This window comes from Myxocyprinus asiaticus, chromosome 22 (genome assembly GCF_019703515.2).
Source record: "Myxocyprinus asiaticus isolate MX2 ecotype Aquarium Trade chromosome 22, UBuf_Myxa_2, whole genome shotgun sequence".
Taxonomy (NCBI): Eukaryota; Metazoa; Chordata; class Actinopteri; order Cypriniformes; family Catostomidae; genus Myxocyprinus; species Myxocyprinus asiaticus.
This window is the reverse complement of record NC_059365.1, coordinates 17,584,656-17,726,532: the sequence shown is the minus strand read 5'-3', so window position 1 is coordinate 17,726,532 and position 141,877 is coordinate 17,584,656. Positions and strand designations below refer to the sequence as shown.

General features: G+C 38.4%; 6 protein-coding genes and 1 long non-coding RNA gene across 11 annotated transcripts; 5 read left to right on the top strand and 2 right to left on the bottom strand.

The window, feature by feature from the left end:
- The first annotated feature begins 9,670 nt into the window (after positions 1 to 9,670).
- Positions 9,671 to 15,736, top strand: LOC127413082 (neuronal PAS domain-containing protein 4A-like). 2 transcript variants are annotated; one of them, XM_051649934.1, is made up of 8 exons: positions 9,671 to 10,151; positions 10,608 to 10,771; positions 10,938 to 11,040; positions 11,150 to 11,450; positions 11,563 to 11,672; positions 11,914 to 12,049; positions 12,139 to 13,922; positions 14,049 to 15,736. In XM_051649934.1, the coding sequence occupies exons 1-8, from the start codon at positions 9,977 to 9,979 to the stop codon at positions 14,075 to 14,077; spliced, it is 2,802 nt and encodes a 933-aa protein (XP_051505894.1). In that variant the 5' UTR covers positions 9,671 to 9,976; the 3' UTR covers positions 14,078 to 15,736. The 2 variants fall into 2 exon arrangements, with proteins under 2 accessions (XP_051505894.1, XP_051505893.1); XM_051649933.1 differs by having other exon boundaries at positions 12,139 to 15,736.
- A 25,530-nt stretch (positions 15,737 to 41,266) lies between these two features.
- Positions 41,267 to 95,056, bottom strand: LOC127413099 (39S ribosomal protein L11, mitochondrial-like). Its single transcript, XM_051649968.1, has 6 exons — positions 94,932 to 95,056; positions 88,783 to 88,951; positions 49,213 to 49,308; positions 45,051 to 45,144; positions 44,408 to 44,567; positions 41,267 to 41,493 (listed from the first exon to the last, which is right to left on the bottom strand). The coding sequence occupies exons 2-6, from the start codon at positions 88,903 to 88,905 to the stop codon at positions 41,388 to 41,390; spliced, it is 579 nt and encodes a 192-aa protein (XP_051505928.1). The 5' UTR covers positions 88,906 to 88,951; positions 94,932 to 95,056; the 3' UTR covers positions 41,267 to 41,387.
- LOC127413092 (transmembrane protein 121-like) lies at positions 65,035 to 78,348 on the top strand. 3 transcript variants are annotated; one of them, XM_051649958.1, is made up of 4 exons: positions 65,035 to 65,758; positions 66,870 to 67,019; positions 70,646 to 70,734; positions 76,920 to 78,348. In XM_051649958.1, the coding sequence occupies exon 4, from the start codon at positions 76,921 to 76,923 to the stop codon at positions 77,965 to 77,967; it is 1,047 nt and encodes a 348-aa protein (XP_051505918.1). In that variant the 5' UTR covers positions 65,035 to 65,758; positions 66,870 to 67,019; positions 70,646 to 70,734; position 76,920; the 3' UTR covers positions 77,968 to 78,348. The 3 variants fall into 3 exon arrangements, with proteins under 3 accessions (XP_051505918.1, XP_051505917.1, XP_051505916.1); XM_051649957.1 differs by lacking the exon at positions 66,870 to 67,019; XM_051649956.1 differs by lacking the exons at positions 66,870 to 67,019; positions 70,646 to 70,734 and having other exon boundaries at positions 65,036 to 65,758.
- Positions 95,057 to 96,005: 949 nt separating the features above from the next.
- Positions 96,006 to 98,428, top strand: LOC127413102 (prefoldin subunit 6-like). 2 transcript variants are annotated; one of them, XM_051649971.1, is made up of 4 exons: positions 96,006 to 96,193; positions 96,688 to 96,758; positions 97,927 to 98,051; positions 98,143 to 98,428. In XM_051649971.1, exons 1-4 carry the CDS (start codon positions 96,130 to 96,132, stop codon positions 98,261 to 98,263), a joined length of 381 nt encoding a protein of 126 aa, XP_051505931.1. In that variant the 5' UTR covers positions 96,006 to 96,129; the 3' UTR covers positions 98,264 to 98,428. The 2 variants fall into 2 exon arrangements, with proteins under 2 accessions (XP_051505931.1, XP_051505930.1); XM_051649970.1 differs by lacking the exons at positions 97,927 to 98,051; positions 98,143 to 98,428 and adding an exon at positions 97,377 to 97,919.
- A 4,834-nt stretch (positions 98,429 to 103,262) lies between these two features.
- On the bottom strand, positions 103,263 to 105,154 carry LOC127413181 (transcription factor HES-7-like). The gene is made up of 3 exons (XM_051650059.1): positions 105,107 to 105,154; positions 104,067 to 104,162; positions 103,263 to 103,975 (listed from the first exon to the last, which is right to left on the bottom strand). Exons 1-3 carry the CDS (start codon positions 105,152 to 105,154, stop codon positions 103,445 to 103,447), a joined length of 675 nt encoding a protein of 224 aa, XP_051506019.1. The 3' UTR covers positions 103,263 to 103,444.
- A 2,922-nt stretch (positions 105,155 to 108,076) lies between these two features.
- On the top strand, positions 108,077 to 109,696 carry LOC127413097 (hairy/enhancer-of-split related with YRPW motif protein 1-like). The gene is made up of 4 exons (XM_051649966.1): positions 108,077 to 108,197; positions 108,417 to 108,512; positions 108,628 to 108,718; positions 108,847 to 109,696. The coding sequence occupies exons 1-4, from the start codon at positions 108,171 to 108,173 to the stop codon at positions 109,470 to 109,472; spliced, it is 840 nt and encodes a 279-aa protein (XP_051505926.1). The 5' UTR covers positions 108,077 to 108,170; the 3' UTR covers positions 109,473 to 109,696.
- Positions 109,697 to 118,030: 8,334 nt separating this feature from the next.
- LOC127413107 (uncharacterized) lies at positions 118,031 to 132,624 on the top strand. The gene is made up of 3 exons (XR_007892544.1): positions 118,031 to 118,134; positions 131,830 to 131,880; positions 132,560 to 132,624. It is a non-coding gene; the product is annotated as an uncharacterized LOC127413107 (long non-coding RNA).
- Positions 132,625 to 141,877: the final 9,253 nt, after the last annotated feature.

The window sequence follows — 141,877 nt, the reverse complement described above, 5'->3', positions numbered from 1 at the left end:
AAACTAGTGTTGAAGACGTGCATCGTCATTAATATCAGCCACAGTTTGGATGTAATTTGTGTTGTGTGCGTCCTATAAGAGTGAGTACATATAAACCTGCAATGTTAACTGATTGATGCTCGGCTTTAACAGTGATGACGCAGTTATTAGCAGTTCAATGTTGCGTGATAATTCTATTATCTACATGCTATTCTTGTAACACACCTGTTGATTTACAATGTTCTGAGTTATAATGTTTATAATGCTATAAGTCGTTTGGATAATTAATAATAGTGGATGCACTGGTATACTAAGTGTTTACACATCATTATGTTACTGAAAGAGGGGAGCAGCCTATAGTTGTGTATGCATAATAATACTAGTAATGGTGGTTTTATTAGAATATTGCTCTTTGTTTCTGGCAGGAGAAACCACACCGTCCACCACAATCATACATCTCATGCTTCTACTGATATGTACCCAGCCATCTCAATAAGACAAGATCTGTGAAAGACAGTACTTAAGTTCTCCCTCTAACTGGCTCACGCCTCCCATCATTCTCAGCAACCTGTGTATGTTTATTAGCAGTGGTCCCAGAGCCTATACTGAGCAGAGAGTATTCATTCCTCTGGATGTTTCCAAGGAGGCCTCCTTGTCTCTATCACATACACCACTTTGGGCCCACTGCAGTCCTCAAGTCTATCTGTCCACATCCTGTTAGTAGGAACTGACTGATGTGCATGTAAAGGCTGACTCCCCTCTCTGATTTGATTATACCGCATCTGTGAAAATAAACCTGTTCAAACTGCTACTTCCCTCTGTGGTGTTCTGACCGACACACCTGGTTCACTGCGATTCAAGCTAGCCCTAACAGTATAAGGTAGCCCTTCGCTACACCAAGAAAGATTTTAGCCACAACTGCCAGAAGAATTGTTCAGGATACAAAGAAAATCCCACAGTAACCTCAGGAGAAATACAGGCTGCTCTGGAAAAAGATGGTGTGGTTGTTTCAAGGATCACAATACGACGATACTTGAACAAAAATGAGCTGCATGGTCGAGTTGCCAGAAAGAAGCCTTTACTGCGCCAATGCCAAAAAAAAAGCCCGGTTACAATATGCACGACAACACCTTGACACGCCTCATAGCTGCTGGCACACTGTAATTTGTAATATGGTCACAACCATAAGCGCTATGTTTGGAGAGGGGTCAACAAGGCCTATAGTGAAAAGAATACCATCCAAGACGAATGGGCAGCTATACAACCTGCAAGAATTTGGGGCCTCATAAACAACTATTACAAAAGACTGCATGCTCTCATTGATGCTAAAGGGGGCAATACACAGTATTGAGAACTAAGGGTATGCAGACTTTAATTTTTTTCTTTGTTGCCATGTTTTATTTTATGATTGTGCCATTCTGTTATAACCTACAGTTGAATATGAATCCCATAAGAAATAAAAGAAATGTGTTTTGCCTGCTCACTCATGTTTTCTTTAAAAATGGTACATATATTAACAATTCTCCAAGGGTATGCAAAGTTTTGAGCACAACTGTATATTTAAAAAAAGTGAACTTTGTGAAAATACTGCATGTTATTGCTCCCGTACTAGTTTTTGATGCTCTTTGCTGGACAACTGTGTCCTGTAATTACAGTGGCAAATTCTCATGGCCAGCAAAGCCTTGTTTGTTGGCCTAACATGCCTAATAAATAAATATTTTTTTCATCCTGTCATTCTCATTCACCTTTTTGCCTATGCATTCTCAATCGCTTTCCACTCCTAATTACTAACGAATAGCAAAAAAAATGAAAAGTTTATCAAATCTTTTTTTATTCCTTGATGCTTATAGCGAAGCGTGAAGGCTGTTTCACAAATCGCATGACCGAAGCCAAGCTCGTGAGTCTGAGCTCCACCCTGTTAGGCCTTCAGAATTTCTTCAGAATCCCTCAACAGTTCCAGTGAATAGGCATCTAAAGTCAGATTGTCAGATTCATCAGCCAATCAGATTGATTTATTTGTTCTTGGTGGGTGTGGTCTTTAGGATATGTCCCAGTCAAGGCCTTATAGCTGGCCTTGAGTGACGCAATCACATGGCTTTAAGTAATTTACGTAATTTGAAAGCAAAGAGCACGAGATCTATAGCTGACGAGTTGGCTGCCATCAATGCCGCTATCACCATTCAGAAAGAGATCCTTATGGATTTAAAAACCGGAGTTGTAAACAGGAAAGGAGGGCTGATTTTCACTTCAAGCTAACTGGCAAATACTTTTTGCATTGTTATAGCAACATCTGAAGTTTTCTAAGTGTAAATTAGGCTGGCTTGAGCATTCATTTCAATTGTGTACCCTTACGAAGCAAAATTTATTGCAAGTAACATTTAAATCACAAATATTATTAGATAGATTTTTCCTGGTATTAGACCTCCTTGGTTTTGGCTTTCGTGCATGGACGTGTTTTTTAAAATGTCAGTTGGTATTATTAGCTGACTGCAATATAATATATGATGTCCATAGGCATAGGGTGTCTTATCAGTTGTGAAATGGTGTTTTCTTAATGGCATGAATTGCACTGAAGGCCTAGACTTAAAATGCACGGCCCCCCACTGCGTAATTATATAAAATATATTTTTCTTGTCTCTTTTTTCTTTCATTTTTTGCCTTTTACTGCTGTCGGTGGTGCCTTTTCTCGTGATATCAAATAATTTCAAATTATATTTCTAAGTAGGAAAACAATTTCACTATACACAGAAAATCACATTACAGTACACAAATAAAACAAAACCATTAATTCTTATGTAGGCTATATATGGTAATACAAGACAACATGTTAAGGTAACATGAACATTACTACACTTATATTAGCTACACAATGCTTAACATTTTATTGCATATTATGTATGTATTAGTGTATTAATTAGAGTACTTATTAGTACTTAAAGTATTAACATCATAGTAGCCTAATGAAAGCAACATTAATGACACCTATTCATATAAATACATAATGAACACCATGGTTCTTATTAATGTACTGTACACCATGCCAGAAACTTACACTGATATACACTTTGTAAGTTCATGTGGAACTTTTAATTTTTTTAATGGAAAAAATATTTACAATATAAATGTAAACATAGGAATTTTAGAGACCGGGTGCATGTTTTATTTTTATTTTAATAAAATAAAAATAAGTCTTCAGACACTACTACACCTGCCCATATAGATGTGCCGTGCCTGGATAGTATATAGGCCTATCCTACTTCCTACATATTATCTCACTGTGACTGGACAGGCCAAGTTTCTAAACATCAAAATGAGCTTTGTTGTAAATGTGGGCAGTTATTTGTTAATTTTTCGGGTTTCTGAGGTCAGAAGCTTAGTTTTAATTGATGGTCTTTTTTGGACTGGGGAGTAAGTTTTGATTTCTGAAAGTAACAGTATGTTTTCATGGTCTAATCAACACACTTTTGATTCCTCATGATATTACCCCTTTTAAGACAAATGCAGAGAGGAGAAAAAAAGGGGCGGCTTTCTGTCTGTAGCATACTGTATGACTCAGAGCGTGAACTGAAGAAGTCTTTCAGGTAATGGACTCCCCATTCATAAATTCATACCAATGATTCAGAGGGCCAAAAATACTCTTGCTATTGTTCAAATCCAGCCATAGTGGATGACAGACCCCATTTCTGCTTCTCTACTGCCAACAAAAGCACAGAAACGTCCACACTGCTGAGATGATCTCTAATCACAGGGAAAATATTGGTTCCTGGGGGGAAAAAGCATGAAAAGGCAAGGGGAAATTGAGGATGGATAAAAGCAATAATCGTAGCTTTAGCCTGGAGCTTAAAAAGGACTATGAATACCTTACTTTCTCCCACCCTCCCTTTGTCTCATTCTCTTCCTCTTTCTAACCTTCTCTGCCCACATTCTCTTCTAATAGTTCTGCAATGCTCCATCATAGTTCATAGCCACTTGTTTTTCCATCATTTGTCAAGTTTTCTGCTGGTTTTCTAATGGTCCACAATAAAACGGTGTTAACAGATTACTACTACTACCAATGGCGTAGATTTGGCTTGAACACTGGGGGGCTTACAGCGTGAAGAATTTACATGTTTCCATTGATCATGGTATAAATATCCCCCTGGAATCTATGCCCCTGACTACTAAAGATAAGTGCCACTGTGACAACATAAAGGACTTTTGAGAAGGGAAGGAGGACAAATCGGAGTATTCCAAATATCATCAGAACGATAAATGCACTACAGAGTCTTGTGAGCATATCGCAGTCAGACTGTAAAGCACAGAGAAGGGAATGCAGAATGCAAAGGAGAAAAGAGGCAGAACAAATTAAATCATTGATTATTTCCATGCGTTTGTCAAAGGCAGATTTGAACGGCAAAGAATAATGGACCTACTATGGCCACTGAGAGTTGCATTATTTTAAGAGGACGGGATGTGCAGTTAAAAGAAGAAATTGTGAGGTGTTTTGTAATGCAGTGCCTTTGGCATTGATAATATGAAATGAGGGAGAACAGAGAGAGATATACAGAGTGAAAGAGGAAAAAAAATCTGCTGCTCGAGGTCTGTTTTGATGTCACACATCTACATCACGTCACCATAGCAACCTTGCATCAGTAACAACTTACGAAGGGAGAGAGAGGGAAAGGAGGGAGAGAGCACAATGTGCTGGCATGTAGCACTGGAATTGAGTAGCAAGCTTAAACAGCAAGGAGAAAAATGGAATGGCAAAAATATACCGTAATGGTACTTTGCTGGACTATGAATAGTCTGGTGGTAATTATTTCTTTAAAAAAAAAAAGGTGCAAGATATTTGCAGTATTTCATTAATACACTGAAAAAGCAAGTGCTGACTTTTGTCAATGAAAATGCACTTAAGAGACATGAATTAGTATTCACCATTCACAGACAGTTAAAGCATAAAAGAGAAAGAGATCCAATTCAACAAAAGCCAAAATATTCCCACTGTTCTGAGCACAGGGTCTAAAAATATCCTACACGGGGGGGGGGTATGAGTATTACATCTGCTCATTCACAATAATGTATGTGTCTTTGAATCAAGCAGCATACATGCCTGACCAATGCATTAGATAATTACATTTACATTTAGATTATTTGTATTCCAATTGCAGGCTATGATATTGAGAATATACCAGCACATAGACTATGTTGGTACAATGTGCTGGCCTCTCCTTCTTTTAAAGTACACCCCATACCCTATTCATTACCTCTATCTCTATAGACTGCTTCAATCCTTCCTCTTCTTCTCTTCTCTCACTTTAGCTCCAGCAGGAGTGGGAGGTGTTGCTAGGCGACAGGTTAGCTCCTTTCTTTCAAGAGGCAGAGTGAAAACTTTGATTCTCTCAGAGTAAAAATAAACAGCAGTGCGGAAAGAAAGAATCTTGAGATAGAAGACAAGCATACTTCAACAGCAGAAGTGACCACTGACATTTTGTTTCTAATTAAAGCATTTTTTGCAGCTTCTTACTCTCAGTGCATCCTTTACTTCTCAGCTGGATTGCACTCTTGCAGTTCTTACAATGCGCTTTGGTGGAAATGGAGAATTAAACTTTGGACAGATGACTTAAGAATTCTCTCACCATAATGTCTATGGCCACAGAAAGTGGGTCCAAATATGTATTCAATTCTTCTTGTAAAGTATGGAATGATGGGTGATATCATATTATATTTTACCCTCATTTAATATCCATCCAAAGTAAGAGCTCTCTCAATGGGTTAAAAATGATAAGAATACTTAGCTAACCCCAAAATAAAATGATGTCAGTATTTACTCAGATGTTGTTCCAAATCTTTCTCCTGTGGAACACAAAAAGTTTTGAATAACTTCAGAAGGCCTGGAATATAGTGCATGAGTCATCTGGGACACTTTTTTCCCCCTCAGTCCACATATAAATCAATGGTCATATAGGTTTTGAATAACATGAGTGACCTAATTTTCATTTTTAGGTAAACTATTCCATCAATTCTTAACCTAAAACACACATTTGAAACTTCACTTCCTGCAATGTTATTTTTATCCACTACCATTTCAGAGGCTTCAATTGGGCACAGTTACCTGAGTCGTGCTCTCTGGGCACAGGCTAAATGACACCTTCCTGTCAGCAGGGACATACTGCTAACAGAAAGGGATATCATACTGGGCATCCGCCTGTGCCTGCTCCTCTCACCATTTACTCACATCCACCAGTCAAACATTGAATTCCTATTTTCCGCCCCCTGAAACCCACAAAATCCAGATTGTGACATAAGGACCACTATAAAAAAAAAAGTGTGGGGATTTTATAATATACTGTATGCTGATTTCTGTCCGACAGGATCCATTACAGAACGCCAGGACCCAAGGTTTTGAATGATGCTGGGGACATTTATGTCCAACAACTCTTTATTTTCACACTTTTAACATAGTCACATTTTAATTTATAATAGACGTGTCTCAGACATACAACATCAATTCAGAGCAAAATGCTTCAGAGTTTAATGTGCTTCAGTAAGAGCAAACTTGTCCAATAATTAATTTTATAAACCATGCATTCTTGACATAAAAGCAAGACTAAGATACCTTACTAATTGAGTCACACACATAAGCAATAATGTTAAAGAGTAAAGTCTCAGGGGCCTGGGTAGCTCACCGAGTATTGACGCTGACTATCACTCCTGGAGTTGCGAGTTCGAATCCAGGGTGTGCTGAGTGACTCCAGCCAGGTCTCCTAAGCATCCAAATTGGCCTGGTTGCCAGGGAGGGTAGAGTCACATGGGGTAACCTGCTTGTGGTCGCAGTTAGTGGTTCTCACTCTCAGTGGAGCAATTGGTAAATTGTGCGTGGATTGCGGAGAGTAGCATGAGCCTCCACATGCTGGGAGTCTCCGCGGTGTCATGCACAACGAGCTACGTGATTAGATATGTGGACTGACTGTCTCAGAAGCGGAGGCAACTGAGACTTGTCCTCTGCCACCTGGATTGTGGTGAGTAACTGTGCCACCACAAGGACCTACTTAGTAGTGGGAATTGGAAATTCCAAATTGGGGAGATAAAAAAATAAATAAAAAAAATTTAAAAAAAAATTATATGCATATATATATATATATATAATGTGCATATAATTTATTATATATATATATATATATATATATATATATATATATATATATATATATATATATAAAGGAGTAAAGTCTCAGAAGGAAGCAGTATGATTATCCTAATGTAGAGAACAAGTTATGAAACTTCTGCAGTATGCAGTGGTGTCCACCTTATGGACCAGATACTAAAAACTAAATGATTAGAATTTCCCATTCAAGGGTACACTTTGACTCTTTGGGTGGGTGCTCAAGGTAACCAGTTAAAAACAAGTTAAGCTCAAATCAACAGCATTTGTGGCATAATGTTGATAACCACAAAAATGAATTTAAACAAAAATTAAGGTTACAGTAAGGAACTTAAAATGGAAGTGAATGGGGCCAGTTTTTAGAGGGTTTAAAGCAGAAATGTGATGCTTATAATTTTTGTAATCAACATTATGCCACAAATGCTGTCAATTGAGCTTAACTTGTATTGAACCTGGAATATTCCTTTAACTGTACTGGCATTAACTGTTGTACTGGCCCTGTTTGAAGATAGCAAATAGCAGGGGGTAATCATACAAGCTATTCCTTAGAAAGCCACACAAAAACCCTTGCACACTTGGGTGATTCTGATTTGCCCTGTGGGCCTGCTGAACAGAACACCCCACCAACTATTTTAAGAGGTGAAATATAACAAGTGATCCAACATACATTTGTTAACTGGTGACTATTGAGAGAGCTTAATCATGGATGGTGCACTACGATTACAAAGCATAATAGGTATAAGTTTGATCTTATACCCAGCATCTGTTAATGCATGATTCTGCCACTGAATACGATTGCATCTTGATCAGTATAAATTATTGAATATTTTTCTCTCACAACAAAGGGACCTAAAACCACAGCTTCAGTTTGATTAAATTCTGCATGAAATTCAGACTTAATCAGTCAATAGTTAATAGTCTAGGGGGCCTACATAACAGGACATTAACTCTGATAATGAGATGCTGAAGGCAATTTAAGGGCCCTGTGTATAGCAACTCTCTTGGGATTCTTTTGTTTTCAAAGTGTCTTCCTGATATTCCCACTAGGGATGGATGACCGACCGACCGACCGACCGCCACCCCCCCCCCCCCCCGGTGATTATTGTTTGAATAAATATTCTTCTCCAGATTTAAATATCCAGTAATGGCTCCTGGTTATTTATCATGAGTCAAAAAGCAGGAATCACCTCGATTAAGAGCATAGCAAAGATAACACTGAGAAAACTTTCCCGAAGGCACTACTAGGGTTTCTATAAGTTGCTAAAAATAGTTCACGTTCACCGCACTTCGCGAGCTAATCGAAGGGCAGAGGCATAGTGAATCCTATGCAACTTTTAAGCGGAGTAATTTTGGCTTCTCGGATATTCCGGAGAGAACAACCTGTGCAGAACAGAGATAAAAAGAAAACATGCACAGAGGCGTCAGTAGATCACGACCTATAAATAAGCTATTCTAGTGTGTTTTAGATCAAATAATGAACATATCTAAATTCGGAAGGATAAACGGAATCACACATGCACTAAATTCATCACCGGGCATGATGGATAATCGCTATACCTGCTGTCAATTTAATGCGTAAACTTATTGAATCACTCAGACTGCACTTAAATTCATATTAAAGCGATATCTTGCGCTGACTGATTCGGACTGATCTACTTACGCACACAAACTCCTTAGACAAAATTAATTACAACTGCTGTCCTTTTGTTTACTCGCTCCACGTTTCCCTTATAAGGAGAGGGAGCAATAATTTATGTAATCATTTCAGTGTTCTAGGTTACGCAGCTGTCTGGTTCACTGGGGCACTTGCACCGCTGCATCTAGAGGCATGAATGCTTATCATCATTTCAAATAATTTCACACAAACACACAACAACATACTGCAAATATTTATTCTGTAACCACACAGCTTTTCAAATATATGGAAACAGGCTCTGATATGATGCAGTGAGGCATGAGACAAACAGCACTAATCCTAGTCAATGTCAGACATCGTATCCTTGCGTCAAAAACCTTTCTGCATCCATGAACGTGCAGTGCAAGACATTGGAATGCAACGCAGGAATCATATTCTGAATCATAACTGAACACGATCGTTTGGTGCTACACAAGAGGATGTGGATTCAGAGACTCGTTCGTATGCAGCTCAGTAACAGAACCCCCCTCTCCCCAACACGTCTATACACCGGAGTGCGGTGACTCCGTCTACGTTGCACTTTCAGTCTCCGCCCATTGCTCGGTTTTGTCCAAATCGGGCTTTTTGCGTCGCCGGAGCTCCCGATTTCAAGCCAACGTCATCAATGGAGAGAGGGGATGCTGACGTTGGAGCAGAGTCAGAGCGCAAGGATTGGGAGGGGTGATAGGAGTGAGTTTCAGCATTGCTAACACAGATTTGAATGGTATAAATGCCCACCCTGTTACTCCATCCCCCCTCCCCACTCTATCTTTTTTACGTCGGTGTTGGCGCGTTGGGAGCCCCCCTACACTGGTGGAGCCTCAGCCTATATAAGTTACCGGCTTGCAGAGTATCTCCACCAGATTTACAGACTCCCGACATCTGGACGAAAGACGGCTTCAGCGGCAGCCGACTGACTCTAACTCCGACCCGGAGGAGAGATCCATCCAGTCTCCGGTCCGCGACCTGAGCCAGGCGCTGTGGCGGAACCGCGGGGGAACACCCGCGAGAAGCATGCGAAAGGAGAAGCGAAGCCTTCCTCTGGACATGTGCTGAGATGACACACCAGTGAAAACAACTTAAGAGAGAGCTAACAACACTTTTCAACACTTTTCTCGACTCGCGCTGTAGTCAACACTTTCAGCTAAGATCAGAAGAAATCCTCATCGTCAATAACCATAATGTATCGGTCCACTAAAGGAGCGTCAAAAGCTCGGAGGGACCAAATAAACTCGGAGATTAGGAACCTGAAGGACTTGTTGCCCATCTCCGATGCGGACAAGTCTCGACTCTCCTATCTTCATATCATGTCGCTAGCCTGCATGTACACGAGAAAGTCTGTCTTCTTCACTCAAGGTAAATATAATTTAAGTATCTTTACAAAAATAGCCGAGTAGTATTCTAAAGCGTGAAATTAGAAGCAGATTTTAAGATCTGAGTTTGTGTTGATGTGTTGCTGCATTTTACGCTATTATTGGCTCGAGCCGCGAACTATGCAAGTTACAGCAACAAGTGGATGTATAACTTGATTTTTTACTAATATCTGAGCCACTTGTCTTTGTACAAATACAAATACTTTTGAAAAATACAACTGTATTGAGAGCAGCGCTTTAAAATGATATTGCTCTCCATGGTGCTGAAAAACACGAGCGCTGTCCATGGTGCTGATAGTGCGATTGCATTCAGTGATTGCTTTTACGTCATTATATTCAGTTTCTAAATAAAGGGTAGTAGTTTCATTCATTGCTTTAACTCATTATATATCTGATTAAAGGGTAGTAGTTCATTCAGGCTTGAATGTACTTTTTTCAGATACAGCTGAATCGAGCACTGCTGAGGAAACTGTGGGACTCCTCTCATTTCATGAACTGAATGAGCTGGTACAAGTGATGCCAGGTTTTCTGCTGCTGTTGACCGGAGAAGGGAAGCTACTGTATCTGTCAGACAACGTCTCTGAACACCTCGGACACTCAATGGTGAGCTGGAGTCTGAGTTTGAGAAAAACAGTTATTAAATCTTTAAATAACATTAAATCTTTATAGACTTCCTCTCTCTTTCATCTCAAGTTATATGAGTCTATTTATTAACAACATAAGTGGAAGAGGCAGTTCACTTATAGTTAATTCTCTTTTGAATACTTAGGTTGATTTGGTCGCTCAAGGGGACAGTGTGTATGACATAATAGACCCCATGGACCATTATATTATGAGGAGTAACCTAGTGCCTCCAGCTTCACCGGACACAGGTAAGACCTTTGAAAAAACACCGTCACCACACAAATACTTTATCTGAGAGAAACACAGATAGATAACATGAGATATTCAAGTGTTCATTATTTTTCCATCTTTCTTTAGATCGCTTGTTCCGCTGCAGATTCAATACCTCCAAATCAGTGCGTAGGCAGAGTGCAGGCAATAAACTTGTTCTAATCCGAGCCCACTGCTTGTCACAAACCTCCAGTCAATCTTCCCCAGGATCCTACTGGACTTCCAACCCAGTGTGGGTATGTTTTTGTGCTCCTCTGGAAGCTCACACATCACGAACTGGAACTGGCCCTGAAACACCATCAGCTCCTGCACTGGAAAGCAGCTTCTTCCTGCCATGTTTCCGTTCTCAGCATAGCAGTGACATGAGACTACAGGAGGCACAAGACAGGTAAGGTTAAATACCTGGACAAATTACGTCCTAGTACTGCACTGATAAAAAGTTTACAGATGATCATGGAAAGATGAATATTGTCTTACATTTTGCCTTTTTGAACTTTCAGTGTGAATGTTTATTTGGGTCTGAATGTGGAGACTTTGCGCTCACACTCCTGGTACAGCTTCCTGCATCCTCAGGATCTTACACATGCCTCTGCACAGCACTGCAGTCTGTGTGAGTATCACTCCTGAATGATTCAACACAAAAATATTTTCAGCTACATTTGCTTGGTTAGGCCCAGCATGATCACACTTCCACCACATAGTTGCCTATCAGGGTTTGACACTCACAGTGAGCAATACTCAGTAATACATCTTTGCAATGAAGAAACAAAGAATATGAGAAAATATGACATAAAATCTCATGATAAGTTGAATATGTTTTGACTTACCACTCCTTTCCTTTTCCCACACAGTAAGAGAGGGAGGAGAGGGCAGGGCTGAGATGGTGGTTCGTGTAGAGACTGCAGATCACTCCTGGGTCTGGCTTTACATGGTCCTGCAGCTGGATACTGGGGAAAACCCCATTGTCAGCAGCAATTTTATCATCAGGTAATGCTCAGCCTGCTTCTGTCAAATCAAGTCTAAAATGTTAGCTGAAATAATGTCACTAATTATTTGTTTCTTTAACTGTACCACAGTGAGACAGAGGCTTGGTCAGTCAGACAGCAGCTGAGCTCTGAACAGACACAACTTTCCTTGGTGCTGGGCTCAAGCACTTCTCAACAGGAGAGCCTAAGCTTACAGAGTCCAGAAACACTCTCCAGCCCTGACCAAGTTTTCACACCAGGAAGCAGCGGCCTCTCTGGTCAGTCCTTTGACTTCAGCACGGCTGCATGCAGTGCGGGTTCCACAGAGGAGCAAGGTGGCAGTTCTTCACTGGAGCCCACACGATTGGAAAGTGGCCCACGTTCCAGCCTCTCTTCTTTGGAAGAGGAGAGCTTCTTCCAGCATGAGCCTATTGAACCCTTGGCCAGTCCATCTTCTGCATCATCTCCCATTCCAGTTACAGTTGCAACAGTGTCTGATTTGGACTTCCTCACTCAGAATATTCTGCTGCCACCATCATTCCAGATAGACCCCCCCCTACCGGCCTTGCCCCTTCCTCTTCCACCTGTGCCTACCTCCCAGGTCCAACAGACCAAGGAGTTTGTGTGTACACCCCCATATACACCTCAGCTAGGTGGAAGCAATTTTCCATTTGGGGAACCTCATTTCAGCTTTGATCCTACTGGAGCCACCTCACCGCCTCCACTTGCATCAACTGCAACTGTAACAACCACAGTAGCTCCATCTATTTCTCCATCTGCTCCATCAAACCCACAAAGCAGCCCACCTCCTCCAACAACAACACTTTCTACTCTGCTGCCACTCACTATAACATCTCCAACCACAGGAATTGTCTTCCCAGTAGAGCCTTGCAGTGTCTCACTCTATGAGAAGCTTCCTCCTACTCCTGACAGTCCAGGTGATGGAGACTGCATGGTTATGACTTTGCCAGAGGTCCGTGGACCACTGTATGTTGATGTCCTCCATGGACCCCTCCCTTACCCACCAGAGGGTCTCCTTACACCTGAAGCCTCACCTGGAAAACAGCCCAGCCTATCCTTTTTCTCCTCACTGCGTGAGAGAGAAAAAGAGAGAACAGAGATCTCCCTTTTAGCACAGCACATCAGCACACTAGCAGAAGGCTTCTATCTAGATCCACTCTTCACCAAGCTGGTTCCTTCCACCATCTCTCCACACCATCAATCTCAGTCTCTGGATTCTTTTGGACTTGATTCAATCCCACTGTTGGGTGAATTTTACCCACTCAAGTCTTGGAAAGGCCTGGACCTTCCCATTTTCCCTGATGATGAGTCTCTGTTTGAAGAGAGCATCTTAGAGACCCTTCTTCAGGACCTCACATCCTCTCCTACCCACTCAACAACACCCTCTTTCTCCTCTTCCTCCAGCCCTCCCTCCTCCCCCTCCACTCCTGAGTGCTGGTGCCCACCCCTGCACTTTGATGGGATCTCTGCTATGAGTGCCGGTCACTTCTGTAGCGTCCAATCGGCGCACTGTAACAATGTGGCCGGGCGAGGGGCTACTATGTCGCCAGTCAGCACAGGCAACATGGCAGATGGGAAGGCAGTAGGTGAAAGTGCCATGGAGACACAGGTAGCATCATCACCTCTTATCACAGGCATACCAGCATCTCCACCACTCCAGCTGACTGCCTCGCCTGCCTCCCCAGTCTCGGTGCCTGTCTCCTCACCTGTCAGCCCCACTTCGCCCGGCCTGCCCTGCTCCCAGTCCCTCCTTGAGGAGCTGGCCACCCTGGAACCCATGTTTGGGGCAGGTGCCTCGATCGCCCCTGACTTGGGGCAACAACCTGAGTTGTATCAACTCCAAAGTCATGCCCCGCAACAGTGCTTTCGCAAAGGTGAGTGTTGGTCTTTTGTTTTGTTTTTTTACTTATCACTTTCACATGTCTCAGTTGCAATTGTCTGGAAAAAATGTAGTATTTTTTCTAACATTTTCCCCTGTTGCTTCTTTTTATGTCTTACAGATGGGAGTGGAAGTGATTCTCCGTTCTAAAATAAGTCTATGACTTACTTCATTAAGTATGGCATATTGTCATATTTCATGGAGCTACTTTTGCTAAAAAAGTGAAAATTATTTAACTGAATAAATATATACCTAATGTATATAAGGCCAAAAAAGACTGGAACTTCCTCAAATCCATTAAGAGTAAACTGTCATGTTCACAATTGTTCATCTAATCATCCATTAATTTATGTTAATAATGGTGCAACCCTTTGGTAGCAATGCATTTTACAAGTCTTAAAAACAAGTCCTAACAGGACTATGAGTTATGTCTTTCTGCTATAATGTAACATGAACTTATATGAGTTACAGCTCTGACTTTGTAAGGGCAAACTGACTTACAGACTTGCATTTGTATTCACTTGTAGTGAAAAACTCAGTTGTGAACTTTAAGGACATGAAAAAAAAAAGATTCTTCAATATTTCAGAAAGAAACAACAGATAACTTATGGCTCAGTGCTAGTTATCCAGCATCACATACACAAAGTCCAATGTGTGGAAAGTATTCAGATTTGCACAATGGATCAAAAACTGATTATTTAAAAAGTGATCAGTTTCTAAATATATAAATTTCAGCACAGCTGATTCATATACTTTCTCCAATCTTTCAGCTCTTTAACTGTAATGTGAATGTCAATAATACTAATATATATGACAGAAATCAGACTACATTGGGCTTTCTGTTTGTGCATGCAATTCTTGGACATTTCTTTTAAAATGCGTATCAACCTGATGTACAAACATTTCTTTAATTTATGAACAAATTCCACTTTGTGTGCAAGACAAGTCAAGTTTTCACATCTCCTTGTGGCTGGAGGACTCAAGCTGCAGAGGACGCTGCCAGGGAGAGGGACAAAATATTGTGCATGGCTAAGCATGCATGGAAATTAATGGACAGACATGTTTCTAGCTACTACTAAGAGATGGAGTAACAAATCCCACAGCCAGCTACTCTGATCAGCAAGGCTAGAATAAATTGCACTGGACTTTTGCAGCATCAATATTTGTAATGCTTGCAATCTGTAGAAGCTCTTGTGTGCTTGGCACAACAAGAGGATGCAGAAATAAGAGAAACAGCACCTTTATTCAGTGAATACCAAGGTGACATCGTAACTTTGCTGTCAGCGGTGTGGAGTGGTGACAAAACTGTGTGAATGATCAATTCTTCTTTTTTGAGAGGGGTTAAAAATGAAGCAAAGTTTGTTTTACAAAAATGCACTGGAAAATAGGGATGGGGTTCTATTTCTATTCAGTTACTAATCGACACGGGTTGAGAATGGTTATATTCCCATGGTGTCGACATGCTAACGTAGAGTTGTCTACGGTCAAGTAAAGGATTGATTCCTATGTTCTAGCTATTTACATGCTAAGTTTAAAAATAAAAAGTATTTTATTGTATGTATGCTGTTTTACAAAATGGATGCTTGGTGCACATGCCTCTAGCTAGGCATGTTGCGGAATGGTTAAAAATTGTAATCATTTGTACATTTGTACAAACAACAGTCTGTACATATCAGATACATTTCTATCCTATGAGATAAAAACATCATTGACATTTGCTATTTATAAAGAATGAACATTGTGTATCAGTGTTCTTTTGTCTCGCTGATAAGTGTATTTGGATGTCAAAACAGAGGCATTTATATTAAAGTGCACTTAAAAGTACTCATGTCTCGGTTTCTCATTCCTCCTTATGCCTTCCATTGCTGACCACTGTTCTTTCATTGTTCCCATCCCTCCATCACCCTTGTCCCTGCATCCCTTCTTCTCAAAGCGTTCTGTTCACTCTTTCTCTGGAGTGTGGACTGCTCAGTAACAGCACTGACGCACGCACATGATGAGACGCTATCTGACTTAGACTGACGCACACACTTGACATAGAGGCGCTCACACAGACCGCCAGATTCCCGCTTTGACGTACACACGTACTGAATGCCACACGCACGTAGCCCCCCTCCCCGCTCTCTTTCTCTCAGCCCACACTCAATGTACCTGCTATTTTGACGTTGTATGACAGCGTTATAAGACTCCATATATGGGCTTTCCTGCTTAGAGGTACCAATTTTAGCCCCCTCCTCCCTTTCCTCACAGAATTCTTCCCAATAAGGAGAGAGAGAGAGAGAGAGAGAGAGAGAGAGAGAGAGTGTAAGCAAGGGAAGAGCTGTGTTGCTATGCTAATGAATTTAACGTACAAGGGCCAGTCAGCCAATTAAAGCATCAGATATTAAGTCACCAAAAGCTGCAATTCAAAGCCTCCTCCCCATTCTATCTCTTTTATGTGAAGTACAATCACCTCTAACTCTTTCCTTCTATTTTTAGGCACAATACACCTTGGGGAGCTTAGATATATCAAGCATCACAAGTATAGATACCATCTGCCATAACAGAGTAGAACTGCATTTTGCGTCAGTATGTGAACATTTTGTTCCAGCCTCTGTCCTTATGGCTATGCCATTGCAGCTTATTGAGACTAAATAGTGTCACAGAAACCTAGATAGGCTCTTTTACACCATCTGGTGTCAAATAAAAAGAGTTTAGCACAAAATAATATGTTAAAAAGTCAGACTATATATATATATATATATATATATATATATATATATATATATATATATATATATATATATATATATATATATATATATACACGTATGTGTGTGTGTGTGCGTATATATTTATATATATATATATATATATATATATATATATATATATATATATATATATATATACGCACACACACACACACACAAACACACACATATATATACACACACACACACACACGTGGCCAAAAGTTTGGAATAATGTACAGATTTCGCCGTTTTGGAAGGAAATCGGTACTTTAATTCACCAAAGTGGCATTCAGCTGATCACAAAGTATAGTCAGGACATTACTGATGTAAAAAAACAGCACCATCACTATTTGAAAAGTAATTTTTGATCAAATCTAGACAGGCCCCATTTCCAGCAGCCATCACTCCAACACCTTATCCTTGAGTAATCATGCTACATTGCTAATTTAAAAAAAAAAACTTTTTTTATTATTAACAATTTGTATTGATTCCATTCACAAATTAAACATAAGAGAAAATCAAAATCAAATTATATAAATTAAACCCCTCCCCCCGAACAACCCCCCCCATTAAACAAATCTAGCCTTCTACATGACACCTCCTCGAATGCCGCCACCCCATCTCTGATCAACTGACTATCAACCGACAGCCTGAATGTCAATACAGCACAACACAACCTACTGTATATTTTATATATACTATATTTTATTGTATACTGTGTATTCTATATTGTGTGTATTGTATACTGTACATTGTACATTATTATTTGTATATTGTGTTGTGTGTAATTATGTGTATATTAGATATGTAAATTGTGTTGTGTAAATCTGATGTTTATTGTAAATTGGTATATGTCTCATCACTATCATGACTGCTATGTTGCTTGGAACTGCACCCAAGACTTTCACCCACTGTTGCACTTGTGTATATGGTTGAGTGACAATAAAGTGATTTGATTTGATCACAAAAAAACATGGGTTGTGTCCCCATCTTCTGACTGGCATCACCAGCAGGTGGGTGTGTCTTTAAGACCAAGCCTATACAATCTAGAGGGGTCCAATAGAATCGATGTAAAATCTTAAACTGCATAAGGCGCACCCTTGCATCTCTAGATGTAGACTTGATGTTTTTTTAGAATCCTAGCCCACACTCCCTCTTCCAATACCAAGTTTAAATCTTTCTCCCATAATCTTTTAAGAGAAGTTGAAGCTCCGCCCCCAGACTCTGAATTAACAGGGTGTAATACATTGATGCCTCATGACCTTTTCCAAAAGCAGTAATCACCACTCCCAGAGTATCTGCCACTTTAGGGGAGTGTATACTACTCCCAAAAAATAGTACAGGGCAGGTGGTGCAGCTGTAAATACCTAAAGAATTGAGACCTGGGAATCCAAAAATGTTGAACCATATTTTCGAAGGATCTTAACACTCCACTTTCAAATAGGTCACTGAGCATATTAACCTCCCTCACAATCCATTCTGACCAGCAAAAAGGGGACTTATTAATACATCATTTTGGGTTCAGCTATATGCTCGAGGCAACATTTTAATAAATGTCAGAATTAAACACTCTTTTGTCCATACTGAGTGCAAATGCGAGATAACAGGGTGTAACATACCTTCTCTGGTTAGTTTGAAAGAAAGGCTTTGAAATGTCAAAATAGGAGCAAGAACTTCCTGTTCAATACAAAACCAGGGAGGGGCTCTCTCAGGTAGAAGCGACCAATGAGTCAAATGTCTGAGACCGAATGCAAAATAATAAAACAAAATCTTGGGTAGGCCTAGCCCACCTTTGTCAATCGGCCTATGCAATTTACTGAAATGTAATCTGGGACGTTCACCATTCCAAATGAAGGACTTCGCTATGCTATGAAATTGCTTGAAATAAGAGAGAGGTACATCTACAGGGAGAGATTGTAGCATGTAAATGAATTTTGGAATATAATTCATTTTAATAACATTAACCTTCCCAGTCATAGATAACTCTAACTAAATCACACAAATTTGCTGGGAATAAAATACCCGATTACTTAATGCCCTGTTTGGGCCACTGAAAGGCACACAACTGAAAAGCCGTTACCGGGCAGTACACTGTCAGAGCCAAAGCTTTGGATTTAGACCAACTGACTCTGTATCCTGAGAACTTAGAAAAGGAATGAATAATTCTGTGGAGGCAAAGCATATATCTAGTTGGGTCGGAGACAAATAATAAAATATCATCTGCGTAAAGCAAAAACTTATGCGCCACGCCACCCCCCTGGAAAATCATCCTCCCTGGCTGCTAATTGCAAGACAGAACAATAATGGGGAAAGAGGGCAACCCTGCCGGGTGCCCCTATCCAGAGTAAAATAGTCTGAAATTAATCCATTCGTTTGAACCGCCGCTACCGGGTGTCTATAAAGTTACTTAATCCACCCAGTAAAGGTATTCCCGAACCTGTACATTTCCAAAATCTTAAAAAGATAATCCCATTCTACCATATTAAATGCCTTTTCGGCATCAAGTGTGATGGCAGCGACCGGAGTCTGATAATTCTCCACTGACCACATGATATTAATGAAACACCTAATGTTATCAGAAGAGTTACGGCCCCAAATAAACCCCACCTGATTTATATTTATAAGAGATGTCATAACTTTACTTAATTGGTTAGCCAAAATTTTTGACAATATTTTAACATCTTGCCTATGGGCAAGGCCTTAATTACCTCACCAAGCTCCTCCAATGTTATCTCAGAATCAAGATAATTTTTTTGCTCAGTCGTCAGTTTAGGAAGTTCTAATGGTACCACAAAGTTTATCATATCCTCTTCAGTAGACGAAGACGAGGAACTACAGAGATCAAGATAGAATTCTTTAAAAGCATTATTAATATCAATGGCTGAGGTAAATATTTCACCACCAGCAGATTTCACTGAGGGAATGGTAGAAAAAGACTCTCTCTGTTTTATATATCTGGCCAGAAGCTTCCCCGCATTGTCTCCCGACTCAAAGTATGACTGTCTTGCCCTGAATAGCCAAAACTCCACTTTCCGTGACAAAATAAAATTATATCTGTATTTCAATTGGGCCATTAGATGACATTCAGAGCTTCAGCTCTGCCTCGGCACTTTTAATATTCCCTTCCAATTCCACGAGTTCTCGTGCTTTGGATTTTTTGGTGAAAGAGGCATACTGTATGATCCGACCCCTAAGAACAGCCTTAAGTGCCTCCCAAGCCACGCCCACAGAGGATATGGAGGACCAGTTGGTCTCCATATAGACACTGATTTCACTCTTTAGTATTTGTTGGAATTCAGGATTTTGCAAAAGGGATACATTAAAACGCCAACTATACTGTATGATTTCTTTTTCTCCGTATGTGGCAACACCTCTAAACACACCAGGGTGTGATCTGAGACTAAAATGTTTCCAATTGAAAATTTAACAGATGAAATGAGGGACTTAGATATAAAAAAATAAAAAAATCTATTCTAGAGTAAATCTTATGGACTGATGAAAAACATTTATAGCCCCTACAAGATGGGTTCAAAAGATTTTTACACATCTTGTGAAGCGTCAATGTTGCTCTAGGGGGCTTGCACACTTTTGCTTCACTATGATCAAGGACTGAGTCCATCAAAAGATTAAAGTCTCCTCCCAAAATTATATAATGTGGGGTGCCAGCAGCTTATATTAATAATTCAATAATAATTGAAATAATAAAATCCTAACTGATCTTTACTCTGTTTGAGACATTTTAATTGTAGACGTTTACTTATCAGTGTAATGACTCCCCTGCTCTTACTTGAGCCAGCACTATTAAAAAAAATGCCCACCGCATATCTTTCCAAATTTTTCCACTTCCTGCAGAGAAAGGGGCGTTTCTTGAAGAAACACTATATCATATTTCTTACGCTTAAGAAGAGAAATAACCTTCCTTCTTTTTATGGGGTGCCCCAACCCATTCACATTCCATGTGGAGAGAGACAATCCACTCATATTAACATATGACATATACAAAAAAATAGATTGTGTGTCAAAAACAAGATTATAAAGACCACATTCCAACATTGGTGCGACCGTTAAAACCCGAACTTCCCCTAGAACCAAAAAAACTAAATTAAAAATAAAAAAGTGCTCATTAACCCCGCACACAACAGTGCCAAATGGTGTCTATCCCTCCAAACTCAAACAGTCCATGTACGCCTACGAGGACCCCCGTGCCAACTTTGCTGTCGGATTGCTCAAGTCCGGTGTTTCTATACAAATTTTGTGAGACAGAATTATACAGCAAAAGATAATCTATAAAACAAACTCCAGCCAGTAGGCGGAACAAACACAACGAGCATGTAGATTCATCCACAAATCTGTCCCGAAGGTGTGCCACTATACAAATAAGCTCCAGCCACTAGGCGGAATCAACAACAACAACAACAACAACAAAAAACACTCGGTTTCCTCAAACAGTCAAGTGAATGTTCAGTGAGCCATCCACTCGGCTGCAATGAGAGTACCACAAGATAACTTACTCACTCCATTGACTTTATGAAGGACATCGCTTGCTGTGGGCATATGAATGTTTTACGACCATCCTTAGCATCTATTCTCAATTTGGCCGGGAATATCAGTGCAAAAGCAACTTTCTGTTGATATAAAAGTTTATTGCATTCCTTGAATCGATCACATTTCTCTCTTGTCGAATTTGTCGGGAAACAAGAAAATGCTGTGGTTTTTCCAAGAAAGACTTCCTTTACTCCTCGCCTCGCGTAACACAAGATCTTTATCGAATTATTAGCAGATAATTCCCTCTCTGAAGATTCCAGATAATCGATCTGTTTCTCAACATCCTCCACTCTTGTAACCACCTCAGAGACCACCTCAGAGACCTTCGCTTCCATGGCAATGATCAATCAACGTATCATAGCAAGATCCTCCAAGTCAGCAACAACCTTTGTCAGCACTGCCGACATGTTCAACATCTCTCGCCGCATTTCCCACATCTCTCCGACCAAATTGACTCCCTGGCACGCGGCCTGCTCAGGGGCGTCAGTTTGAACACGTAAGTGTCTTTTGTAGGTGCCACTGGTTGTTTAGATCAGTTTTACTATCAGAAATAATCAATAATTAATTATTATTAATTATTAAATGATATTCAGATTAAATAATAGAAATTAACTCATTAAATACTATCACACTTTGACGAAAAAAATTATAGCAAGTTACTGATCGAGTCTCATAAAACATACCACTTGTAACAGCGGGACTGAATTACTAGTTCAGATCACTCAACAAAACAAACTTAACCCCCCCCCCAAAAAAATTGCAAATCTCCCAACTCAAAACAGCAAACAGCAAGCAGAGTTTAACATACAAAATATACTCAAAACATCAGCATTTAGAATCAAATATAAGATTTAGTTGTGCAAGAAAATCACAGTTTCTAAACTAAATCTGCTCAGATATCAAGCCTTACTTGGGAAATCCTGAGTGATATCAGTAGGGTTGTCCGTTAGAATTCCTTTAGCATTGAGCGGTCAGGAGAAACGGTCTGGATGGTCCCTTGTCTTACACTCGTCGGCTTTATTCTTCGGATCCAGTGGTGGAGAAGAATGCAGAAGGTATTCAGTGTTGAATGAAAAAGAGGGAGAAGGGTAACTGGTCGCCTTTCAATTTTTCGAAATAAATTCACTGTTGTCTTGCAGTGAAACTGAACCGGTTATTATAAGTATACTAGAAGACTTGAACAAAGCTAAGTTAATCTTACTCTACCGTGGCCAAATAGTGAGGTTAGAAAAACGTGGTCCCTTTGTCCTTCAGTACGTGCACGGTACTGATGTCCTTTAACAGCCAGCCAGAGCTTAGCACAGAGAGGCCGAACTACATCTGTCTGCTGGTTTTATTGACAAGATGACGTCATCGGTCGTAGGCCGCTTTCGACCAATGGCGTTTGAGACTGGGTCCATGGGTGGGACTTCACATCCAGTTGTGAAATTGTGAAGGATCCTGGGAAACTGAGTTCAATGTCTCTCCTTTGATTATAGAACAAAGGGCCATGCGGTCTCTGCTGCCATTTTGAGTAGGCCAAGGCCCTACACTTTTAATGTCTCCAGAGCCCAAGGATTTTAAATTCTTTGACATATTGTCCTACTAGAACCGTTATAAAATAGAGTGTATCAGATCTCACCGGTTAATGTCATTAAAAGTGTTAAAACAAGTGCGCAGAGCTCGCCATTCACACGTCCAATTGTCGCATGGCGTCCTGGCTGCCCCTCCTAAATTGCTGATTTGGTACTAAAAAATCACTTGCCATTATATCAAACACTGCTGAAAGCTATTTTGTTCAGTAAATGAAGCTTAACATTGTCTTTGTGTTTGTTTTTGAGTTGTCACAGTATGCAATAGACTGGCATGTCTTAAGGTCAATTTTAGGTCAAAAATGGCAAAAAAGAAACAGCTTTCTCTAGAAACTCATCAGTCAGTCATTGTTTTGAGGAATGAAGGCTATACAATGCTTGAAATTGCCAAAAAAAAACTGAAGATTCCATACAAAGGTGGACACAACAGTCTTCAAAGACAAAGGACAACTGGCTCTAACAAGGACAGAAAGAGATGTGGAAGGCCCAGATACAACTAAACAAGAGGATAAGTACATCAGAGTCTCTAGTTTGAGAAATAGATGCCTCACATGTCCTCAGCTCAACACCAGTTTCATGTACAACAGTAAAGAGAAGTCTCAGGGGTACAGGCCTTATGGGAATAATTGCAAAGAAAAATACACTTTTGAAACAGAAAAACAAAAAGAAAAGGTTATAGTGGGCAAAGAAACACAGACATTGGACAACAGATAATTGGAAAAGAGTGTTATGGATCATAACCCCACTGAGCTTTTGTGGGATCAGCTAGACTGTAAGGTGCGTGAGAAGTGCCCGACAAGTCAGCCATATCTATGGCAAGTGCTACAGGAAGCGTGGGGTGAAATGTCACCTGAGTATCTGAACAAACTGACAGCTAGAATGCCAAGGATCTGCAAAGCTGTCATTGCTGCATGTGGAGGATTTTTTGATGAGAACTCTTTGAAGAAGTTTAAGAAGTTCTGATTTTTTTTTTTTTCAAATTGTAATAGTAATTTTTCATGTTATTAATGTCCTGACTATACACTGTGATCAGCTGAATGCTACATTGGTGAATAAAAGTATCTATATAATCTAATCTAAATCTAACAAGTAAACTGTGCCTATAAGCAGCTTGGAAAATTCCAGAAAATGATGTCAAGCTTTTAGACAATTAGACAACTAACTTCTGATAGGTGTACCCGTGTCTGTATTTTAAGGTCTACCTTCAAAAATCACAGGACTTAATGACTACAGACCTGTCGCCCTGACGTCTGTGGTCATGAAATCATTTGAGAGACTGGTGTTGGCCCATCTGAAGAACATCACTGGACCCTTTCTAGATTCCCTTCAATTTGCTTATCGAGCAAACAGGTCTGTGGATGATGCAGTCAACATGGGATTGCATCATATCCTGCAACATCTGGACAGACCAGGGACATATGCAAGGATCCTTTTTGTGGACTTCAGTTCGGCTTTCAACACCATCAATCCAGCTATACTCCAGAATAAATTACACCAACTCTCTTTTCCCATGTCTATCTGTCAGTGGATTACCAGCTTTCTGATGGACAGGCAGCAGCTTGTGAGCTGTACAATCAGCACTGGTGCCCCCCAGGGATGTGTGCTCTCCCCACTACTCTTCTCCCTCTACACCAATGTCGGCATCGCCAATGACCCCTCTGCCAAGCTCCTCTGCCAAGCTCCTGATGTTTGCAGATGACACCACTGTCATCGGCCTCATCTGAGATGACGATGAGTCTGCATACAGAAAGGAGTTTAAACAGCTGGCTATCTGGTGCAGTCAAAACAACCTTGAGCTGAACACGCTCAAAATGGTGGAGATGATTGTGGACTTTAGGAGGAACACCCCAACACTGACCCCCCCTTCACCATTCTAAACAGCACTGTGGCAGCAGTGGAGTCATTCAGGTTCCTGGGCAATACCATCTCACAAGACCTGAAGTGGGAGACCCACATTGACTCCATTGTGAAAAAGGCCCAGCAGCCTTTTCGCCAGCTGAGGAAATTGAACCTGCCACAGGCGCTGCTGATATAGTTGTACTCGGCAGTCATTGAATCTGTCCTCTGCACTTCAGTAACTGTCTGGTTTGGTTCAGCTACGAAATCAGACATCAGAAGACTACAAAGGAGAGTTCGGACTGCTGAGAGGATTATTCCCCCCCCCCCCCCCAAGAACTATACACTTCCAGAGTGAGGAAAAAGGCTGGAAAAATCACTCTGGACCCCACTGACCCTGCCCACCTCCTTTTTGAACTGTTGCCTTCTGTCCGACGCTTCAGAGCTCTGAGCACCAGAACCGTCAGGCACAGGAACAGTTTTTTCCCTCAGGCTATCCATCTCATGAACAGTTAAATTGCCCCATTGATCAATAACTATGTGCAATACACAGTTTAGTCTTTCTTATATTTATCCAACACATCCAACCTCTTCTGCCATTTCATTCCTCTGAAAAAAAGAAAAAAAAACCTTTGCACTGTACATAACAGATTTGTATTTACACTGTACATAACAGATTGTATTAGATTTGCACTACCCATGTGTATGTGTGTATGTATGTATGTGTGTGTCTGTACGTATGTGTATAGTTATTTTTTATTTTTTATTGTTTATTATTATCTATGTCTTGCTGCTGTTTTTGTATTGTTGTACACTGGAAGCTCCTGTCACCAGGACAAATTCCTTGTATGTGTAATCATACTTGGCAATAAAGCTCATTCTGATTCTGATTCTGAAACTCAGTGCCTCTTTGCTTGACATCATAGTAAAATCAAAAGAAATCAGCCAAGACCTCAGAAAAAAAATTGTGGACATCCACAAGTCTGGTTCATCATTGGGAGCAATTTCTAAACACCTGAAGGTACCACATTCATCTGTACAAACAATAGTACGCAAGTATAAACACCATGGGACCCCGTAGCCATCATATAGCTCAGGAAGGAAACACATTCTGTCTCCTAGAGATTAATGTAATTTGGTGTGAAAAGTGCAAATCAAAGCTAGCAAATCCACAGCAAAGGACCTTGTGAAGATGCTGGAGGAAACAGGTAGACATGAATCTATACCCACAGTAAAAGAAGTCCTATATCGACATAACCTGAAAGGGTGCTAAGCAAGGAAGAAGCCACTGCTCCAAAACTGCCATAAAAAAGTCAGACTAAAGTTTGCAAGTGCATATGGGGACAAAGATCTTACTTTTTGGAGAAATGCCCTCTGGTCTGATGAAACAAAAATGTAACTGTTTGGCCACAATTACTATCGTTATGTTTGGAGGAAAAAGGGTGAGGCTTGCAAGCTGAAGAACACCATACCAACCGTGATGCATGGGGGTGGCAGCATCATGTTGTGGGGGTGCTTTGCTGCAGGAGGGACTGGTGCGCTTCACAAAATAGATGGCATCATGAGGAAGGAAAATTATGTGGATATATTGAAGCAACATCTCAAGACATCAGCCAGGAGTTAAAGCTTGGTCTCAAATGGGTCTTCCAGATGAACAATGACCCCAAGCATACCTCCAAAGTTGTGGCAAAATGGCTTAAGGACAACAAAGTCAAGGTATTGGAGTGGCCATCACAAAGCCCTGACCTCAATCTGATAGACAATTTGTGGGCAGAACTGAAAAAGCATGTGCGAGCAAGGAGGCCTACAAATCTGACTCAGTTACAACAGTTCTGCCTGGAGGAATGGGGCAAAATTCCAGCAACTTATTGTGAGAAGCTTGTGGAAGGCAATGCTTCCAAATATTAACAAAGTGTATGTAAACTTCTGACCCTCTGGGAATGTGATGAAAGAAATAAAAGCTGAAATAAATCATTCCTTACTATTATTCTGACATTTCACATTTTTTTTGTCCCCTTTTTCTCCTCAATTTGGAATGCCCAATTCCCAATGTGCTCTAAGTCCTTGTGGTGGCATAGTGACTCACCTCATTCCAATTGGTGGCAGACAAATCTCAGTTGCCTCCGCATCTAAGACCGTCAATCCGTGCATTTTATCACGTGGCTTGTTGAGCGCATTACTGCGGAGACACGTGTGGAGGCTTCACGCTATTCTCTGCGGTATCCACACACAACTCACCACGCGCCCCACTGAGAGCGAACCACATTATAGCGACCATGACGAGGTTACCCCATGTGACTCTACCCTCCCTAGCAACCAGGCCAATTTGGTTGCTTAGGAGACCTGGCTGGAGTCACTCAGCATGCCCTGGATTCAAACTTGAGACTCCAGGGGTGGTAGTCAGCATCTTTACTCACTGAGCTACCCAGGCCCGACATTTCACATTCTTAAAATATAGTAGTGATCCTAACTGACCTAAGAAAGGGAATATTTTCTACGATTAAATGTCAGGAATTGCGAAAAACTGCGTTTAAATGTATTTGGCCAAGGTGTATGTAAACTTCTGAATTTAACTGTATGTATTAAAGGAATGATCTACAAATCTGTGAGTTGTACTCTGTAAAGCTAATACCTGATGGGGGGGGCGACACAGGATGTGAAGGAGGAGAGACCCATGTCCCGGTCCATCCAACTTCTAACCCTGTCAAACATACATTCTTGTGTTGGCTGATGTGTAATCATTCCAGTGAAACCGTGACGGTACAGCTCAGATTTCAAAGCATTTCACAATTCCACATGTAAGCGACTGCTGTAAGTCCTCATCTTGAAAATACTGTCCACAGAATTTTCCTCGTTTAATAACAAAGTTTTCTCCTTTGCGTTTAATTGCCTGAACCCACCGAGCTTGTACACAGTTCAGCATCTTTTGGCAATTCATGGAAAATCAAATCCCGACATTTTCTTTTATCATTTGTGTAAATATGAACACTGTAGTGGCACTGGATATTACTGTTTTTCATGATCGCCGCCATAGTGTACCCAACTATGACGACTTCTGCTTCGCAAATGCAGAAGTGTGCAAAGGGTCCATAGCATCTCAGAATGCACAACATGTCGAACCTTGAGGCGGATGGGCTACAACAGCAGACAACCACATCGGGTTCCACTTTGGTTGGCCAAGAACAGAAAGCTGAGGCTGCAGTGGGTCGATGTGTTGTGCACCAAAAAATTCATGCCATGGTCAAAATCACTGAGATCACACTTTTCCCCATTCTGATGGTTGATGTGAACATTAACTGAAGCTCCTGACCTGTATCTGCTTGATTTTATGCATTGCACTGCTGCCACATGACTGGCTGATTAGATAATCGAATGAATAAGTAGATGTGTTCCTAATAAAGTGGTCGGTGAGTATATACTGTATACAGTATATACAGACAGACAGATAGACAAATTTGTTTAGGTTAATATGTTCAATAAGGACTAGTAAATGTTGATTTATGCTTCGTTTCATTCAAGCACAGTGCATATGAGTTTTAGTGTATGTTTGGGGTGCAACAATGTAGGGGATATGGGGGCAATTGCAAATCTTTTATTTTTCTTTACATTTTCCTTCATAACACTACTCCAGGACAACTACATTTATATGTTTCAAAAGTAAATGTACCATTAATAGACTAACAAAGAGAAAGACTCAATCATAATTATATGATATATGATATATTATGCAGTAGGAGACTTTTGAAGTTAGTGATCAGTTAGTGGGGGCGGATGACAATGGTTAGTTTATATCAAAGAAAAGCCCCTTACAGGGGCCCAAAAATGAGCAGTCAGGAAGGTAAGAAGCATCTGAGAAATTAGATGAAAGCATCTAGTGAGTGTGAAAATGACACACACACAGGGACTCAGATTCAACAGGTTTTGCCGACTGATTTCTTTCTACAAGGAAACAACACATACAACAGGGAAAAAGCAATACCAGAAATGTCTGAAACATTGGTAATTAAGCAGAGATTTTAAAGGAACCATTTTAAAGGTCCATGTGACTCGTATATCATATCCCTTTATAATCTTCTGAATTCATAAGATCACTACATATGATGAACAGACCTGTATTTAAAGGAATATCCTGCATTCAATACAAGTTAAGCTCAATTGACAGCATTTGCGGCATAATGTTTATTACCACAAAAAGTAATTTTGACTCGTCACTCCTTTTCTTTAAAAAAAAAGCTAAAATCTGGATTACAGTAAGACACTTACAATGGATGTGAATGGAGCCAATTTTTGAATGTTAAAATACTCACGGTTTCAAAAGTATAGCCACAAGATGTAAACAATATGCATTTTAACATGATTTTAGTGTGATAAAATCTCTTATTATACGGGTCTCTGAAATACTCAATTCTGATTGGTCAATGGCGCCATTTAGTGGTCTGATATTTCTAAATAACAACCCCAAACCCAGGGATTAAGTCACATCAAACTGGTCATCTTTGTATTGCAAGTCATCTTTCCTACCTCTCGGAAAACTGTGTGATCTCTACAAGTAAGGTAATTAAATAATTTAAACTCAAATCAATATTTTATGTCCATTTATTTATTTGGCAAGCAGTCTTGTAATAAGCTGGATAATGAGAAGTCAGATGGTCATTATTTACAAAATAAACACCAACAGATGCAAACCAGAGGTGGAATTCAGCTGTCAAGCAATTTGCTTTCTTCTCACAAAACAACATAATTTCAACACAAATCAATATTTTATGTGCATTTATTTATTTATTTGGTTAGTAGCCATGTTATAAGCAGAATAATATTAATTCGGGGTCCTGATCACGTTGTCTGGGTTTTAATTTGCGATTACAATCAGCTGACTGTACATTTTCCCTTACTTACTAACTAAAGTCATTTCCAATTTTAAAGCATTGTTGCAGTGACAACATAACGCTGTGAACCCTGTAATCCTGCAAAAAATTATGATTTTAACAACTTTAGAGCGCAAATAATATACAAGTTTAAACAGATTAATTATTGTAAGTACTTTTATCAAATTATAAGCTTCATATTTCAATATTGTATTGAACTGTAATTATTCTGCAATGGACAAACAAGAGCTGTGTATGTAAATAAATGACCAAATGTAAACTTTCCTTGCAGGGCTTATTGTGGCAAAATATAGCTTACAGCAGTATGCATGAGACACTTTGAGATGTTGTTTCTCATTCTTGTAAAATACAGTTACTCATCAAGGGCCATGAAAAGCTCTGATGATTCTGCATCATTCCTAAAAGATGGAGTGCCACCGTGTGGCCGTTCAAGGAGCTTTCTGTGCTTTTGAATTAGATTTTTCTACATCGAATTTAAAATAAATGGTTAAAAAAAAAAAAAAAAAAAAAACATTCATTCGGAATAAACTCACTCAACATAGGCTACTTATTCCAGGTATAAGGCCTTCCATCGCTGCCTTCCAGACAAACAAACAGATAAAATTTAATGTATTTTAGTAGTTAGGCTTACAAATGAGAGAGAGAAAAAAATAGTCACAGGCTAAACTTAATTTCACCTCCCCTTTTAACAACAACAACATAAAAAATAAAAAAAGATGGTAACTCACTGTTGTTGTAGGGACAAGTAGAGGAGAAAGCAACCCAACTGCTATGGAGTGATAGTTGCGGGTGTTTATTCGAAAACTTTCACTTTCGAAATAACCTTGGCTACTCCAATTTAGTCATATATTTTTATTAACCCAATAAAATGGCCACTTTGCATAAAAACTCATTTACTCACAATCTTTATGACAGCATATTTTGTAAAGGCAGCTGACCTCGAGGCAAACGTTCCTATCTTTTCAATGTTGTTTTCATGATTTCTACAAGTTGTAGCTAAAATTTAAAATAAAAGCAACGTTTAGGAGAAAAACATGGAAATGTAGGGTACAACGGGGCTAAAAAAAATTATTTATTTTCTGGTCACAAAGTATATCAAGATAATTTAATGAATAATGGAGCAACATAATTTGCTTGAAAAAAATAAAATAATGGAAGGTTGTTTATAGTGATATGGTGTAAACAGGGTTGGGAGGGTTACTTTCAAAATGTATTCCACTACAGATTACATGCTGTAAAATGTAGTTTGTAATGTATTCCGTTATATTACTGATGGTAAGTAATCTTAGGATGGTAAGTAATACTTAGGATTACTTCTTCAGCACTGGTATATTTTTCACTTGTTTTGACTATAAAAAAAATGTGGTGCCAGTACAGTAAGACAAAATACTTAGTAAGACTAAATATCTTATGCAGTGTTGCTTCTAAAACAAGATAAAGCAAAGTGATCTTGTTTTAAGGATTATAGATATTTTTTTACAGAAAAACAATACAAAGATTCTCATCAAGAATAAAATGTATGCCCTAATAGAAAATATTTTACTAGAGAGAAAGAAATAATGATCTAACGTGGATTTTCTTGATTAAAAAATATATGATCATGCCTGGTAACAGGTGCATGTAAAATGGCAAGAAATAGCATTTTAGCTTAGCATAAAGCTAAATGTTCACATGACAATTTACAAAAGGGTTCTTTCGAGGCCTGGGTAGCTCAGCGAGTAAAGACGCTAACTACCGCCACTGGAGTCACGAGTTTGAATCCAGTGCATGATGAGTGACTCCAGCCAAGTCACCAAAGCAACCAAATTGGCCTGGTTGCTAGGGAGGGTAGAATCACATGGGGTAACCTCCTTGTGGTTGCTATAATGTGGTTCTTGCTCTCTGTGCGGCGCGTGGTGAGTTGTGCATGGATGCTGCAGAGAATAGCGTGAAGCCTCTTTGGTAACATGCTCAACAAGCCACGTGATAAGATGTGTGGGTTGACTGTCTCAGATGTGGAGGCAACTGAGCTTTATGGAAAGCCAAGGGGGTCAGAATTCACGTGTTTTGTTTCGCGTATTAAGCTTTGAAACGCCGTTTTCTAAACGCCGTAAGATGTTACATAAACAGTTACATGACAGTTACATGACAGTTACATGGACAATGCTTTATGGAAAGCCAAGAGGGTCAGAATTCACGTGTTTTGTATCGCCGTATTAAGCTTTGAAATGCCGTTTTCTAAATGCCGTAAGGCGTTACATAAACAGTTACATGACAGTTACATAACAGTTACATGACAGTTACATGGACAAAGCTTTATGGAAAGCCAAGAGGATCAGAATTCACGTGTTTTGTATCGGCGTATTAAGCTATGAAACGCCATTTTCTAAAAGCCGTAAGACGTTAAGTAAACGGCATACGCCGTCACGCGTTAAGTTAACGCACGTTATTTTAGCGCCTCATGTAATTTAATTAGCGCATTCATTTGCTCATGTACATAACTCCTCTATTGCGTTTGAGGTATCTATGGCAAGTCGGAGGATTCAAATCATTAACGGCAATGCAAAAACTAAACATTCAAGTGTGTGAATCAGATTAGAGGACCGGAACTAGCTGTTGTATAAATATTTTTTTACTGACAAAAAATTGTTAACTTAAAATGTGTATATAACAAAATGAAAATTAATTCATTTTATTAAACACAAAAATATGACTTAACATGACTGAATCAGCCTCAATACATCATGTTACACCAACAGAACAAATTGTATGGGTTAGATCATGAAAAAAAGAGCAAGTAAACATTGCAGGTTTCCACTTTTTACAGTGTATGTAATACAATCACAACTTACCCTAATCGTCTTTTGATTGTAGATAAAGATGTGTGGAAAATATCTGCCATTTGTGGTACTGTAAAACCGCAAGACCTCTGAAATGACAGCTGATTCCGAGTAATGGCATAAGATGGTGCACCATCTTGTCAGTATCAGTATATCAAAATAATGGGGTTGGATTACGCAAAATTCGTTCTATGAGATCCGCCATCATGAGAGAGTTTTCTCTATGACCATGTCTCAAGAGGAGACTTGTCTTAACTCGTAAAAACACCAACATATAACTGCCAACACTCTTTATATATATATATATATATATATATATATATATATATATAAAAAAACACAAGGTCACATGTGAGATAACATTCTCGTTACCTTTCCTCTTCCTATTATAGCTAATGTAAGCCTTCACTTAAAATACTTTCTCCTATCCCATCCTAATACGCAGACACAACTATAAGTAAGCCGTTTGTAGGTTGAATTAAAAGAAAAAGTGTAAATACTGTGGCTCTGTGGCGCTTTCAAAACATTGCTCTGTTTGTTTGAGCATGCCGACCAGCCCAACAGAGCAACACTGGACTGTTTGCCTAACCGATAACAGCCAGGAGGTGTTTTGGGGAAAAATGTTTGAAATTTTTTTTTTTTTTGCAATTCCATTTGGTGACTCTAGTGGCACAAAAATTACACACCTCAGCTTTGACTCTGAAAACCTGTTCTTAGTGAAATTGCAATTCTTGAGTGACTCAATCCAGGCTTCCTAATCTGATAGAGCACTCTCAATGTCAGTGACTCCAGGAACCACAATCTCTTTCAACTCAAACATAGAGCCACAGTTTTATTGTGGCACTTATTGGCAGGAAAAAAGGCTCAGCACTTTATTCACTTTTGTAAAGCATTTGGTAAACATTCAGAAACTTTACAGTAAGTGATTTGATAGCTTTTGAAAGTCTATCGCTGATTACTGGGTCTGTGTGTGGCTACTCTATCACAGATGGAACTATCCATCACAGAATTTCTGTGTTCTGACGCTCTGTCTTGCTCATCCAAATAGCATTAATTTGGTTCCTTCCCCAATACATGTTTTTAAATAGTAGAAAATTACTAGTAACTATAAAAAAAGTATTGAAAATAATCTTTCTGCCAGTTTGTATGTACCCAGGTCATTATATATATATATATATATATATATATATATATATATATATATACACACACACACACACACACACAGTACTGTCCTGTGCATTTGTCTTAAGATGGTTATTTATATCTTCAGCTTTAGTGTGTCAATAGGAGAAATACATTTTAGACTCCCAAACATTACTTTTGCAAATAGAAAAGATTAGAATAGAAGAACAGGGTGCTCTGCAAGAGAGGGCACTGCCCCCACAGAGCCCCTCACTGAACATCGAGTCAGTCTGGGATTACATGAAGAGACAGAAGCTATTGAGACAGCCTAAATAGATAGAAGAACTGTGGTGAATTCTCCAAGAATCTTGGTACATCCTATCTGTCAACAACCAAAAAAAAACTGTGTCCAGTTGTACCTAGGAGAATTGGTGCTGTTTTAAAGGCAAAGGTGGCCACACCAAATATTAATTTAGGTTTTTTATGTTTACTGGACTTTGTATGATGTTAACTGATAAATGAAAACTATTTATGGCATTATGTTTGAAGACATCCTCACTATGCAACATTTTTCACAAGTGCCTAAAACTTTTGCACAGTACTGTGTGTGTGTGTGTGTGTGTGTGTGTGTGTGTGTGTGTGTGTGTATATATATATATATATATATATATATATATATATATATATATATATATATATACACACACACACATATATATGTATATATACAGTTGTGCTCAAAAGTTTGCTTACCCTTGGAGAATTGGTAATATATGTACCATTTTTAAAGAAAACATGAGCGAGCAGGCAAAACACATTTCTTTTATTTTTTATGGGATTCATATTCAACTGTAGGTTATAACAGAATGGCACAATCATAAAACAAAACATGGCAACAAAGAAAAAAGTGTCAAGGTGTTGTCATTTGTGGCATTGGCACAGTAAAGGCTTCTTTCTGGCAACTCGACCATGCAGCTCATTTTGTTCAAGTATCGTCGTATTGTGCTCCTTGAAACAACCACACCATCCTTTTCCAGAGCAGCCTGTATTTTCGAGGTTACGTGTGGGTTTTTCTTTGTATCCCGGACAATTCTTCTGGCAGTTGTGGCTGAAATCTTTCTTGGTCTACCTGACCTTGGTTTGGTATCAAGAGATCCCTGAATTTTCCACTTCTTGATAAGTGATTGAACAGTACTGACTGGCATTTTCAAGGCTTTGGAAATCTTTTTATATCCTTTTCCATCTTTATAAAGTTCCATTACCTTGTTACACAGGTCTTTTGACAGTTCTTTTCTGCTCCCCATGGCTCAGTATCTAGCCTGCTCAGTGCATCCACGTGAGAGCTAACAAACTCATTGACTATTTATACACAGACACTAATTGCAATTTAAAATTAACCTTTAATTGCCATTTAAACCTGTGTGTGTCACCTTGTGTGTCTATAACAAGGCCAAACATTCAAGGGTATGTAAACTTTTGATCAGGGCCATTTGGGAGATTTCTGTTATCATTATGATTTAAAAAGGAGCCAAACAACATGATAAATGGCTTCATATGATCACTATCCTTAAATAAAAGACAGTTTTTTGCATGATCAGTCATATTTTCAAAATCAATGCCAAAATTTCACAATTTCTGCAAGGGTATGCAAACTTTTGAGCACAAATGTGTGTGTGTATATATATATATATATATATATATATATATATATATATATATATATATATATATATATATAATACACACACACACACACACACACACACACACACACACACACACACACACACACACACACACACACACACACAGGCGGCCAAAAGTTTGGAATAATGTACAGATTTTGCTCTTATGGAAATAAATTGGTACTTTTATTCACCAAAGTGGCATTCAACTGATCACAAAGTATAGTCAGGACATTAATAACTGAAAATGAAAAATTACTATTACAATTTGAAAACATTTTCAGAACTTCTTAAACTACTTAAGAGTTCTCATCAAAAAAAATCCTCTACGTGCAGCAATGACAGCTTTGCATTCTAGCTGTCAGTTTGTCCAGATACTCAGGTGACATTTCACCCCACGTTTCCTGTAGCACTTGCCATAGATGTGGCCGTCTTGTCGGGCACTTCTCACGCACCTTAATCAAGCTGATCCCTCAAAATCTCAATGGGGTTAAGATCCATAATACTCTTTTCCAATTATCTGTTGTCCAATGTCTGTGTTTCTTTTCCCACTCTAACCTTTTCTTTTTGTTTTTCTGTTTAAAAAGTGGCTTTTTCTTTGCAGTTCTTCCCATAAGGCCTGCACCCCGAGTCTTCTCTTTACTGCTGTACATGAAACGTGTTGAGCGGGTAGAATTCAGTGAAGCTGTCAGCTGAGGACATGTGAGGCATCTATTTCTCAAACTAGAGATTCTGATGTACTTATCCTCTTGTTTAGTTGTACATCTGGGTCTTCCACATCTCTTTCTGTCCTTGTTAGAGCCAGTTGTCCTTTGTCTTTGAAGATGTAGTGTCCACCTTTGTATGAAATCTTCAGTTTTTTTTTGGCAATTTCAAGCATTGTATAGCCTTCATTCCTCAAAACAATGATTGACTGATGAGATTCTAGAGAAAGCGGTTTCTTTTTTGCCATTTTTGACCTAATATTGACCTAAAGACATGCCAGTCTATTGCATACTGTGGCAACTTGGAAAAAAAAAAAAAAAGAAAAAAAAACCCAGACAATGTTAAGCTTCATTTAACAAACCAAATAGCTTTCAACTGTGTTTGATATAATGGCAAGTGATTTTCTAGTACCAAATTAGCAATTTTGCATGATTACTCAAGGACATTACTGTGAGACACAGAATATAAAACAATGTAAGAGTATAAATAGACATACAAATAATAGGACATATAACAGAATGGCGTATGTGCATGTGCAAGTGGTAATGTATGTGCAGGGTAGGGGTATATACAGTTATTGAATTAAATGTGATTTTACATATGTACATGAGATATGTATTTACATTATTGCACTATGGGGGAGTCCCGAGGCAGTTTAATTGTTCATGAGGCAAATGGCCTGAGGGTAAAAACTGTTCTTGTGCCTGGATGTCCTGGTGCTCAGTAGCACTGACCAGAGGGCAACAATTCAAAGGAGTGGGCAGGTTGTGTGGGGTCCAGAGTGATTCTGCCTGCACATTTACTCACTCTGAAGATGTACAGGTCTTGGAGGGTGGGCATGGGGTTACCAATAATCCTCTCAGCAGTCCTGACTGTCCGTTTTAGTTTCCTTCTGTCTGATTTGGTGGCTGAATCAACCCAGACAGTTATAGATGTACAGAGGACAGACTCGATGATGGCCGAGTAGAACTGTGTCAGCAGCTCCTGTGGCAGTTTGAACTTCCTCAACTGGCGAAGGACGTACAACCTCTACTGAGCCTTCTTCACAATGGAGTCTATGTGGGTGTCCCACTTCAGGTCCTGAGAGATGGTAGAGACCAGGAACCTGAATGACTCCACTGCTGCCACAGTGCAATATCATCTCCACTGTTTTGAGCGTGTTCAGCTCAAGGTTGTTGTGACCGCACCAGACAGTCAGCTGATCAACCTCCCATCTGTTGCAGACACGTCACCGTCGCGGATGAGGCCAATGACATGGTGTCATCTGCAAACTTCAGGAGCTTAACAGTGGGATCTTTTGCAGTGCGGTCATTCACGTACAGGGAGAAGAGCAGTAGAGAGAGAACGCATCCCGAGGTGCACCAGTGCTAATAGTGAGGGTCCCTGATGTGAGTTTCCCCATTCTCACTAGCTGCTACCTATCTGTCAAAAAGCTGGTGATCCATCGACAGATTGGGGTGGGCATGGAGAGCTGGGTCAGTTTGGCTGAAAGGAGATCAGGCATGATGGTATTGAAGGCTGAACTGAAGTCCACAAAAATATCCTTGCATCAGTCCCAGGTCTGTTGAGGTGTTACAGGATATAATGCAGTCCCATATTGACAGCATCATCCACAGACTTGTTTGCTTGGTAAGCAAACTGAAGGGGGTCCAGCAGGGGTCCAGTGATATCCTTCAGGTAGCCAAACCAGTCTCTCAAATGACTTCATGACCACAGACGTGAGAGCGACAGGTCTGTAGTCATGAAGTCCTGTGATTTGTTTTTTTTGGGGGGGACCGTAATGATGGTGGAGCGTTTCAAGCAGCAGGGAACATACTGCTCCAGTTGGTCAGTGCAGACTTTCAGACAGGCAGGTGAAACACCGTATGGGCCTGAAGCTTTCCTAGACATTTGTTTCTAAAAGACCCGGCACACATCCTCCTCACAGATCATAAGTGAAGATTGAGTAGCAGGAGGGGGTAGAAGGGGGTTCCAGGAGGTGTTGGTGTGTGTGTGAAGTGAAGATCAGAGCACAGGAGGGGTGTGAGACTGGGCTTTTCAAATGTTGAACCTTTGTCTAAAAAACTATTTACAATCATAACATCTTTCTATCAATATGAGTTATGAAGGAAGAGAACAGCATCTACATGCTACATGGTTAAATGTTAGTCCCGTTGCAATGAAATTTCTCTTGCTGCTGCTACTTGCAGGGATGCTCAATACACTTCGGCAAGTCTAGAAAACAATGGGAACAACCCGGTATTATTTTTCCACCAACCCAACACATCCCACTCATCTTCTATAGTGTGGTTGTGGCTGATGTACTGTTGAACTTCATCATCATGTTTCACTCAAGGGCACGCTCACCCACTCCTCAAACTCTGCCACTACATTCCTGCTCCTCTTAGGTGCAGGGATTTCACTGGCAGACTCATTACCATGTGTTGTGAAGCAGGCTATCTAATGTCTGGGCTCTTGGTGAATTTCCTCTCTTTCATGCCAGGACAGCATGCAGAGTTGGCAGAATTTTGGCCATAGAAATATGACAAGTTTGTGTAGCCCCTTGATTTATATTTGCGGTTCAGCCTTTCAAGATGTCACTCATGGATAATAGCCTGGTGCGGGCTGTCTGTAGCCACTGGTTTGCAGTGGTGTTTAATTATATATTTATTTATAATTAATAGTTAGGACTCTGCTTTTAAGCAGATATTCTGGTGTGATATTGTGGCAAGTGATTGTTAGGTAACTGATTTTGAGGTAATCATCAGTCCACAAGTCGTTGGACATCCCCACATTGATATCACACATAATCTCTGATATTTCTTTGACCACATTCTGTCGTTTCATGCCGGTGACCTCCTGACATCTCCAAGAAATGGTTGTGGGATCCGGTAGCACACTCTCTGCTGAGATGTGACCATGGAAAGCTCCCACATTTATTAGTTCTTGTGCTAGGTCAACAAAACCCTTTTCCACAATCGTGTTGAAGGACCTAATATAACAACAAAACTCTACGCACCTTTCTGTAAGATGGGATTTCACAGTAGACGATTCAGATTTAGAAGATGCAAATGTATATTCAGACACAGACCTTTGTCTCTGACAAGACACTTGGCAGGCTACAGCTGAACGAATGCATCCACGGTAAACGTGACACTGAAGAGAAGGTACCGGTCCTTTTGCTATCATAGGTGAAAACAGCATGGCAAGACTTGCACTGCACATAACCGGTGAGCAATTTAACAGTTGTAACCACAAGATCAACATTTTTCCACAATGAAGCTTTCCCAGCCTCATTTGGTATAATTAAAAGTTCTCCCTTGTGCATTTTTTTGTTTTATTTTGCTCATTGTGCACAACGTGCTAAACGTGATGGACTTTCCTCTCCTCTTGTTTGTTCGCACGTGTCTGTGACGTGTTAGAGCATATGCGAACAAGCAAGATACATTAAAATTAACAAAATAATATCTCTCAAATAAATGTATAGTATTATATTGTAAAAATATTAATAATAATAATAAATAATTTTTTCATTAATTACAAACCCGAACTCGACCCGACCCCGAAGTTGTACTTAAAAACTGACCCGAACCCTGACAGGTTTTCGGGCCCCGTCAGGCACGGGTCGGGTTGCAGACCTCTACTGTACACCATCTTTCACTGATGTAAAAGCATGTTCCACCGCCTCTCGTTTCCCCCAATGATTCTGTAACGCGATCCGCTCTGAACAGCTGAAAGCCTGGCAGATGTAACGCGCTGTCCGGGATGGCTTCATTCAGCCAGGTTTCCGTGAGCAGCGGAGTCAGAAAAGTCCTTATTTGTTTGAGTGAGCAGAAGCAGTTCGTCCGTTTTGTTGGTGAGGGAGCAGACATTCGCCAGATGAATACTCGGCAGCGGTGTCCTAAAGCTGCGTTGACAAAGCTTCACAAGCGCGCCGGCTCACTTCCCTTGTGTGCGTCTTTTGGATCACTTGTAGAGCACCGCTGCACCTCCAACTAATGGGGCTTTTACTTGACTCTGCTCGCTTTTTGGGGGTTTTCCACTGTGGATAGTACTTGGTACCTGGTACTTTTTTTAGTACCACCTCAGTCGAGGTTCCAAGCGAGCCGAGCCAATACTAAATGTGACGTCAAAACCCTGCAGATCACTGATTGGTCAGAGAGAATCATCACTACCAGCGTCACTGGATTTGCGACACGGGACATCAACCCGCTAGTTTTAAAGTTGGCAACAGCAATATCATTTGTTCACGTGACTTTCGAATTGTAAAAAGAAATGGCTGTGCGTAAAACCACGCCGTGGTCAATAAACGAGGTGCAGACGTTCCTCTCGTTAGCGACGAACGAAACGACGCAAAACGAAAAAGTTTTTCAGGAAGTGTAGGGAAATGTTAAAAAAACTTAAGTGACTACAGAACCATCAAGGACCACAACAGCCGGAGTGGTTCAAACAGAAGAAAGTGGAAGTGGTTCGACCAAATGGACGCCATCTGTGGCAATAGAGCGGAAAGCAATGGGAGGGAGAGGGCCCTGGACTTGGTGTTGTTAGAGTCCACGATGGAGGATGGTACGTTTTGTTACGTTAACTCTATTCTCTGCTTGAAAGCGTCACTTTATTTAGTTGACCAGCTACTGGAAAGCTTGCTTCTAAAACAACCAGGCAAAATCACTATGCAACAACTGCTTTATGCAGCACAATGAGCTAGTAGCTAACAGCTAGCGTTTGTGTTAATGTTTATGGTCAGTAATGATATGTGTCACGTTTAAGATGATGTCACGGCAGTAGAGACGGCACAACTATGATGATCAGCCTATAATCCCACCCACGGTTGAGGCGGCACTACACTGCAGTAAAGCGAGCAGAGTCGAGTCAAACTGTAACGTGCTGTTGAAAAGTGCCATAAGATGTCTAATAAAAGGTCCGAACAATCAAACACCGGCAAAAATTATCAGGTATGCTCTGCCGAATATTCAGCAGTTCATCCCTGGTGAAACTGATCAGGAAAGAGTGACAAAAAACGTGAAACAAACAAAAGTAACAAAAATGCACTGTATAGGCTACTGTATACTGTTCAGTATACTGTATATACTTAACATGTCCTACTTTGTTATTGCATATCAACTATTACTGTATATTTTTGTCACTGTTGCCATGGGCACTCTGCTCCACCACAGTTGTCAAAGACATGGCATTTATACAAAACCCAAAGATGGTGAGGAAAAATGGGCGAGTCAGGGATGCGTGTGTGTGTGTGTGTGTGTGTGTGAGAGAGAGAGAGAGAGAGAGAGAGAGAGAGAGAGAGAGAGAGTAGGTGAAAGTGGCTCAAAGGCTTAAAAAAGGTTGTAGGAGGCAGAGAAAAAAGAAAAGCAGAAAAGACAGAGTGGGGGAGGTACAGAAAAGAGAATATGGGAAGAAAGAGACAGGACATAATCAACAATGAATAAACACTTCAATAAATTCGAAAGCAAATCAGCACATTTTATTAGCAAAAATTCCAAAGTCGTACAATCAGTTTTAAGGTCCATAGACATGTCAGCAGTGTATTGATAAATAACTCCAGCACACACCAGCTCTTCATTTTCTCTTTCCGCCTGCTGCCTCAGCGGCGGCGGCTGCTTCTGCTTCAGCCCTCAGTCTTTCACGCTCTCCGAGAAACTCCCTGTACTCGTCTGGTGACAGGCTGACAGAGTGATGACAAGAGAGGGTAAGAGAAGATGGAGATGAGAGGCATATCAACAGATACATCTACATTAGAATTTAAAAATTTCCTTCAATCATTTGAAATGCAAGGAGAGCATTGCTCTTCCTCCATGCACAAATTATGGGTCTGAGCATTTGTGAGTCAGTGACATGGTTCATTTATTAAAGAGCTTCAGTTTCAGAAAAAGAAAAGACTCTGAAATGCTACCAGATCACACTGCTTTTTCTGTCCCTCCAAATGTTGCCATATTTCAATGGCAAAATGACATCTGAGGCACACCATATTAACTGAGCAATAGGAAAAAGCTATGGCAGCTAACGCCCCTTTATGAATGCTCTCAATAAATAAGCTAGTAGCATTCCTTACAATTTTAAATCATTCATTATACAAAACATGAATTTTATGAAATTTTTAAAAAGCTGCAAATCAAGCTAAATTCTAACCCATGAGGAAATGGAATAAAAAAAGTCTACATGAGCACAACTAAATTCATTGGTGGGTGTCGGAAGTAAGACTTGATTTATTCAGTCGTGACTTATTCAGATCTCTTATTAAGGTTTTTAGTAGGTGGTGGGATGCTGTTTGCAATATTTATTCAAGGAAAAGATCGATGTTTAAAACTCACCATAGAACGTAGGGACCAGCAATGCAAAGAAGGTGGTTGAATATTAAAACAGCAAATTTTATATGCAACAAAAAAATGGCACTACCAGTCAAAAGTTAGCACACAGTAGAGTGAATTTATGTTTCAAGAAGAAGCTAAATATAAGATTCAATAAGTTTATTTGATAAGTTTTTACTAAAATGTTTTATTTGTGGTTACTACATACGTCACATATTTCTACGGAGCCCCTTAGAGCAGTGGTTCTCAAACAAGGGGCCGGGACCCACAAGGGGGCCTCAGCACACTTCCAAGGGGAGTACTTAATTAAACTTAATTAAAATGCTAAAAATACTTTAAGATGTACAGTTGTGCTCAAAAGTTTGCATACCCTGGCAGAAATTGTGAAATTTTGGCATTGGACAGATGGAAAATATGACTGATCATGCAAAAAAAACTGTCTTTTATTTAAGGATAGTGATCATATGAAGCCATTTATTATCACATAGTTGTTTGGCTCCTTTTTAAATCATAATGATAACAGAAATCACCCAAATGGCCCTGATCAAAAGTTTACATACCCTTGAATGTTTGGCCTTGTTACAGACACACAAGGTGACACACACAGGTTTCAATGGCAATTAAAGGTTAATTTCCCACACCTGTGGCTTTTTAAATTGCAATTAGTGTCTGTGTATAAATAGTCAATGTGTCTGTTAGCTCTCACATGGATGCACTGAGCAGGCTAGATTCTGAGCCATGGGGAGCAGAAAAGAACTGTCAAAAGACCTGCGTAACAAGGTAATGGAACTTTATAAAGATGGAAAAAGGATATAAAAAGATATTTTGTATGGCCACAAATTATAAACAGTCTCTTCCTGAAACTTCTAGAGCCAAAAATTATCCATGATTAATTATTTTAATCAGACACTTCTAGTTTCCGGCGAGGGGGCCTTCAAATATTGTCTTGGACAGTGGGGGCCTTGGAGTCAAAAAGGTTGAGAACCACTGCCTTAGAGCACAGTCAGTGAATTTACTGGTAACACTTTAAAATAAGGTTCCAATTGTTAACATTAGTTAATGTATTAGGTATCATGAACTAACAATGAATGACAGCATTTATTAATCTAAGTTAATGGTAGTTAATAACTAATGTTAACTAATGCAAATTTTGATTTAAAAAATGTATTTGTTAAAACTAACATTAACCAAGATTAGTAAATGTGGTAAAATAATTTAAAAAATGTGTTTATTGTTCGTTCATGTTAACTAATGTTATTAATGTTAACACATGGAACCTTTTAAAGTGTTAATGATTTATTTTCTGAAATAGTTTTGGGTTCCTTCTCAATTATTTTATGGTTCCCCTGCAATTCCTTTATTCATACCTTACAAACATTATCAATAGTTTTACTACAGTAACTATAGTTCAATTATGGTATTTATAGTAAAACCATAACCACAAGGTTTACCACGGTTTTACTACAGTAAGCTTATATTTTAACCATTAAATTTGTGGTAAAACTGTAGTACTATATCCTGGAAAACCAAAACAATGGTAATAAAAATAATTCTGTCAAAAACATGGTAAGTTTTGCTGAAGTAACACCATGGTTAATTTGTGGTACATGTACAATGGTTATAAAAGCCATGGTTCTTACCACAAAAATGGTTACCTTGTTACTGCATGTTTACTATGGCTAACCATAGTTAATTTTTAGTAAGGGCATGTTTATTATTATTATTTTCTTGGTGGAAACCATGGTTTTAAAAAACACAATTCTACCACTAACCATGGTGTTACTATAGTAAAACTGTGGTAACCTTGTTTTTTTGGTTTTCCTATATTGTTATTTTGCTTTTATTATGAATATTATGGTTAAAATATGGTTACTGTAGAAAAATCATACAGTTGAACTATACTGTAGTAAAACAATGGCAATTTTCTGGTTACTACCGTTTTACTACATATTCCACAGTTCAACTATGGTTTCTGTAATGCAATGAATGTTTTTATTTTTGTAAGGGATAGATAAAGGTATTGCCAGGGAACCCAGCATAATTGTGAGGGAATGTAAAACATTTCAGGGAATGCAAAACTTTTTGCGAAGGAAAGCAAAACTATTTCAAAAATTCCTCTGTACATTTTCATAATTTTGATAACTTTACTATTTTTTTATAAAATGTGGAAAAAGAATGAGTACTTTATTATTACTATTTTTAAAATACACACTTTTGACCGGTAATGTATTTTTTGAATGTGTGTTAGAATGAAGTCTGAAGGATTCTTACTCATTGACGACTTTGATGCCAAGGGATCTGGCTGAACCGATTATGCTCTTGACGACGGTCTGCATAGAGGCGTCCTGCAGCTTAAAGCTGTCATCCTGGGATTTGACCAGTGCAATCTCATATACGGTCCTCACAGACACCATACCTGCTGTCTCATGCCCTGATAGACACAGAAAAGTAGAGAAAGGTGGTGGGAGGGGAGCGAGAGAGGTGATAAAACACAGTAGCACAGATAGAGAAACCAGCAGGAGGTGTGGTTGGTAGTGATTGAGCAAAACAGACGAGAGATGAAGTGAAGAGGTAAAGGAAAGAAAGGGGAAGGGAAAGAGTGAGCACATAAGAAAGAATAATTGAGAAGTGGAACAAATTAAAATGAAGCAAATCCATAATTCTCTTTTCTATACGTGCTACCTTCACTACTGCTTTCCTTTTCATAATTGCATGTCTCTTTAGCACAGCAGCTCATCATCAATATATCATCAGTGAAAAAAAAAAAAACAATCTCACTCAAAACACCCTGTAGGGGGAAGTCTGTCCATTACTGAAACATAAGGCAGTGGCGAGATATACAGATAGACTACTGAGAGATGGTAGGGAGAGAGGTATGACCACAGCTGCCCTTGCTGTAATGAAGCTGGCTTACCCGTCTTTCCGGCTCCTTTTGCAATACCCGCAGCCTGTTTTAAGAAGTATGACACAGTGGGCTGCCCGATTTTCAGGTCATATGTCCTGTCAGGCTAGAGGAAATAAAAGTAAGCTGTGTTTAGTACATGCTCATGCATATAAAGAGATAAATATGCAAGCCTTGCTGCAGAAAATGTTACTTAAACTTTGTTTTATGGTTAGAATCTACTGAAGGATCAGTATCATAAAATCATATATTAACGATACAATGAATGATACATAAATGATACATAATGCATACTGCAAAAAAAAACCAAAAAAAAAAAACAATTCTGCATTTAAATCCTGGCCTATAATACAGAGTTCCACTCTTTTGAACCAATGAATTACAATGACTTTTCCAGTTGTTAATGATTATTGGATATGGATTTTAAACCATTTTAGAGAGACTGCACTCAAAAAGAGCAATTTATAGCAGATCAAATATTTTAGAGCCGAGGACAGCGAGAAAGATTGTAACACTCTGAAACAAGGTTCCATTTCTTAACTTTAGTTAACATGGACTAACCATAAAAAATATTTTGTTGAAGTTCACACAATATTATCTGTTTGTTTAATGCATTTAAATTTTTTCAGCAAAAAATTATTTTCAAACAATCAAAAAATAATTGCCGACCCCCTGCTGTACCGCCGTGAACCCCCTGTTAAAAACCCCTGTTGTAAGCTTTATGTGCTGTAGTTCATCAGGAAGATTATGGATTGTGTGTTGGGTTTATGTTTTTGACAATCATCAGTAGAGACTGTGAGAACAATATGTTTTCATTTTCAGGTTTGTGTGCATCCAGCAATCACTTCGGTCTGCCAGGCTCATCGCGGGTGGTATCAGTAACAGTCTTTCCTCTTCTAGAGCTCAAATCCTATAGTGTCCAATAGAATCTCTGGAGGCTGACAGATTCTCTTTGCCATCCATAGAGTCTGACAGCCTCTCAAAAACTCGGACAAGTCGAATTAAGCTAGAAACACACATCCGCACCCTGACACACACACTCGACTGTCAAGCCTGCTGAAACCAAAGCTTTAAGGCAGGGATTAGTCTGCGTAGAGAGGCTCAAAGACAATGAGTGCAGAGCAGACAGCTTAATGGGACAATTGGGACTTCACACGCAGCCTGACTTGGGTTCAAATCCATTGCAGCCATCCAGCTAAAGCCTAAAGCAAGCATTGTGCTGCAAACTCAACCAGAGCTAAAGATCACAAACAGCTCAGGCTAATCTTCAATGTCGAACCCTAATCAGTATCATAGAGAGGACACTAGCTTTAAGGCTTTATCTGGTCTTAGGACTAACAGAAAGAATCATAAATAGATATTTTCTCTTTGTTTGGACAACTGGCAATGCGCTTCCATATTCTGATTGTCTTGGGGCATAAACACTAGGATATCACTAAATTGTATTAAGTTGTATTAAATTATTTCTGTCATATTTCCTCTTATTAGCTCACTCTGGTTATATTTAGTTTTCTTTTTGGTTACTAGATGCTCAAGTTGTTTTTATTTGTATTTTATGTCATGCACTGTGAAGCGTCCTTGGGTTTGTGAAAGGCATTATATAAATAAATAAGGGATAATGTACAGTGATTATACCACATTAAAAAAACAAACAAAAAACAGATTGTTCAGTTTACTTAATTAAAATGAACTAAAGCAACATAATTCTAGAACATTTTGTCACAACTTAATTTTATTGCATTCTATCCAATAAAACTGAAGTTTCTTTAATCCAGTTTGGACTACATTAATACTTTTTGTAGCACTGATGAAACTGGGCAGGGGATTTCCATTTGCCAGCATGCTTTGCATGGGACTGGATGGGGTGAAAAAAGTGCTATTTTATGCATTTTTGAGCAAACTGAGAATAGGAGATTTTAAATGTTTCATGTTCTGTTATATTGGTATTTAAAAAGAGAGTCTGTTATGAGTTTTGGGGGTTACCACTGTGGTGAAGATTGGCACTCGTTCTTAGGTTGAGGATGGTCTTTCACTATTAAGTGATGTTTGATTCGAGTGCTTCTTAGCTCAATAGGCAGTTGCTATCAAATTGACAATGCAACAGTTTGACTGTCCTTACACTTGCTCACCTGGCATGGATACTAATGATTAATAAAATAAAGTTGGACCAACATTAGAAAATTTATTAAATAAAACAGTAGTAAATTTAGTTTGACAAACCTAATAAAGTTGAGTTAAATCTACTATAATACACTGACTTGACCTAATCCAACTAAATTGTTGAATGAATGAAACTGACTTAATTTGAATGAAAATTAAATCAATTTTAAAAACTTCATTTAACTCTCAAATTCAATTAAGGGTAATGACTTATTTTTTTGAGTGCAGAAAATAAACGTAATGTGAATTGGAGTGGTCTTGTCCTGAAGGGGCTTATTTTGTGATAATGATTGTCTCACTGTCCATTATCCCACTTATTACGTGGGTACTTACCAAATAAATAAATAAATGGACATGAAATATTGATTTGATATTGTTTTATTATGTGAGAAGAAAGAGACCATGGAGTGCTATGAGATATGAAACTAGCACAGTGTAATGGATTGGTTGCCAGGGACAACAGTCAAATATACAGTTTAGCTGGCATTATACAAAAATATTAGACTGAAAAATGCCACGACTGACCAATTGGAATAAAGTATTACAGAGAGTTGTGTAATAAAACATATTATTATTATTATAAAGATGTGAATGATCACATCAAAAAGTCAAAATCTCACTGAGATTTTTTATGTATTACAAGAACAATGGATGAATGGAAATATAATTGAAGTGCACATTTTGCTCTCTTCCTCTGAAAAAATCTTGCAACTGGTCATGGAACGAGAGCTGATGTACCTGCAGTGGAATGCCAACAACAAAAGCTGACATTTCCCACACTCGAGCTACCACAACAGACAGAAAAACACAAAGGGATGAGCTAGATGAAGGTTACATTGCTGGAGAACATGTCTACTTTTACTTTATGCAACAGAAGCATCTAAATTCAAAATGTGGTTGAACTGGACCAAGGAAACTTGCCTGATCGGCAAAAAGAGAAGAATATGTGTTTGGGTTTTGACTTGAGACGGCGGATTAGACATGAGTCAAAAACATTAAAACACCCCAGACTGGGTTGGGTGGCAGTGCAGGAGCATAATGTGGCCATATAATTTCTTCTCAATGTCTGCATTGCTGTCTGGGCCACCACAGCATCACCCCATTTCACTCTGAGACAAAGAGGGTTATTTAAACAGTGATTTCCAATTGAAAACACACAAGCGCCTTTCAACAGTTCTGTAATATATAAGTGACAGAGTCCTCTCATTTTGTCATGCCACTTTAAAAAATTGTGATCAATGATTCCTCAATAATAAAAATAGTTTTCTTGCAACCTTCATAAAGGGGCTTTGCTCAAACTCCCTTGTGCTCTGCCATTGACTCCGCAAGCATTACTAACAGCTGTCAATCCATCTTTATTACAAGCCTGAGAATCAGTAGAAAGTGCTAGACCTCTCATTTTGTTACTGAGGGTGGATGAAAAATGTGCAAGGGTAAATTAGGAGACAGCATGATTGTACGAAAGAAAGACTAAATGCTGCTAATGCACACAAGCGAGAAATCCATCAGATGCCCCCATTTCTCTAAGACACACTGAGCTTGAGTACATTTATGGTGTTTGACTTCAAAAGTGAGAATGGAAAGTGAGTCCTTGACAAAAAGATTATAATAAATGTGCTGAAGCTCTTGAGAAGGTGAGAGGGGAGATAAACTTAGCCTAAATGAACTGCATACACTGAATTGGCTAATATTCTGTTTTGTTCTTCTGTTGAATCCACTTCAGTCAATATCTTCATTTATCATAATGGCGGTAGAAGGTCTAATCTGTGCTTTGACATTCAAGACGCGTCTACTGTTGCTTGCTAATGCACTTGGAATGTGAATGTAAACGAGTACCTCCAGGGACTTGTAGAAACAGAGAAAAAAAAAGTGACAAAATAAACGAAAGGAAGATGAACTGAAAGCAATAAAGTGTAATAACGAGGCCCCCAAGACGTCACAAATGTGACTGATTGGTAAAGTGGTGATGACATAGAAAAATTATAACAGTGTTCAGAATTAGTTGTTACATTACCTTCACATTGATCTTGATGGGAAGAGGGATGCCTTCTTTGAGGTCCTTGGTTTTCTCATTGAAGTCTTTGCAAAAGGCACCGATTGGAATGCCTCTCTGAGAAAAAGATGGCATAAAAGAATACGTTTAGATCTATGCCACATATTTTAGCCTGTTAAAATTATACCATACTATTATACCAGTGGCTATTTAGAAGGGCTGCATGGTGTCAATCATTCGATAACTCATTGGTGCACTGTGGATGCCTCAGCATGCTTGGATGCCTGTGTGAGTGAGTGAGAGAGCAAAAGAGAGAGTCTGGTGGAAGCCTATTTACCCAAGGCTGTGGTTATATGTGTGTTTGTGTGTGTGTGTATGTCAAGAGTATGGCAGTCATCATGCCTCTGAGACTTGAGATAAATTAGATTTGGCCCTTGACCGGCAAGGCAGGCAGAAAGCTAAATGTATAGCTGACATTAAGTCAACATTGGCTCCTGTGTGCTTTCACCAAAGCATGAGTGTTTTCTGTGGGTTGATTGTGGAGGTGCTGCTAATCTGTAATCTTATTACAGTTGTGAAAGTCTTCCTTGCACTCGAACTAAGAAACTTTTGAAAGGATATACTGTACTCATTTCATCCAACTGAACACTAATTTCATCCTACAATAGATATTACAGAGCTTTATGTGACTGTCTGAACAATTAGTCAAAGACTGCAGTGACTATTAAAATTCTAATTACAACTGGCCTCAGACAGTACATCCACTGACTTTCACTGTCCGTCTGATAAATAATGCACACAAATTGGCAAGAGCTGCCTAAGTATGTCAGGATAGTGGCATCAAATCTTTGAAACATACTCAGGAGTTTTGAAAATCCCAGGAGATCAGCAGTTACAGAAATACTGAAACTAGCCCATCTGGCACCAAAAATCATGCCACAGTTGAAATCAGTGAAATCAAATTTTTTTCCCATACTGATGGTTGATGTGAACATTAACTGAAGCTTCTGACACGTATCTGTGTAATTTTAAGCATTGCACTGCTGCCACATGATTGACTGATTAGATAACTGCATGAATATGTAGGTGTACAGGTGTATCTAATAAAGTGCTCAGTGAGTGTAATTTACATATTAAGAGAACCCATATGAGAAAAAATAGTTTCAGGTTTTAAGCATTTGATGCAAATAATTTACAGATCCTCACTGCTGGTTCAGGATTTGTTGCTCAAGATACTTCAGCGTTTAATACTGATAGTCAAAACAGCTTTCGGTGCCTTAGCGCCACCAGATGTACTAGTTCTGGCAACTGCAGGGGCTCCTGACATGTTATCCAAAGCTAATTTTATTGGTCAGGGCATTTTATCAGCAGTCTAAAAAACAACTGACACATTCACTGTAAAAATAAACCTTGCTTTGTCAGCGCAGAAATATTCACTCCAGGTGTGAATTGGCTTCATAGAAATCCATTGTTTGAATTCAAAATGATAATCCTGGCGAAAATTTGTGTTTGGTGTGCAAAATCCTTAGTCTTTTATTGTGGTATGTTTTTAGATACTAAAGGGCGCATGAAATCTAAACAAACTGCAGTGGTTGCTTTAGACTACATCCAAATTATTTAGGATATATTTAAAATAGCATCTTTTCCTCTATGTTTTGGCTTAACGTCCACACTAGGGCTGCAATAAACCATTATTTTGATAATCGACTAATCCAACGATTATTAAAACGATTATTCGTCTATTCAGGTGATTATTTGGGGAGGAAGCACTTTTCATTAAGTTTAATTCAGTAAATAAATTCACTGCAAAAAAATCTCAAGTGTTTGTTCTTGTTTTCCATTTAAAAATATCATAAAATCCTTAAAACAAGATACATTTACTTTAGAAGCAACATAAGATATTTAGACTTGCTTTCAGAGAATATATCTTGAATATAAATGTATTTGTGTATAAGTGTATTTTTTCACTTCATACTTCTGCCAGTGCAGTAAAGACAAAATATACTTACTATATTCAAGATTCTCTGAAAGCAAGTCTAAATATCTTATATTCTGCTTCTTAGGTAAATGTCTCTTGTTTTAAGGATTTTTAGATATATTAAAATAATTAAATATTTAATATTAAACTCAACATTCTCAGATAACAAATTCTTCTTTTGGAGTATAGCTCCTAAAGTAAATGTAAGTTATTTTAAAGGAGTTTTAAATATTTGTATTGGAAAACAAGCCAAAAACAACAACAAATTAAAAACTTAATTTGTTGCAGTGTACAATGGGCAAAAACTACCCTCTCTCAACTTTTTGTTCACTTCAATCCATCTTTAACTCACAAAAAAAAAACTCTCTCTTATGTCTGCGGATCGCTGATTTTCTTCACGATAAGATACACAACGTGACACATATTTTATGATTCACTAATCACTACGTCGTGAGCCATCACGTTATAATCTAGCTTTAGCAAGCGTGTGTCAGAGCGTGCATCAGCCGGGATGCAATTTCAGTCTCTCCCCCTTAGATCGTGTCACTTCACGGGACTCATAGAAGAGGCGCTGATCGCACAGACAAATGCCTGTTTCGGAGTTTGTACTTATTTACATGTCCTGCTTCCTTATTATTTTAACTTTAATAAAGAATGCATTAAAGATATATTGCTGAGGTGTTTCCTTTAAAGACGCTCTGACATACAAGTTTTGCCTCAGTAGAACGGCAGCTCCGGCTCCACTTTATTTCACAACAAGAGTGCTTCTGTATTTTTCTTATTTTTTTAATTTTGTATAATTTCCTCATAGTTTCCAATCTACATCACCTCAAGCTGTTTGGAAAAAGATGTTTGGAGTGCATCTGGACTGTGAGCTGTGTGTTCTTCCTCTCTTCAATCAGGTGCAGGCTGGTCGGTGTTCCTCTCGAGCGCCATCATTAGAGTTTAATGTGATCACATGTTGCATTAAATGAGATCAAACAACTATTCGACAACGAACATTTTTGTCGACGTTGTCGATAATGTCGACAAATCGTTTCAGCCCTAGTCCACACTGAGACATTGTTTTTGTCCGGCGAAAACGTAAAAAAAATAAAAAATAAAATGCTCTCCCAAGTAGAAAAATTTGAAGACTGGGAAAAAGTATGGACTAGGAAAATGGAGATATCTGAAAACGATGACGTATTTGTTGTCATGTGACGCAGTCATGTGACCCTTTCAACATCCTTGTACATCCTTCAAATCACATTCTTTCAAAGGCGACGGGAAGTTTACACTGAATTGCTGTCCGGTGGCGAAATACAAGGACAATTGCGTTTCAGACCATGCTTCTTATGTTCCTCCACCCCACCCCCCAGTCTTCAGACTGAAACGTGTGAGAAATGTATAAAGATTCATGTAGATGTAGTCTTAAATGTTGGCCAGACAGTTTCTTCATGCCTAAGTGGTGGTTCTTGTCCAGAATAAGCTGCAAAGTGGACCAGACTTTATGCTGGTAGTCAGTTACAAACCTCATACAATATACAGGCCAAGATAAACATCACTTTTTGAAATAGAGTACATTTTTAAAGAACTTCCTTCAAAGCAGTATCTTGATGTTGGATCCTACTTGTACTGTAAATATGGATAAAACATTTTCAGATTAGTTAAAGGTTGTCGAGCAAGAACAGCAAATATTGTCCCACAAAGCCAGCTGTATTACAGTTCAACCAGTATGTTGCATAATAATGCAAAAATTTCAACAATGAAATGAAAAACAAAGGCCCCTTGATGACAGCCTGCCTATCTCACTCCTGACCTGATTACTAATAGTAATCCCATGTCAATCCCACTCCCTGAACCCTGACTTCACCGAGAACATCATAAGTAAACAAGAAAGGCGGCGAGTGATTCCTAATTAAATATGAATTAATATTAAACCAAGGTTGTTAGGAGAGCCTCAAAAACCCTTGGGCGAAGACGCTGTGATTGCACACCGCTTCCATTTCCGTTTTCCACACGCTGCTTTTTTTTTTTTTTTACTACTTTTCAGACCAAAAACAACAAATTTGAAGGGGGTTCAATCGAGCAAACAAACTTGGAGTGAGAAAGCGGGTAGCAGCCAGATCTACGAAGAGGTCGTCTGACAATGGGAGGTGGAAGAGAGACAACAGAGAAGAAAGGTGATGAAGGTGTACCAGCATCAGATACAAGATATTCAAACTGTGCCAAACAAAGATGCAATGGAAGAAAACAGGAGTAGTTGTGCTTTGTGCGGAGGTTTTAATATCATAAGTGAGGCCATTATAGAAATGGGAATCTGTCATTGGTTGAAAAGAGAAGTCTCGAAGATGAACATTTTGGCAATCTTAACAATATAAAACTCTGGATTACCAAGAGACTGTGCGTTTAATAGCAGATGCATTCACTTTCAAGTGCTGGCCAAATTGCCAGTCTTGCTCTCTAAAACCCAAGATCTAATCATCCAGGAGTCAAGCGGTCCAATTAAATCTGCTCTTTCCTCAATGGTGACTGATAAAAGCACTGCCGTGTGGAGTATAGTGGCTGCTGTACATCATAGTGATGGAGGCGAGCTACCAAGCTTGGACAATGCATGTTCTTTATTGTCTCAGATGAATATATCAAGTGTTTATCACATCAATACTCTCTAGTTTAAAGCAGCCATTCATACTGATGGATGGAAAATCCTGCCTGAATTTGTATAAGATGATAACCAGACACAGAATGCTTTCAAAACAATCATGATCATTGATCACTTTCATACGAATGGGTTATGAAATATCTTCTTGGGGCCAACTGATTATTAGAAGACAAACAACATAGTTAATAATTTAAATAGTTTAATTAGCTAATATGTGTTTTGCACATGGTAATAACTATCACTAGATTTTAATTTAACTAACTAAATACCAGGGCTTACAAGGCAGCAAAAAGAATAGTGTGTTAGTTAAGCTTAGGTTCTGTGTAAATGAAATGCTATACCAGAGCCTTTCTGCCATTGTCATGACACTCAGTACCAAGGATGTGGATTAGGCTTGAACAGTGGGGGGGGGGGAGTTGTATCCTGAATTTTTTTTTCCACTGATCATTGTTTTGATTATTTGTGGGGGGGGGGGGGGGGGGGGGGTTACCTCTAAATTCTCTCTGAACTAATGCCGTTAAGCATACAGGGGACCTAGTACATTTTCATGTGTTGGAAGCAGGAAAAATGGGCAAGTGTAAGGATCTGAGCGACTTTGACAAGGACCAAATTGTGATGGCTAGAAGACTGGGTCAGAGCATCTCCAAAACGGCAGGTCTTGTGAGGTGTTCCCGGTATGCAGTGGTTAGTACCTACCAAAAGTGGTCCAAGGAAGGACAACCGGTGACAGGTCATGGGCACCCAAGGCTCATTGATGCGTGTTGGGAGCGAAGGCTAGCCCGTCTGGTCTGAAGAGCTACTGTAGTACAAACAGCTGAAAAACGTAATGTTGGCCATGACAGAAAGGTGTCAGAACACACAGTGCATTGCAGCTTGCTGCGTATGGGGGTACGTAGCTGCAGACTGGTCAGAGTGCCCATGCTGACCCCTGTCCACCGCCGAAAGCACCTACAATGGGCACGTGAGCGTCAGAACTGGACCATGGAGCAATGGAAGAAGGTGGCCTGGTCTGATAAATCATGTTTTCTTTTAGATCATGTGGACGGCCGGGTGCATGTGCATTATTAACCTGGGTAAGAGATGCAGCAGGATGCACCACGGGAAGAAGGCAGACCGGCGGAGGCAGTATGATGCTCTGGGCAATGTTCTTCTGGGAAATCTTGGGTCCTGGCATTCATGTGGATGTTACTTTGACACATACCACCTACCTAAAGATTGATGCAGACCATGTACACCCCTTCATGGCAACGGTATTCCTTGATGGCAGTGGCTTCTTTCAGTAATGGTTTGAGGAACATGACAAAGAGTTCAAAGGTGTTGACTTGGCCTCCAAATTCCCCAGATCTCAATCAGATTAAGCATCTATGGGATGTGCTGGACCAACAAGTCTGATCCATGGAGGCCCCACCTTGCAACTTAGAGGAGATAAAGGATCTGCTGCTAACGTCTCAGTGCCAAATACCACAGGAAACCTTCAGAGGTCTTGTGGAGTCCATGCCTCGACGGGTCAGAGCTGTTTTGGTGGCACAAGGTGGACTTACATGACATTAGGCAGGTGGTTTTAATGTTGTGGCTGATCAGTGTATATACAAACCTGCATTTCAGAACAGCATTCTGAGATGCTATTCTTCTCACCACAATTGTATAGAGCGGTTATCTGAGTTACCGTAGACTTTGTCATTTCGAACCAGTCTGGCCATTCTCCGCTGACCTCTCTCATCATTAAGGTATTTCCATCCACAGAACTGCCACTCACTGGATGTTTTTGGTTTTTGGCACCATTCGGAGTAAACTTTAGTGACTGTTGTGCTTGAAAATCCCAGGAAATCAGCAGTAACAGAAATATTCAAACCAGCCCATCTGGCACCAACAATCATGCCACGGTCCAAATCATTGAGATTACATTTTTCCCCCATTCTGATGGTTGATGTGAACATTAACTGAAGCTCCTGACCCGTATCTGCATGATTTGATGCACTACACGATTTTGGGACGCTCATGGACTTTCCAGCACGACAATGACCCTAAGCACAAGGCCAAGTTGACCCTCCAGTGGTTACAGCAGAAAAAGGTGAAGGTTCTGGAGTGGCCATCACAGTCTCCTGACCTTTATATCATCAAGCCACTCTGGGGAGATCTCAAACATGCGGTTCATGCAAGACGACCAAAGACTCTGCATGACCTGGAGGCATTTTGCCAAGACAAATGGGCAGCTATACCACCTGCAAGAATTTGGGGCCTCATATACAACTATTACAAAAGACTGCACGCTGTCATTGATGCTAAAGGGGGCAATACACAGTATTAAGAACTAAGGGTATGCAGACTTTTGAACAGGGGTCATTTCATTTTTTTCATTGTTGCCATGTTTTGTTTTATGATTGTGCCATTCTGTTATAACCTACACTTGAATCTGAATCCCATAAGACATAAAAGAAATGTGTTTTGCCTGCTCACTCATGTTTTCTTTAAAAATGGTACATATATTACCAATTCTCCAAGGGTATGCAAACTTTTGAGCACAACTGTATATATATATATATATATTACATGTTTCTGGTTTACATGCATCATTTGTAATTTTACAAAATAATAAGTATTTACATTGAAATGTAGATCAAGGTTTAAAAACAGTACTGTCTTTTTAGGAATGGTGGCAGTTCAGTGACTGTCTCAGTGAAGTATTTTGGTTAAGCACATTTTAACGAGCGTGAAGTCATAAAGCTTCTTTACCGGATCAGTGCTGTGTGTGATTAGAATTAAATGTTTATTTTTAGTTATTTTTGATCAACAACTTCCTGTAAAGAACAGAAAGGGCATTAAAAGAGACATTATTAAATGACAAATGGATTATGTGGATCTTGTCACTGGAAACACATTAGATGGGAGAAGTCAAACTAAACATTTAATCTCAATGCAGTGAAAGGATCTCGGTTCTAAAAAGCTTCACCACCATACTCAATCACTGGCAAGTGGCATCTGAATAGCATAGCACAAAATTTTTTCGCATATACGAGTGATTTACTTGCATTGCAGAGAGTAAAAGATCGATCTTGGATTTTAAGAATCGATATTGGGATTGTTCAAATAAAGATTCAGGCTGAATTAATTGCAGAAATTATTTCTTCAGATTTAGAAAAACCCTACTCAGAATGTTTGAGGAATATCAATGCAGTGCAGCCTTGCAAGCACTGTAATTACTAAAACTGCACCCTGACTGTATTTTTCATAGTGCTTTCTATGTTCATGCTTTTCATCGGTTCTCCTACTTTGCATTTGTTTCATTATTATAATGCAAGCTTTCAGCTTCAGCAGTTCTTTTTAACAAGATGGCCGTTGACATGGATGAATGACGAAAAGTGTGAGAACAGACTTGAAACGTAACTGCAATGTTTCAAGGGCCACATCTGTAAGGGTGTCCAATAATACTGCACACATATGAGCGTATTTCTGGGGCTAGATGGAGAAGAACAACAGTGTTGGAGTCATGTTTCCTCTGAGGATAATAATGAAGATCAATACTAACATTGAGGAGGTCCATTTGACAAAAGCGGGTGAAAGGCTTCAGAGCAATGATGTATGGGGAGGCCATAGGGTACATGCATGAATAAAGAATGTGTGTGATGGTTGGAATCTCATTCCATTAAAGGAGAGGAAAGGAAAAAGAGAAAGGTGGTAGGTTCAAGAGGTCCAATCACTTTACGGCAAAGCCTCTGAAGAGATGGTATTAGAGGACAGCGTGACTCCCAACTGAGTGAAAACGAGTGTGATTAATGCATGAATGAAAAATTGCGCAAATCAAAAATAATTTGGAATGCCCAGATCCCAATGTGCTCTAGGTCCTCGTGGAGGCATAGTGACTCACCTCAATCTGGGTGGCGGAGGATGAATCTCATTTGCCTCCAAGTCTGAGACCATCAATCTGCGCATCTTATCACGTGGTTTGTTGAGCGCGTTACTGCGGAGACGTAGTGTGTGTGGAGGCTTCACGCTATTCTCCGCAGCACCCACGTACAACTACCATGAACCCCACCGAGAGCGAGAAGCACATTATAGCAACCACAAAAAGGTTAACCCAACGTGACTCTACCCACCCCTAGCAACCGGGCCAGTTAGTTGCTTAGGAAGCCTGACTGGAGTCACTCAGCACGCCCTGGATGCAAATTTAAATTGTTAACACTTCATATGAACAACAGAGCATTATATGGGTCAGTTAAGAGTATAGAAGCTGTTGAACAAAACACCTCTTCAGTGATGGAGATACTGAAAAATTTAATTACAACAGAAAGAGAGAGAAAAATGAGAAAAATTCAGCTTCATGATGTTCCAAATGTGTATGACTTTCTTCTGTGGAACACTAAAGATGTTAGGCAGAATGACACCCTCAGTCACCATTCACATTCCATTGTATGGAGAAAAAAAACCCAAAATGGATGGTGACTGAGGCTAACATACTGCCTAAAGTTTCCTCTTGTGTTCCACAAACAAAAGAAAGTTATACGGGTTTGGATTGAAACATCATGAGGGTGAGCAGATGATGACAGAATTTTCATTTTTGGGTGAACTACTCTAAAAAGCGAAATTACCACAGAATGAAAGAATTAAGATTAAGGGAATTCGAAAGGGACAAAGTGAAAGGGAGAAAGACAAATAGCTCAAGTAAGAGAACTATACTTTCTGTTCAGAGCATCTCTCAGTGTGGGATTTAAAGTACGCAACACTGCATGTTCCTTCATCATGTGCAGTGATAAGTAATGGTGAGTGAAACAGAGGTGCATAAAAGGGCACGTGTACACAAGCTGCACAGGGGAAATGGCATTAGGGCAGTAGGCAGGATTAATTGCCCCTGGCACTCCAGGATGGGCAATTCATCGCCCAGGCTGGTGCTTGAAGGATGGGGGTGAGGTGAGGGGTGTGGACGAGGAGTTAATTAAACTCTGCAGTGTAAGACACTCTAATTAATTACTCTGGTTCCCCTTCTCTAATTTAATGTGGTGAACTCTTCCTGTTTTATTACATACTTCCCTATAAGGGTGTCATACAGCTGATTAGCCTCATACCCTCAAACTATTTTGGCCCGTCATGCTGGTTGACATCTCGGGAGAGGAATGGGCAAGGCCTAGTGGTAGGCAGAGTTCTGCCTGTGGATGCAATGAGGATAAGGGCCATTTGCTAGAGTAAGTACTTCAAAAGCCATAGGCAATCACTGAATGTTTGCATCAGACATTGTGGAATGCTAATATTAAAGTTTGTTTAATCTGCTATTGGCTTTATCTTTGATCATCCTAAATTCCCCTGTAACCTCAATCACATCTAAGGCCGCATCTCTTTTTTGAAGTTCGCACAGTGATGGTTAAAGGGATAGTTTACCATAAAATGAGAATTCTGTCATCATTTTCTCACCCTTATGTTTTTTGAATCCCATATGAAATTTTTTTCCCTTCCGTGGAACACAAAAGGATTTATTTATAACAGTGTCCACGGCAAATGGCTCTTCTCCATGCAATAAAAGTTAATGGTTATCACTGCTGTCAAGCCAAGTTTCAAGACAAGATTTTCTGTGAATAATGACTTTTTGGCCTGTTCCTCGCAGAAAGTTATTGTATTACTAGGAATATGGTGCACAAGTTTTAAGGCCAACTTTTATGATGATTTTATGGCATTAGAGCTCTTAGCTGACACCACATGTGCTCCAACCACAGCTAAACAAACAAAATCTGTCGTATTAGCTGGAAGATTTCTACAGTGAGCGCACAGTTTGATATGCCGTTTCTGATCATAAATCCACATCTTAAAGTGAAAAGTACTCCTAAAATTTAAAATCTTGTCATCATTTACTCACCCAAGTTATTCCGAACACATATGGCTTTCCTCTGTGGAACACAAAAGGTCATGTTAAGCTTCACTGTATGGAAAAAAAGATCCAACGAAACTTAATTCTCACATACCACCTTATAGGCATGTAACGGTATTCTGTAATATGGTATATCACGTAATTAAAATACACAATATTGTTATCGTGGACACTTGTAAATATTTTTAGATAAAATTTTAGCCAAATTGTTCTGATTGCAAGGTATTTTTTTTCTATCAATGAATCGAGATTCACAACACTGCATGTATGCAGCATAAATGACACATGCGCACTCTGACGTAAACAAAACCAACTTGGATGAGAAGCATGGCTGAAGGAGGAATGAAACTCTTTTTCTGCCTTCTAAAAGGGTTCAATCAGAAGTGTGGAAGTATTTTGGGTTCCATTAAAAAGAAGAGGAATTGTTGATCTAAGATTGTTTCCATTTGTGTTAAACATGTGGTAGAAAAGTGCCAGTGCTAACAACTCCAACATGTTCGCTCATCTGCGGGACAATCATCCAGTGCAATTCAGCAAAATTAAGGTAAATTGTGACAGTTCTGCTTGTTTTTCCAAACTGTTTTTGTAATCTGAGAGACAACACTCTGAGACAACTAGCTTAGTGACAACTAAGACGACAAAGAAAGTAAATTGTTGTTGTCATTTGCAGATAGTAGAACTCGCTTTCAAGTGGCTGAAGAGTAGTTTGCTAAAACTCTGCTAGCTTCACAGTAACGCTTGCGTCTTGTAGTACCAACTAAAATACAGTTGTAATCAGCTAATTCAAAGTCCTGTAATTAATAATGACAATGTGGCACAATGATGATTTCAATATTAAGTTCAAGCTGGAATGCAACGCAATCGTACATTGCGATACAGTGTGAAATGTTCAGGGTTCTTTTCAAAGTTCTTTGTTATATGTTACTTTAAAAAGTCAGTTTGGTATAAAAAAAAAAAATTTAATTAAAAAAAATAATTAAACTTGTTATTAAGAAAACAACAATCATTCAAAGTTTATCTTTCAACCCATTTTTGTAATGTAATTCAATACCATGATAATACTGTATATTGTTAAAAAACACTTCAGCAGTTATATGCCTACTGCCTAACATCTCCTTTTGTGTTGCATGGAAGAAAGTAATGTGGGTTTGGAACGACATGAGGGTGAGTAAATGACAGTATTTTTATTTCTGGGTGAACAATCCCTTTAGTGCATTCACCATCCCTGTAAATAAATGCCACAGGGCAAAACGTGCCACAAGGGAAACATTACTTTCGGGTCAATATAATGGTGCATATATACAGCCAGTATTGACACTTACCTAATTCTGTTTGGTAGCGAAATAACATGCCGTGTCTAACGATGAGTTCTAGGCCTTTCGGAAGTACTCTGTCCTTGAATATTGAAGAGAATGTGTTTCCTTGACATCATTTAATTAAAGCAGAACAAACAGGTTTATTTACCAATAATCAAATGCAGGGTGAAGGTCTTAGACACAGCATGAAGCACAGTGAAACAGAAAAAAAATTAAAAGGACAATAGATGTTCCGATCTGTGCCAATGTTTAGCGTTTGATAGAAATCAGTAAAATACAGAGCACAACTCCTCAGAACTTCTCTTCACAAAATTACATTACATCAGAGGATGTCTTATCAGAGCTTTGCTTCAGTTAATCAGGAACACTGATAATTTACTGAGCATCAGTGTCAGTGTTGATTTTAATATACAGATCACAGAGATTTTAATTTAAATAAATGAAAATTCTGTCATCATTTACTTAACCATGTTGTTCCAAACCTGTATGACTTGCTTTTTTCTATCGAACACAAAATAAAATGTTAGGCAGTATGTCACCATTCACTTTCATTGCATCCCTTTTTTTCATACAATGAAAGTGAATGGTAACTGTAGCTAACATTCTGCCTAACATCTGTTGTGGTCCATGGAAGAAAGCAAGTCATACAGATTTGGAACAAAATGAGGGCGAGTAAGTGATGACAGAATTTTTATTTTTGGTCAGTTATCCTTTTAAGCTGTGGATTTAGGATCACAAACAGTATATCAAACTGTGCTCTCATTCTAGGAATCTTCCAGTCCAAAAGACAGATTGTTTCGCTGTGGTTGGAGCATATGTGGTGTCAGCTAAAGAGCTCTAATATGTGGCAGATGGCTGCAGTAAAGAATGTCTTGGGCTGGTTTGGGCTAAGCTTCTGCCAGTGCACACCTGGGGCACCAATCAGGCCCTCAACTATCAAGAGGCATATATTGGACAAAAACAACAACAACAAAAAAGCACGTTGTTACAAATTTCACCCCTTATGTGGGGAAAAGAGTTGACTGTGCACTGCTGGATTCTTGTTGTCTCATTTTCTCCATCTCTCTCACTCTCTCCATGTTGAAAGAAAGACAGAGCAGAGTGACCTTCAAGCACTTCAACCCAACGGGGACTGAAGGGGACAGAGAGTACCAAGATTAAATGAGTTTCCAGTTGTAAAGAAAAGATACAAGAGAAATAGCATTTGATTTTATATAGGCCATAGCGAGAATAGAAACTAGCCTGTCAAACTTATTGGAAAATTTTAACAGATAATGAGATCCAGCTTTATCTCCTGCCACAGTACAGTGCTCTGATCATTCTAGAGTACCTATTACCTCAAGCTCATTAATATTGAGGCTGTTTTCAGACCTGTAGCTCCTTTAATTTTTTTTCCTGAAACGGGCTAAAATTGTTACAATGCTGCATTTTCTTTGTGGTTCGGCAACATTTCAAAACGGCCAAAATTGTGTTAATATAAGTCACATGTGAGCAAACTGTCCCCTCATTGGTCAGAATGTCTCCCTCTCTCTCTAGCGCAAGCGTGCACACACACACACAAACAGCAGGAAGAGTGAAGCCACATAAAAATGTTTTTTATCTGTCAACAAATTGCTTCCTACCGATGTCAATTCTGCCACACTAAAATTACCTGATGAATTTTTAAACAACTCCTATTTAAACATGCAGTTGTATTTAATATAGTCAACAAAAGCTATAACCATGTTATGATATGAATATTTACAACAATTCATTTTTGAAGAGAAGCAGCACATTTGTCACAACTGTCCTCATGCTAGGCACTGTTGTAAGACTACCCTGGGATAGCCGTAACACTCATTCTGCGCACAATGTTTCTATCGGATTGAGGTCAGGGCTTTTTTGATGGCCACTCCAATACCTTGACTTTGTTGTCCTTAAGCCATTTTGCCACATTTTGGAGGTATGCTTGTGGTCATTGTGCATTTGGAAGACCCATTTGTGACCGAGCTTTAATTTCCTGGCTGATGTCTTGAGATGTTGCTTCAATATATCCACATAATTTTCCTTCCTCATGAAGCCATCTATTTTGTGATGTGCACCAGTTCCTCCTGCAGCAAAGCACCCCCACAACATGATGCTGCCTCCCCCATGCTTCATGGTTGGGATTGGTGTTCTTCGGGTTGCAAGCCTCACCCTTTTTCCTCCAAACATAACGATGGTCATTATGGCCAAACAGTTACATTTTTGTTTCATCAGACCAGAGGTCATTTCTACAAAAAGTAAGATCTTCATCCCCATGTGCACTTGCAAACTATAGTCTGGCTTTTTTATGGTGGTTTTGGAGCAGTGGCTTCTTCCTTGCCAAGCAGCCTTTCAGGTTATGTCGATATAGGACTCGTTTTACTGTGGATATAGATACTTGTCTACCTGTTTCCTCCAGCATCTTCACAAGGTCCTTGGCTGTTGTTTTGGGATTGATCAGCACTTTTTGCACCAAACTACATTAATCTCTAGGAGGCAGAATGTGTCACCTTCCTGAGCGGTATGATGGCTGCGTGGTCCCATGGTGTTTATACTTACTATTGTTTGTACAGATGAACGTGGTAACTTGAGGCATTTGGAAATTGCTCCCAAGGATGAACCAGACTTGTGGAGGTCCATAAGTTTTTTTCTGAGGTTTTGGCTGATTTATTTTGGTTTTACTATGATGTCAAGCAATGAGAAACTAAGTTTGAAGGTAGGCCTTAAAACACACCTCAAATTGACTCCAATTAGCCTATCAGAACCTAACTGGCTAACTGCCTAAACTAAGGCTTGACATCATTTCTGGAATTTTCCAAGCTGCATAAAGGCACAGTTAACTTAGTGTATGTAAACTTCTGACCCACTGGATTTGTGATATAGTCAATTGAAAGTGAAACAATCTGTCTGCAAACAATTGCTGGAAAAATTACTCGTGTCATGCTCAAAGTGGTTAAAAAATTAGTTTTAATGACTTCAGCCTAAGTGTGTGAACTTCTGACTTCAACTGTGAGTAAAGCTAAAAAATGCAATGAATATGTATGTTTCTGAGTAGAAGCTATTTATTTACTTACGTTATAGTTGTTGAGCCAACTTTTTTTTTTTTTTCCAGTGTACTTAGCAAAATAAAAAAAATAAAAAATAATTCTACTGCATAATGTTCTGTCTATCTGTCTGTCACTCTGTCTGTCACTCTGTAAAAAAATGTATGTCTGTCTAATTGTCTTTCTTACTAAATAAAAGCTAACAAAACTCTAGTATCATTTGCAGCCATGTTTATTATGGCACATGTTCAGTTGTAACACAGTGTTTCATCTGTCCCCCATAAGTAGACAAATCAATAATTACTATAAGTAAAGTTTGATTTCATGGTCAGTGAGGAATAATGATTCAGAAAATTGAAAACTTAACTTAAAACAGCTTTTCTCTAATAATGTTGCAATAATTTGCACTACGTCCTTTAAAATTCCTATGCAGAGAGAGAGGATGATAATGAGAATGTCCACACTGAGAATGACAGTTCGGACTTGCATGAGGAGGGAATAGTGTTCTGTACTCGGTCTACCCCTACATCATTCAGTGATGATGTTGACTTTGTCAGGCTCAATGTTTTTTGATGGTTATGAACTTGACGCCATTTAAACATACTTCGCAAATGTTCAATGCTGCTACATACATTAGTAGGCCTACAAATAAAGAAATTCTAAAATATGTGGCATATTTTGAGTTTTGGTATTGGGCTGTCTTTGCGACACATACCTGGCAATCCCACAGGGGACTGTCCTTGCAATTAGTTGTCCTGGGAAAAAAAGGGGGTCTGTTAAATGACAAATAACCAATCTGAAGTTGATCTTATAACAAACAATCATTCCTCACTAATAGCAGGGAAATTTAGGATGTTGTTTTCTTCAGAACAATGTAATTATACCAATGATTGCACAAGCAGCAGTAATTACACAGACCCATCTAGATGGTGAACTCCCATATAATATGCATGTGGCCATTCAAATATCCCCGCCTGCTATCTGAAGTCACATCCGAGAGGCTGAGAGAGATAGAGAGAGAAAGGAACTAAACGGCTAGTTAGAGAGCGAGGGAAGGGAGGGGGACAAGTGCACGTTAGCTGCCTACAAATAAAACACTGAAATCATAAACTGTGTCGCGACGCGTTCTTTCTCTTATTTCGCGCCATTTCGTTGATGAAGTATGAACAGGGCATCGGAGTATTCGGCTCCTATGACAGAATCAGCGGATAACGTGTTTCTAGGGTACTTCTGAGGGACTTATACTCTCCTCAGCCCGCAAAAGCTTCATCACAGCCGCCAGAGCCATATCTCGACACTGGAGAGATATCTGGAAGGATACTCACATGAGCCTGCTCGAAATAACGGAATAAACCCCATGCCGATTATATAAGGGTTTTGCGACATACCAGCATTGCAAAAAAAAAAAAAAAAAAAAAAAAAAAAAAGTCGGGAGAGAGAAAGGACCGCTTCCTCATGACTTCGCACAGATAAATAGCCTATTATGGACAATGCAACCTTTGAGCTTGACGTAGCTGACTTCTCCGGATTAATTTCCACATTTAGTTATGCGGAGAAGCCACCTAGTCTTTCTTATAGGACGAACCACTCGATTTCGGACGAATGCGACTGAGACACTGAATTCAGACCATATCGTCTTGATACATGCAGGTTTGCGTTGGTCATTAGATTGAGACTACTCTGTGAAGTCTATAGAGGACCGATATAAGACATCCAACCGCATGTTTTGGGGTAAATACACTCTCCACTTCATCTATAATTGTTACATAAAGTTGAGTTCTGAATCTGTTGCAACTTAAATATTCAATTATTCATGCAGCCTTTAAGTCCCCGGTGCGAGCACACAAAGTTCAAATGTTTTAGATGGAGAGCAGTTTTAGGGCTGATTTAATAGCTCATTTGGGGAGAATGACTCCTGCTAATTCTGATGTGTAAATTACAATGACACCTTTCGCAATGTAGTGATGTTAACCCTTGTGCGACCTTCGGGACATTTTTGTCTTTTTCATTTTTGTTTTTCCGATCATTTTGGCTGTGTTAATACCAACGGCATACATTTAGCCAAAGGTGTGTATTTTTGGGGTAATTTTGATATTTCAACCTCAGTTCCTATAATACATCATACATACATACACAAACTGGCGTAATAAACAAACTGGCATTTAAAGGGTTAAAATCCTGAAAATGAATGAATAGTTGGTAGTTATGATCAGGACTGATGCTGGTTAAAAAAAATCAGTGAAAGTGGAAAATAATATTAATATATAATATTTGTATGGCAGTTTTTTGATGCGGACATTTTTGTCCTCTAAGGTCCTGTTTTTTATTTATTTATTTTTTTTATCTGACACGGCACAAAATTTTTTGCATCAAAATAAATGTTGTTGCTAAACACTGACATATCCCAGACTGTGATAATCCAAAAAATAAATAAATACATAAATACATTTCCCCTTAGCATTTAGTATATGAAAATAATTCATTTTTTGTATTTTCTTTTTTTTTCTCATAAAAAAAAACAACAGTGGCATTATATAAACAAACTGGCATTTAAAGGGTTAAAATCCCTGAAATGAATGAACATTTGGTTATGATCAGGACTGATGTTGGTTAAAAAAAAAAAAAAGACCTTATTGAAAGAGGAAAATAATATTAATATATAATATTAATTTTTTAATACAGTTTTTTGATGCAGACATTTTTGTCCTCTAAGGACCTCTGAGCAACTTTATTTTATTGACGCACAAGGGTTAAACTGGCACAGGTCTGATCTCCCATGTCCTGCAGTGGCAGCTGCATGACATTCACAAGCTTCAAGAAAGATGATGCTGTTTATTCACAGAGACTGATGATCTCACTGTACAGACAGCCTAATCTTCTCTGTGTTTGGGAATGATTCAATGGCACATTACCGAGGGACATTTTCAGTCGTTTACTCGTAAATGAGGGCATGTGGCATGAGTCCAGCAGTCAGCATCTCCAAGAATGAGAGGTATAGTCATGTTTATGGGTAGGCTACTTTCAGATACCAACTGCAGATTAAACAATGGCAACATTTATCTCAGCTATAATTAACCTTGGCCACTAATGCGGACCATCTCTGAGAGTTAATAATTAACAGCTTTTATTGCATTTTGCAAAATAGTAGGGCCGTTCACGTTGAAAGCACTTTCCGTCCGGGCTGTTTTTTTTCAATCGTTTTCCGAAGAAAACATGCACTGGATAGATGTCTTTATCTGCTGTGCTGTGTTTTTAGACACATTTGAGTATATCTAACAAAGGTTTTCTAGTTATGCTGACATAAAATGACCATAGGTTGAATTAACTTAAAAAAGTATCAATTATTATAAACGTGTCTCGAGACAGCTGCGTTCTGCTCAATTCACTGCGCCACGTCTAGCATTTTAGAACGCATTAAAAAAGCCCATATTATGCTCATTTACAGGTTCATAATTTTATTAAAGTCTACTAGAATAGGTTTACATGCTTTAATGTTAACCTATTCTATTTCTCATACTGTACGTTGCTGCAGCACCTCTTTTCACCCTCTGTCTGAAACGCTCTCTTTTAGCTCCTGTCTCTTTAAAGCCCCCCTTTCCAAAAAGCCCAGTCTGCTCTGATTGGTCAGCTGGCCCAGTATGTTGTGATTGGTCAACCACTTAGAGCATGTGTCGGAAATGTTACACCCCTTACCATAACCGAAGTAGCCTTTAGGCGGGTATTATGCAAATGTGTTACACAGTGACATAGCTAAGTCACAGAAGTAATGGCTGGACTGCAAACCAGGCATTTCAGGCAGGTCAGGAGCAGTGTTTTCTGTGGGAGAGAGTAACTGCCTTTGGCTTAGACTTTGTGCTTTGTAACTTTGCAGATCTTTTACATGCACAAACAGCTATATTACACACTAAAGGAAAAGTAAAATCTCAAAAAGCATAATAGAGCCTGTTTAAACAGTTAGTGGACGTTCACATCGAATGCATTTTCCCGTCCGTTTGCGCTGTTTTTAAATTGTTTCCCAAAATAAACATGCTAGACAGACATCTCTTACCATTGAGCTATGTCCAGAGATTATTGTACTTACTGAGATAACAACCTCCACACTTTTACCATAGTGAGAGCATAGCGGTCAACTAGCATGTTACGACAGTCACCGTTTACGGTTGTACCATACAAATGAATGGGGAGAGCCGTAAACAGACACCACCTGTCGCAAAATTATCTGCGTCTTCTATTATAAAACATACATTTTATTGTAGTAGACTCCACACAAAGTTTATTCTAAAAGGACTGTTTAGTGTAAAACATGTTGAAGATTGGGGTACAGGTGGTTAATTCATTAAATGATGAGCTGTTTCCTAACAAAAGCAGTTTATTCAGTTTACTTTAGTATCTCCTCCATAGACATACATTAAAAAAACATGGACTCGTCTCCTCGACAGTATACCACCCATAGAATGTCTATAGGGCCGCCGCGTTAGCTATTTTAAGCATGTAGGCTCCCCTATGTAGAAGGGTTCTTCCGTGTATCACTGTTTTTCAACGTCTCGCGCAGGAGCACCTTGTTTTTTAGATGCTGTGTAAAGTTAAAAAGAACTTCTATTAAGACACCTGTGTTCTTTTCACTGATCTCTATAAGATATTATAGTATAAGTATATTTAATATATAATATGAATATCTATATGTTCCATATTATAGATCAGTGGTTCTATTCTATTCGTTGCGGTAGATCTAGCTTTCTTTAGCGCAAGAACACGTTTAGTCTGAAAGGCCCGTTATGCTACATTTTAAAATTAAACAATTAGTAGCCTACATATAGGCCCTACTCAATAACTTAAGTTGCTTTTCATCAAAAAACTATTTGAGGCTGCATCTTTCTTAATTACTAAATAAAAACCCAGATCAAAGGCATCTTTTTACAGTGCAAAGGGGAATATGCACACATCTTCTCTCACAATTTATGAAATTATGCGCAAATTGCGCAGTCACCTGCGGATTTTTCAAGCCATCACTGTTGCTTAAGCTAAAACATGATGCATTGGCTGTCAGTACTGAAGTCTAGAGAAAACAGCACAAATGTCATCCACTGACTTGATAAACTAATGAATTATGTGCTGACAGTGGAGTCAAAATATAAGTTCTACACCAACAAGCAAGCCTTCTTGGTATCATTATTTGTCCTAAAATAACAGCTTTCTGACAGTTTTCATAATAAAAATAAAATAAAAAAATGTGTCCTGTGCCAAAGCATTTTTCTTCAGAAGGAGCCTGTGGTCCCTTCTAAGTGCAACATTCATAGTCTGAGCTTATGGAATTCAATTGAATTTCAAAGCAGAAAAATAACGTCCACGAAAAGTCCACAGACACAAAAGTCCACAGTCAAAATCAAATATTAGTGACGCACACTCTCTTTTCATTCCACAGAGCTTAGCGAAGATTAATCATTCTAGGTCATTTACCAACATACCCCCTTCATTTCCTCCTCACTTCGTATTAATGCGTTTAATTTCTACAGTTCCCAAGCTATGAATATATTTGAATCTATTCTCATCAAGAATTCTCCAACACTACATCTCTTTTTTTTTTTTTTTCCCAGAGCAGGTCTCCTGTGCTTTTTGTGTTTGGCCTATACCCGTAACTCTTTCCTTCTTCATTTCACTCAGCTTATTTATGAACTATTACCATCATGCCGTAACACTTTATTAGGTCTGTAAAAAGCCATGGAAATAAATCACCATCTTGCTCTCATCGTCCCTCTCTCACCCCATTCAATTTCCATTTTACCACATTCTTTAACACTTCTCATGTATTCACTCACACACAAACACACACGCACATTGGTGCATCTATCCTTATGAGGACTCTCCATAGACATAATGATTTTTATACTGTGCGAACTATAGATTCTATCCCTTAACCCTACCCCTAAACCTAACCCTCACAAAAAACTTTCTGCATTTTTAAATTTTCAAAAAAACATCATTTGTTTAAGCGATTTTAATTATAAGGACACTAGAAATGTCCCATAAACCACATTTATTGCATAATACCCTTGTAATTACCAGTTTGCAAACTAAAAAACATTTCCTCGTAAACCACCCAAACCCGCCCACACACACACACACACTGGATGTTTTAGCATAGGCACTGCAACCTAGAACCAGGTTTCTTTAAGGTTAAGTGTGTAGAACCTTTTCTTATCCTAGCTTAATGTAAAACTTGCTTAGTTGATTTCCCCAAAAAGTGGAAAACTGTGGTGTTTTCCACATTGCTGTTTGTTTGAGTATCCCGACCAGCCCAACACAGCAGTATTGGCTCGACCAATGGTCTGAGTTTGGGGCAGGACTATCTGACTACAAGTAGATGGGGGAATGTTCGGGAAACCTGTTTGAAAACAGCAATTTTTGCAAATAAGTTTGGTGACAACAGTGACACAGAATTAATGTAGGTGTAACATCAATGCTGAATTTTTTTTTTTTTTCTTGACCACAGATTAAAAATGACACCCTGTACTGTATATGATTTCGATGCATCGGTTGCGGAAATTAAGAATTGATTATCATTATCAATACCCAATGTCATAAATGGCGTCTCAGATAACACAAGCCTTCCCGCTACAGGTGTGGAGCATGCAAGATTGAAGGGGAAAAAGCACACTTTGAAAATTAGAAAGTTCATGCTGCCGAGTTCACCTTCTGAGAACCGTAGGGTAAGCGGGTAAATGGATGGATGCATGCTGCAGAGATCAACTTTGTGTTTTTATTAACTGTTTGTGCCCATTTGACCAAAGTAAGTTCATTGTTGTTGCTATCTTCCCCTATTATGATATTTTATGTTTATATTTCTTTTATATCTCCATAAAATATGTTATTTCACCATAAAACAGTTTAACCACAAATAGAACTCAACTTAAATAAGTATGACTGGTGGGCAGACACAAGGCTGTGAACAAAAAAAAATCACTTGTTCATTCATTCTCTTGAATGCAACAGAATATAGGGAACAGGGAGTGATTTCAGACAGTTCTGAAGGGAACTAACATGTTAGCTAAATGTCTATTGATAACAGTCACCTGTGATTGTTCAATGACACGTGGCAGCTGCAAAAACATCAAAATGTTTTATCTTGCACGTGTCTCATGAACGGAGCTGCCACAGTCTGTTTGTGTGTGTTTGTATCTAGTCATTATGTTGCTTCAAACATTATGTTATCCTTTATTTACATGGGATATCTATAATGGATTTAACTAGGGCTGGGTATCGGCTGCCACCTCACGATACAATACGTATTGCGATACACGTCACAATTCGATATATCACGATACATCATGATTTCATGGTTCGATTTTGCTTTTAACCCTTTCATACAAACCAATAACTGGACGCACAGAGTAGCGTCACACGTGTTTCTGCAACAGGCTTTCGCGCCATCTGTTATTTATATTCGCTCAAACAGTTACTCATACAGTCTTTTAAAACAGAATACATTTATTTAATATACATTCAACTCGTCACAAAAGTACTACGATATAAAGTTTACAGCTCTTATACGCACAGTCAATACATCAAACGACTTCTTCCTCTGATGCATGCTGCCATTTGTTTACATTAGTAGCGGTTGTCATTTGTCAAACAAACAGCTACTCAAAGAGTCTTTTCAAGCACATAATATGTTTATTTTATGTAACAAACAGCCTAATTGTCACCAAAGTACCACAATAACAGTTCACAGCTTGTATATGCACAGCCATCACATCTAAACGCAATCGTCCCATGCACACAGCCACATCTGCTGATTAGGTGCAGCTGTGGTTTTCAACACAAACAGCAGCTCAAAAAGTCTTTTCAGGCATATAATACGTTTGTTTTCTGAAAGAGACTATTACAAAAGAACCACGATAACAGTTTAAAACTCGTATACTCACAGTGAAAACATACTGATCGAGCGCGATTATTCATGCACGCAGCCAAGTCTGTTTACATAGTGCTTGTCTCACACACACACACACACAATGTCTGAGAAGTCAAACATTGCATATAGGCAAACCATACTGCTGATATTATTTGTTCATTTGTTTTTTTACAGCTATAAAACTAAAATAAAACAAAAACAGTACAGCAGACATAAACCATTTGTTCACTTTTACTATATTATATACAGAATTTTTTTTATGACAAGAATTAAAAAATATATATAATAATAATAATAAAAATAAAAAAATACTCATCTACGCTCAGCCCCCCTCTACTGGCTGTGCAGTGTCACATGCAAAAATAACTCTGCACTGCAGAGGAATTTAGACCCCTACTCATGAAAAGGTTCATTTAAATTAATTTGGGTATAGTTCAGTTATAATGTCCATTTTGCTTGCATACAGTATGACAGAAATTCTCTTTCAGCTAATGCTGTTATTTATTATACAGGGGACCTTCTAACTTGTTAAATTACGGACATAATTTTACAAATTTTATCAGTTTTTCATAATTTTGGTGACTTTTTTTTTTTTATGTAGTCTATGTATTACATCAATAAATATGGTGTATTGAAATTGCATATATTGTATTGCATATATACAGTATATTGTTACATGTTTGTTGTTTACATGCCTAATTTGTACTATTTACAACCCCAATTCCAAAAAAGTTGGGACAGAATGAGAAATTCTAATAAAAACAAGTGGTGATTTGTAAATTATATTCACCCTTTGCTATATTGAAAGCACTACAACTACACATTATATGATGTTTTACCTTGTGAATTTATTTATTTATTTTAAATGTACAGTCATTTCAAATCAGATGATTGCAAAACGCTCCAAAAAAGTTGGGACAGTCGAGTGTTTACCGCTGTGAAACATCAACATTTCTTCTTAAAACACTTATTAAGCATTTGGGCACTGAAGACAAGTTTAGAAATGGAATTTTCCCCCATTCACAATTGTACGGGGTCTTCGTTGCCGTATGGTGTGCTTCATAATGCGCCACACATTCTCAATTGGAGACAGGTCAGGACTGCAGGCAGGCCAATCCAGCACCCACACTCTCTGCTTACACAGACACACACTTGTAATCCAGGCAGTATATGGTTTGAAGTTGTCCTGATGGAAAATGCAGGGATGTCCCTGGAAAAGACGGTGCTGGATAGCAGTATATGTTGCTCCAAAATTTTACATATGTGTCTGCATTAAAGGTGCCCTCACAGATGTATGAGTTACCCATGCCATGGGCACTAACACACCCCTGGCCCATACAGACACTGGCTTTTGGACCTGACGCTGATAACAGCTTGGATGGTCCTTTTCCTCTTTGGCCTGGAGAACATGACGGATGTGTTTTTCAAAAACTATTTGAAATGTGGACTCATTGATCCAAAAAACACGGTTCCACTGTTCTACTTTCCATCAAAGATGAGACAGAGCCCAGAGAAGTCAGCAGCGCTTCTGGACAGTGTTGATGTATGGCTTCTGCTTTGCATAGTAAAGTCTTAACTTGCATCTGTGGATGCAGTGGCGAATGTTGTTGACTAACAAAGGTTTACTGAAGAACCCGAGCCCATGTCATGATATCCATTACAGATGAATGACATTTTTTAAGACAGTGGTTTCTGAGGGATCGGAGATCATGCACAGTCAGAAGTGGTTTTCGATTCCTTGAATCTTTTAACTATATTGTGCACTGTAGAGGGTGAAATGCCCAAATTCCTTCCAATTTGTCTTTGGGGAACATTGTTCTCAAAGTGCTGGATTATTTGCTGAAGCATATGTTGGCAAATTGACAAGTCTTGAACAAACTTTTTCAGAATTGGGGTTGTAGATATGTAGAACAAGTACTAAAATGGTACTGTCTCTTTAAGACCTGTGGCAGGGACTTTGACAGTAGTGTTTGTTTGATCGAATGGATTCTTTACAGCATTCATGCAATGTGTGATTAGAATTAAATGTTTCTTTTGTTGTTTTTGATAAATAACTGACTGTAGAGAACAGAAAGGATATTAAAAGAGACATTATTAGACAACAATGGTTTGCTTGTATCTAGTCTTTGGAATCACATTACACAGAAAGAGTCAAAAAGATCTCAGTGCTGAACTTCTATGGCACTACACCACTCAAACACTGGTGAGTGAAATCTAATCAACTACCAGCCAGTGGCTAATCACAGACATACTTTGTAGCAAATGGGAAGTATTTACACACATCTAATGTTGGGGATTGCAGATAGAAAGAAAGAGCGATCTTGGCATTTTAATAATCGACTTTGCTCTCGAAGATTAAGTAGAAAATCAATATTCTCGCCTGGCCCTAGATCCAAATGTGTGAGAGAGGTCCAGCATGTCCGTGAGAGAAACTGTGAATCCTGCAGGACCATTTTGTCTCTTTTGTGCCTCATAGAAGCATCTCTGACTGAGATATCATGATACATTGATTTAAGTATTGATACAATATCGTGATATATCGATATTTGATTGTATCGACACAGCCCTAGATGTAACATATCTAAAACACATCATTCTTATCTATAATGCATGTAACATGTTTTTATATGCAGTCACACATATAAGCCAAACCATCTGTGACTCTAGTGCTCAAGCCTGGTGCATGTATGTGTTTTCTAAATTAAGAATGTTTAGTAAAAACTTTTCATATTTTTGTCAGCATTTTTTTTTTTAATAATTATGAATTGTTCCAAAATAATCAAATCGTGACTAAATTTGAGATTTCACGATGCATCGTAAGCGTTAGGTAAAGAATCGTAATCGAATCGAAGTCAGAGCAAATGTTTACAACACTTCTGTATATCCTAAACAGTAATGATTTTCATATTAAAAAGTAATCTCAGGTGTTGTTGACATTCAAGCAGTACACAAATGGCCAGTAGCCAGCTATAGGGCATCGGCCATCGAGTTCAACAAGCTGAGAAGGGCTGCATTCGATTTCACCATAAAGCCCACAATCATTTCTCCACACTAATCAATACCACAGTTTAGTGCTGTCTGTTTCTGATATATGGCTTGAGGAAACATGAATAAAATCAACATCAGTATGAAGTGTTATGACAGAATCTCTTATACAGTAAAGACTGAGCTTCTACAGTTTGCAGGTGCCCCTACAATCTCAAAAGCTCCCCAGTACAAAACACACCATATCCTGAGAATTATACTTGATCATGTCATATTTCATAATGAAACCAAAAGCAGTTAATTACAGCAGTACTTGACAGAAGCTGCAATATAAAACAAGCATGTGAGACAAGGCAAGCCATGAGGAAAAGCCTTGAAAAGCATGCCTGGCTTCCCTTATTAACATAATTAATTAATAAGGGAATGAAGGTTGACATAAAAATTACAGTATATACTATACAGAAAACTTGGGACATTTGCAAAGATGAAAGAAACTGAAAGATTAATGAGTTAAGAAATCACATTTAGAAAGAGAGAATTTTGGCACGTTCTCTGATTTCAGAGGCATCACTTGGAGGAAAACAACTAGACTGGAAGGAGAAAGATATGCTTTTCGTGGATGTGATGAAAACTTACCCTGACCAGCATAACATGCTGTCTTTATTAGGCAAATACTTTACTCGTTACTTTTCACAAACCTTGTCAATTTAACAGGCTTTGTAAACTGAAAAGGCCTTTGTCTTTGAAATGCCATAAATTGTTGTCACCAAGAATTGCAAACAACATTTGTCAAGACCCTCTGTACAGACATTTGGCAACAACACTGTAAAAAAATCCTGTTAAATTTACGGTAAAAAAACTGCCAGCTTTGGTTGCCAGAAATTCACCATAAAAAATATGGTAACCACGTTTCAGTCTTTACGGGATGTAATTTTGATGCCTGTATATTTTATGTTGTATTACCGTTGTTTATATTATTAAATAATAAACTTGATATATTAACCTTCTGGAACTGTAAAAATCTGCTTTTCACTTTATAATGTATTGTTAATTACCGTAGTAATGACAAACGGGCACATGATAACATGAAGTTCATCAAGAGGCCCTTACTGGAACAATGACCAATAAACATGTAGAGACAGTGCTCAGTGTCACTCAAGCAAACACTAAACACCATCAGGGTAACACATGTGAAATTAAAATAATGTAATAAACATTAACTAAACTACATCAAATATAACACAGAATACCCCAATGTACATAACTGATATTAAACATAAGAACATAGCTATTCCCGTAAAATATAATGAAATGAACTGGGTCACCCAGGGAAATCTGGGAATGCCAAGTTATTGTTTTTTACCGTAATTTTAACAATTTACCATAAAAAGTGCATGTATTCTCTTGTTAAACATAATATACATTTTTACTGTTAATTATACAGAAAATCATACTTTTTACATTTTAAAAACTATATTTTTAAAAAATGTTACCGTAAAACTACATGGATTGTCTTTTTAAATATATTTAAAAAATGTCACAGTATATTTTAAGGTAACTACCCATTAACCAATTGAACAATAATTTTTTACTGTAGCATTTTTACAATCTTTTACCATTAAAACGGTTTTTACAGTGTACCTTTGATATGAAAGACAAAAACTCCCATTTCCCATTTAAACATCACCAAACAATAAAGATGCATCAAGGGACAATATTAAAGGTGATTCTTGACCTGCACTTTGTAGAAATTCATGCAATTTGTCTGCTTAGTCCATAAAAATTGCCTGTGTTCTAAAAGACCATAAATAGAATTAAAACATGTACAAAAGCTTTTAAGATATATGGCCAATTCACTTTGCAATGGCATATTTCTCTGTATATTCCTGTCTTATGATAGCATATAACCATGCATCCTGTGTCCTTAACAAGACATCAAGGATATCATCTAAAACTTTCCTCTTGTCTCTTTGTCCTTGTTTCTTCTTTTACATCAAGCATGTTGCCCTCGCCCCAGGTGTGCATGTCTACTCTGGTGACAGTGAGCACAATGGCAGTGGTCGACCTCTACCTGCTGGAGCAGAGCATGCTGGGACCTCGAGGCGGAGCCCGTCCTGCGATATGGCCATATGTTGCTGTTGCACTGGGTGACCTGTGTTTCCTGCTGGCACTGCGCTTTGTCTCTGCCGGTGTGGTTTCAGAAGCTCGCTCTCCCCGCCGGGGCTTCGCGAACGCCCTCTGGTTCCTTTTCCTCTCTCTGCTGCAGCTGAAGCTTTTCTTTGTGTGTCAAAATTACAGACAAGAGAGGCGGCCTCCAGATCCCCTTGCCCGCAAGACTTTGACACTATTACTTTCTGTCTGCCTGCCCTCGCTGTTTCTCATCCTGACAGGAGCTGATTACATGACTTCCCTTCGTAGGAAACAGGAGGTGCGGAGTCGACTTCTGTGGGTGGTGGTAGACTTGCTTGATGTGCTGGATCTTCAAGCTGGGCTATGGGAGGTACAGGGCAGCGTGGGGGTTCCTCTTTGGGTGGAGGGTATAGTTTTCTTCTACTGTTACGTGTTGCTGCTGTTGCTGCCTTGTGTGTCGCTCACAGAGCTGGGTGCTACTGCACTGCCTGGGCTGCAGGCTGCTCGGAAGGAGGCCATCTATCCTTGGCTCAGTTTGGTCACCATAAACCTGTTTACACTTGTGCCGAGGGGGGTAGGGATGCTCTGGTACAGGGACCCACGTGTATCGACAGTGTTTCTGGGGAAAAACCTGCTGGCTCTTGCAGTGAAGCTGAGCTCTGCCTGGGAGAGGCACCGAAAGGGCAGTGGAGGGGTGCAGGGTGCAGAAGCCATCACCGGAACTGGAAACCAGAATCGAGGGGTGATCTCGGAACAAGCGACGGAGCAGGAGCAAGGGTGTACATCTCCAGCGGTGTCATCTACGCGCTATCACACACTTTCACGCACTCATGGGCACAGCCACTCGCTCTCTCATGTGAGTCTGGGTTCCACTGAGACCTCGTTGGGGCCAGCTTACATTTCCCATGAGCTCTAGACATCCAAGGGCATGAAAAGCCCAGTATCTAAAACTGCCAATAAATTGGAGTTGGGCTTGTGGCCCATGATTGCCCTGGAGTCTCTGTGCTTTTGCCAAGATTAGCAGAGATTAGCAGAGTCATTGTATTAGCACACTTTGTAGTTTGTACAACTGATGATTTGTAAAACCAAACATGAGCAGCTTACTGTGGTGTAAAGCTCCCAGACAAAATGATAATTGGGTTGAGGTGGGAGTTGTTTTAATTAAGTGCCTTTAAAGAGCAAGAATTAATATTGTTACTCTTGTTCAGTTTGGTGTTTGTCAAGGACTTGAACTTAAACCATGTACTGTGAAGCATGACCACTGTTAATATTACACTCTGTAATAAATTGTTTAATAGACACGTCTCTAACATGTTACTCAGTCTCAGTTGGACCCATAATCTGTTGGTTTGACATGCAAGAGACAGAGGCAGCTCTCAGGTAAACAGATCCATCTACACATAATGACAGCATTTCACAAATGCAGTATGACAGTGAAATTATGGGTGGTCTTTACAGAAAAACGTATCCTTTCCTCCATCAACTAAATGGAAGTTTTGTCAGAGCAGTAGCCTTGTGGGCAGTATTCCAACATATGGTGCAGTAGTGTCACAGGTGACCCGGGATCAAGTCACGGCTTGAGGTCCTTTTCCGATCCTATATCCCTTCTCCCCTGGGTAAGGTTGCACCACCTGTGCGTAAGGTATCACTTCATTTGGGGCTTTGTAACTACTAGTTTGTCACTAAGTGGTTAATTTAGTTGCACTACAAGTTAAGGCAAGACTTAGCTAGTTAGTCGTAAGCTCTCCATAAAGCAATGTATAGTCATGTAATATGACAATTACATTTACTGATTCAATAAGCAGCCTTCAAAATGTGTACACACAAGTGTTGAGAAGCCGTGCATTTCAGTTTTATTTTGTTACGGTTGATGTTCAATCTGTCTTTGTCTCACGTAACTGTCAGTGGTAATAAATTACAGTTCTATTGAAATACGATACATAAAAAAATCAGTAAATATAACAGATCGTATATTTAAATTTGTAAATAATAATATTAAGGGGGCCTGGGTAGCTCAGCAAGTAAAGAGGCTGACTACCACACCTGGAGTCGCAAGTTCGAATCCAGGGCGTGCTGAGTGACTCCAGTCAGGCTTCCTAAGCAACCAAGTGGCCCGGTTGCTAGGGTGGTTGCCAATCATGTTGGGTTAACCTCCTTGTGGTCGCTATAATGTGGTTCTTGCTCTCGTGGGGAGCGTGGTGAGTTGGCGTGGATGCCACGGAGAATAGCATGAAGCCTCCACACGTACTAGGTCTCCGCGGTAATGCGCTCAACAAGCCACGTGATAAGATGTGTGGATTGATGATCTCAGACGTGGAGGCAACTGAGATTCGTCCTCCACCACCCGGATTGAGGTGAGTCACTACGCCACCACGAGGACCTAGAGAGCATTGGGAATTGGGCACGCCAAATTGGGGAGAAATTATAATAATAATATTTAGGAACTGTATCTGAAATTAATGAGGGGCAATTAATAAATACTAATACCAAAGACTGGAAAATAGACATTTATTCATTGTAGTATCCTATATAGAGTATTTGGATGTGTTAAAACTTTGCATGCCAGTGACAGACACAGGAAATTGAACCGTTTAGATCAGTTTTATGCTGAAGAGCCGCTGAAGTCAGTTTTTTACATAATATTCTCTCTCGTAAATGTAAACGAGTGTAAATGCCAAAATTATATGTCTAAAAGATTGAAGTCTGTCATATTTAGTTTGCTTCTTTATTCCAACCATTCCTCCTAGTCGGCTTTCGTAAATATTTAGTTTTGGGTTTTTTTACGTAAGGTTACAATTAATCTAAGTTTAATAGTACAATGCTCAAATATTTAGTAGTGCGTAAACTGTAACTTAGTGCCATTTAGGCTTTAACTATTCAAAGCTGGAACTTACGCATAGCTTGTGTAACCAGCCTCTGTTGTTTCCTGTCTCCCTCTCCACTTTCCTATCTAATAAAAGTGAAAAATGGCCAAAAAAATAAATAAATGGAAGTTTCATGGTCAAGCAAACACAATAATTACAGTATCTGTTAATCACTTCCAACTTTCACTTTCAAAAAGGTGTTTGTACAGTGACATTTAACCTTTAACATTAAATGGATCATAGTTACCACAACATATACCAAAGTGTCAGCGGTTACCACTCTGAGAGCTTTCTATGTGTCTGAGTATTATGTTTGGGAAGACACATGACAAGAGTGTGATCCTGGTGGGGGATTATTCAGCAGGCAATAAAGCCTTTTACAATCTCCCCGCCCTTGCTCTGATAAACCATTATTACTCCTATTAATTGAAATGGGACTCATTTTTCAAAGAGCTAAGAGCTTATACCGCACTTCGTTTGTGATTTACAAAGAGTATTTACAGAATGTAAAAGCAGACAAACTTGCAGGACAAAAGCTAAAAATAAATTTTGAATATAAATCAATTTAATTACTGAAAGCAGTTCCATGGGAATCTGTTTTAGTTTCAGAGGTATTGCAGAGATATGAACCAGACCAGAATTCCATTTTTCATCCTTTCTCTCCCTCACTTTTATTATTTCAAGTGCTCACACTGCCATGTCACGTTCCCCTATGGGCAACTGCTCCAGTTAATTAAGTGACAATCAGTGTAAAAAACAAAAACAAACCCTAAACTAGCAGGTAGGAGGCATGCACAATGTTCATTATTTGGGTGAATCTCATGAAACTAGAACATGTTTGGGTCATATTTACCCCAAAATCAAATAAATGAATAAATTATATTTTGCTTAATTAAAATGAAGTCTATTTTTGGACCATGGAGTTTTTTTGCATTGTCACATTATTTGCATGAATATTTCCACCCAAATTCTTAATACTACAATAAAAAAAATAAAAACTCATTCCCATTATTATAATGCCAAAATTTTTTTATACATATCATGGTACTATTTGTTGTAATTTAAGCTCATTTAATTTAAATCATTTTATTAAAGTTATTTTTTTAAATATTGTATTACAGTAATCAGTCGTCTTTGAAAATAATGAGAATTACAAATAAGTTTATAAGTAAATGTCCACATGCCTTACACAGTGCCCAAAACAGGTGTGATGTGACAAGATTACACCAATATTTTATTTGTCTGTCCACACTGAAAGTGAAAATGTGGTACAAATCACAGCCAATCAGAACATATTCAATGTTTTGTATAATATATTTTTATATGGAACAGGATTTTTGACATACAGTGCATCCGGAAAGTATTCACAGCGCTTCATTTTTTCCACATTTTGTTATGTTACAGCCTTATTCCAAAATGGATTAAATTCATTATTTTCCTCAAAATTCTACAAACAATACCCCATAATGACAACGTGAAAGAAGTTTGTTTGAAATCTTTGCAAATTTATTAAAAGAAAAAAAAAAAGAAAAAAAAAAAGAAAATCACATGCACATGAATTCACAGCCTTTGCTCAATACTTTGTTGAAGCACCTTTGGCACCAATTACAGCCTCAAGTCTTTTTGAGTATGATGCTACAAGCTTGGCACACCTATTTTTGGGTAGTTTCTCCCATTCTTCTTTGCAGGACCTCTCAAGCTCCATCAGGTTGGATGGGGAGCGTTTTCAGATCTCTCCAGAGATGTTCAATCGGGTTCAAGTCTGGGCTCTGGCTGGGCCACTCAAGGACATTCACAGAGTTGTCCCATAGCCACTTCTTTGTTATCTTGGCTGTGTGTTTAGGGTCGTTGTCCTGTTGGAAGATGAACCTTCGCCCCAGTCTGAGGTCCAGAGCGCTCTGGAGCAGGTTTTCATCAAGGATGTCTCTGTACATTGCTGCATTCATCTTTCCCTCCATCCTGACTAGTCTCCCAGTTCCTGCCACTGAAAAACATCCCCACAGCATGATGCTGCCACCACCATGCTTCACTGTAGGGACGATATTGGCCAGGTGATGAGCGGTGCCTGGTTTCCTCCAGACATGACGGTTGCCATTCAGGCCAAAGAGTTCAATCTTTGTTTCATCAGACCAGAGAATTTTGTTTCTCATGGTCTGAGAGTCCTTCAGGTGCCTTTTGGCAAACTCCAGGCGGGCTGTCATGTGCCTTTTACTGAGGAGTGGCTTCCGTTTGGCCACTCTACCATACAGGCCTGATTGGTGGAGTGCTGCAGAGATGGTTGTCTCTCCACAGAGAAACGCTGGAGCTCTGTCAGAGTGACCATCGGGTTCTTGGTCACCTCCCTGACTAAGGCCCTTCTCCCCCGATCACTCAGTTTGGCCGGGCGGCCAGCTCTAGGAAGAGTCCTGGTGGTTCCAAACTTCTTCCATTTACGGATGATGGAGGCCACTGTGCTCATTGGGACCTTCAATGCAGCAGAAATTTTTCTGTACCCTTCCCCAGATCTGTGCCTCGATACAATCCTGTCTCGGAGGTCTACAGACAATTCCTTGGACTTCATGGCTTGGTTTGTGCTCTGACATGCACTGTTAACTGTGGGACCTTATATAGACAGGTGTGTGCCTTTCCAAATTATGTCCAATCAACTGAATTTACCACAGGTGGACTCCAATCAAGTTGTAGAAACATCTCAAGGATGATCAGTGGAAACAGGATGCACCTGAGCTCAATTTTGAGTGCCATGGCAAAGGCTGTGAATACTTATATACATGTGATTTTTTTCATTTTTTATTTTTAATAAATTTGCAAAGATTTCAAACAAACTTCTTTCACGTTGTCATTATGGGGTACTGTTTGTAGAATTTTGAGGAAAATAATTAATTTAATCCATTTTGGAATAAGGCTGTAACATAACAAAATGTTGAAAAAGTGAAGCGCTGTGAATACTTTCCGGATGCACTGTAAAATGAAATGTGGGGCTACCCATCATGACACCACAGTAATAAAATCAAGGAACCAACAAAATGTCACTCGCCAACAATTTTGTGGAGATCGCCGACAAAAGCCCGAAATCATAGGCAAATCAGAGCTCGCTCCCGTGAGCGACGAACGCAATGTATGAATTATCAAAGACGTGATCCGATATCAGCGAGATATCTAGCATGTTAAATATCTGGACCTGTCTGCGATTCCAAATCACGCAATATGAAATGTGTTTTGACTGAATACAACTGCAGGGTTGACCTACAGCCAATGAGAGAGCAAGAAACGGGGCACGGGAATTGTCAGTGGGAGGAGTCCTGATGTACCTGCAATAGAACATCAAATAGCACGGCTGCGGTATCAAGAAAGTCTCACTGGACCGAAAAAATGGAGGAAAAATTAGTAAAATATTGGCAGGAGCACCAGTGGCTATTTGATGTTTCCTCTGAACTGTACCACAACTGGGTGGAGAAAGAGAAGAGTTGGAGAGAAATTGCCAATTCTCTTGGACAGTCAGGTAAGCAAATAGGTAGATTTTTCAGTAGGAGGTACTTTTTCATATTATAACCAATAAAATATATGATGCCTTAAGGCGATTAAAAACATACACATAATATTCTGAAATGCATAACATATATTCATGCATTTGTTTTCGTATCTCATATCACTTCTCGCATGTACTCTGTTGTGAAACGTAATTTGGAGTCCAGGCAGAGTCGTCGGGGATTCGTCAATAGTGAAATGTTTTGTAATACGTTCACCCCTGTCGCTGATTCCTCGTGTAATTTGAAAACCCTACGACTTCCATGACAAGACAGACAGATGTGTAATATGAACGGTACCACAATCCGACGTCTTTGAAAGTCGTGTAGTGTGTAGGAGGCATTACTCGTCAGTGTAGTAATGAAAATGATATTTTAAGGTGAACTGTGACCTGGATATTTTTTTTTGCGAGATTTCCCCCTTTTACCTCACCCAAAATTACACGGTCGGTAGGCTTTGTCTTGCCATACAAAACACCTTAACTTCTGTCTTAAACGCCTCTTTTTTTATTCTGTCTTCTGTTTCTCTCATCCATCCGGCTGAGCTAATTTCTCTTTGGACTGTAATTACTCTCCTCCACAGAAGCTGTCAGTTTCCCCCTCTCTCCTCCCGAGCTCCCTCTTTTATTTCTCTCGTTTGTTTAAATTTGCCCCCCAGCCGACAGCCAGCCTACCTCTATGCGCTTACCCTGTCAGGGATGGTTAGAAAGACAAGAGGAAAAATGATGGAGGGAGAAAGGGGGAAGATTAAAGTGCCAGAGACGTGCGCTGATGACCTGCTGGTTGCAATATATTTACAGTTTAATACACATAAAAGTGCAAAGAGCCAAAGACAGTAGCACGCACTCAATGGCAAAACCAAAACAGAGCTGACAAGTGCAGTCGTAGATACATGTATAAACAAGCAACTGTGCATGTTTTACAGACATGGTGCATGCTCATTACACCTAATTTTTAGTTCACAACAGCTTTCTTCAGAAGGAAAGCACACTCTGGAGGCCCAGCTAACATGTGCTGGCAGAAGAAAATGTGTCTCATTTATTATCATCACGATGGGCAAAGGACTGAAATGACATCATTACAGCTGTAATTAGCTTGTTAGTTATGAATGTGTTTTACAAAAAAGGAGGAAAAACCCAAGGAAAGCCTGTCAACATTACACTAAACTTATAATGGTGTTCAACAGCTTTCAAGATACATTAGATCTCTGTTATTGAGACAGAGGTGGTCTTTTACATATCTGTTACTCAATGAAAGATAAATCAAAAGAAATTCTAATTTTCTTTTGAAAATACATCATTTACTGAAGACCATACACCTAAATATTTTATTACATTATAGTAATTACACTCACTGAGCACTTTATTAGTTACACCTGTACACCTACTTATTCAAGTGATTATGTAAATCAGCCAATTGTGTGGCAGCAGTCCAATGCTTAAAATCCTGCAGATACGGGCCAGGAGCTTCAGTTAATGTTCACATCAACCATCACAGGGCTCCATACTAAAAAAAATGACTAAGGAGTCACTGGCTCCTAAACTGAAACATTTAGGAGCCAAATGGCTGTTTTAGCTGCCACATCACAGAACTGCTCGATTTAGATTGTCGTTCAAAAAACAAGATACACATTTGTCTTAAGATGTTTTTTTTTTTATATCTTCAGCTTTAGTGTGTCAATAGGAAAAATACATTTTAGACTCCCAAACATTACTTTTGCAAATAGAAAAGATTAGAATAGAAGAACAGGGTGCTCTGCAAGAGATGGCATTGCCCCCACAGAGCCCCCCACTGAACATCGAGTCAGTCTGGGATTACATGAAGAGACAGAAGCAATTGAGACAGCCTAAATATATAGAAGAAGTGCCGAATACTCCAAGAAGCTTGGTACATCCTGTCTGCCAACAACCAAGAAAAACTCACTGTCCAGGTGTTCCTAGGAGAACTGGTGCTGTTTTAAAGGCAAAGGTGGCCACATCAAATATTGATTTAGCTTTTTTATGTTTACTGGACTTTGTATGATGTTAATTGTTAAATGAAAACTATTTATGGCATTATTTTTGAAGACATCCTCACTATGCAACATTTTTCACAAGTGCCTAAAATGTTTGCACAGTACAGTATAGTATAGTATATATATATATATATAATTTCAAAATTGTGTATAATATATATATATATATATATATATATATATATATATATATATATATATATATATATATATATATATACACACACACACACACACACAAACACACAATTTTCCGCCTGTTGTCATAGACGGACACTTACGTGACGGTAAATGGAAGGGTGTATATATGTTTTTTGTTTTTTTACCACTTTATTACCACAGTTATTTTAATTGCTTTTTTGTTTCGTTTGAAGTGCAATTTAAATTTAGAAATGTCTGGTTAAAGTTTTTTGTTTTTTTAAATAAATTAATTTAATTTTAAATCACTAAAGCAGGAATATTCACCAATCCCTCAGCTGGTGGGTTGATGATGTAATTGGATATTGTAATATTTATTTATTTTTTAAAATAAAAATATCGTGAACAGTCAGAGCCATAGCCTAGCAGGCAGCACTCATCACATGTGGTGCTGATGCATCACGGGTGACTCGAGTTCTATTCCCGGCTCGTGAGGTCCTTTCCCAGTCCCACTCTTCTCCCTCTCATTTCCTGTCACCTCTCTACTTTCCTTATCCCATAAAAAAAAAAGCCAAAAGGCCATGAAAAAATAAAATAAAAAAAACATTTTAAAAAATTATCGTGAACATATTTCTTGCTTATCACCCAGCCCTAGGATGGAACAAAACAAATTTATTCACACACATTCAAAGTCATTACCCTTCTGAAGCAGCTAAACTGGGTCCTGGGATGAAAGGTAATAAAACACCAACATTAAACCTGCAACAACCCACAATTATTGATGTACACTATATTGCCAAAAGTATTCGCTCATCTGCCTTTAGACGCATATGAATTTAAGTGACATCCCATTCTTAATCCATAGGGTTTAATATGACGTCGGCCCACCCTTTGCAGCTATAACAGCTTCAACTCTTCTGGGAAGGCTTTCCACAAGGTTTAGGAGTGTGTTTATGGGAATTTTTGACCATTCTTCCAGAAGTGCATTTGTGAGGTCAGACACTGATGTTGGATGAGAAAGCCTGGCTCGCAGTCTTCGCTCTAATTCATCCCAAAGGTGCTCTATCGGGTTGAGGTCAGGACTCTGTGCAGGCCAGTCAAGTTCTTCCACACCAAACTCACTCATCCATGTCTTTATGGACCTTGCTTTGTGCACTGGTGCGCAGTCATGTTGGAACAGGAAGGGGCCATCCCCAAACTGTTCCCACAACATTGGGAGCATGGAATTGTCCAAAATCTCTTGGTATGCTGAAGCATTCAGAGTTCCTTTCACTGGAACTAAGGGGCCAAGCCCAGCTCCTGAAAAACAACCCCACACCATAATATCCCCTCCACCAAACTTCACAGTTGGCACAATGCAGTCAGACAAGTACCGTTCTGCTGGCAACCGCCAAACCCAGACTCGTCCATCAGATTGCCAGATGGAGAAGCGTGATTCGTCACTCCAGAGAACGCGTCTCCACTGCTCTAGAGTCCAGTGGCGGCGTGCTTTACACCACTGCATCCGACGCTTTGCATTGCACTTGGTGATGTATGGCTTGGATGCAGCTGCTCGGCCATGGAAACCCATTCCATGAAGCTCTCTACGCACTGTTCTTGAGCTAATCTGAAGGCCACATGAACTTTGGAGGTCTGTAGCGATTGACTCTGCAGAAAGTTGGCGACCTCTGCGCACTATGCACCTCAGCATCCGCTGACCCCGCTCTGTCATTTTACGTGGCCTACCACTTCGTGGCTGAGTTGCTGTCATTCCCAATCGCTTCCACTTTGTTATAATACCACTGACAGTTGACTGTGGAATATTTAGTAGCGAGGAAATTTCACGACTGGACTTGTTGCACAGGTGGCATCCTACCACAGTACCACGCTGGAATTCACTGAGCTCCTGAGAGCGGCCCATTCTTTCACAAATGTTTGTAGAAGCAGTCTGCATGCCTAGGTGCTTCATTTTATACACCTGTGGCCATGGAAGTGATTGGAACACCTGAATTCAATTATTTGGATGGGTGAGCGAATACTTTTGGCAATATAGTGTATTTGCCCAGACAACGAAATACCCAACTGGTAGCCCATGATGGAGAGAATGCACGGATTAAATACATTCATTGCCAAAGAGATGTTGCCCTTTACAACTGTTGAAAAGCCATCTTTCGAGGCCTGGGTAGCTCAGTGAGTATTGACGCTGACTACTACCCCTGGAGTCGCGAGTTCGAATCCAGGGTGTGCTGAGTGACTCCAGCCAGGTCTCCTAAGCAACCAAATTGGCCCGGTTGCTAGGGAGGGTAGAGTCACATGGGGTAACCTCCTCGTGGTCGCTATAATGTGTGGTTCTTGCTCTTGGTGGGGCTCATGGCAAGTTGTGCGTGGGTGCCGTGGAGAATAGCGTGGGCCTCCACACGCACTACGTCTCCGCGGTAATGCACTCAACAAGCCACGTGATAAGATGCGCGGATTGATGGTCTCAGACACGGAGACAACTGAGATTTATCCTCCGCCACCCAGATTGAGGCGAGTCACTATGCCATCACAAGGACTTAGAGCACATTGGGAATTGGGCATTTGAATTGGGTTTGAATGTGAACACCACACCGGTGTGAAAATTATATCGTGGCAAGTCTAATGGCGGTTCTGCAGATGGAATGCCTTGTTGATGAGAGAGGTCAACGGATAATGGCCAGACTGGTTCGAGCTGACAGAAAGGCTACGGGAACTCAGATAACCACACACAATTGTAGTGAGCAGAACAGCATCTCAGAATACACAACATGTCGAACCTTGAGGCGGATGGGCTACAACAGCAGACCACATCGAACCCTTTATTAGGACCATAGTGTTCCTAATAAAGTGTGTATTTTGCCAGTAACCAATGTATTGTAGGGCTCTTAAAAGTGTGAAATGGACTTATATTTGCTTTCTCTGATGTCACAGCTCAGGAAAGTTACAAGTGAAAGGCTAGGGACTGCATATTTTTCTGGTGCCATTAGCCAATCACGTGCTGTTGGGAGTTTTCTCCAGATATTATAGACCTCCTTGGTCATTTTCCAACTACATTCTTCCCTCTCTCTAACTACTTTCCAGTCTATCTCCACTGTCCTATCCATCGTCATTCCATAACAAAGCCCATAAAGAAAAAAAAGAATAATACAATAAAAAAGTACAAATACAAGACAAAGGGTAGTCTAAAAGCTTACCTGTCCTAAGATGGGGCCCAGAGGGGGCCCAGGGGCTGCCTGTCCAGACCGCACAATCGCCCTGATCACACTGCTAGTATCCAACTTTTTCACTGCCTTGGCCGCTTTAGATATCTTGGACATACTGTCTGTATGTCTGGACCGCTACACGTTTGTCCGTCTTGTTTGCCTGTTGGGAAAGGTTATCATTGAGGTCTTCTAAAATCATTAAAAATAAAAAAATCAATACATGTCTAGAGATTTAAAAGCGAGTTACACAAAAGCTCTAAAATCCACAAAAGCTCTCCCAGGAGTGCACGTCCCTCCTTATTTTGAAACACTAAAAGTGAAGACAGACACAAGGAACCTCAGGGCCTTAGGGGATAAGGGATAAAAGCACAGGTGCACTCAAGAAGCTTCTGGCCGATTTCAACGACTCCCTGCGCTCTGCTGATCCATTACTTTTAGCTAGAACTCTACTGGTCTAGATCAGAAAGGGTCGATGGAGCAGATTGGATGGCAGCCACCAACCAAGTGCTGAAAATGGTAACGGTCAGAATTAGCAACGCACACAAAGGCGAAAGGGTAATATCTGTTTTTTCCATTTAAGAATTCAATTACATAATTCAATCAATTAGTCGAGTGGTGGAAATGGCCTGAAATGTATGTGCCTGGGGAAGCATGAGTCATAAAAACCACACCCCATAATCTGATAGACAAAATGCAATAAAAGCCACTATGTGTTCAACACCATTTGCTTGACAGGAGTATGACAATATGACAGGAGAAATTGAACCACTTTGTGACGGGTGAGCTCAGGTGAAAAACGTTCTCCAAATTATTCACAGCAGTCTGTTCCCCAGGTTAACTTCACTATTTATATATTCATAAATGGGAGGCAAACTTGGGCAGAGGTGAAATAAACATTAGAATATGCTGTCAGATTTATTGCGAAGTTAATCCTCGCATCTGAGCACACAGGGAGACAAGCAAAGAAAGCATTTCATAAGCACTGAGACAGTGCAAATTTTTTGAATCTCAGAATACATGGGTAAGGCTATCTAAAGAAAACAGAACCAGCAAATATAGGCAATGCAGTCACCAGTGGTGTGAATACATTTAGTTAAAATTTACATTCTGGGTTTAAAATGTCAATCACATGCTGCCCTTCATTTCAGCGTTCCATTAAAGGCAACTCTGTTGATGTGATTGGGATATAGAATGAATAATGAAAGAAGACAAAAAAAATCTATGGACTGCAGGCATGTTCTGTCAAACTTTGTTGTGCTTGCTACAAACACAGCTTTGATGCTCTTTTCAGTTTTCAACATTAGATTAAAAAATAAATAACACGTTTACTTTATTGAAATACTGCATACAGTACACATATGCTAAAATACAAGCCCAGACGAGTCAGAGACATTGGACGTGTTAAGCATACTAACGGTTCTCTGTCATATTTTGAGAAATATCCTACAAATAAGCTAAAAATGTATTCACATTCACTATCGACCAACTTATGTACAAAGTCAGTATGTAATAGCTCTATCTCTGGTTCATCGTTGATTTTTCAGCTATGTACATTACCTTGTGAATGGCCAAAAAGCTTTGCTTGGCTTCTATGATAAAATAGTGTGGATAAAATATAAGATTTAAAGCTTCAATATAATATTTTAGGCCATTCAATATAAACTTTATGTCCCAAAATACTGGAAAATAGTGTATGTCCACATTGGTCCATTTACTATACATCAATCTATAGTCAAATAGCTTAGGCTATTTCATTTTCTCTCTATTATTTTAACAGTATAATTAAGTCAAACAATTGGTCCCTCAAAATAAATTGAAATGCTTTAAACTGATTTAAATTGGCCGTTGCAATGATTAAAAAACATGCCAAGTTCTGGGATTTTGAAGTAGACTGGGGAAATGGGGCAATATACCATTAGCAATAAACATGGCTCACATCGTTTATTTATTTATTTTTGGGGTTAACTGATTTTGTCCATTAGCCAAAATAAACATTGGATGATAAAATGTTATATCTTATCCCAAATTCAGAGAAAGCACAAACTTCTGAGACATAATAGTGTTCTGTTCTATTTTGTTTAAAGAAAATGGAACACAGAGTCGATGGCTTTAGCTGTGCTACATCACTTCTGATTAAAGATGACAAAGAGAGACTCGTTATGTGTGATTTAAGAAGTTTAAAATCATTCTCTCTGCAGCCTCACATTTGCATATATAGATTTACTGGCTTTTGAAAGCCAGCCAGTTCATTTGGTTTCTTGCTCTCTTGATATATCTGTTTTTGGTTTAAGACAAATTGCACTCCCAGACATGGGAAAACATGTTTTTTGAGGCAAGAATAGTCCATTTAAAATAATGCTGAGCAAGCAATTATTGCTTTTTCAAGTAGACAAGCGAGTGAAGAAATGGCGAGGAAAGTATAAAATATTTACGCATAGCAAAAATAACTGGTAAAATGATTTACCAGGCATAGTAAAATAAATTTCCTCTAACAGCTTTCATTTTCCACAAAATGTGAAAATATGGGAAAACTGTCCTGCCTGCTTTGGTGAATGTTCACAGCAGTGAATGCACACCTTTGCTCAATAAAAAGCAACTTAATGACACCAACCTTGGTAATGTGAAAATAAGCAGCGTAAGAACAACACTGAGAATTAAATACGATTCTATTCTTCTGTATAACAAACAAAGGTGCAACAATTCAGTGAGTAGGCTGGTGTTTTAGAATTCAGCGCAATTCCTCTGACACCCTCCAGGTGCATATTGATTTTGACAAGGCCGTAGAGAGTGTGCTCTGGTTATTTGCAATAATAAATTACCTCCTAATTTACTACAGCAAACTAGAAAAGGTGGGAATACACAAATGACAACAAAGTATTGCTACCGCCTGTCATATATTAAATGAATTAAAGGGCAAGTATCGCATTCATACAAGGGAACAAAGAATATCCACATGTGAATTTTATGGTTTAAATTAGTGATGGTAAGGCATTATTGTATTTTATTATTTTAATTGAAACATTTTTATTGTATATTTTGTTGTCTGTGGGGTCTAGGCTATTTAAAATCCTCTTAACATCTACTCTTAGGCAGAGGGTATATAAATGGCTAAACACCTTCACTGTCCCTAGTTTAATTTTCTCCATGCCAATATCCAATTTAGTGGGTCATTGACAAAACATTACTATTTATTAGCTACGTTCCTTTGAAATTTTACATGAGTGATAAAATTAAGTAGTCTGTTACCTTCGCTTCGGCAATGCTTAATTAACTTGGAAAGCACATATTTATGTTTTTGAAAAACCTTGAAACTTATTACCTGTTGCATTATATTGATTAAAGAAATGAAAGTTATGTACTCTTATAGGAATAATCCGGGTTCAATACAAGTTAAGTTCAATTGACAGCATTTGTGGCATAATGTTGATTACCACAAAAATTAATTTCAACTCGCCCCTCCTTTTCTTTGAAGAAAAAAAAAAAAAAAGGAAAAAAAAGCTAAAATCTGGGTTACAGTGAGACACTTACAATGGAAGTCAATGGGACCAATCCATAAACATTCAAATACTGACTGTTTCAAAAGTATAGCCACAAGACGTAAACAATATGCGTTAATATGATTTTAGTGTGATAAAAAAAATCACTTAATAACCTTATCCGTGTAAAGTTATATCCAATTTTACAACTTTGTTGCCATGACAATGTGACAGTGTAAACCCTAAAACCGGCTGTAAAAATGACAATTTAAACAACTCTACAGCTCAAATAATACATGAGTTTTAACAGAAGAATTAATGTAAGTGCTTTTAAAAATGATAAGCTTCACATTTCTGCATTTAAATCCTCCAAAAATGGGCCCCATTAACTTCCGTTTTAAGTGCTTCACTGTAACCTCAATTTTTGCTTTTTTTATGAAAAGGAGGGACAAGTTGAAATAATTTTTGTCGTAATCAACATTATGCCACAAATGCTGTCGAATGATCTTAACTTGTATTGAACCTAGAATATTCCTTTAATGTTCATTGCTGTTCTTCAAAGAATTCTTCACTTGCAGCAGTGACAGCTTTGCTGACCATAGGCATTCTAGCAGTCAGTTACTAAGTTATATCACATGCTTTCTGTAGCACATCTGATAGATTTGACTGGCTTGTAGGGTACTTCTCAAGGACCTTGAGATCAAATCATTCCTCCAACAGCTTAACATCTTAAACTTAGATTCACCAGTAGATAGATGAAACTGGTGTTTAGCATGTACTTCAATGCGGCTGCCATCACTGAAGTAAATGCTAAAGTACATACCATTTCTCGGTTTAGATACAGTTTGTTTTCTTTTTTTTCCTTCATCCCCTTTTCTCCCAATTTGGAATGCCCAATTCCCAATAGTAGGTCCTTGTGGTGGCACGATTACTCACCTCAATCCGGGTGGTGGAGGACAAGTCTCAGTTGCCTCGGCTTCTGAGACCGTCAATCCTCGCATCTTATCATGTGGCTCGCTGTGCATGACACCGCGGAGACTCCCAGCATTTGGAGGCTCATGCTACTCTCCGCGAGCCACGCAAAACTTACCACGTGCCCCAGTGAGAGTGAGAACCACTAATCACGACCACGAGGAGGTTACCCCATGTGACTCTACCCTCCCTAGCAACCAGGCCAATTTGGTTGCTTAGGAGACCTGGCTGGAGTCACTCAGCACACCCTGGATTCGAACTCACGACTCCAGGGGTGGTAGTCAGCAGCAATACTCTCTGAGCTACCCAGGCCCCCTACAGTTTGTTTTCTTAACCCTATTGTCTCACAAGAACAACAGACTGATGAGTATCAAGAGAAAGCTGCTTCTTGACATTTTTAAACCCTAATGACTTTTATATAAATGTGTATTCAATACTTCAGCAACTGAAAAAGACGTGTAGCACTCATTGAAACATTTTCAGATGTGCTAAAATAATAAAAATGGTTTCTCTAGTACCAAATTACCACATAATGAGTGCGCTTAGATGGACACCAATATGCTGATAACTACCAAAAATCAGTTTATTTAAAAAAAATTGGACAATACAAAAAAAAAAAAAAAAAACATGTTTACATGAAATTTGAAAGCATTGGAGTATTATCTGCTTTGGATGTCAAAACGTATACAGGTATGCACACAACACTTGGATAAGCCATTAAGAACACCGGTAAAGGTGTCTACATGCAACGCGAAATCAGGGATAGGGCAAAATCTATTTGTGCCGATCGGTTTATGCTTAAACATTTCATGAACTTAAAGGAGCACCATTTAAGTCATTTACATGACCTTATACATTGTCAGCTCGGCTTATTAAACATAATCAGTGTAAGAATGTGCATGTAAATGCGCTCAATGATTTCTGAAGGACTACAGGCAAACAATCTTATCTTAGGAGACTGGAGAGATGGGTACTGAAATGGGGCTTTGCCATCACAGGTCTTTTGAATTACAAAATGATCATTCTGAACAGTAATACTTATTTGCAACATTACTAATAATGTTTTTGACCATTTTAGCAATTAAATTCTACCTTCGTAAACAGAAGTAGCAGGCTATCATTTTCTTTCAAAAACAAACATATTAGGCTGCTTTTCATCAGTTAACCATGGTCATAAAGTGACCTCTATCAGTAACTGTTCAGTTCCTTTAACATCCCCTCTTGGGACTGAATCTCCAACCAGTAATGCTGATCCTTAACCATAATGCTACCACACCAGATTGCGCAAAACAAGCTGTCACTCTAACTAACCTGATTGTCTAGATTGAACATTTGTGTTCTATTTGTTTACAACACTGCATTATTACGCAGTGTTATATATACTTTTGTTAAATAAAATGTAGAATGGTGGTATGTTAAATTACATTAAAGTGTCATAACAAGATTCATGGAGTTCTAAGTTATCTTAGCCTTTCCCAACTCTAGCATCAATTCCGGTTGAGAATAGTAAAGAGAAAACGTGCCAGTTTAATAATAATAATAATAATAATTGCAGAACCATATCACTTGGATATACAAACAGCACGAAACAGTGTTTTAAACTAATGTTTTAAATAGTTATCAAACAGCATGCGAGAGCAGATTTAAAACAGACAATACGTTTAGTAAGATGAATGATATCATTGATTATACCTGACAGTGGAATAATCTGCGTTCACACACACGCGAAAGCCCTTCACGTTAGTTTTGGACCATGAGCGCTGCCATATTGCAACCTTAACGTCAATGCAAACTGTTTGACGAAACTTGATTGCCCCCATATGGACAGGAGGACGAACTACATCTCTAAATACGGCAATAATCGAGTGGAAAAGGAAAATTACTCAGATATTACCAACGGATAACATTTCGATTTTATTAATTGGTAAGCAAATGAGGGTTTAGAAGAAAACCCATAAGCTTTCGATACAAAGTTTTGACAGTGATCCCCATTTGCAGAAATTAAACTTTTTTTTTACCCCGAGCAAGTGATAAACCTTCTCAACGGGTAATGTAAATGAACACACTAAAAACTGAAAAGCTCTGGATTATTTTTTATTTTTTGAATTATTGGAATTAAACTTTGCCACAATATAGCTTGAGATCAAATTGCAACAACATGTAGATCTAAATAGATGTGCAAAAAGAAAATAACAACAACAACATAAAAGGAAAACAATTCAAAAGTTTATACAGGTATTTATTCAGTCCATTTAACTTGTATATAATATAAATACTACATTTGTATAATTATTAATTGCAATACACGTTACAATTATATATATATATATATATATATATATATATATATATATATATATATATATATATATATATATATATATATATATATAATCATTTTTTAACTCTCTCCAACTCCCGTCTTGAGGATATATAACCATCAAGAGACTGGGACAGCTCCATTTAAAAAAAACACAACAAAAATACATGCAGTTAAGGTGGTTTTTCAAAATCGACATTTTTAAATAAAACATTTGATCAAAAGCTTCAAATTACTTAAGACAAAAGATTCAGTTTTTCTTCAATTATTAAACCAATTTTCAAAATATCCCAAGAAATTACAGGTATAGCAGATATTTTTTGTTTTGTTTTATCCCATCTCTGGATTACAATAACATCGTTAACTGTGTTGTTACCATTTTCAACACTAGATGACGATGTGACTCTTTTCTGTGGACTGTCAAAAAACACTGAACATTGCGTCATTTCCTGTGCGCCCCCGACTGTCTGCATGATCCGTGTGCTGACTGACTGGTTTTGATATAAGATATCTTTGTGTGTTATTATTGAGTGAAGTCAAGAGTGTTCAGAAAATAAAATAACTGTCGTGATGGCTGAAGCGATTCAGAAGAAACTACAGTCTGAATTGGAGAAATATCAACAGTTGCAAAAAGGTATCCCATCACAATGTTAGCAGAAAAGCTAGGCTATGTATGTTAGCAAGCCTTCCAGTATTTTCATCTGCATTAGGCATGGACAGTTTTTGCAGTGTTTTAGATATCAACTACTTTTGCGACGTAGAATCTTATTGAGAAGTATGTGATGTTCTCTACATGTACAGTCAGGTTCTCAAGTTGGAGTTTTTTAAGCTAGTCAACACCTGTCCTGAGCTGTCAGTTATTTGCTTATTCTCTCTAGGCACTTAAAAGGTGTTTCAGTTGTTATTATATTTATAAACCGCCTAATAAAACGATTGGGTTTATTAATTGGTTTTACTTGATATCTATACTACACGGAGACCTAAGTGTTTTTATCTTCTGCTTATTGAAATGTGTTGATATAAAGTAGTGTACAGTTTAAATGGGTTTTTATGCATATGTCAGATTGTTTTATTGTAAATAGAGGGGCTATGAACCCATGTAAACAAATATTTGTTTGTTTTTCTCAGATGTCAGCAAAAGCATGTCAGCAAGACAGAAGCTGGAGGCACAGTTGACTGAAAATAATATTGTTAAGGAGGTAAGAATGCAAACAAAATGTCATTATATCGTTTCAGTTTACTATAACATACTTGTTATACATGTTTATTATAGTTAACATTTTATTTATATATAATATTATATACACTGGTGGACAAAAGTTTGGAATAATGTACAGATTTTGCTGTTTCAAAAGGAAATTGGTACTTTAATTCACCAAAGTGGCATTCAACTGATCACATAGTATAGTCAGGACATTACTGATGTAAAAAAAAAAAAAAACAGCACCATCACTATTTGGAAAAAGCCATTTTTGATCAAATCTAGACAGGCCCCATTTCCAGCAGCCATCACTCCAACACCTTATCCTTGAGTAATCATGCTACATTGCTAATTTGGTACTAGAAAATCACTTGCCATTATATCAAACACTGCTGAAAGCAATTTGGTTCAAATGTAGCTTAGCATTGTCTTTGTGTTTGTTTTGGAGTTGCCACAGTATGCAGTAGACTGGCATATTTTAAGGTCAATATTAGGTCAAAAATTGCAAAAAAGAAACAGCTTTCTCTATAAACTCAACAGTCAATCATTGTTTTGAAGAATGAAGGCTAAACAATGCTTGAAATTGCCAAAAAAAAACTGAAGATTTCATACAAAGGTGGACACTACAGTCTTCAAAGACAAAGGGCAGCTGGCTCTAACAAGGACAGAAAGAGATGTGGAAGGCCCAGATACAACTAAACAAGAGGATAAGTACATCAGAGTCTCTAGTTTGAGAAATAGATGCCTCACATGTCCTCAGCTGACAGCTTCATTGAATTCTACTCACTCAACACCAGTTTCATGTACAACAGTAAAGAGAAGACTCAGGGGTGCAGGCCTTATGGGAAGAATTGCAAAGAAAAAGCCACTTTTGAAACAGAAAAACAAAAATAAAAGGTTAGAGTGGGCAAAGAAACACAGACATTGGACAACAGATAATTGGAAAAGAGTGTTATGGATCTTAACCCCATTGAGCTTTTCAAATTGTAATAGTCATTTTTCATGTTATTAATGTCGTGACTATACATTGTGATCAGTTGAATGCCACTTTGGTGAATAAAAGTACCAATTTCTTTCCATATGAGCAAAATCTTTACATTATTCCAAACTTTTGGCCGCCATGTGTAGTATGTTTACCACATGCCATTTTGATATTCCCTCAACAGGAGCTTAACTTGTTGGATAGCCAAAATACAGTTTACAAATTAATTGGGCCAGTTCTGGTAAAACAGGATCTAGATGAAGCTAAAGCAACAGTGGGCAAGAGATTGGAATACATCAATGGTGAAATGTATGTCTAAATAATATCAAATTTACATATTGCATTGATTTTTCTGAAACAACTTTATGTGAAGTTAATTGGTTTCTCCTCTTCACTTCAGTCAGCGCTATGAAAATTTACTGAAGGACATGGAGAGGAAGTCTGAGCAGCACCGAGAAGTTCTATCCAGCCTACAGCAGGAGTACCAGCGGGCTCAGGGTCACCCTGTTGGGAAGGTCTAAATGGATTATAATTATATTTATGGACTGGGACACTAGTCTTATCCAGCAATACTCAAGAGACTGAATATACCTGCTAATAACACATGCTTGTTCACATGTCCATTAACAGAATGCTGGAGGTTTTTGTTTAACGCTATTAGGCTGTCAATAAATTTTGTTTATTGATGTTCTGTTTCCACTCGTTGTCCTTGCAGTTAATAAAATAACACACACACACACACACACACACACACAAACCCACCACTGAAGTCTAGAGAGAATGCAAATGAAATAATCATTGGCTTAAGATAATAGAGTGGGACATTTTAGGATACAAGGCTAAAGTGAGTACAATCCTTATTTTGCTTTGGATTAAGTTTTGTATTTTCAATAAATTTCCACTGGGAATTATTAATTTGAAAAAAAAAGTGCATTAAATGCTCATTGCATTAACTATATAACTCATTTGTTTCAAACCTCAAACTTTTAAGAAAAAAAGTTTTAAGAATGAGGTAAGAAATGTTGCCACATTCAAGGAAATGGCACATCATTTTTTTATTTAAAATAATCTGAAAATGTTGAATAAGGAAATGTTCTACTGTGTATGGCACGCTAAATGAATTTTATGTCAAAGCAAGCTTATCCAGTTCTAAAAGTCACCATCATACGTCTTGGTGAATTGACAGTGTATAAAACCATATAAATTAAAAATTTTCCCTAAAGAATTAGGGGGAAATAAAGGAAAATGTGTCAGATGCTTCAGGTTAGCTGTGCCAATGTCTCAAATAAAGATAGCAAAATCAATAAATAACGCAAACATTGCATCCAGTGAAATGCAAGAAATAATATTACATTGGTCTTGTTAAAAAAAAAAAAACTCTGTTACTATATATAATTAAACAAAATTTTATTTAAAAAAGAATGTAAAACAGGATGACATACTGTATGGTTATTTAGTATCAAAACGTTCAAATCCCCCCCCCCCCCCCCCCCCCAGGATGACATATTATTTAGGTATTAAAACTTTCACATTCCCCAAAAACAAAACTATAGGTCAGGTAATCATCATCACCATGTATGAAATGCCGCCTTGAGAGTTGACCAGTGAGGGGACTCGTTTTCTAATTAAAGGGGCTGGCATGTGGTACATACGGCCAGATGTTCGTCAGGGTAATGTCATTGAAACGCTCGGTCAACAGGGTGTGTATCCGCCCCTGCGCAACAGGCCATCGGGCTCAGAATGAAGAACCGCTGAAGCACAGACGTCCGCATTGTGGATGCCTTCCCCCAATTAATATCCCGCGGAGGGGGACCTGTCCCCCTTCATTTCCCACCCGCCGGGGATTAAAGCACATGAATAAAAGGCATAAAAAAGAACGGCGCTCCTTGTAAAGGAGATGTATGAGGCTTTAAAGCAGGTTTCCAGCACTCCCACCTTAAGTCGAAATCGTAAACTGCTGTGACGAAAAGCTTCTAAAAGGATTAGCTATTTATTGAACCAATAATATGCAAAGCTAATTAAACAGACAGACTTTAAGGTTTTATTCGCCGTGTTTGAAGTAGACCTTTTTCTGGACTGGATATATTTTGTTTTTAGGTTTTGTGTAATTTGGTTTGTAGCCTAATTATTAGATGCTCGTGATCCATTTATTTCGGGTCGCCCTCAGAGCAGGACTTGCAATTGCTGAATATATAGAAATAAATTCAGCCATAGCCTATCAATAACAAGTAAGTTTGAAATGGGGAAGTTGAGTTTTACTTTGAGTGTGCTGTGTTGGTAAATATGTGAGTTTATTGCTACAGATTTAATTATAAGACCAATAAAGCCAATATGCTTAATGGTAGGCCTATGCATTGTGTTTTGCCACCTCTACTTTCCTGGCCTTTGCACGTGCCTTTTCCACTCTCCATTTGTTTAAAAAAAAAAAAAAAAAAAAAAAGGACACGTGTCGATTTTATTTTACAGTTTTTAAAAATGGCCACAAAACCACATGCTACACTAAGGAGATGGTTTGATGAAGTTGCTATCAAAGTTGTTCACAGGAGTGAGGTGACAAATGCATAAAGTCAACAACCAAGCTCATGCCTTGTTCAGGAACAGTTGACAGTAATAGGTGGACAGAATGAAACCGTCACATGGTGCAAAGATTCAACCAAAGACTACTTTTGTTGTTTGTCTTCTGGTAGAGTTTAGTAACATATATATGACCACATTTACAGACGTACATAAACAGTAATTCTGCGTACTTGTGTTAGTCAGATTAATTAATTTAAAATAATAGTCTATTATTTTAACTTGAATAAAACCAGACGTTTCAAAATGAAGTAGGTATAGCCTACATTTAGGTTACTTAATAATAGTCATTTATGGGTTTACACATTTCAATACGAGCTGGTTAAATTGAATGGAAATTGAGCACTCCAAAATAGCCTACATGGGAAGACTGTAAGTTTTGATGTGCTTGTGAAAGCACGACAGGATCGTGGATGCTCCAAAACGCGTGTCCTAAACTCACCTCCTTAAAAACAAGGGTGTGACATATTATGTTGTAACCCAATTTCATACGAATCTGAGCGTGTGGTTTAAGGCTACATCAAAGTTTAAGTTTGTCTGCTCATTCGCTACAAATCTCTACAAATAATTCGTAAAAATAAAAAAGATTAAGAGGTAACTAGTCTAGCTTCTGGTAGTCTACCAGAAGAGGTGAACAGGGTCCACATGAATAAAACATGCATGATTACAGACTTAATGGTAAAAGTAGATACGTTCAATATTCTTAACCAAAAGAAGAAAATCATAAGACATGGCTGAGGGTTTTTAATTGATCAGAACAGATAAAAACACACAGCCAGTCTGGATAAGTCCTCTTCAAATCTAATCTATTTACACCTTTTGTGGTGAATGGCATTTGGGGGACTTATCCCCCTGTAATAACCGGTTCAAGCTGCAGCCGGTTATTTGGCGAGTGCATTCATTTTCTTTAAAGCTCTAATCTCATTTCAGCTGAAACTCGTTTATCTAAGAGCTTATCCAGAGCGACAAAGCTAAACATAAAAGTTTATTTAAGGAAGAGTATGGTAGGTGCAACGGGGCAAGGCACACATTTTTTCCTGGTCACAAAGTGTATCAAGATTAAAAAAAAAAAAAATGTATATATATATATATATATATATATATATATATATATATATATATATATATATATATATATATATATATGGAGCAACATAATTTGTGTGAAAATAACTTGTGAATATGGGTTTCAATTTTACTTTTGATATGATGATATTTTTGAATTATTATTATTATTATTTTGGAATGAATCAATATTTTAGACTTTTATGCTTTTCCATGCAAGGAATAAGCCTATTTTGGTTTAAAGAAAAAAAGGTTTTCTTTACAAAAAAGCAAAAATCAAGGTTACAATTTATAGACAATTACAATAGAAGTGAATGAGGCCAATTTTTGGAGGGTTTAAAGGCAGAAATGTGAAGCTTATTATTTTATAAATGCACATACATTAATGCTTCTTTTAAAATGCACATATTATTTGAGCTGTAAAGTTGCTAAAATAATCATTTTTACAGCTGTTTATGGTTTACAACGTTGTCGTGGCAACAAAGCAAACAAAACTTGAACTTTACCCAGAAAGGGTTAGTAAGTGATTTTATCTTGTAGCTATACTTTTGAAACAGTGAGTATTTCAATGTTTACTGATTGGCCCCATTAGCTTCAATTGTAAGTGCCTCACTGTAGCCCAGATTTGTGTTTTTTCAGGAAAAGGTGGGACAATTCAAAATAAATTTTGGTGGTAATCAACATTATGCCACAAAGGCTGTTGTTTGAGCTTACCTCAATTGAACCCAGAAAATTCCTTTATCTTTTAGTGTTCAGCTTTTGTGTTCAAGGAATGGTCTAAATGGACTTATTTCGGTCTGTGCCTTTAAACATTTATCGTCAACTGTCGTCTTATATCATCATTTTAACTTAGCAATCATAACCCCATAAACACTTTAAGAGAAATGTTTGGATAGAGTAGGTCTAGTAATTAAATTAACATGAAACATATTTTAAAGGTATACATTTATGTCAAAACAGGTTCTGATAAACAACCATTAAACATTTTGCCACTTCACTAGATGATAACTGTCCTGAGAAAAGCCTGCAATGACCACGCCTAAGTTCATAGAAGAAGAGTGGTTAAGCAATCTGCACCTCAATACTTTATATCTGCCAGACATTGGCCTAGATTAAGTAACTATCACTGAGATGACCTAATGAATGCCCAATAAAAATCTGTAAATGTCATGCCTGTTATGTTGAAATGCTTGACATTTACACCATGACTGAAGAACAATGCTGTTCACCTCTTAGAATATCTCTCAGGAAATAAATTAATGGATATGCAAATATAAAAAAACAGGAGCAGAACAGACCCAAGATAAAAGAATATATCCCAAGAGAAGTTTAATTCTTTGTTCAAATTCAGAAAAATACACTTTTCACCAAAAGGTTCCTTGAAAATTCTGCCAACAAGGAGAAAAAAAATAAAATAATAAAAATACAGCAAATATTGCCTTGTTTTAACAAAAGATAAAACATCTAAATCACACAAATTGTGGAGTTGAAAGTAACATTTTCAGTGTTTCATAGAAAAAAAAAGGCAAATACCATAGTGGGAAAAAGAATGATATGAACTTGTGCTCTAAACATTCTTAAATCGTGACATTCAAGTTTTAAAATTAACCCTGCATGCATTCACCACATTAAGTAGTTGATTCCTCCTTCATCAATGGAGTTCTAAACAGTCTTAGTCATGTTATTGACTGACTGCAATAATTGTTTCAAAAATGCTGGCAAATTTGTAACTAAAATGTATTAATAAGCATGTTTTTCAGCTGAAAAATATATACATCAACACCAATGTGCATCTTGTTTGTTTGGCTGCAAGCGCAAACAAACACAAGGCGCTGTTTTGTCAATGCCCTTTAATAACAAAATAAAATTTGGCGTCTACTGTACAAAATCCACATATTTACACATGCTGAACATTTACACATTTTACAGTTTATTGTCTCAGTGTTGTTCCCACTCTTCTTCATTACTTCACTTTAACACATGAATCCTCATTGATGAATGATTTGGGATGCATTGCTGTAGACCCAGCTGGACGTTTTTAGTCTTTTGAAAGCCATGTTTCTCTATTGTGGCCAAGGTCTCCAGACAGGGTCACCTAACGTTACAGGTTGTTTAGAACCTGAAGTCATGGTGGGGACAGACAGAACAGTTCTTTGTGTAAGCTTTGAACAGCTAGATGGTGAGCATGAATTGCCCAATTGGACACTAGTGAGATGTTGCTGTGCTAGTAGTGATGAATCATCATAGAGATATTCCTGAGTTTCTCTTTGGAGCGGTGTCGCAGACAGTTGTGTTTGCATTGGGTGGTCCAGTGGTTTATGTAGTAGGTTTCCACATGCTTTCTCTGCTCCCTGCCCAAACTCTTGGCTCTTGCTTGCAATGAAATGGCTGACTTGTAGGAGACATGTCCTCATTCCATCACAGTAGCTCTGACGTTTGCAAGGTGATCTCACATCTTCGTCATAATCTTCTGTTCGCCCCCTTTTTCCTCTGGTGATCTGATGAGGGCCAGCCTCTGGTCCTTGTTCAGCTCTTAGGAAATGCACAACACTTTCCAGGATTTCAGACTTTTCCACTTTAGGGTTTTTCAGTTTCTGTTGACGAGAAGAGCAAAGATGGTCAGATAAAGACATTTTATATAAGTAATATTAAAATAGAATCTTTAAGAACATAAATTGAACTAACCTCGTTGTGTGTATTCTCCAGTAATAGTAACCTCAAAGTTTCCAGGCTTTGATTAATGCGATCTCTCCTCCTTTTCTCCATGAGAGGTTTTGGGACCTATAACGTTCAATATACATCAATATATACGTATATTGGTAAGTAATATATATGTGTAAAAAAATAAAATAAAATTGTCATTTTGAAAGTAAGAACACTTAATGTAGCTACTCCAAGAGTGTATAGATATGGCACATGTGCATATTATATGTTTCATTGGTCTGACAAACTTGAGTACACTGAAAAAAAACATTTTGTGGTGAAGTAAATATAGCCATTGAATAGGTTAATTTAAGCATGAACTTGAAAATATTGAGTAAATTATATTTGAACTCAATTAAAACATGTAAAAAGTTAACACTCTAGCTTTTAAATAAACATTACTTATGATTGTTTGTTATATTTACAATGCGTCATCATGTAGAAAACCTTATCATATTTTTCAGCTAATTTTAGTAAATTTCACAGGTAAATAAAATAAGTGAATTTTACTTAATGTTTCGAAGCTGGTGTTGCCAGCATGCACCAGGTGTAAATAATGAATTAGCTTAAATAGTTTGCAGGTTTATTTCCATCATTTTTATTCTTAATTTTGATTTTACATTTGGTAACTTCTTGATTTGTGAAGTCTGAAGTTTATTTTCTACTCAAAATTAACCGTTCATGATCAAAAATATTTGATTGTTACAGTCATCGTGTTTTGTGCACCAATCGTGTGTTTATAAGTAAAGTTCAAAATGTGTTCTAATGAAACGTTCTTTTACATTTTACTAAGTTTAAGTTCAATATAAATCATATTGTAAGTAAAAGTTACTTTATTAACCTGTTAAATTTAAATTTATGATAATCAATATCATGACATAAAATAAAGTAGATTTTACTTAATTTTATACCATTAAAATTTACTTTGAAATTGTGTAAAAAAAAAAAGTAAATCATACTAGTCAGTGTACAATGTAAACAAATTGTAACAAAAAACAAACAAAAAACATTTCGTTGTTTACCCGTTTCGAGTCTTTTTGTTGCGGCATGTCAGCAGCTTGGTTGATCATATTTAAACACAAACAGCGAATCACCAAATTTAGAGATTATGAGCAACATTTTGCAGTTCACGACTTTTACTGTACAGCCAAGCCACGCCCAGTCTCCTCCCCCTGAATAATTAAACAATATAGACCAATTACATCTGTGTCCTTTAATTTGCCCCCTCATTAATATTCACCTGCGTCCTGGACGAAATGGCCAATGACTGAACAGATGTGAAGAGCCAATAATGACCCATTTAGCCCCCCATTGTGATGTTCAGACAAGGGGTTTTCAGTTAAGCTATTACTGAAGATTATCAAAGACGGCTTGGGTCATTCAACTGCGCCATATTTGTAAAAGATCCGTTAAAAGGCGATTGTGTCCTTTTGTAATTTCAAAGCATCGTGATTACTGAGAATTGATAAACACAGTGCACGGTGCAGTATTTAGATAATTATAACAGTGCAGTAGCTGTCTCTTTTTCTTGTACATGCAACAATACAATTATGATCCGTCACCAACCATTTATTAATAATAAATATACTAAATAAATAGTGCTTTACGCACAGCTTTTATAATCCTTGATATCATGAATGTGTCAAGTTCGGTAAAGTTGGACATATATCCACAGATTCGAACTTCCCGGATCAATAACTCACATGCGAAACGTTGTTAAAACACAAACGACGCCTCTTTCAAACCGTAGTAAGGTAGACAACGAGCTACAACCAAAATTTCATAAAAACGACCCGTCCTCCGAGCTGGACCAATAATATTGGTTTCTATGTGCAGCCGGCTGTGAGACGAGTGGGCAGGGACCATCTACAAAGTGCAACACCGAAAAGCGATACTACAAAAATATTCAATAACTTCACTCTTGCAAAGTGTAGTGTCACCAAAATCCCTTCACACATCAGTGGTCTCCTGTTGGTTATACTACAACACTTAGTTTGGAGAAATATGTTTTTGCATAATTTTGGGGAATTTTCATTGGGAAAAATATTTAATAACTTTACTCTTATGCAGTGTAGTATCACCAAAACCACTTCAAACATCAGTGGTCTCCTGTTGGTTATACTAAAACACTTAGTTTGGAGAAATGTGCTTTTGCATAATTTTGGGGAATTTTTATTTGGGAAAATATTAAATAAATTCACTCTGATAGTACTATCAAATTCAGTTCACACATCAATGGTCTCCTGTTGGTTATACTATGCAAAAGCACATTTTTCCAAACTGAGTGTTGCAGTATAACTAACAGGAGACCACTGATGTGTGAAGTGATTTTGGTGACACTACACTGTATAAGAGTGAAGTTATTGAATATTTTTGTAGTATCGCTTTTCGGCGTTGCACTTTGTAGACGGTCCCTGCGCACTCGTCTCACAGCCGGCTGCACATAGAGACCAATATTATTGGTCCAGCTCGGAGGACGGATAGTTTTTATGAAAATTTGGTTGTAGCTCGTTGTCTGTCTTACAACATTTGGAAAGAGGAGTCGTTTGTGTTTTAATAATGTTTCACTTATGAGTTAATGATCAGGGAAGTTCGAATCTGTGAATTTATTTCCAACTTTACCGAACTTGATCGGATCACTGTTTTCCTCCAAAGACAGATGCCCCTGTAAACAAAGGCAGTTAGGTTTCTACTGGTTTTATGGAGGTTGATCTTTTTTTCTTCAGTCTATTACTGCACTGTGTTTACACAAATAATTCAGACAAGGCAACCTCGTGTCTAAAGAATGGAAATAAACGAAAAAAGCGCATTCATTTGACAGAGACGTTTTTCTGTCGTGTCTGTTTCAGTGCTATACGCTTTGGCAAATGCTATTGTTAATGTTGACAATTGTGCAAATAATGATTTGCTGACTCTGACTTTGTTACCAAACAGGCCCACACATGCACAAAGCAAAACGGCGGGAAATCTTAACAAAGTTAGAACAACTGTATTATCGTCGATTATTGGATCCATGCCAATAAGATTTAAAGGTTTCAAATGCCATCACAAGTTTTCGATTCCTGAGGATCCAGGCGTTCCAACAGTTCAAAAGTGTAAGCGTGGGACAATAATGGGCGGCTTAATCGCTCACACTTCTATCAAAACACTCACATAAAGCACACTTTAACAGATTTGCTCTAAAAGCTTGGACATCACACCTTTTCACCTCCCCCACCTTAGCCACAAAGCACTGTTCGCGTGTGTTTTCCTGTGATGGTCACGCGCGTATCTCGTTTTGGCGCGCGACTCCAAAAAAGTGCACGGCACTACGTTTTCCTTACATTATATGCCTAGATTATTCTTGGAATAAATAATCTTCAAGGATTTTTAAATTAGATGTATCCATGAATACCATATTAAGCAATAATAATAAAATAAATAAATAAATAAATACATAAAACACTTTGTCAAGCCTAAATATCTATTCATTTAAAAAACAAATTCAATGTAGGCCTATATATAAGCACTATTAAAAAATAACCACCAAAAAGCCAATCACCTACACACTATGCAGGTCAGAATTAATGATTAAGGAAGCAACCATTTGTCCATATGTGTCATCCGCAGTTCACCAAAACAATGTGCTCAGCTGTTTATCCTAAAACCATTTGCTTCCATTAGCATATTGCGATAGGCAATAATTTTATTCCAGAATCAGCTGAACCAACTAAATTAATTTCAATCCCCAAAATTTTTTTTCTAGTTTTTTTCAATAACCAAGAAAAAATATAAAATCTAGCAAAATCCTCACGTTTTGTCTTATATAAAATCGATGTTGGCCTATTGATATTGTTTTAAACAGTAACAGTTGTCAATGTAGACACTTTTGTTTACTGTTTGTTTAGCTAAGGCAGTAGAAAGATTGGTGGAAAGTTCACGGTGTCTACGTCACTGCCACCTCTCCACCAATCAGGTCCGACTTCGGCTTGCCTTAAAATACCCGTTTGGCTCCATTTCAACAGTTTCCAACATCTAGGAGGAAGAAATTAAAGCTTGTCTGTGAATACAAGAAAGAGCTGTTCAAACTCAGTTCAAACTCTCAGCATGGCAAAGACAGAAGGCATTAAAAGAGTAAGTTCATTAAAATATTTTTCTTTCCTAAACAACTATTTCCCAGTTTTTTTTTTAGTTTTATAATGTTTTAATTTGTTACATTTATTTATTTAATTTATAATAATTTATTTGACATTTTATTGGATTCCACACAATGGCTAAATCTTTAACTTAAACTTAATGCAATCTTTGAACAAATTAATTTCTAAATACTCCTTTCTTTAACTTCTGTTTTAGAAGTTGAAACCAGTGATAGAAAAGAAGAGGAGAGATCGAATCAACTACAATCTAGAGGCGTTGAGAGATCTGCTTTATAAGAACACTGCAGACACAGTGAGTATCTTTGGATTATTGCCTGTGAAAAGTTCCTTTACGTTATTTCTGCTCCACTCTCTCCTCAACAAACACCTAAACATATTTCCTCTCCCCCTTCTTTCCATTCCTTCAGCGTTTACAAAGTCATAAACTGGAAAAGGCAGAGATTTTAGACCTTGCAGTTCAGTACATCAGAAAGACAACAAGAAAGATGAAGACAAAAGGTAACTTATATGTATCCAACTGCCCTATTTTAATTTAATTTTAATATTTACTTATTGGTAGCAGTCTATGTGTAATAATATTTAGCTTATTGTGTGTCTAAATGCTTTTTCTTTCTTCACTCTTATAGGAACGTCTAATGAAATGGATTCAAAGGCTACTATGAATCAGTCTGTTTCTGTGGGCACCACAGCCTATGTATTAGACCTCAATGGGAGATTTAACCCATCTGAGCAGAAGGCAGCTTTTCCGAAACTGGGGGACAATCTTGAAAACAACCTAACTGGTGCTTCCAGAGTAGAAATTGAACCAGCAGCTCAGACAGGCATCTCAAAGGCAAATATTTATTTGTCACCATCAGGCAAAAACTACCCTCGAGAACTTCTCGTACACCCTGGATTGTCTTTGTGTAACTCTAAACTTTTATATCAAACAACTTGCCCCCACAATTCCACATCATCACACTATAATTCTCCTCCATCATCTCCCACCTTTACCAGTGTGTCCTGCTCTCTCAGTAAATCTCCTACATATATTTCCACATCTTGTCCCCTATCTCTCCCTCTCTCTTTGCCTCCCCGTCCTGACACACTGTCTTCTCTTAAAACAACATCAGTTTCACTTCACAGGCCGGTGTCTCTGTCTCAGCCCTTTCTGCCCCACATCGCTAAAGATTTTACCCCACCGCAGTCACCTGTCCTTAGACAGGAACCCTTCCCTCTCCAGGTCCAGTCCACATGGAGACCATGGAGCTGAACTATTACCATGAACCACTTTAGGTTATTAACTTTATTTAGGCACTGGCTCCAATGGAGAAATAATCAGGGTCTCTCAGAGGCATCTTATGGACATATGGTGTGACCAATTGCCACTTAGGTTTACCTCTAGTTAGTATTAATCTTGTCATGTTTATCAATGACATTTTTAGTTCACTTGATTATTTATTGTTTTGTCCAATGTTTGTTCATTGTAACCTGTAATTCGAGAATTGAAAATTGAATAAATCTGTTTTATCAGTATCATTACTTTTTGTATTGTGTTGTTTATTTAAAAAAAAGAATACAATAAAAATACAATATAAATGTAGTAACTAAGGACTATGTTCACAATGCTGAGGTCAATTACATATTATATCAGAGTCTTTAGGTTAACACAGTTCTGGAGGAGCTACTGCTTCCAAACTATCTGGATCCTAAATGAAGATGTAGATTCACTAACTATAATAAAAACCAATTCATTATGTTCATTTGGCATGTTCCAAAAAGAATTTTCTAAACTGAAACACTCATTGCTATTTTATCATGAAAAACATTTGATTTTTAAAACTTGAAACTAAATCAAATACAATAATCTTACAAATAATGCATAGTTTCAGAGGTTGTTTGAACTTTTAAAGTTTCCAATATCAGTCCAGAATATACCAAGCCCCATAAGTGTTATAAATATTGGATACAGTTTCTTTAAATCATAATAGAGATTTTCTTGAACTATGGGCACTTTTTACCCTTTGGACTTTTAGAAAATATACTATCTTAAAACACAGTTTTCACACTATTAATAGTTAGTGTGAAAAGTGGACATACTATACATGCATCAATTTAGAATTCAGCTATTTTTGTCATTTTATTTATCGGAACATTTCCATCAAATGCCATTTTCACAACATCTCAAACTATATATAGTGTTTAATAGCATTTGGAAATGCCATGGTGATGATGATGACATATTAACCTTGATCTTTTGTGTGTTCTTCACAGATCACGTCTCATATTTCATTTCAAGCATGCTCTTCACTGACACTGTCTCCTCTACTTGGTAAATAAGTATGCTACACTGAAGAAAAAAAAAACTTATTCAGGGCTGAATTGTTGGTTATGGTGGAACTGATCATCTTTGAAAATGGATACTTTACACAAATTAAATATTGAAAGGCTTTATGATTTTTTAAGTCTTTGTTGAAATCCTCTTAGTTTTTAACATGAAGCCTAATAATGCATATTTTCATGATGGGATTTTCATAGTTTAAGATTGAAAGTCTGGGACAAGGGTAAAACAACAAAATCCATAAAAGGCATTTGAAAAGTACTAAAAATAAACGATGAAGGCATAGTAAAAAGTTCCCAAGACAGGTTTAATGGGACATTTATACTACAAAAAGAAACAAACAATCAAAATGTATTACTTAAAAAAATAATAATAATAAAAAATAAAAATCAACCACATGGACATAAAATGCCTAAAGTTGAAGAAACACCCAATAATCTATTAAGGAGAAAGTGTTATTACTAAACAATCAGGGCAATTTCCCTTTCTGCACAAATCTAGGCAAACATTTAACAGATTTTTCTAACTCAAAAGGGACTCATCCAAATTTGTGCCTGTACAATACTCGGCTGCCATTTTGTAGTTGAAGTGAGCTTACTTTTTTCAATTAGTCTAATTCTTTGTAAAAATTTCTGTAATTTTAAAATAACTTTTTTAAATGCTACAGTAATTTTTTTTTGACTTGGTTTACAGTTACTGTCAGTCTATTAAAATTGTTAACTTAATCATGATTAATCGTATAATTTTTCATAATTAATACTGATTAATTGCAGATTTTGAAAGTGTTGAAATTGGACTCTTTATATACATCTCTTCCTGTCAAAATACATTTATTTGCTTCTTAGGAATGCTTTATTAACATTTACCAAACAAAGCCTTTCACAGTATAAAGATAGAAATGGACTAAAATAGCACCAATGCAAGTAACTTTAAACATTTTCCAAAGTCTAAGTAGGAAGTTGACTAATTGAAAGTACTTGTCCCCATTGGTTCATACAATGCAATATGCACATTAAATCTCTTAATCCCTCATTCTCTACAATATTAATCGGCCGGCAGGCTGTGGCTATTCACTGTGGATTTGGAATTCACATGATTCACATCAGGGCTTCAAGCGCAGTTTTGAACTGGACTTGTCCGGAATCCGGATTGTCATACTACCCCATACTACTCTTACTGCTTCTGTCATATCTATGTACAACAAAAATAATAAGAGTAGAATGGTAGTATGACTTTCTGAAAAGGACCCAATGTCTTGTTCTGCTTTAAGCGCAGACACGTAATGATAGGTCTACTTCATAATTGTCTGGTATTCATTAAGTCGATGAGGACTAGACCACCAGGGACATTACAAGACCAACAGGAACACGACAAACAAAACTCAACAAGTGCACAAAGAGAGCACTATACCACATGTGGACAGGGTGAGAACCACAACTAACTGGCACAAGACAAAGCACACAGGGAGATTAAAGGTGCACTCAGTAAGTTTTTCTTTATCAAAAAAGTTTAACTCCTAAAGACATTAATTCTCATTTTGCAATACACAATATGTAGGAAATCATGAAAACTCACATTAAAATGAAGACTCCAGTCATATCAGTAACCTTTTAAAAGCTGTTTTAATCTACATGGAGAGGGTCCGCACATGGTGGCTGCCATATTAGAATCACATGACCAGTTTACTACTACTATTAGTCACAGTAACCTTCCTGTTATTTAACACTTTCACTCATTGATTAAAATAGTCATGGCTGACTGTGAAAAAAAAAAAACATCTGAAGCTGAAAACTATTGATTTTAAATGATGCTGCATCCAAGCCACTAGGTACCTGTGTAACTCCAAGATTACACAAAGACAAAAGTTACTAAGTGCACCTTTAAATAGAAGGAGAAACAAGGGGGGTAATAGCAATACTGAACTAATAATGACAAATGGCAAACAAAGGGGGCGGGGTTTAGAAACAAGACAGAGAACTGACAGGAGCACATGGCAAGAGAACCATCTGTCTGTCTGTCTGTCTGTCTGTAGATATTTATAATACGTCACATATGTTTTGAATTTTAAACTTCTCGCCTATACTCTATACCCCCTCTAGTGTGTTGGATGTGTCATGCCATATGAAAGTCGTTCCCTGCTCTTTCTAACGGTGTTTGCATTCTTTGTATTGTTTTGAAAATAACGTTTTATTTGCAAATATAATGGTGGATATTAAGGGTAATTAAGACCCTACATATTAAATTATTTTAATGTTTTTTCATGCATTGAAATTTAAAATGCGTATCAGTTTACTGAAAATAACTTTGTCATCTTTTTATCTCTGTAATCATGTCTCCCTGTTATTTTTGCAAGCAGATACATGTAGTGTTTATCATATATAATTGATCTGACTTTTGTGAAATTGTATTTTATTTATTTATTTATTTATTTATTTATTTATTTATTATGTGTGTGTGTGTGTGTGTGTGTGTGTGTGTGTGTGTGTGTGTGTGTGTGTGTGTGTGTGTGATTTTTTACAGAGAAAACATCCACCCAATTTAAAACCTTGGTGTTATAAATGTTGGCATTGTCATTCTTTCTGACAAACAGCCAGATGTAAAAGGGAATGTGGAATTACAATATATATGCAACATTTTATGCATACCATGTTTATTTTAAGGGGGCATAGCATTTGCAACTCAATACTCACTACTCTTGAATACTTTTAAATGAGCGACTTTTTTACTTTTTAAGACAGGTACCTTTATGAACACTTAATTTTTTGGGAAGTAATTACTGTTACTTGAGTATGATTTTTCAGCACTCTTGGAACATCAAGAGAAGGCCTAGAATATTGTTCTCATGTTCTCAAAATTATTGTGGGGTTATTCTTTCGAAAGTTAATTTTATAATTGTGCACATGTTGAAAACTGATGAAAGATTTAACATACAATCCAGTACAGACCAAAAGATGGGGTGGTCTTGCATAAACACTTGCTAAGAAGTGCACTCATTCAGCCTAATGGTCAGTAGAGGGCAACATAAGATAGAGCTAGCAGATTCAGTCCAGAATCCCAGCAATTGAATTATGTTTTCAGACAGTCTTCCTGGGCGATAAGCTGAGGATGCATGACTTGTCTCTATAAATGTCAGAATTTTTCTCTCACTCTTTCAGTCTCAGATAAATCTGTATAATCTCTTCCTTGTCTGCCATTCATATCTCTATTACAAAGCCTATGGAAAGCCAAATGATCTTTTAATGTTCCCAGCATTACTCATCATAATTGCATTTTTACTAGTAAGAATTCCAGTTTCAGAGCTCTCTAACTGAATGTTTACTTGTCGTAAGTTTCCATTGACTCCCATTCCTTTTTAATTACAGAGCTCGAAAAACGAATTATTTCTAGTAAGAATTCCAATTAGAGAGCTCTTTAATTTAATTTTTACTAGTAAGAATTCTAATTAGAGAGCTCTGTAATTCCATTTTTACTAGTAAGGAATCCAATTAGAGAGCTCTCTAATTCCTTTTTTACTAGTAAGAATTCTAATTAGAGGGCTCTCTAATTCCTTTTTTACTAGTAAGGAATCCAATTAGAGAGCTCTCTAATTCCTTTTTTACTAGTAAGAATTCTAATTAGAGGGCTCTCTAATTCCTTTTTTACTAGTAAGGAATCCAATTAGAGAGCTCTCTAATAGAATTTTTACTAGTAAGAATTTCAATTACAGAGCTCTCTAATTTAACTTTTACTAGTAAGAATTCCAATTAGAGAGCTCTCTAACTGAATTCTTACTAGTAAAAAAATCACATTAAAGATATGCTTAATTGCAGAGCTCTGTAATTGAATAATAGAGCTCTGCAATTACATTCTTACTAGTAGAAATGTATATTACAAGGTACAATATAATTTCTGTTGTGAAAACCAGGATGAGAATTACACTTTTGAGGGGTCTCCGGGTGGGGTAGGGGGTTTGGAGGGAGAGAGAGAAAATTTATTATTATCCAGTAAATGTATTAAAATTATTATATTAAATCATTACCAATTCTATTATGTAAACTGGGGGTGTTTTCAAAATTGCCCCCTATCCACTTATAGTGCACCTTTGTTTGTGTCTGCGATTTTGTATTGGTGTCCTAATTCGTTTACTACACACTGTACAGTATGTTAACTGATTCTTACCCTCAATGCACTGTGATTTCATGTGTACATTCAATGTACACTCGCCAGTGGTATATTGCCCATGATCAACCATAGGAGGCCTGACAAGCTGAAGAGAGCATGTGCAGAGAGGGAGAGAGTGAGCAAGAAAAGAATCAAGTAGGAGACACCAGTTTTCACTTTCCTTCATTCCAATAATCTTTTATTTCATGTTCTAAAGTTTTTACTTTTTTAGAAAGTCATTGATTGATTAAAATTATTCTGTTAAGATATTGTTATGATTATGCAGATGTATTTATAAAGATAATTTTTTATTTTGCCATTAATGGCATTATTTACTGAGGTGACATTATTATTAACTCAGAAGACTGTACACAGTGAAAATGATAATTTGCTGGATGTTTCAAACATTTGGTAACATGCAATGTTTTCAATTAGATTGCATGAGGACGCTATGCGCTCATGATCCTCACTCCTCTGCATTCAGATCTGCCCAGCTGGGAAGGAAAGTTTCTAGATACTAAATAATAAATAAACACATACCCTTGTTCATCTGTGTTTATTCTCGTTGGATGCAATTAAAATGTTTGCTAAATAAGCTTAAAAGATGTTAAATAATAAAAAAAGTATTTCATGCTAATATTTAACCACACCACGCATGGCCTTTATATTGAAACGTAGGCTAACCTTAACCGTAGCCTAGGCGGGATTTGAAAAGGGAAATGGGTATAATCTCTTCTACTTTGCATCTCATGAATACAAATTTTTACTAGTAAGAATACAACTCTAGAGCTCTGTAATTGACATTTTTACTAGTAAAAAATCAGTCAGAGAGCTCTGTTATTGATTTATTACTAGTGAGAATGGAACTGCAGAGCTCTTTAATTGAAATTCTTACTAGCAAGTATGCAACTGCAGAGCTCTGTAACTGAATTATAGAGCTCTGCAATTGCATTTTTATTAGTATGAATGCAATTGCAGAACTCTGCAATTACAGTTCTTACTAGTAAAAATGTAATTGCAGAGCTCTGTAATTTGAATTCTTACTAGTACAAATTCAATTAGAGAGGCCTTTAATAGGAATTCTTACTAGTAAAAATGTAATTATAGAGCTCTCGAATTAAATTCTTACAAGTAAAAATGCAATTATGTCAAGTAACGCTGGGAATATTTAAAGATAAACCGGCTTGCCATAAAAGCCTGGATATTTTCTAAGCAAGGTACAAAGGGATTTGGCTGGAGAAAAGTTTCTGACATGATAGAACATGTCTTTGGATAATGGTTATTTTTTTTCTCTCTCTCTCCTTCTCCCATCTTCACATTCAGAACATCCCTCTGTACAAGTGCCATTAGGCTGTTTATGAGATGGCCATTGTTCATTGTGTGATAAAAGAAGCGAGGACATAATGGCTAGTTTGATTTTTCACAGTGTCTTCAAGTTTTGATCATTGTGAAGACCAGCAATAAAGAAGTGAAGCACAATTTAAAGAGGACATTATGTCTGGACAAAGGAGTGCTGTCTCAATAATCATAATTAAATGTGTTGGGAAAGAAATCACCCCAGAAAATACATGACAAAAGCCTGAAATCCCCCCAAAGCTTTCTCAGGTCACACTGATTAGAGCTGATCCTGTTACCTGTGTAGTCTTAGTCTTGTTAATAGTGAATGCAACTCATGCATTCCTGATCTGGCACAGAACATGGGGGAAAGACTCAAAGAAAACATTGAGCATGGAGATGTCACTGCTCTTGCCACGCTTTCTTGGACTCAGAGTTAAATACATTTGTGCTGGCACATCTCAAAAGCAATTTGTCGAGGCAGGGCTGCTGTCAAACACTTTCATCACATGTGCACACACTTGTACATGCACAGTCCTTCAAAGCACATACACCCTTGCAGGCATGCACACACAGATGTTTTGACTTAATTGAAAATGGATCCCACTTTTGCACAACTTTTCTCTGTAAAAGTCTCTGTGGATCTAAGTCATATCATCTGTGGCATTCCTTGAAGTCCCATAAATGACATTTTAGTGTACAGAATGGAAAAGCTGAATGTTCTAACTAGGAAAAAGAGTTTGCAGCCCATTTCAAAATAATTCTACCAAGCTGTTACCCAATGGTAGTCACCATGTGCTCAATTTTAATGTTAAGCTGTAAGGTCAATGAGTCTAAATTAATGATTCCAACTTCCTTGTAATGTTGACAGATCTGGTAAATAGGGCAAAGGGGTCCATTTCATTTCCTCATTCCACAGATCGAGAAAAACTTTTGTTAGGTTATGTCAGAGCTCCAGAGAACTATTAAGGACTGAGAACTGCTTAAAACCTGCTGTTAAAGTGACATATTATTGATGATATACACACTGAGGAATTTATTGGGAACAATATGGTCCTACAAAAGTGCCCAACGTGATCTTCTGCTGTTGTAGGCCATCCGCCTCAAGGTTCGACATGTTGTGCATTCTGAGATGCTATTCTGCTCACTACAATTGTACAGAGTGGTTATCTGAATTACCGTAACCTTTCTGTCATCTCAAACCAGTCTGGCTATTCTCCGTTGACCTCTCTCATCAACAAATCATTTCTATCTGCAGAACTGATGCTCACTGGATATTTTTTTGTATTTGGCACCATTCTGAGTAAACTCTAGAGACTGTTGTGCATGAAAATCCCAGGATATCAGAAGTTACAGAAATACTCAAACCACCAACAATCATGCCACGGTTGAAATCACTGAGATTTTCTGAACTGAAGAACTGAAGTTCCTGGCCCGTATCTGCATGATTTGCATTGCACTGCTGGCAAATGATTGGCTGATTAGATAACTGCATGAATAAACAGGTGTACAGGAATTCCTAATAAAGTGCTCTGTGAGTGTAGTTATGGTTTGTGCATGATTGCAGGTAGACAACAAATTGTTTTAATTGTGCAATTTGTCAAATGACTTTCAGAGCACTAGCAGCACTATTGAAGTGTTTTTTGTTCTAAGTTGCAATAGAAATGCAAAGATATTGTTGAGATTTGGCTTGGCATACTTTAAGGAACACACATTTTCCTGAGTCCATCCCAGACCTCAACAATTCAATCTTTCGCTACTCACAACTAAATGCCATTTTCCTTTCTTTCATTTCTCTTTTCTGCCTTCACAGGGGCTTTTGAAGTTAACAGAGAAAATAGCACTGATTGTAGCAAATTACCTGAGCTGAAACATTTTTGACATAAGTCCAAAGAGGCAGGTGAGCCACTTCTTCTGGAGGCCCCATCGGGAGTGTTTAATCTTGGGCCATGAGAGGCAGGTGAGCCACTTCTTCTGGAGGCCCCATCGGGAGTGTTTAATCTTGGGCCATGAGAGGCAGCATTGCTGACAGAGTGACAGGACAGCTGGACACGCTTCCAGGCAATGACGGACAAGGCAGCCTTCCTAGCAGGACCACTGCCCATGCATCACAACAAAGGTAACCACAGTGTGGGGAGACCAGCTTGGCTGTGGCATGACTAACAGAAACCACACCAGACATTGTTCTTAGCAGCTTACATCTAAATGGTCAGACTGATCTCACAGTGAAATCGGAAACAGTAGGTGACTTTTCTTTAGCTAAAATCGGTCTGTGTTTAGCGAAATTCGAAACACTGCCCTCGGTGGCCGGTATGTATTGTTGGTCAGATTGGCATGTGTGAGCTCTATTGTCCAGGGGTTAGGGTAAAGTGAGTTTTTTCAGTTGTGCAGGATGTAATACAATGAAGAAGAATGCATATTTAATAAACTGTTCCTCAAATCTAACCATCAGTGGAGTAAAATTTAATGTTAACAATTTAAAGGAGCAAAGCTACCTCCAAATCACATGCAAAAGCAATTTCTTCCTGGTATCAATATGGGATTTGAATCCAGGTTTTCCTCGCTTCTGATGATAAACATGCATGAGCCGATACAAAAATGTCTGATGGGAGATGCCGCTTGTCATTGAGTCATCATAATGTGGCCAATCCTAGGGTACTGGAAATTTAGGAAACAACAAACCATGTTTGTGATCATGTTTTAAAGGTACACTCAGTAAAATTTGAGTATATGTTGCACTGACACCAAGTGGTGTAGATGTAGCATCACACACACACACACACACACACACACACACACAAAATCTCAGTCTAAGTAGTAAACACAAGGGATCATTAAGGTAAAGTGAGTAATATTCACAGCCTGATATCATGAAAATTATGACTATGGTGACATTTTTGCAAAATGATATTTCGTGATTAATTACACATACTGAGGCAGTTCCGAGGTGAAATGTCCACTATTGCCAGGTACATAGTATACATTTTGGGAGGGATATCTGCGTTTAAATGCTGGAGCGAATCCCCTACATTTTCACTCCATGTGTGTATGTAATACAGAAGTTACTCACGCAATTGCGATGATTGACAAGTGATAACGTCTCACGCCTGTGAACAAGAAACCTGAATGCCACCAGTTTAGCCCATTTTGTGTTCACTATTTATGAGCAAAGAGATTATCCACCAGAGATGTATTATTATCCCGCAATGTTACTGTAAGTGAGCCACCGTCTAAATCAAAGAGTTTTAATTTTGCACATCTAAGCGGCTGTTGTTGAACAGTGCACATGCTCTCTCTGAACTGTAATGTACGGGTTACCCCGAGACTGCAGGGCTGATGAGAGAAACTAGAGTGGAGAGAAAGATGGGACTATAAGAATGAGAGAAGACACATACCTCTGTTTTCTTGTTTTATACCAAGACAGACACATCTAACATGCGCTAATGATCACGTCATTAACAACTAGTTAAGTTCAGTTAACACTAATTTATTATTATTTATTTATGAATTTATTAAAAAAGGTGGATGTGAAAAGCATGGCTATGCTGGTCCACCAGCTAGACCAGCACCAAACCAGCACTTACCAGCATTAACCAGCTGAGACCAGCATGGGACCCACATGCTGGTTAAGCTGGTCTTTTCAGCAGGGAAACAGATGAGGTTTTCAAGGTTAATGCTCTATCAAGTGTTAAATCTACAAATCCTACCTTCTGACCCTAAACCTCAAACCTAAACCTAACCGATAGTATCATAAAAGCAAATATATTGAGCAACCATGTAATTTTGTTGTGATTCTATGACATATTGAGCTCTCGTGTTGACTTATAGTATATGCTCATCAGGACTCTTACCACGGTCTTTTACATTGCAAGTGCAATGCTTTATCATTTATATTGCATTCAAACAAGCTTGTAAAGTTAGTTGGTTATGTGATGCAAACATTAAAATGTATCGTCCTACAAGCCATGCACTATAGTAAAAGTGTTTTGATGTCATAAGATAGCAATGTGTAAGGAACAGGGTGAAAAGTAAGTGTTAATGAACTGATAATCTGCCGTTTTACTCGTGATTTATTTGAAAGTGAATAAAAATCATTGTTGTTGTAGTGCCTCTAGTGTTTATTTCACTAGGAACCTGCCACAATATATACAATGAGCCACAAAAAAATAATTTAGTAAAAATAGTAACTTGATTCTATAAGACCATGTTGAATATTCGCTGTTGATCGCAACATGGCGGCCCTCATGAATGTGCACCCAACACCATACAGTATGTAAAATAAAGCAGCTTTTTCTTTTACTTTTATGCTTTTGCTGATGAAAACAATCTTCATCTTATGTGAGTATACATAATTCTACACATAATTCTAATATTAATATTTATTTCTGTTTAAAAGTTTAGCATTTAGCAAAATAATGTGCACCTGTAAAGGTGAAGGGTGTAATTTATAATCCCAGATTACAATGCAGAGATTCCCCCAAAAAGTGTCAATTGCTTTGGCTCAGCCAATGGCATGATTTTGGGGGCTAGATTATCTGTTTGTTAACCAATAAAAGATGGGAGAGCATTCAAGAAACACATCTGAAAACTGTTTGTCATCATTTTTGCAATTCTGTTTGATTCTGATAGTGGCACATAAATTACATGCTTTGCCAACCTTTAAATAATGGTTTATAGCTGATATTTATGCTTTTTTTAAAAAAAAATTATTTTATTTTTTTAAAGCTCTAGGTATATTTAGACCATAAACTGCAGTGTTGAATCCCAGCAGAGGCCTATTTTGCCAATGTTCATTATCATATGTTGGCCAGGAAGTATGATAAAGATTGTCCTTATCACAGATCCCAAGTCCTTAATAGCTGTTCTGTGGGCAAAATTTGTTTTTATAATCCACTGTAGTCAAAAGCAACACTCAGTTCTATAACCGAGAATAAATAGATGCAATATACTCCTCTATTTTCAGATAGTCAAAACAAAAACTTTTTAACAATAGTTTTGGAGACTAGCAATTGTGCTGCTACTCCATTTTCATTATGCTGAATAATGTCTTTCAGTGGGGAACTGCAAATGCTTTAATATTTCAAAATGAGTCAATTGTTGTATAATCTATCTTTGAATGCATCAAAAATAAAGTCTTTCCATGCCCAGCACAATAATTCAGTCTTATAAATAGATCTTTTGAAATCAACAATGTGTAATTGTGTCCATTTTGACCGATGAACTCAAAAATATGGAGCACTTCAATTTTTCCATGTTTATCAGTTCGAGACACATTGTTAAAACATTTGGCATTAACAGAGGCTGGGGTAGACATTTAGTTTGTCATGCCCTGAGGTTGTGTGTTAACTGAGGAGTCTCTTTGCTTTCTGAGAGCAGTGCTCTCTGCTGGCTCCTCTGACCTAGCACCCCCTGCTGTGGGTGGGCTGTGATCCAGGTAGCCTAAAGCGATGCTGGGTAACAACTTCTGCTCTGGAGGTTCTTGTAATCCTTCAGGATGTACTTCAGCTCAATCAGGAGGTTGTACTCTTCTACCATCACTAACACCCTTTTTAAAAACCAGGGAGAACTTAACAGTTCAAAGGTCAGTGCAAAAAAAAAAGCTGGCGGCAGTTAAAAATAGCGAGTTAATTCTATTTAGGTTAAAAATACTGAAAGAGAGATGGTTTTTATCAGGCCTGAAAAGCAATGTGATATGCACACAGAGGTAATTGGTGGGAAAAAAGATGGCTACATGTATTTAAAATAGAGCATTTCAAAAATTCAAATCTCATCAAAAACAGATATTTACATTTTTTAATGGCTATTTAAAAACACTACTTTTTCAAGGCATCATGCAAATGTTTTTGAAGTCATCTTGCATCCCCAAAGGAAGTGTTCCAACAGGAAGTGTTCAAATACAAACTATACAACTACTTTTGTCACATTTAAACATTTTTAATCATATTACCATCAGGTTTTATCAGTAATATGGGATAATTTTTGACATAACACTGGTGACGTGCAGTAGAAACAGGTATTTAAACAATCAAGTTAACATCTGGCATCATTGCTATAGCAATGCAGTGTATACTTTGAGAAAACAGAGTATACTTTTGGCCTACATGAGGGGTTTCCCAAAGCAACTCTAGTGAATCCAGTCCGAAAAGCACCAAAGTCACATTTGAAAGTACAGGCTGATTCTGAGCCTTTCATTGGATTGTTTAAATGCATACAGACCGTAAATACCTTTGTTGGAGTGATGCTACATGCAAAATAGTTGTGGAGATCATGGCATTTATTTTTATTTTTTTTATATATATATTTTTGATTCAAATTTAAAGTGACATTTTATTTCTAAATATCAATCGGATGTAGAAAGATAGTTCTATATATAAATAAATAAATATACAATTTTATATATATAAGAATTCAATATGGTAAAAAATTGACTTTAAACCTAGAACTTTTGTAATTCAGCATAGCCTATAGATGTTACACCACATACACAACTTTGATCTTGTGTAGCTTTATTTTCACACTCTCTCTCTCTTTTACAGTAATTAATAACCTTGAAATAATACTTGAAGTGTGTATTTAAAATCACAGACTTTGTCAAGGTTTCAGAATGTAAAGTGCTTTTTTTTTTTTTAAACTTTCTCCCCAATTTGAGAAGAGCTTCCCATGTAAACTTGAAACAGCACCTCCAGGCAGATCCACATTAAAAGTGACAAGAAAGCACCTTCTAAGAGGGGCTTTGCAATTCCTCCCAACCCCAGTCACCTTCATCTTGCCCTCTCTATTTACGATACACATCTTCTAACAGCCTGCAGTGATCAGTGGTTAATGCAGGATGATTGTGCTATGGAGAGGGCTTTAAGACACATGGATGTACATTATCCCAGAATATCAGAGCCATGCAGATCACAAAGGCTGTTTAACAATATAAAATCATCCTCAAGGTTGTCCAAATGGAATAAAGTCTTAGTGTGGCTTTGACTAATGTTAAAGAAGGTAGTCATGGGTGTCATGATCTCAGACTGAAGGTGGAGCTGTGTGGGAAGTTTTCCATTTGCTGGTATGTCAGCTGAAATAATAGCTGTTTTGACATTACTGGTGCAGAATCTTATATCTTGGCATCGTTCATGTGTCATTCAGTGGAATTAAATTTTTTTGAAATTGCATCACGTCAATGTACAAAAAGGCATATGCAAGGCTCTCAGTTGTTCTGACTGCGGCCCGCATTCATTTTACATTGTGAGTGCTGATGAAAGTGATGCTTTGTCCTATCTTGAAACCAACACCACAATGTATCCATCAACCCCGTAAGAATAGCGTGCAAGTGTGTGTGGCTCCAAGGATCCGCGGCAAGACTTTGTTCCTCCTTATTTTTTAAACTGAGGTTAAAACACCAAGATATCTCCTTTGGATAAGGAGAAGCGTCATCATGTGGTATTCAGGGTAGATGTGTGGACCACCAGACGGAGATCCTCACATACAGGAATAAAGGTAGAATGATATGAGCTTAACTCCTGATGCTGAGAGTGATTATGCTCTCTTTAGTGGTAGAGCGGTTGGTGGTACTTTGTCTGGCTCATCTAGATTTCAGATAGAATGCAATGATAAGTGCCATGAAAGGAGCTTGTCATCAGTTTTTGTGTTATTTTTTCCCCCAGCACCATCATAATGGCAGCAGGGGGCAGCTGAAAGGGTTGTGGAGTTGGCAGAGATGCATCATGTGTTGACAGGCAGGCAGAGCTTCTGTATCTTTGAAGAACATAATCTGAACAGTATTTTCAACAGTGTTTTTCGATTATACTGTATAATATGTATATCATTTATCATTTCAAGTAAACTTTCCTTCATTTTCCTGATATTTTGTAATTGTACCACAGCATTTTTATGTTATTGAAATGCACCATTAAAGTAAATTTGTTCACTGAATGTTACAGTAACCCAGACTTGAAGATGGTGGTGAACCCAAAAGCAGGTATTTATTTGAACAAACACAAATGGCAGGTGAGTGGTGAATGAGCAGATTGGTTCAGGAACAGACAACAGTACTTGATGGAGGATATTGTATTTGCAGGTAGTAGTATTACTTGGGCTGGAGGATAACCCCAAGGGAAGGAGACGCAGGAGAGGAGACTTGGAACAAACTTTGTAATAGCGCTGGAGAGGAATCGTCGAGGGAGCACGCTGGAATGGCGTCTGAAGAGTCAGGTAAGTAGAAGGTAAGTGAGTCTGTATACTGCTTTGATACCAGACAAAGACTGGAGGGAGAGTGGAGTGTTATATAGAGGAACTGATTTACACGGTGATTAGAGACAGGTGCAGGTGATCAGTATTCAGGGGAACAGGAAGGTTGAGTGTTTGTGGAGGGAAGGTCAGGTGGATCTGTGACATTACCCCCCCCCCCCCAAGGACCACTCCTGAGGGACGAGCCTCCCGACGCCGTGGCCGACCCCGTCCACGAGGAGCTGGATGGTCTGGGTGAGTGTCGTGGAAGTTAGTGAGTAGGGTCAGGTCCAGAATGTCATCTCGGGGTACCCATGATCTTTCTTTGGGACAATAGCCCTCCCAGTCTACGTGGTACTCAAGGTGACCCCTGTGGCGTCGGGAGTCCAGGATGTCATGAACTGCGTAGACAGGTCTGTCTTCCAGGATTAGTGGCTTGGGGGGGGGGGGTCGTCAGCTGGATCAGGTTCTGAGGGGTGAGGAGAGAGAGACGGATAGTGAGGTTTCAGGAGGGAGACGTGGAAAGTAGGGTGAATGCGGTATTCGGGGGGAAGTTGCAGTTGGTAGGTGACTGGATTAATTTGTTTAGTGATAGTGAAGGGACCAATGTAACGGGGACTTAGCTTTTTGCATGGTAGGTGCCGCCGGATGTCCTTAGTGGAGAGCCAAACCTTCTGCCCGGGTTGGTAACTGGGGGTTGATGATATCTGGGCATCGGCAAGGATCTTCTGGCAGTACACAGCCCTCTGCAGGTGATGGTGGGCTAAGTCCCAGACCCTCTCGTTCTCTCTAAACCAATGGTTGACCGCTGGAACATCAGATGGCTCTCCGGACCAGGGGAAAAGAGGAGGTTGGTAGCTGAGTACGCACTGGAAGGGTGTTAAGTTGGTGGAGGGTTGACGTAAGGAATTCTGTGCGTACTCGGCCCAGGACAGAAAACTACTTAAACGGTTCTGGCGGCGATGACAGAAGGTTAGAAGGAAACGGCTGATCTCCTGAATTTTCCTCTCAGTCTGCCCGTTGCTCTGAGGATGATACCCGGAAGAGAGGTTGAAGCTCTCCAGACTCTGGAAATGAACTGGGGACCTCTGTCTGAGACAATATCTTTGAGAATTCCATAGTTTCAGAACACATGGTTGAAGAGGGCTTCAGCAGTTTCAAGAGCGGTTGGAAGACCCTTGAGGGGTATCAACTTTGGAGAAGTGTTCAACGACCACCAAAACACAGATGAATCCCTCAGAGGATGGCAGGTCCATGATAAAGTCGACCCCAAAGTGTGACCAGGGTCGGCGTGGGATGGGTAGCGGAAAGAAACTTGCCAGTCAGTAGATGTCGAGGAGTTCGGGACATGGCACATTCCTGGCATTCCTGGATGAACCTTCTGACATCTTTGTCCATGCGCAGCCACCAGAACCGGTCCTGGATAAGCGAGAGGGTCCTATTGGTCCCAGGGTGGCCAGTGCCCAAGGAGGAGTGGACAGAGTCAATGAGTGATAAACGTTGAGAGGAGGGTACAAAAGTTCTGTTGGCGGGACAGCCCGGCAGAGCAGGTTCAGTGGTGGTGGCATCAGAGATTCTATCGTCCAGGCACCATTGGATAGGGCTTACAATTATGAGGAGGAAGGATGGTGTCTGTCTTCTCAGGGCTTTCCTCTGGAGCGTAAAGTCGGGAAAGGGCATCCACCTTGATGTTCTTGTTCCCTGGACGATAGGAGATGTTGAAACTGAAGCGTGTGAAGAAGAGGGCCCAACGTGCTTGGCGAGGATTTAGACAACGAGCCTCCCAAAGGTACTCGAGGTTCTTGTGGTCTGTTAGTACCTGGAAGTGGTGTTGGGCCCCCTCTAGCCAATGCTGCCACTCTTCCAGGGCCAACTTGACAGCCAGGAGCTCCCGGATTCTGATGTCATAATTTTGCTCCGCTGGGGAGAATTTTCAAGAGAAGAAGGCACATGGATGGAGCTTAGATGGTTTCCCCTGCTGCTGAGAAAGCATGGCTCCTACGCCGTTAGTGGAGGCATCTACTTCAACCACAAAAGGCTTACTAGGATCGGGGTGGATGAGAAGTGGAGCCATGGTGAAGGCCTCCTTCAGATATCGGAAGGCGTAGGAAGCCAGGTCAGAGATTTAGGCTTGGATTGGAGAAGAGATGTTAAGGGGGCTGTGAGGGAGCTGTAATTCCTAATAAAGTGACGATAGAAGTTGGCAAAACCCAAGAAGCGCTGGAGTACCTTGATGGTAGTAGGAGTGGGCCAGGATCGCACAGCCTCTACTTTCCCCTCGTCCATCTGGATACCCTCAGGGCTGATGTTGTAACCTAGGAACTGGAGGGACGACTGATGAATGGAACATTTCTCAGCCTTGAGGTACAGATGGTATATCCTCAGCTTTTCCAACACTAGCATGACGTGTTGACGATGGTTGGTCTTGTTTCAGGAGTATACCAGAATGTCGTCGATGTAAATGAGAACGAATCGATGGAGTTACTTTCGGAACACCTCATTCATGAAGCCCTGGAACACGGAGGGGGTGTTGACCAGGCCATACGGCATCACCTGGTACTCGTAGTGGCCGGTTGGAGTTACAAAGGCGGTCTTATATTCATCTCCCCTCCAGATTCAAATGAGGTTATATGCGCTGCACAGGTCCAGCTTGGTGAAGATGGTAGCTCCTCTCAACAGTTCCTAGGCAGCCGGGACGAGGAAAAGTGGATATCGGCACGTTACCATTATCTTGTTGAGGGAGCAGTAATCAATACAGGGCCGGAGACTTCCGTCCTTCTTCGCCACAAAGAAAAAGCTCGAAGCAGCAGGGGATGTGGAAGGTCAGATGTAGCCTTGGTTGAGAGCCTCCTCGATGTACTCCTTCATGGCCTTCTGTTCAGGGATGGAGAGAGGATATATTTTGCCACAGGGTACTGGCTCACCGGGGAGAAGGTCTATTGCACAGTCCAAAGGTCAGTGAGGAGAAAGTTGTGAGGTGCGGAGTGGGCAGAAGACGTCCTGGAAGTGGGAGTAACAGGATGGGATTTGGAATGGGAAGATTGGGGAAACAGGTAGGAAAGCATTGGGAGCCCCACTTCAAGACGTTGCTGGAAGACCAGGAAATGATGGGGGAATGCAGTTTGAGCCATGGGCGTCCCAACATGATGTCAGCGGTCGAGTTCTCCAAAACCAGGAGGGTGATGGTTTCATGGTGCAGACACCTGACTTGGAGCGTCACGGGACCTACACATTGATAAATCACACCTCTGCCGATGGGTTTGCCAATAATGGCTATATAAATATATATATATATATATATATATATATATATATATATATATATATATATACACTATATTGCCAAAAGTATTCGCTCATCTGCCTTTAGACGCATATGAACTTAAGTGACATCCCATTCTTAATCCATAGGGTTTAATATGACGTCGGCCCATCCTTTTCAGCTATAACAGCTTCAACTCTTCTGGGAAGGCTTTCCACAAGGTTTAGGAGTGTGTTTATGGGAATTTTTGACCATTCTTCCAGAAGCGCATTTGTGAGGTCAGACACTGATGTTGGACGAGAAGGTCTGGCTCGCAGTCTTCGCTCTAATTCATCCCAAAGGTGCTCTGTCGGGTTGAGGTCAGGACTCTGTGCAGGCCAGTCAAGTTCTTCCACACCAAACTCGCTCATCCATGTCTTTATGGACCTTGCTTTGTGCACTGGTGTGCAGTCATGTTGGAACAGGAAGGGGCCATCCCCAAACTGTTCCCACAAAGTTGGGAGCATGGAATTGTCCAAAATCTCTTGGTATGCTGAAGCATTCAGAGTTCCTTTCACTGGAACTAAGGGTCCAAGCCCAGCTCCTGAAAAACAACCCTACACCATAATCCCCCTCCAACAAACTTCACAGTTGGCACAATGCAGTCAGACAAGTACCGTTCTCCTGGCAACCGCCAAACCCAGACTCGTCCATCAGATTGCCAGATGGAGAAGCGTGATTCGTCACTCCAGAGAATGTGTCTCCACTGCTCTAGAGTCCAGTGGCGGCGTGCTTTACACCACTGCATCCGACGCTTTGCATTGCACCTGGTGATGTATGGCTTGGATGCAGCTGCTCGGCCATGGAAACCCATTCCATGAAGCTCTCTACGCACTGTTCTTGAGCTAATCTGAAGGCCACATGAACTTTGGAGGTCTGTAGCGATTGACTCTGCAGAAAGTTGGCGACCTATGCGCACTATGCGCCTCAGCATCCACTGACCCCACACTGTCATTTTATGTGGCCTACCACTTCGTGGCTGAGTTGCTGTCATTCCCAATCGCTTCCACTTTGTTGTAATACCACTGACAGTTGACTGTGGAATATTTAGTAGCGAGGAAATTTCACGACTGGACTTGTTGCACAGGTGGCATCCTATCACAGTACCACGCTGGAATTCACTGAGCTCCTGAGAGCGGCCCATTCTTTCACAAATGTTTGTAGAAGCAGTCTGCATGCCTAGGTGCTTCATTTTATACACCTGTGGCCATGGAAGTGATTGGAACACCTGAATTCAATTATTTGGATGGGTGAGCGAATACTTTTGGCAATATAGTGTATATATATATATATATATATATATATATATATATATACTGGCGGCCAAAAGTCTGGAATAATGTACAGATTTTGCTCTTATGGAAAGAAATTGGTACTTTTATTCACCAAAGTGGCATTCAGCTGATCACAATGTATAGTCAGGACATTGATAGCATGACAAATTACTATTACAATTTGAACAAATTTTTCAGAACTTCTTAAACAACTTCAAAGAGTTCTCATCAAAAAATCCTCCACATGCAGCAATGACAGCTTTGCAGATCCTTGGCATTCTAGCTGTCAGTTTGTGCAGATACTCAGGTGACATTTCAGCTCACGCTTCCTGTAGCACTTGCCATAGATGTGGCTGTCTTGTTGTGAATTTCTCACACACCTTACAGTCTAGCTAATCCCACAAAAGCTCAATGGGGTTAAGATCCATAACACTCTTTTGCAAATTATCTATTGTCCAATGTCTGTGTTTCTTTGCCCACTCTAACCTTTTCTTTTTGTTTTTCTGTTTCAAAAGTGGCTTTTTCTTTGCAATTCTTCACATAAGGCCTGCACCCCTGAGTCTTCTCTTTACTGTTGTACATGAAACTGGTGTTGAGCGGATAGAATTCAATGAAGCTGTCAGCTGAGGACATGTGAGACGTCTATTTCTCAAACTGATGTACTTATCCTCTTGTTTAGTTGTACATCTGGCCTTCCACATCTCTTTCTGTCCTTGTTAGAGCCAGTTGTCCTTTGTCTTTGAAGACTGTAGTGTACACCTTTGTATGAAATCTTCAGTTTTTTTGGCAATTTCAAGCACTGTATAGCCTTCATTCCTCAAAACAATGATTGACTGACAAGTTTCTAGAGAAAGCTGTTTCTTTTTTGCCATTTTTGACCTAATATTGACCTTAAGACATGCCAGTCTATTGCATACTGTGGCAACTCCAAAACAAACACAAAGACAATGCTAAGATTCATTTAACGAACCAAATAGCTTTCAACTGTGTTTGATATAATGGCAAGTGATTTTCTAGTACCAAATTAGCAATTTAGCATGATTATCCAAGGAGAAGGCGTTGGAGTGATGGCTGCTGGAAATGGGGCCTTTCTAGATTTTATCAAAAATGACTTTTTTCAAATAGTGATGGTGCTGGTTTTTTTTTACATCAGTTATGTCCTGACTATCCTTTGTGATCAGTTGAATGCCACTTTGGTGAATCAAAGTACCAATTTCCTTCCGAAACAGCTAAATTTGTACATTATTCCAAACTTTTGGCCATATGCAGGCACAATTTATATTTATCTACAAACAGTCTTTAGGTTAAAAAGTTTTTAAGATCATGAGAATCATAAATTCAAGTCAAGTGCATCCAAGCATTACATGTCAATTGAAGTGTACTTTGGGAATTTCCCAAAATAAGATTTTTTTTTTTATGTCTGCTGCATAGTGCAGTCTAATGCCATCTAATGTTTCCCCCCATATATCCCACAATACACACTAACCTTATGTTATCTGTTCTGCATGTCAGTGGATGTCAATATCAAGCTTAAAAAGGCTATTTCCTCTTAGATAGAATGTTACCTGTATGTACTGAGACCAATATTATAGCTGTCATCTCTGCCCAGTGGTCCTTGCATAAAAGAATCTTTTGTTCCAGTTGTAATTTAGACATTATTCAGCTCTCAGGTGCACAAAGACAGTGGACTGTATGAGTGCAACACTATATCTGCTCTTGAACATGGCATAACATTTTCTTGTTGACAGAACAGGATTTCTCAGCAAGAAAAAAAAAACAACAACAAAAAAAAAAACATATCTAGTATTGTTTAAATAAAATATAGTAATAATATAGTATTAGATGACCTTTTTCCACCCTATCTCTGGCCCTCTGTCTGAAACACTCGACTTTCTGTGCTTTCCCTATAAGACTTCAATATATACACGCCCACTGTGTTATGATTGGTTAATAACTTGCAGCACAAACACCCTTGCCATAACACTCATGGAACTGTTTTTTTTTTTTTTTTTTAATAGGCAAGCAATTTACAAAAATCCCTGAAAAAAACTCTGATAGCTGTTTGTCCCAATTTATGTGACGCATGCAATCAAACTACTACAGTTGTTCTGAATGAAATAACAATCGAAAACTGAAAGTCGACACACTGTTGCTTCCTAATACTTATATTATTAGGCATGCAAGATATGGTGATACAATAATGCTTTATTAAGCTGAGAACAGTGAAAATATCCAGCCTAACACAAGCTGTGAATGTGATGGGTTAATCAATCTGAATCCAGTTGTAGGTAGAGTGTTAGAAGGGATGGTCTGCCTCGGGTTCCCCTCCTGTTGTGTGGCCACTTCAATACATATGCCGTGTAATGGGAAATATGGGATGTTCGCTGGGAAGGGAGTCCAAATTCAAACACCCCATTCCTGTGTCACTATGGGGCTGATTTCAAAACAAGACGTTTTTGCAGGATAGAAACAATAAATGCTCTTTTTGGACTGGAGAGGGAGTTTTTATTTCTGAAACTTACAGTATTGTACAATGACCTCATGACATGATGCCTTTAAGGCTGCAAGGGCTCAAGTGAATCAGTGAATAATTTATGTAAACTAATTCATTTACATGAACTGTCAGAAAGAACTTATTCACCTAACCAATTTAGATTTTCCAGTGCTTCATCAGAGAATTAGGGGACAGTTTAGGTAAACCTATTGATTACTCCCTCGGCTCCATTGTTACGTTCGTAATACAATGTGACAAATGTAGCGTTTTGTGATGCTAAAGCACTACTGTTTGGAAAATGTAGCTCATTATTGTAAAAGCTACATATTGTGAAAATAGCTGAGCATGATTTATTTTGCAGATGACACTATTTATATTTAAATCTAATGCATTGGAATTGGAATTAAAGTGTTGCTAAAGTGTCTACATCCACTTAAGCAACAAAAACAACATTTTGGGGCCACTGTAATTAAGAAATAAAAAAATAATTATTATTCCCATGTTTTCTCACTCTTTTTTTTTTTTGGACAGGTTATCAAGAATGTAAGCAGAAACACTGAAAAGGAAAACATATGATGCCTTGTAAGTGACAAAATAAACCTGACTGTTCCTTGCCTTAAGACAACAGATTGTGTACACTGTTGTGATTGGTCACCATAGCTGAAGCTCATCTCGGAGCTCACACCTCTTTCTCAAGAGAGAGAAATGCTTTTGTTTGATGGTGATGGGGGAATGTCAGACTAAGCAGCGCTACATCTCTTCAAAACCTCAGAAATCCTTAATGTGCACAGAGATCGACTTTGATGTGTGGATTCTTACATCTGCATCAAGCCCAGAATAAATCTTAAGACCTGCCACACTTGTGTTAGATTGGCCCACATGAAGTTAGAGCCATAGATTTTCTGGAATCATTGATTGTGATATGGAACACATTTGGATAGAAGTTTGCAAAGTCTACCTTTTTAACTGACAAAAGAGTTTCCTACTCTGGGACAGCTCAAAATCAGATCTACTGCACAAAACATGTTTTGGACTATTTGTGGCATCACAGAGATCACCAAGATATTCTTTGGGATCAGTGCCAACGAAATGTCTTTTTCTGATTTTGTTGGTGCCACACATTGTCAGTAGACCAATGATAGCTGCCAAACACAAAGGACTGCTTTGTTGTGCAAAACCAGTTGTGTTATTTGAAGTTATGATAGCTTAAATCTAATTTTAGAAATGAAAATTTACACTAATGAGAATTTTGTTATTTCAGATCTGTTTCTAGGTGAAGATGCCCAGGTGGCTGACAGTGCAACAATGCATTTCAGATCAGACTGCTTGAAATGAACTGATTTCACTTCCTAAACATTACCTACTTTTAGGTGCTAAAATAAATGTGTGAATGAATGGTACATATGGATTACCTTTCTATTTAAAACTGTGTATGAAGTCAAATCTATATATTATGACTGTAACAAAGATGTGTTGGAAAGCCTGAATTATTCGTATGGACTGAGACCTGTTTTTTCCTTTTTTTTTTTTTTTTTTTTTTTTGACAGGGAAGAGATGTGAGGACTACAGGGACATAGCAGGGCAGAGGCCAAAGGGGATGTGCATACATTACTGTGGGATAATTAACATCTAAGGCACTGGGTCATTTTAAGTCCTGCTTTGTAATGAGACGCTGGCACATGCATTCTTCAGCTGCTCACTCGTCTTTGATCAATCGCGATCAATCTTCACTGAATCTATATAGGAAGGGTATTAATAGATTAACTGAAACTCAACCACTATAACGACTTTTAATTTAATATCTCTATTTGGAGGAATCAGAATCAGAATCAGAATGAGCTTTATTGCCAAGTGTTCTCGCATCCACAAGGAATTTTTTTACTTTTGTTTGTTTGTCATCTTTTTTGTCACTCTTTCTCAATCAATTTCACCAGGGAGGAACTGCTGAATATTCGGCAGAGCATACCTAATTGTTTTTTGCTGGTGTTTGATTATTCTGATGTTTTATTAGACATCTTATTTGGAGGCGTAGGAAGAGGATGTCATTTTAATGCTTATCAATTACCCAAGACCGTAGCGCTTCATTTCGGTGGGAACTCCATCTATACCTGCCCGCCCAGCAATTTTCCCTTTCGGATAATTATGGTTGGGGTCAGATTGGTCTCGGGAGCCAAGATTAAATTCAGAGGACAGGAAATTTTTCCAAGCACTTCACGGAAATAAAATTGTAACCCCAAATTAGACCGATTCAGTTCAAAGGAAGAAAAATACAAGAAGTCTAAATAATATTTTCTTAAAGTAATGCATGGGTAAAAATATTCTTAGCTTTCAGGATTAGTGTCCAACATTTAGAAAACGGTGTCTTGTTATAAAGATGGCATTATAATTTCATAATTTCATTAATCCTGGATTAATAGCACATGTCTGACACATTAGATAAACTCTTTTTCCTATTAGATAGTTATTAATATTTAAATTGCTTGAAATTCAAACCCCAAATGTAGACTTTAGGCTGGGAAATGCCCTTGGAGAGATTTGAAAAGAACCATATCTAATGAGTGACCTTTACATATCGGAATATCACATTTCTAATTCAGCAGGTACTCTCCAGAAATTCTTCTGCATGTCAGATGCTATACATCTTATCACCTTGTGCAGCATCTTGTTGTGGTAGCTTGTGTTGCCTTTGATATTATAGAACATAGAGGTTTCACCAAAATAAAGGTCTCCTTTGTACTCCACTGATTTGCTTCTGTACCTGAGCTCTCTAAGTCAAGAAAAAAAAAAAAAAAAAGCAGACAACCATGGATTCTGTTATTATTATGTTCTCCATGACAGGTTTGGATTTTTTTCAGTGCTTGAAAATGTCATACTCTGTTAGGCCACAATTGGCAGTTATTGTCTTTGTCATGAAGTAATAATATCTGCTTTTTGTATACAGTATTTATAAGGCGAACATTCAATGAAATGTATTGCATAACTGTTTTTATCCGCTCTTTAGTGGAGTCTTTTACACATTACACATAGTTCAAATTAAATTTAGAGCCCTAAGGAAATGTAGTTTAAAAGCACAGAAGGGAAATATAAAATCAAATTTATTGTGATGTTGTTTTGTCAAAAACAGTCTGAGATTTTGTTTGGCTCGTCTTGTGCCATATCTCTGCATCCTGTAAAAAAAGTTTTTTTTTAAAATTTACCGTGAAATACCAGCATCTGTTTACCGTAAAAAATACGGTGACCATGTTTTAGGTTTTATGGCATGTAATTTTGATGCCTGTATATTTTACGGTTCACTACTGTTTATATTATTAAATGATGTAAACTTAGTACACCTTCTGGAACTATATAAAAGTCTGCTTTTCACTTTAAAATGTATTGTCACTGTATGTTCATCAAGAGTGACGCTTCCAGGAGCAAAGACCAATTGACATGAAACACCATCAGGGTAACACATGTGACACTAAAATAATGCAATACATATTTATTAACTATATAAAATCTAACAGAACACCCCAATGTACAAAACTGATATTAAAAATAAAAAGAAACATATATGACAACAACATATAATGAAATGCGTTGGGTCAAGCAGGGATTTTCGGGTACGCATGACAATTTTAACAATAGTTTACTGTAAAAAGTACATGAATTCTCTAGTTAAACATAATATACATTTTTACAATTATTTTTATGGTAATATCATACTTTTTACATCTAAATAATAATAATAATGTTAATACATTTTATTTGTATAGCACCTGTCATACATAAAATGCAGCTGAAAGTGCTTCCCAGTTGGAAGTATAAAACACATAGAATTCAACATTTCAGACAAAGTCAAACAAATCATGGCAGTTAAAATGAAACGGTACAAAGTATTGACGCTGACTACCACCCCTGGAGTCACGAGTTCAAATCCAGGGCGTGCTGAGTGACTCCAGCCAGGTCTCCTAAGCAACCAAATTGGCCTGATTGCTAGGGAGGGTAGAGTCACATGGGGTAACATCCTTGTGGTCATGATTAGTGGTTCTTGCTCTCAGTGGGGCCCGTAGTAATTTGTGCGTGCATCGTGGAGAGTAGCATGAGCCTCCACATGCTGTGATTCTCTGCGGTGTCATGCACAGCGAGCCATGTGTTAAGATTCGGGGATTGATAGTCTCAGAAGTGGAGGCAACTGAGACTTGTCCTCTGCCACCCGGATTGAGGTGAGTAACCGCACCACCACGAGGACCTACTAAGTAGTGGGAATTGGGCATTCCAAATTGGGAGAAAAGGGGATAAAAAAAAGAAGATGGAAAAAAAAAAAGATTTACATTACAGTATGTAAGAAATTCTGCATTGGAAGACCTCAAACTGCAAGTTGGAACATAAACAGTCAGAAATGTATGACGGTGCTAAGGCACTAAGTGTTTTAAAAAATGTTAAAAAACATTAAAATCAATCCTGTACTTAACAGGTAACCAATGTAAATTACCTAAAACTGGTGTAATGTAATCTCTCTTCCTGGATCTTGTAAGCACTCTGGCTGCAGCATTCTGCACCAGTTGCAGTCTGTCTATACAACTCTTAGGTAAGCCAGTATAAAGTGCATTGCAACAGTCAATGTGAGAAAAAATAAAAGCATGAATCAATTTTTTTGCATCATCAAGTAAACAAAGGGTCAAATTTGTGCAATATTTCTAAGATGATAAAAACAGGTCCTAGTAACATAATTTATATGAGACTTAAAATTCAGATCACAATCTAGAATTACACCAAGGATCTTCACCTCTGTCTATGACTGCAAAGCCAAAGTACCTTGTGCAGTTTCAATTCTTTAAATAACCAAGCTTAATGTGACATCTCTATGTACACAGTTGTTGAAATACTCTTTTTCTCCCTCCAGAACTTGCAATCGGGGTGATAGGACTCTCTGTGCCAGGGGATTTCCTTTCCTCCGTAGGTCTCTAAATTACTGTGAAGAGAATTTTGTATTTTGCTGAAGTGTCTTTTTGAAGTCCCCCACAACATCAGGTATAGTTTACACTCCTAAAGGTATAGAGTCCTATATATTCTCTCACTTTCATGTCTTTCTAAGAGAGGTGAGGGATGCTGGAATGTTCACTGACATTTTTAAATGAGTGTGAAAAGAGATGGTTGTTTCTTGCATTTATTTAAAAAAACAAAACAAAAAAATCTACTATTCTCTTTCACAGTGTCTCACCTACATTTCTGTATTAGCTTGCACTTTTGTACTTTTCTGAGTATTTCTGGAACTTTGTTTTGTAGCACTGCTCATGTTACTGTCTCCCTACGATGAATCACTTTGAAGTGGATAAAAGTGTCTTTTAAATGTATAAATGTAGACCCAATGGTCAATAATATATTTATTCTGACTAAAGATCAACGACAATGTCTTATCAAGGAATTTAACCTCTGACCTCTTCAGTCATCTTCCCTTGCTGCTCATGATGCATTGTAGGGCTTTCATACACTTCTGATGGCTTGTCAGCACTTGCAGCGCTCACCCCTAAGAATTATAAACTGTCTTGATGGGAGTGTTTTAATTGCACAGGTACACATTGACAGGTGGCCGCTCTTTTTGATATTTACACTTTGATCTCTGTATATACGATCACTGCAGGCCATGTCAAAGAAATCAGGACTCTGCCCATGGGATTTCATCAAGTAAAAACATCCTTTGGATTTCATGTGGCATTACAGCTGATGTAGATTGAAAAGAAAGTATGTACATGTATTTTGGTATCATTAAATTGAATTAAAATTAACAATCTCTGTCATTGCAGAGCCACAAGCTTTATTTGTATGTAACATTGCCTGACAGGGTATTTGGCATTTTAATATTTTAAGGCATTTTCTTTGACGAAGATTAAGAAGATAAGTACTAGAAAGAAAGACTGATTTTATTTGTTTTATTTTTTACTGAAAAAAACAACCACAGGACCCAGTGAGGGAGAAGACTATTGATTTAGGCAACTGGAATATTATGTCTCCATGGACATAATGATTTTTATACTGTACGAACTATAGATTCTAACCCCTAACCCTAAACCTAACCCTCAAAAAAAACAAAACGTTTATTATGTTTTTTTTAAGCGATTTGAATTATGGGAACACTAGAAATGTCCTTATAAACCACATTTATAGCATAATACCAATGTAATTACTAGTTTGTAACCTAGATTTTTTTCCTCGTGAACCACCCAAACCCACCCACCCACACACACACACAAACACACACTGTGTTATACTAACAATAAATTCTGGAAAACGAATAAAAAAATTATTTATTTTAAAATAAAATGCTACGTACACTGTAAAAGTTGCCAATTGTTACCTTAAAGGGTAAGTTCACCCAAAACTGAAAATTCTTACATCATTTCCTCACCCTCATGCCATTCCAGATGTGTATGACTTTCTTTCTTCTGCTGAACACAAACGAAGATTTTTAGGAGAATATCTCAGCTCTGTAGGTTCATACAATGCAAGTGAATGGTGACCAGAACTCCAAAAATGAGATAAAGTCAGCATAAAAGTAATCCATAAGACTCCAGTAGTTTAAGTCTTCTGAAGGGATCCAGTTGGTTTTGGGTGAGAACAGACTAAAATGTAACTCATTTTTCACTGTACATCTTGTCTCCTTGGCGATCATGATTACATGTCCTATAGCGCCATCTAGTGCTCTGTGAATGCTACAAGGTCTAGGAAGTGTAATCAAGCTTGAAATCGTGATTGTGCCTTGAGATGCATTTACAAGATGTACTGTGAAAATGAGTAACATTTTGGTCTGTTCTCACCCAAAACCAACTGGATCGCTTCAGAAGACATTGATTAAACCACTGGAGTCATATGGATTACTTTTATGCTGACTTTATCTGTTTTTGGAACTTCATAGGTCTGATCACTATTCACTTGCATTGTACAGTATTGACCCACAGAGCTAAGATAATCTTCTAAAAATCTTTGTTTGTGTTCAGCAGAAGAAAGAAAGTCATACACATCTGGGATGGCATGAGGGTGAGTGAATGATGAGAGAATTTTCATTTTTGAGTGATTTAACCCTTAAAAAATGTTTTATTGGTGTAACCTAATGTCATCAGGTGGATTCACACATATTAGAGGAATATTCCGGGTTCAATACAAGTTTAGCTCAATTGACAGCATTTGTGGCATAATGCTGATTACCACAAAAATTTATCTCGACTTGTCCATCCTTTTCTTTAAAAAAAGAAAAATTGAAGTTACAGTGAGGCACTTACAATGCAAGTGAATGGGGCTAATTTCTGGAGGGTTAAAAAGCAGAAACAAAAAGCTTATAATTTCTAAAAGCTCTTACATGAATTCTTCTGTTAAAACTCATGTATTATTTGAGCTGTAAATTTGTTTAAATCACCATTTTTACAGTAGTTTTAGTGTTTGTTGACATGACATTGACATGGCAACGAAATTGCTAAATTGGCTACAAATTTACACACAAAAGGTTAGCAAGCAATTTTATCACACTAAAATCATGTTTTTGTTTATGTCTTATGGCTATTCTTTTGAAACAGTGAATTTATTAAAGTTTACAGATTGGCCCCATTCACTTCCATTGTAAGTGCCTCACTGTAACCCAGATTTGAGATTTTTCTAAAGAAAACGACGGACGTGTCAAAATACATTTTTGTGGTTATCAAAATTATGCCAATAATGCTGTCAATTGAGTTTAACTTGTATTAAACTCATTATTTATAAAAATAATTATTCTTAAAATAATATTTTTGGCTTGAATCAAACCATTTAATTTAAATGTTTAGGTTAGATGTTAAGATGTTAGGTTAACTTTTGTTAGTGGTAATACACATCAAATACCTGGTCACAGTGGGAACTGTGTGCTTTTCTAATTTCATTTTACATTTTAGTTGATTTTGTGATAAAATCACAAAGATTTCCTCTGTCATTAATGGGTTATACACTTTATTCATGCTCGGTGACTGTGTATAAGTTGTATGCTCTAGAGGTACCAAGATGCATGACAAATTCCTCTCACCTATCAGTTTTCCTTGGCCTACAAGGCAGTCCTCCGCTAAACCCTCTTTTCTTTTGCGCTCCCCTTGTTTTGTTATTTTACCTGGCAGTCCAGGTGTGAAGGGGTGAGGCCCTGGAAAAACATTCAATTCTGCATGCTTGTCATGAAAGAAACCATTGATTGACCTCTACAACAAGGAGCACAATGACAAATGGGTTAGCAATTTTCCGCCTCACTTATGGCCAACAATGCACATTTCCACTCTCACTTGCTAGTATAGAGTGTACAGTGCACATACCTTTCGTGGGCTCTGCAAACTTTGCAACGCTTTCTTTACAAGTCTTTACAAATAAATCTATACTATTGCCTGATTTTATTCTTTTTTTGTAGTATGTTTATTTTGTCAGTGACCTCCTTCAAGAATGACAGAGGTTAGAGAAGTGCTTTTGTTTTTCGTTTCCAGCGTATTAGAAATTATAATGACTCCACATCAGACATGGTTATTTTGAACTGAATGGCTTTAATCTCACAGTTATTTTTGTCTTAGCATGTAAAACAAACACTAACGATTTTCTATTTCACTCAAGGATGTTATTGCATGTTCAAGCTACTGATTGAATTACTCTGAGTGCTTTAAGAATGTTTTGGGTGGAAAGTATGGAAATTAACCAATTGACCTTCGTTTTGACCCTTAGGTTAAAGGAGCCTTGTGGGAAAAGCCACAGTTGGGCTGCTTCAATAATGGAGAATCAAAGACATCTATAATGCTATTTAAACACCCAAAAGCATTTACTCTTCAATTCCCACATGTTGAAATGCAATCTAATTTTCAACAACTGATTGATCTTCTTAAGATCCTATAGGTAAGAAGCTCCCATTTGATTATTTATTATTTACTTTATATGATCATAATTAGGATTCAAAATGTTTAAGTAAAACAATATCTGTGATCCTTCTGAGTGCAACAATTTGCTTTGAAATAACTGTATGGACCCAGCTGAAAATGGATCTGGGTCCGGCCCAGTCAGGCAGTGGGCAGCTCCTGTCCCCAGTGTCACACTGCTGGGAGCCTAATTGATGCCTCATGCTTTTGAGGAGCAATTATGGTGCCCAAATGTCAAGAGCTAATTTGTGGCTTTATAATGTGGACACATGGGCCAAGGAGAGAGCCAGATCTGAACCCCTCCAGGACAATTAGAATAGTTTGCTCAACAGATGTGAGATGGTCTGGGTAAATGTCTGGGGGTGGGGAGGAGTCTGCCTAAGACATGAAGTATACTGCCTAGGTTCTCACATGACTACAAAGAGACACTCAAAATGACAATTTTCAGTGACCTGTGATAATTTCGCTATCATGACATTGATCTATTTTGAGCTATTTTGCTTATTATTATGATGACTTGGTTGTCATGATTACCTGAATGCATGATCAGTCACTTTAAATAATCAAATACCTAAAGTAAGCCTAAATCAACAGGATCTATCAATGTTTTGGTAAGATCTCATTCGGAACCTTTTTACACTCTGAAATGGATGGCAAAATTAGGCCTATCATTTTTTAGTGTTTAGAAATTCCCATTATTTGTTAAAATGCTCAGCATCACTCATTCCTAAATACATCATAGTAAAACAAATAATATATATATAATAATTACGGTGTGAAAGGATATCATTAACTCCAAGAATAATTCTTAAGAAATTTTGTGGTTAGTTGATTCAGTGTTAATGTTTCCTATTATAATTTTCATTTATTATTACAGGTCACATATGCTTAGTCTGACATAATTAAATCATTTTTACACTAATCAAAAATCATTTTAATTTTGTTTAATCTAGAGTTCATTTAGAATTCTTCTCATAATGTTAAAATCATTTTAAATTTGTTATTACATGTTACATCAACATTCAAACTGTATTATTCAAAAGCCATGTAAACACCTCTGTATTGTCCTTTGTCTTAAAAGAGGTAATTGACTCAAAAAGAGCCCTAGATAAACAGTTGCTGAGGATATTGTCAGACACCACCCTTGTGCAAACACAAATCTGCCCTGAGACTACAACTTAAAACACAAGGTGATACTTCCCCTAGTCTGTAAAGATATGAATTATGCACTATTGTAATCCACACAGACTACAAAGCTACCTAGGCTGTATTTCCATTGGGTTGTGTGAACGCCTGCCCCATATTCACAGCTGACAAACATTGGGCTTTGAAGATCAGAGAGCCAGGACATGCTGACATGTGCTGTGGGAACACCTGCAGTGTCTTATTGGGCCACAGAGACAGAAGAGAGGGAAAGAGATCCCTAACTTACACACCTGTCTGTGGACCCATGCCAGTCTCTCTCTCTCTCTCTCTCTCTCTCTCATACACACACATACACACACACACACACACACACACACACCTATCTGATAGAGTTTCTTTGAGAGCTCTTTGAGGCCACGTCTAAGGTGATGAAAATAAGGGTGCATCCATTAAGTGCAAGAGGCAGGGCTGAGAGAGGGCATGGATGAAGGATTTAAGTGTTGCTAGTAAAGTGCCTCAGACCACCTGCTAGAGGGATGGAT

What these genes read in the sequence shown, in the direction of transcription:
- LOC127413097 (XM_051649966.1), top strand. Translation starts at nt 108,171, where the DNA reads ATGGCAAAGACAGAAGGCATTAAAAGA. An exon ending in ATAAGAACACTGCAGACACA is followed by an intron (nt 108,513 to 108,627) that starts GTGAGTATCTTT and finishes CCATTCCTTCAG; the next exon opens with CGTTTACAAAGTCATAAACT. An exon ending in AAGAAAGATGAAGACAAAAG is followed by an intron (nt 108,719 to 108,846) that starts GTAACTTATATG and finishes TCACTCTTATAG; the next exon opens with GAACGTCTAATGAAATGGAT.
- LOC127413102 (XM_051649970.1), top strand. Translation starts at nt 96,130, where the DNA reads ATGGCTGAAGCGATTCAGAAGAAACTACAGTCTGAATTGGAGAAATAT. An exon ending in ATATCAACAGTTGCAAAAAG is followed by an intron (nt 96,194 to 96,687) that starts GTATCCCATCAC and finishes TGTTTTTCTCAG; the next exon opens with ATGTCAGCAAAAGCATGTCA. An exon ending in AAAATAATATTGTTAAGGAG is followed by an intron (nt 96,759 to 97,376) that starts GTAAGAATGCAA and finishes TTTCATACAAAG; the next exon opens with GTGGACACTACAGTCTTCAA.
- LOC127413082 (XM_051649933.1), top strand. Translation starts at nt 9,977, where the DNA reads ATGTATCGGTCCACTAAAGGAGCGTCAAAAGCTCGGAGGGACCAAATA. An exon ending in GTCTGTCTTCTTCACTCAAG is followed by an intron (nt 10,152 to 10,607) that starts GTAAATATAATT and finishes TACTTTTTTCAG; the next exon opens with ATACAGCTGAATCGAGCACT. An exon ending in TCCAGCTTCACCGGACACAG is followed by an intron (nt 11,041 to 11,149) that starts GTAAGACCTTTG and finishes ATCTTTCTTTAG; the next exon opens with ATCGCTTGTTCCGCTGCAGA.
- LOC127413181 (XM_051650059.1), bottom strand. Translation starts at nt 105,154, where the DNA reads ATGATCAACCAAGCTGCTGACATGCCGCAACAAAAAGACTCGAAACGG. An exon ending in AACAAAAAGACTCGAAACGG is followed by an intron (nt 104,163 to 105,106) that starts GTAAACAACGAA and finishes TGAACGTTATAG; the next exon opens with GTCCCAAAACCTCTCATGGA. An exon ending in TGGAGAATACACACAACGAG is followed by an intron (nt 103,976 to 104,066) that starts GTTAGTTCAATT and finishes TCTCGTCAACAG; the next exon opens with AAACTGAAAAACCCTAAAGT.
- LOC127413092 (XM_051649957.1), top strand. Translation starts at nt 76,921, where the DNA reads ATGTTGCCCTCGCCCCAGGTGTGCATGTCTACTCTGGTGACAGTGAGC.
- LOC127413099 (XM_051649968.1), bottom strand. Translation starts at nt 88,905, where the DNA reads ATGTCCAAGATATCTAAAGCGGCCAAGGCAGTGAAAAAGTTGGATACT. An exon ending in TGGGCCCCATCTTAGGACAG is followed by an intron (nt 49,309 to 88,782) that starts GTAAGCTTTTAG and finishes TCTTTTTCTCAG; the next exon opens with AGAGGCATTCCAATCGGTGC. An exon ending in CCATCAAGATCAATGTGAAG is followed by an intron (nt 45,145 to 49,212) that starts GTAATGTAACAA and finishes TATTTCCTCTAG; the next exon opens with CCTGACAGGACATATGACCT.